At 46.5% G+C, this 144,179-nt stretch overlaps 1 long non-coding RNA gene across 1 annotated transcript; it reads right to left on the minus strand.

Moving 5' to 3' along the window:
* Nucleotides 1-10,583: 10,583 nt before the first annotated feature.
* LOC137528465 (uncharacterized) lies at nucleotides 10,584-57,891 on the minus strand. Its single transcript, XR_011023405.1, has 3 exons — nucleotides 57,517-57,891; nucleotides 46,548-46,626; nucleotides 10,584-10,782 (listed from the first exon to the last, which is right to left on the minus strand). It is a non-coding gene; the product is annotated as an uncharacterized lncRNA (long non-coding RNA).
* Nucleotides 57,892-144,179: the final 86,288 nt, after the last annotated feature.

Here is a 144,179-nt window from a genome sequence, read left to right on the forward strand (position 1 = left end):
CCATAAGTGGGGCCTGTTAACATCTGACACATGTTTCAGAGGTAGTGGTCAAAGCACTGGCCAATTACATTGCTGGTGGGAGTACCATTAGCAGCTTCAGGAACAATTGTTTCTCTTATTTCTGATGTCCTGGCTGTGGACCTCCCCCATGACCATTGGATTGGGCTATTTCAGGCACAGCTCTAGGCTCTCCAAGTTGTGCCTACATTATCGCAACACTTTATAGTATCTTCTTGACAGAGCTGCTCCCATTATTGTGCCCCCATAATTGTGCTGCCTCCATTATAGTGTCTCCATGATAGTGCTGTCTCCATTATAGTGCCTCCATGATAGTGCTGCCCCGGTATAATTCCTCCATGATAGTGCTGCCCCGTTATAGTTCCTCCATGATAACGCTGCCCCCATTATGATGCCTCCATTATAGCAGCCCATCTGTAGTGCTTTCAGAATCCTGGCTTTCTCCTACCTTTGTAGCTCCTGGCTCCTTCTGAAAAATCTTATACACAATCTCGCCTCTGCTAACAATATTCACATGTCTTTCTCTGTTCACCTCTTCTCATTCCCATTACAAGACTTCCCTTGATCCTCTACCCTCCCCTGGAAATCACTCCCTCAACACATCCGTCACTCATACTCGCCCATACTCTTTTTAGATACAACCTAAAAACTAGGGGTGGGACGGCGAATCCGGCGAATCCACGAATCCCTCGAATATTGAGAAATATTTGAGATTCGTGGATTCGAATCCCGACGCCATTTCCCCCTTAACGAATCCGCCGAATCCCGCTGCATCCCCGCGCGCAACCGCCGATCCCCCGCTCGTCCTCTTCCGAACCCCCCCGCGCCTCCTTCGCTCGCCCCATGCATAGATGTGAGCATCGGATCACCTAAAACCTGCCCTGGATTCTCTACCTGCCACCAGCGCAGAGCCGCAGACCCGCAGACCTCTTGTTTCCTCCTCTGTTCCCTCTAGTAACCGCCCGGCGCTTCAGTGATGACGCGTATGCAAATGCCGATCACTAGGGGGAACAGAGGAGGAAGCAAGAGGTCTGCGGCTCTGCGCTGGCGGCAGGTAGGGAATCCAGGGCAGGTGTTAGGTGAGCCAATGCTCACATCTATGCAAGGGGCGAGCGGAGGAGGCGTGGGGGGGTCAGAAGAGGACGAGCGGGGGATCGGTGATTGCGCGGGGATGTAGTGGGATTCGGCGCTGGATCCCCTTGTTAGGTGAGCCGATGCTATTTTTTTCTATGTAGGGGGTGAGCAGAGGAGGCGCACAGAGGGAGGGGTACCCTGGCTAGCTATACTGAGGGTCCCTATACCTAACTAGCTACACTGAATGCGCCTATACCTAACTAACTACACTGAATGCCCCTATAACTAACTAGCTATACTGAGGGTCCCTATACCTAACCAGCTATACTGAGGGTCCCTATACCTAACTAGCTACACTGAATGCCCCTATACCTAACTAGCTATACTGAGGGTCCCTATACCAAACTAGCTATACTGAGGGTCCCTATACCTAACTAGCTACACTGAATGCCCCTATACCTAACTAGCTATACTGAGGGTCCCTATACCTAACTAGCTACACTGAATGCCCCTATACCTAACTAGCTATACTGAGGGTCCCTATACCTAACCAGCTATACTGAGGGTCCCTATACCTAACTAGCTACACTGAATGCCCCTATACCTAACTAGCTATACTGAGGGCCCCTATACCTAACCAGCTATACTGAGGGTCCCTATACCTAACTAGCTACACTGAATGCCCCTATACCTAACTAGCTATACTGAGGGCCCCTATACCAAACTAGCTATACTGAGGGTCCCTATACCTAACTAGCTACACTAAATGCCCCTATACCTAACTAGCTATACTGAGGGTCCCTATACCTAACTAGCTACACTGAATGCCCCTATACCTAACTAGCTATACTGAGGCCATAGCCGGCCTTTGATATGAGCGACCGGAGCGGTCGCTCAGGGCGCCGGCTTCCAAAGGGGCGTCTATAGCTGGTTGCCTATACTGAGGGCACCTACACCTGATTTCCTATACTGGGGGCACCTATAGCTAGCTACCTTTACTGAAGGCTCCAACACCTATGCTGGAGGCACCTACGCCTGGCTACCTATGAGGGGATGGAGACCTTCCACTGACTTCCTATACTGGGACACCTATGCTTGGCAACCTATATTGAGGGCACCTACACATGAGATCCTATACTGTTGGCTCCTATACCTGGCTACCTACCTATACTGAGTCTGAGGGTGTTTGGGGGGGGCGGTGGATAGCCGCACTGCGGCTATAACGTGTGGTGCAAATTGTCAGTGCTGTGCTATCATTCTAAATGGGGGGGGGGGGGAGGTGGCTAACTGTCCCACTGATTGTTTTTATTAATATTCCTGAGAGGTTCTAGCCTTCATTTTTAAGTGTATTCAGGATAATGCACCCCTTCCATCCATTCGTGGTTATTAATAGTATTTTTCTATTATACATATGTGACGTGTCACAGAGATCTGAGCATTTGGCATGATGTATACAGTCTCAAAAGCAGAACGCTCTCCATACAGGACTCGACCCTCCAGGGATGTAATATCCAATTTTATATTTTATTTCATTGTTGCGGATATAAAAAATATACAATGATAGCACGACGTTTCGGGCAGTGGCCCTTTCCCAAGTGCTTCTAGCACTTTTTGCGGATATAAAAAGTATACAATGATAGCACGACGTTTCCGGCAGTGGCCCTTTCTCAAGTGCTAGAAGCACTTGGGAAAGGGCCACTGCCCGAAACGTCGTGCTATCATTGTATATTTTTTATATCCGCAACAATGAAATAAAATATAAAATTGGATATTACATCCCTGGAGGGTCGAGTCCTGTATGGAGAGCGTTCTGCTTTTGAGACTGTATACATTGAGAGGTGTGATGGACCCCTCATCCTAGTAGGACTCCCCGAGGAATTTGTATCACATATCCTGAGGCTGGTGGACCATTGTTTTCCCATTTGGCATGATGTGTCACAACAGGAGAAAAGGGGAATTGCATATGGGCCTGTGTGTGTGTATACGTGTGTGCGTGTGTGTATATGCACGTGGGAAGAGGATGAAGGGGGCACAAAAATCAGTTTTCGCTCAGGGCGCTGTGAAACCTAAGGCCGCCCCTGACTGAGGCCTCCTATACCAAACTAGCTATACTGAATCCCCTTATACCTAGCTATACTGAATGCCCTTTTACCTAACTAGCTATACTGAATGCCCCTATACCTAACTAGCTATACTGAATGCCCCTATACCTAACTAGCTATACTGAATGCCCTTATATCTAGCTATACTGAATGCCCCTATACCTAGCTATACTGAATGCCCCTATACCTAGCTATACTGAACTCCCCTATACCTAACTAGCTATACTGAAGGCCCCTATACCTAACTAGCTATACTGAGGGCCCCTATACCTAACTAACTTTACAGAAGGCCCCTATACCTTGCTAGCTATACTAAAGGCCCCTATGCTTTGCTAGCTTTATTAAAGGCATCTATACCTAACTAGCTATACTGAAGGCACCTATACCTAACTAGCTATACTGAAGGCACCTATGCCTAGCTAGCTATACTGAAGGCACCTATGCCTAGCTAGCTATACTGAAGGCACCTATGCCTAGCTAGCTATACTGAAGGCACCTATGCCTAGCTAGCTATACTGAAGGCACCTTTACCTAGCTACCTATAGTGTGAGCACCTAGCCTGCCTACCTATACTGTGGGCAACTATTCCACGGATCGCAGGATTCGTTAGATTCGGGATTCGAAAGGTTCGAGATATTCGAGAACCTTTTTAGATTCGGATTCGAAGAAATTGTGGATTCGTCCCATCCCTACTAAAAACTCACCTCTTCAGGCAAGCATACTGTCCTGTCTCACTTATGACACTTTGGATGAAAGTGTAGTATTACAGATATAAGCATAAGCAAATAAGGCTGTTGTCTGGTCAATAACCACGGTTCAGACTGTATGCCCATATGACTGACCCAGAGCCCAGCCCGTAAAACCCGCGTAAGCTCCTGCTTAACACAATACTACACTACACCCTGCAGGTAGATGTAGCATACAGTCTGACAGATAGCCAATTCACCAGACAGGACCTAATAATTCCTGGCAATGCAGTATGGGCAATAATAAATATATATATTCACCTGAGGCCTAGTGGATGAGGCTATCCAGACGAGTGAATTAAGTGGCAGAAGTGCCAGGAGTTCCTAGTGGCAGTGAGGTAGTCCAGATAGGAACTTTCCAGAGATAGCGTAGTCAAGGCAAGCCAAAGTTAGTCCAGGCAGAGTTAATGCAAATCCGTGTCCAAGCAAAGGTCAATCCAGGCGGCAAGGCAAAGTGTAGTCAAGGTACAAGGCAAGGTTGGCAACAGGAATCCAGCAGAGGCTAAGCGTGGTCAGGATACAAGCCAGTAGTCGGCAACAGGAATCAAGCAGAGGTTAAGCATGGTCAGTATACAAGGCAGTAGTCTGCAACAGGAATCAATATCAACAGTGAGCGCTACCCAGCAACACGCCAAAGCAATCGCTATCACCAGGGCCGGCCCGCCCATGAGGCGGGGTGAGGCGGGTTCCTCAGGCGGCAGGAAGTGGAGGGGCGGCACCAGATGAAGTGGCTGTGACTGTCTGAGCGGGGGGAGCCAGAGCCGCGGTGAGGGCAGCCCGACCTCTCCCTCCCTCTCCCCGGGCCGCCCTCCATGCTCCCCCTCGGACTTTAGGCAGCAGAGTTAGCGCGCAGGGAAGCACTGCTGTACAGAGCCTGTTACTCACCTCCCTGGATCCGATCGCCGCTCCCGCCCTGCTGGTCTCCTCTCTGCAATGTAGCCGCTGATACACACGCGGCTGCTTCCTGTTTACACAGGAAGCAGCCGCGTGTGTATCAGCCGGCTAGGCAGAGAGGAGACCAGCAGGGCGGGAGCGACGATCGGATCCAGGGAGGTGAGTAACAGGCTCTGTACAGCAGCGCTTCCTTGCGCGCTAACTCTGCTGCCTAAAGTCCGAGGGGGGAGCATGGAGGGCGGCCCGGGGAGAGGGAGGGAGAGGTTGGGCTGCCCTCCCCGCGGCTCCGGCTCCCCCCTCCGCCATTATGAGGGGGCACCTACCTGGGCAAGCTACCTATCTATCCTATACTGGGGGGCACCTACCTAATCTAACTTGTTTTGGGGGCAGCTACCTATCTATCCTATACTGGGGGGCACCTACCTAATCTAACCTATACTGGGGGCCAGCTACCTATCTATCCTATACTGGGGGGCAGCTACCTATCTAACCTATACTGGGGGGCAGCTACCTATCTAACCTATACTGGGGGGCAGCTACCTATCTAACCTATACTGGGGGGCAGCTACCTATCTATCCTATACTGGGGGGCAGCTACCTATCTAACCTACACTGGGGGGCACCTACCTATCTAACCTACACTGGGGGGCAGCTACCTATCTAACCTATACTGGGGGCAGCTACCTATCTATCCTATACTGGGGGGCACCTACCTAATCTAACCTGTACTGGGGGCAGCTACCTATCTATCCTATACTGGGGGGCACCTACCTAATCTAACCTGTACTGGGGGGCAGCTACCTATCTAACCTATACTGGGGGGCAGCTACCTATCTAACCTATACTGGGGGCAGCTACCTGTCTATCCTATACTGGGGGGCACCTACCTAATCTAACCTGTACTGGGGGCAGCTACCTATCTATCCTATACTGGGGAGCACCTACCTAATCTAACCTGTACTGGGGGGCAGCTACCTATCTAACCTATACTGGGGGGCAGCTACCTATCTAACCTATGCTGGGGGGCAGCTACCTGTCTAACCTATGCTGGGGGCAGCTACCTATCTAATCTATACTGGGGGCACCTACCTAATCTAACCTGTACTGGGGGCAGCTACCTATCTATCCTATACTGGGGGGCACCTACCTAATCTAACCTGTACTGGGGGGCAGCTACCTATCTAACCTATACTGGGGGGCAGCTACCTATCTAACCTATACTGGGGGCAGCTACCTATCTATCCTATACTGGGGGCACCTACCTAATCTAACCTGTACTGGGGGGCAGCTACCTATCTAACCTATACTGGGGGGCAGCTACCTATCTAACCTATACTGGGGGCAGCTACCTATCTATCCTATACTGGGGGGCACCTACCTAATCTAACCTGTACTGGGGGCAGCTACCTATCTATCCTATACTGGGGGGCAGCTACCTAATCTAACCTGTACTGGGGGGCAGCTACCTATCTAACCTATACTGGGGGGCAGCTACCTATCTAACCTATGCTGGGGGGCAGCTACCTGTCTAACCTATGCTGGGGGCAGCTACCTATCTAATCTATACTGGGGGCACCTACCTAATCTAACCTGTACTGGGGGCACCTACCTAATCTAACCTATACTGAAGGGCAGCGACCTAATCTAACCTATACTGGGGGGAAGCTACCTATCTAACCTATACTGGGGGCACTTATCTAACCTGTATTGGGGGCACCTACCTACCTAGCTAGCCTATACAGGTGGCAGCTATACTGGCTACCTATACTGGGGGCACCTACCTAACTAACCTATACTGGGGGTACTTACCTATCTAACCTATGCTGGGGGCAACTATACTGGCTACCTATATTGGAGGCACCTACCTAGCTAACCTGTACTGGGGGCACCTACTTATCTAACTTATACCGGGGGGGGGGGGGGTGCCTGCCTATCTAACATACTGGGGGCAACTATACTGGCTACCTATACTGGAGGCAACTACCTGGCTAACCTATACTGGGGGCAACTTTACTGGCTCACCCATGCCTGGCCACCTATACTCGGGGGGGACCTATAGCTGGTTACCTATACCAGGGGGGGGGGCGCAATTTTTACACCCTCGCCCTGGGTGCATTTTAGCCTAGAAACTGCACTGTTGCCGCCGGCCTCCGAGTCCGACGACTCCGAGCTCTGCAGCCTCTCCTGTCTCCTCCAAGGCTGCATGCTGGTGACGCTGCCTAGTGCCTAAGCCTGCTGATTTGATGGCGGCGGCTGCCGCCCGCTCTGCTGCCCTGGCTGCGGCTGATTGTCACGGTCAGTCACTGAGCAGCGAGCGCCGCCGACGTGTCGATGATGATGATAAGGCTGGCTGGCTGCCACCGGCCGCCGCTCATGTTATGTAGAAATATTGGGGGGGGAGGGGGGCGCCTTTACGATCTTTGCCTCAGGCAGCAGAAAGTCCAGGACCGGCCCTGGCTATCACGGACGATGACTAGGGGTGCTCACCAGGTTTAAATACCAGAGCTAACCAATCAGCAAAAAGGCATAATTGAAAACAAACCAATCAAAATCCAGCTTGTCAGCTGGATCAGCTGACACACAATCATGAACGTCAGAGTTACTGCTTACATCTACGGAGCGCGTACTGACAACGCTTCCTCCGCCTAGTGGCGGTGTAAAACAAAGATACATCTTAAAGAGAACCTGAACTGAAAATAAAAAGTCAAAATAACCATACACAGGTCATACTTACCTCCCATGTAGTCTATTCCTCAACCTCTTTCTCCTCTCCTGCGTCCCATTTGTCCACTATGATCAATGGAATTCTCCATCCTCCATTTTAAAACTGACTATTACCCCATAACCGCTTCCTGGTCAGCACACTGTTAAAGTGTAATATCACCCACTTGAGCCATAGGGAAACACTGACATTATCTTGCACATTCAGTTGTAACTGACAGCTGCTGATATATAACTGACAGCAACTGGTATATTTCAGTTCTGACAAAATATTGTCAGAATTCGAAGGGATCACTAAGAAGAAAATGGTGAACTTCTGAGTGGAACTGACCGTGAGGTTAGTATGTAATATTCATTTGCAGCTACTATACATCATGTGTTTATTTCAAATAATTTTACTTGATTCAGCTTCCCTTTTGTAACGATCGGTGTAACACAGAGAGGATCTGATTACCGGTGATCTGCAGTATCACCGAGAATACAGATATGTACCCGATTATTGATGATCTGCAGTATCACCGATAATCAGATATATCTCTAACCTCTGGACACCTGAGTAATATGAGTGTTTGGTGCAACAGTAATACTTTGAGGAGGTCCCCCGTAAAGGGGGTATAAGGCAGAATGGGATACTGCCCAAAGAACAGGCTCCTTCCAAGGCCTGAAGCTCCCCAAGGGGAGGAGACAGGCTGAGAGAGGGAAGGACCAGAGTGTGAGTGACACCAATGGTGGAGTGTCACTGACAGATCTGTGAACTATCTCTAAACAGAGGAGATAGTTCTCGAGGTCAGACTAGCCAGGTCGGCAACAGACAGACAGATAAGGTACAAAGACAGAAGGCTGATTCGGTATCCAAGACAGGCAGGGTTTGGCAACGTGATATCAGATATGCGTGGTACCGAATCAGAAAGCAGAGGGATGGTCAGGAAAGCAGGTCATAACAGATAATATACAATGCCTAGTCTCGGTGTGAGCTCCGTGATCATCAACACCCTGGAACTAGTCTGGAGAATAACAGAATGATAATACAAGTCCCTAATCTGGGTGTGAGGTCCATGATCGTCAACACCCTGGAACTATTCTGACGTATAACAGGTTGGTAACACAAGTCCCTAAACTGGGTGTGAGGTCCTTGATCATCAACACCCTGGAACTAGTCTGAAGTATAACAGATTTGATAACACAAGTCCCTAATCTGGGTGTGAGGTCCTTGATCATCAACACCCTGGAACTAGTCTGAAGTATAACAGGTTGGTAACACAAGTCCCTAATCTGGGTGTGAGCTCCTTGATCATCAACACCCTGGAACTAGTCTGAAGTATAACAGAGATATAACAGATATATAACAGATAATCTGACAAAAGGTCTGAGTGCTTCCACGTAGTGATCGCAACGGCAGACAACCAGAGAATGACCAGCACCCAATATATATAGCAAAGCGCTCTCCAGCGCCTCCCCTAAGTGCTGGACCAACGGGAAATGGTTGAATCGTCAGCTGACCGGCTTGGTCAGCTGACTCCCTTCTGGCTGACATAAAAGTTCTGCCTCTCTGCGCGCGCGCGTCCTTCTGAACCTGTGTGGACTATCAGTCCCAGCCACACCAGACATGTGTTGCACATCACCCTCCGTGCTGGACGCGGAAACCGCCGCACCGCTATCAAGGTATGCGGCGGTTCCTCTGCGTTCGGCCATCTTACTGGATGTAGGCCTATGCGTACAAACCGCCGCGTTGGACGCGGAATCAACCGCCCCGTTCTGAGTACACGCGGCGGCTTTTCCGCGTTTCCTCACACCTTTAAGTTAAGTTACCTGCATCCTGTGTACTAGACCCGCCCCCTGACCAATCCAAAATGGAGGTGGAATGTTTGATGATGTGACCTGGATCATGACAAAAAACACTGAGAATATTTTATATGTATGCTGGTATAGTTTCCTCATTCGACTTAGTGTACCTGATGCGATATGTGACATGAGATAAACGTGTGTGTATAGTGCAAAACATATTAATAACCAGGCTGTTTTACTTGTTTTATTTTGCTGCCTGAAAAAAAGTTAATTTCTAGGCATGGAACTGACGGCTTCTGTCGTCGGTACCTTGTCAGGAATATAGTGAACATCACTGATGAGAAAATTATAGCTATAAAAGTTTTCCTGGCAGAATACAACTTCTAAGGGCAGGTGGAGTTAGAAAACATGAACTATTGACCTTTTTTCTAACTCTTGGACACTTAAAGAGAGACTGAAGCGAACAAAATTAGCTATTTTTACCTCTTAGTTCGCTTCAGTACTCTCAGTAGAGGTAAACCGCTGCATCCCCGAGCCAAAACGAGGGCTTTAGACAATCCGGCCAGCGCTTCCTGAAAAAGGCAGAGCTTTCTGCTGTAGCTCTGCCTCTACTGACGTCAATCGCTGTGGATCTCCACCTCTCCCCGCCCCTCTGTCTTCCTTCACAGAGAGGGGCGGGGAGAGGCAGAGATCCGCACGCAGATTGACGTCAGTAGAGGCAGAGCTACAGCTCAAAGCTCTGCCTCCCCGGGCAACAACATCCACCACCAAGAAAGTCGTGGGATTTTGCCCCGAGATTTGGGGGGTATAAAGCCCTCGTTTTGGCTCGGGGATGCGGTGGTTTACCTCTGCTGTGACTACTGAAGCGAACTACGAGGTAAAAATAGCAATTTTTCTTCGCTTCAGAGTCTCTTAGGCTGCCACTGATTAGAGACAGTAAAACATTCAACCTACTTTATAAATGTTTAAGAAAACCATGGAATACTTACAAAAATTCATTTTTGGAGTAGGAGGATAAATTGTTTCTCATCAGTTTATTTTAACCTCGGGTTCACTTCCACCTTAATTCAGCAAAAATATATATTTTTTTTGTTGAATGTGTGTTTGATTTAGTGCAGAGCCCTTTTTGTTTACCGTAGCATTTGCGTCTTGTATTTCACAGGGAAGACTCTTCCGTGCCTCTGCAGTAATGAGTCTCTTTTGTAACGTGGAGAAAAGAAGAACAAAGCAGCTAGCCAAGAAGAATTTTTTAAAGACCGTGTCTATTAATGAGAGGTGATTGCTGGCTTTAAGAGTCTAATTGGGTGAAAGTGGCCTTGTTTATTGAAAGGGACAGACTGAGTCTCCTTCCCTCGATCCGTTCTTCATACTGAGTTAAGTCGAAATACATCTTCAGATAATTTGCTTTTTCTCGTCCCTGCGGTGGGCTCGGATATCAGCAGCTAAATGAAGACAGAAGAAAAACAGGCGTTTATGTCCCTTTGTCTGAGAACACGTTCCCTCCCCCTGGTCCCCAAACTTGCTGATTTGTCTTTTTTCTTGCTACCTTCACTAATTCAAAAGCCAAATCTGTTGGCAAAGCCAGTTCTTCCCCTTCACGAGCCACTGCACTCTATACAGAGAGAGAGGATTTTCAGGATATCTTAAAGGTTGAATCTGTTAGTGAGATTATTTTATTTTTGTGTTTTATTGTTGCAGAATTGTTGCCTTTTTTTGAACACTATATGGTTTCTTGAGTATTTTTCTATCCTTTTTTAATTTATTTTTATGCATAAAATTGCATTTTGTTATGCACTTGCTTTCTGAGTCAGTAGAATTGATTTCATAGGCCATTATGGAACAATCACAATGAAAAAACCTCATATTGTAGCATTTCAATAGAATTTTATTTTGTGCTTTCATTTACAAAAGGCAATTGCAGCAAAAATGCAGCATCAATTTCAAACTAAAACTGTGATGTGTGAATCTTGCAAGCTTTTGCACGTGCCTCATGGGCAGGACAGTGGCGTAGTGGTTAGCGCTCTCATGTTGCAGCATTGGGTCCCCGGTTACATACATGGACATATGACTATGGAAGGGACTAGATTGTGAGCCCCTCCGAGGGACAGTTAGGGCTTGTTCAAACTACAAGAGCTTTTTCTAAGCGCTTTGTGATTTTAAAAGCTCTTGCTAATGTTATCATATGTGAGTGTTCACACTGGAGTGATGTGATTTTGTAAAAATTCCCCATAGCATTGCATTAGCGACAGCTTTTAAAATCTCTAGTGTTTAAAATGCTCTTGTAGTGTGAATCAGCCCTTAGTGACAAGACAATATACTCTGTACAGCGCTGTGTAATATATCAGCGCTATATAAATACTATAATAAATAAAATAAATGCCTCACTAGTGCAGTGGCAGAGCAGGATCATCTGCCATGCAACTTAGGCAGGTGCCTGGGGTCTAGTGTGTACCAAGGGGCCCACCTGGCACCACTTTTGATTTCTCTCCACTTCAGCTTACCAAAAGGATCAAACATACTACCTTGCCTAGGGCCCCATTAAATCTTAATCCATCTCAGGACTAGTTTGGTGTTTGGTTGTGGTATGCAACTAAAGAACTGTGTCTGGCCACACCCCAAACGTACTGCTCTTTGCATGCTCGAGGCGGCATCAGGCAACAAGAGAGATACAGTGCTTATATGGATGCAGGAGGTCAAGTTGTTCTATGTCCACCTTGCTGACCATATGTGGCCTGCCGATCACTTTCCACTGGCCTCTGAAGCTCTTTTCAGTTTTGAATTGCATGCCCACCACATACCTCAATATTAGGGCCCAACCTGTGTTGCCAATCCGCCTCCCCCTCCGCTTTCCTGTAGTGGTACCTCCCCCTCAGCTCTCCTGTAGTGACACCTCCACCTCGGCTCTCCTGTGGTGGGATTGTCCCACAGTAATTACTATAAGACTACATAAAATGGTAAAAACATAAAAACGTAGTCACACTGGAACATACAGTGGGTTGCAAAAGTATTCGGCCCCCTTGAAGTTTTCCACATTTTGTCACATTACTGCCACAAACATGCATCAATTTTATTGGAACTCCAGGTGAAAGACCAATACAAAGTGGTGTACACGTGAGAAGTGGAATGAAAATCATGCATGATTCAAAACATTTTTTACAAATAATAACTGCAAAGTGGGGGTGTGCGTAATTATTCGGCCCCCTTAGTCAATACTTTGTAGAACCACCTTTTGCTGCAATTACAGCTGCCAGTCTTTTATGGTATGTCTCTACCAGCTTTGCACATCTAGAGACTGAAATCCTTGCCCATTCTTCTTTGCAAAACAGCTCCAGCTCAGTCAGATTAGATGGACAGCATTTGTGAACAGCAGTTTTCAGATCTTGCCACAGATTCTCGATTGGATTTAGATCTGGACTTTGACTGGGCCATTCTAACACATAGATATGTTTTGTTTTAAACCATTCCATTGTTGCCCTGGCTTTATGTTTAGGGTCATTGTCCTGCTGGAAGGTGAACCTCCGCCCCAGTCTCAAGACTTTTGCAGTCTCCAAGAGGTTTTCTTCCAAGATTGCCCTGTATTTGGCTCCATCCATCTTCCCATCAACTCTGACCAGCTTCCCTGTCCCTGCTGAAGAGATGCACTCCCTGAGCATGATGCTACCACCACCATATTTTACAGTGAGGATGGTGTGTTCAGAGTGATGTGCAGTGTTAATTTTTTGCCACACATAGCATTTTGCATTTTGGCCAAAAAGTTCCATTTTGGTCTCATCTGACCAGAGCACCTTCTTCCACATGGTTGCTGTGTACCCCACATGACTTGTGGCAAACTGCAAACGGGACTTCTTATGCTTTCTGTTAACAATGCCTTTCTTCTTGCCACTCTTCCATAAAGGCCAACTATGTACAGTGCTAGAGTCTCCCACCTGAGCTGTAGATCTCTGCAGCTCGTCCAGAGTCACTATGGACCTCTTGACTGCATTTCTGTACAGCGCTCTACTTGTTCGGCCTATGAGTTTAGGTGGATGGTCTTGTCTTGGTAGGTTTACAGTTGTGCCGTACTCCTTCCATTTCTGAATGATCGCTTGAACAATGCTCCTTGGGATGTTCAAGGCTTTAGAAATCTTTTTGTAGCCTAAGCCTGCTTTAAATTTCTCAATAACTTTATCCCTGACCTGTCTTGGACCTGTCTTGTGTGTTCTTTGGACTTCATGGTGTTGTTACTCCCAATATTCTCTTACACAACCTCTGAGGCCCTCACAGAGCAGCTGTATTTGTACTGACATTAGATTACACACAGGTGCACTCTATTTAGTCATTAGCACTCATCAGGCAATGCCTATAGGCAACTGACTGCACTCAAATCAAAGGGGGCCGAATAATTATGCACACACCACTTTGCAGTTATTTATTTGTAAAAAAAATGTTTGGAATCATGTATGATTTTCGTTCCACTTCTCACGTGTACACCACTTTGTGTTGGTCTTTCATGTGGAATTCCAATAAAATTCATTCATGTTTGTGGCAGTAATATGACAAAATGTGGAAAACTTCAACGGGGCTGAATACTTTTGCAACCCACTGTATGTCTGTGAATGCACACTCTGGCCGCCTTTTTTTTGTAGACCTATAAAAACTGGTGTAGGTCCATAGAAAATGCCTGCCGGACTCGAGTCCCAAATGAGGAGGGTGAGAAGGAGGAAGGGCGGAGGGGGAGGCAGAACTTGACGCAGACATGGTGAGTGAAGGAAGGGCACGTACGGTATATGTTTTTTGTTTTATTTGACAAAATATAACCGGCATAGGATACCTAATCATTGAAAATTGTTTAATTTTGCTAGTTCTCTAGAATGGCAGACCTCCCAAATTTTTGATATAAGAAAGGGGGGCTTTAAGACACACCCCTGCCACAGGTCTAATCACACATACCACAAAGAAATCATAAGCGAAAGACTAAGTTTTATAACTAAAACTACATTTATTACAACTATAGATTCACATATACTCATTGGATGGAACCTTAGGTGCCATTTTGCTAGGAATCGAGCATGCATACTGGTGTCCCACAAATATTGTTTAAATACCTGACACTCATTGAACCTCCTGATGATCGTCAGTCAGTCCTGCAGGAATCCTGGCCACTGTTTGTGCAGGAACCATCATGTGGTGATGGCGTGCTATGGCAGATGCTATGAAGGACCGATAGAAGAAGCAGTGCTAGGTTGGAAGAGTATAAATTGTCAGGGACTTCCTCCTTCCTTGATAAGTTCTCAGTCTGTCTCCCCAGCACTTTAAATATTGCAGACTCAGGCTTTAAAGGGGTTCTTTCGCGAAAAAAGTAGGCAGTTAAAAAATGTGACAGATGACAGGTTTTGGGCCAGTCCATCTTTTTAAGGGGGATTCTCAGGGCTTTCTTTGTTTTCAACAGCATTTCCTGAACAACAGTTTAACTGCCAAAATAGCAAGATACCAGCCGGCCTCCCTAATTACTTGCACACTATTATGTCAGTTAGATTTTGTAACTGCTGTTCAGGAAATGCTGTTGAAAACAAAGAAAGCCCTGAGAATCCCCCTTAAAAAGATGGACTGGCCCAAAACCTGTCATCTGTCACCTTTTTTAACTGCCTACTTTTTTTCGCGAAAGAACTCCTTTAAGCAAAGGTCATATATCAATATCAGTTGCACTGCGTCCAAGGCAGATATTGTTTGAGCTGGATCCTATTTGACATATTTTGCTGTTTCTTGCAAGTGAATTATTCTGGGCTGGAGTCCTGTGACAATTTATCTAAGCTGCAAAGGGTGACCTGCTGGCTGTTGGTGACATTTTTGTATGATATTATTTCCTGCATTGAGCTCTCTGCAGTGATAATAATGGGACTATTCTGGAGAGTGGGCAGTGTTTAGAAACAGAGCTGTAGAGGGCAGAATGCCTTTGGCTTATAGATGATTTAAATCTTTTTACGTTTACGTGAGAAATCTTTTCCTAAATGCATTTAAAGCGGACCTGAACTCAGAACTTCCTCTCTGATCTAAAAGATATGCAACCAGTCGCGTTTCAATAGGGGTTGCAGAGGTCCCGACCACACCGGGGCCCTTGGGCTAGAAGGGCCCCGTAGGACCCTCCTTTAACTTTAGTATTAGCTCTTTATTTGTTCTGTGCTTGTAATGATCACTTCTATAAATGGTTTGAATGATAATAATCATTAACAAGCTGTTGCCCATCCCCTTCTTGCACCTCTGGCACTGTGGTTGTCCTTGGCGGGTTTTAGTCAATTGTTATGTATAGAGCGCTTGGAGGATACCCCATGTAAAACTCACACCGGGGCCCATAGCTCCTTAGCTATGCCACTGTTTGCAACAGCATAATAACCTTTAAAGAAAAACATTTGTTACAGCTAATACAAATCCTAAAATAAATCCCCAGTGTTTCTACTTCCTGCTTTCATGGAAGCAGCCATATTGTTAACATCCTCTGCTTTCAAATGAGCTTATCTGGCAGGCATGTGACTCGGGAGAGATCAAATTACAACTTGTGATTAGACACAGATGAGGGGGAATTAGACAGGTTAAACTCTCTAAATACACGGGTGCATTTCTCTCTGTTTTCCTTCTGTCCTGTGCAAGAGTTCAGGTCCATTTTAATATCCATCAATTTTAGTCTTTCAATGCACATCACAGTTTTATTAAATAAAACATTTTGATTTTAGGATTAAGCAAATGTAAAAGACCTGTTGCGGCAGTTAATCGCTACTGATCTACTCACTAAGCTGACACTCACTTCCGCTTCCTTCCGGCTGTCCCCCTTCCATCGGAAGGTCGGTCTTCTGTGAGTAAAGCAGTCACCCCCGCGTACGCAAAATAAAGGCGCCAGGAAATAGCTGATAGATTAATTTTGCATTGCAGTGGCATGGCGCAGAAGCACCGCAATGCAAAAAGTAGTTGTAAAACCAACCATAATGGTATCACCTTGATTTAACCTCCTGCCGACCGCGTCACGCCGATGAGCGTGGCCGCGGCGGCAGCCCCAGGAGCGCCTAACGCCGATTGGCGTGAAGTCCTGGGGCCAGCTAATGCAGGAGATTGCGTGCCAGGCTGAGTGCACATCTCCTGCTCAGTCTCTGAGCGGCTATTGTCCCCAGTACAGCAGCGCTGTATTGGGGACAGCCATGTGACACGACTGTCCCCCTGGGACACTGGAGAGCGATCGGCTCTCATAGGCAGAAGCCTATGACAGCCGATCACCATAATTGGCTGGCTGTGGGAAGGGAGGGAATATATTTAAAGAAACACTTTTTTTTATTAAAAAACAGTAACAAAAATATTTGTACAAATAAAAATAAACAATGTGGTGGGGATCAGACCCCACCAACAGAGAGCTCTGTTGGTGGGGAGAAAAGGGGGGGGGGGGGATCACTTGTGTGCTGTGTTGTGCGGCCCTGCAGCTTAGCCTTAAAGCTGCAGTGGTTTATTTTACTAAAAATGGCCTGGTCACTAGGGGGGTTTAGCACTGCAGTCCTCAAGAGGTTAAAACTTCTCGCTCTTACTGATGGCTAACACAGTACAACACTCTACTGCAAAAGTAAAACATTTTTAAATAAAGGATTATATGCATTAGAAATTAAACCACATTGCTAATAAATGCATTAACCCTCCTGGCGGTCTATTAAAAACCGCCAGGGGGCAGCGCAGCCGTTTTTTTATTTATTTTTTTTTAAAATCATGTAGCGAGCCTAGGGCTCGCTACATGATAGCCGCTGCTCAGCGGCATCCCCCCAGCCCCGCCGATCGCCTCCGGCGATAGGCGATCAGGAAATCCCGTTCAAAGAACGGGATTTCCTGGAGGGTTGGGATGACATCACCGACGTCATGGACGTCGTGACGTCTAAGGGAGTCCCGATCCACCCCTTGCCGCTGCCTGGCGCTGATAGGCCAGGCAGCGCAGGGGTCTAGGGGGGGGGGCTGTGTTGCGACGTGGATAGCGGCGATCGAGCGCGGGGCGGCGGCGATCGAAGTGCTGACGCAGCTAGCAAAGTGCTAGCTGCGTTCAGCAAAAAAAAATTACTCAAATCGGCCCAGCAGGGCCTGAGAAAACCTCCTACGTTCGAGGTTACCGCCAGGAAGGTTAATTAAAAGGTCCTTTCCATCAGAATGACATCATCCACTAATTCAATGGAGTGATTAATGATAACCTGCTAGTAAATGATGTCATTTTAATATGATTAGTTTTACCTTTTTCTCCTCGTGTAATCTTATCCAAGCATCTGTGTGCTTCTGGAGACCAGCTGGTATATCTGTAACCTGCGCTTGTAGCTCTGCCATAGTAATAGGGAAATAAAAATGCCTGGTGCTCTCCAGTGGTACAAGGTGTAAACCTGGTTGTGTTCAGTCTACAGCACCTAAGACTTATACAAGGAAACAGTTAATTCGGGCGCCTGAGGCTAGTGGACAAATCGGGCGCTGCCATTCACTCCTATAATAAATATCGTTTAATGGGCGCCCGATAGGAAAAAAGGGCGCCGGAGAAAACTAACGTTTTAAAAGCGGCGCCCGGAGACTTAATGTTTTATTACTGTTTCTCATGATTACACATTATTTAATGATTTATACATTTTTAAATATTATTTTTAAACGAAAAACAGTACAATATTTTTTCCCAAACATTATTTTTAAACGAAAAACAGTACTTTTTTTTTTTTTTTTTTTTTTTTTTACATTATTTTTAAACGAAAAAACCAACAGGGGGGTCTTAGGTTTAGGCACCAACAGGGGGGTCTTAGGTTTAGGCACCAACAGGGGGTTTTAGGTTTAGGCACCAACAGGGGGGTCTTAGGTTTAGGCACTAACAGGGGGGTCTTAGGTTTAGGCACCAACAGGGGGGTCTTAGGTTTAGGCACTAACAGGGGGGTCTAGGGGTTAGGGGTAGGTACAGGGAGGGTTACTTAGTAATTTTTTTTTTAAACGTTATTATACGTTTCACTATTTAAACGAAAGATTAACGTTTTTAAAATTGCCGATTTAATGCACATTATTTAATGATTTATAACTTTAAAAAACATTAATTTTAAACGAAATACAGTACAATACAATTTTAAACGTTATCCATGATTATCGTTAAAAACCCGGCGCCCTTTTTTCCCAGCGCCCCTTTTTAACGTACGCCTTATACAATGCCTATTAAAAGATGTAAAAATAACCTAACACTCATTAACTATAAAAATGATTGCAGCATAGAATTGGATCTACAGTTTAAAAATTAGAGGTACTGTACATAAAAAAATCAGACACTCAGTAGATTTAAAAATAACATAAATGTCATTTCTTCTATGTTCTTATGTTACATATGTTTTACATTGATATTCTAGTAGTTAATAGCAGTCCTTTGTTACTTTACTTTTTGTTACTTACCTGTTCAATGGTTTGAATTCTATTTACAGATGTCAATACCTGTTCCTTATATTTTTTTGAAACCCGTGTTTTTTGTAAAATGTTATGTTGTATCAATGTAATTGACAAACAACCACATTAAAGAGTAACTGTCAGGCTGCAAAAGCTAATTTAAACCTCTATTCTCCTGTGTTAAACAGTTTAGAAGGAACCCAAAAAGTCAATACTGAAGTTAACAATCTATCTTACTTTGTTGTTGGCTGAATAGCAATCCTCTTTATTCCCAAGCTCCTAAGGAGGCCGCAGGCCGCATAAGAGATACTGCAGAGCATGCTTCTTCTCCCTACTGCACTTCCTTGGTCCTCCCCTTCATTTCCCTATCCCGCCCTAAGGCTGCTTTCACAGTGGGAAGTTACAGGCTCATGTTACAGCAGCCTATATCTTGCAGCACAACTCACAGCACTGAAAAATCAATGTGCTGTTCACAGTGCACATGTTGAGTTAGAGTATACTGCATGAGTCCGCTATTGTTTCTAGCCACATGGCTAATTAATATTCACTGCACAGTAGTGTTGTCCGGATCATGAACGATTCAGATCTTTGATCCGGATTTTTTTTTTGTGAATCGAATCATCCGAGATTCGGTTCACAGTGGATGTCTGGAAGAAACAGGAACTGCAGCTTCTCTCACTCTGCTGCAAATGATTCAAAGATTCGGTTCAAAGATCCGGATCTTTTCAATGATCCAATTCGAATCATTGAAAAGATCTGGACTTCCCAGTATAGAACTAAAACGGCTCACCTCTGTTCATCTGACAGCCTCCCCGGGACGATTGGCCACCCCCCCCCACTGACAGCATGATCGCCCGAACCCCCCCCCCCCCCTTAACCCCCCCCCCCCCCGCTGAGTGGCAGACAATATTCCCCGTTAGACCAGAGACTGGTGGGAGTGTCTGAGGGCTGGAACTTGGGAGGGCTAAAGATTCATCAATCAGGAAGCAGGGTAAGGGAGGATATGACATCACAATTGGCTCCATACAAGACAGACAAACATGGAACCTGCCATGAGCTGTCAGGAGCATCAATCTCTGCAAATACTATATAAAAATTCTGTGAAATCCAAACGTGGACAGTGAAATGCATATGTAATGTACGTACAGCCAATATTTAGCTACTGATATGTGTTTTTTTTTCTCTGAGACCTTATATCTAATAGCTCCTCTTTAAAATGTTTTGAAAAGAGAGAACAAACTAACATCATGGTCTGATTTTAAAGAAATTAGTGAAGAAGAGATCTCAAACATCCTCCATCACTTCTGCTAGACAACCTATGACCTGGACCCTGGATCAACTAAGCTCAAGCTGAAATGTCCTGACCTGTTTGGACCAGCATTTAACAAAATAGTCACTTGTTCTCTGCAACCAGGAAGGTTTCCTACCTCTTTAAAAAAAGGAATCATCAAGCCCCTTCTCAAAAAACCTTCCATGGATTCAGACGTAATGAGCAGCTACAGACCTGTTTCCAACTTCCCCATTTTAGGGAAAGTTTTTGAAAAGGCTGTCTATCTGCAACTTGAAGCCAGGCTCCCAGCAGACAACTCTTTGGAACCTCTACAATCTGGTTCAAAGAAACACCACAGCTGTGAAGCAGCCCTCATCCAGGTCTGCAATGATCTGCTCATAGCAACGGACAGAGGGGAGTGCTCCATCCTAATCCTGTTGGATCTCTCAGCAGCTTTTGATACAGTTGACCATGAAATCTTGCTGAACAAATTACAGGAGTATTGTGGCATCAATGGCTTAGTCCTCCTGTGGTTAAGATGTGTTTTGATTGACAGAACACAGAGAGTGTCCTTGATACCTGTCTTGTCCAACCCTGCAACTCTAAAATATGGAGTGTCACAAGGCTCAATCATATCCTTTCTATTTTGTCACTCCCAGAGTGCACCTCAAAACCTTTAGAGCCTTGGAGCTGTTTGTCATGCTGCCTCTACTATTTGGAACTCCCTACCACACCCAATAAAGACTGCCCATCCTTGGAGGTATTCAAATCCAGACTGAAAAGCCACCTGTTCAACCAGGCATTTGTGAATTTCTCCTCTTTACCACAATTTACCATTCAACAAATTACTGGTCTGGGACATGCTTTGAGTCCTACAGGAGAAAAAGGCTTTACAAATGTTGTTTGTTTTTGTGGTACATATTCAGCCAAGACGATCCTTAATGGCCACCTCAGCTTGTTTTAATGCAGCGTGAGTACCTAGCTTGAGACTACGGTTTCTAGTCCCAAGTTTAGTTTAGCTTCAGTTTAGTCTGGGTATCATTTTTACTTACCCGAAGAGCTGGGATTTATTTCAGCAACAAATATTATGCATAGAAACGAAGTTTGTGTTAAATGCACAAACAGTGACACTACAGTTGAGGCTGCATTCACACATTGGGGCTGATTTCCAAAGCATTTCTGTTGAAATATCTCCCCTAAAGGTGGCCATACACTGGTCGATTTGCCATCAGATCGACCAACAGATAGATCCCTCTCTGATCGAATCTGATAAGAGAGGGATCGTATGGCTGCCTTTACTGCAAACAGATTGTGAATCGATTTCAGCATGAAACCGATCATAACCTGTGGTGGTGCTGCCGCTGCCCCCTCCCCCCCCCCCCCCCCCCCGCATACATTACCTGCTCCGGCCGGCGCGAGACCCCGCCGTCACCGCTGTCTTCTTCTCCGCTGGGTTCCGGGTTCCGGACCGGCTGGCTTCACTTCTTTCTGTCCAGGGAAGTTTAAACAGTAGAGGGCGCTCTGCTGTTTAAACTTCCTGCCGGGACAGGAAGTGAAGCCAGCCGGTCCAGAACATGGAACCCAGCGGAGAAGAAGACATCGGTGACAGCGGGGTCTCGTGCCAGCCGGAGCAGGTAATGTATTGCCGCTGTATTGCGTTGTTCGTCGGGCATTCGAACGCCGCTATCGATGCACTCCCGACCGGCGATCGAGCAAAATCTTCCGCATGGACGGCTCGACGGGAATCGATGGGAACGATTGATTTCGGACAGAAATCGATTATTCTGTCAGCGTTTGCGCAACGATTTCACAGCAGATTCGATCACAGTGATCAAATCTGCTGTATATTGGCGGAAAAAATCTTTGGTGTATGGGCCCCTTTACTTATTAACTGACACATTTATCTCTCCTTAACTCATGATTTATCTCTCCTTAACTGATTTAACACGTTTTATCTCTCTTTGGGCCATATGCAATTCACTTTTTCCCCTGAGTTTTCTCCTAGGTGATATTTTTAAACTTGTCAATAAAATGCCTTTTAAGCCACCAGCAAGCAAGAAAATACTCAAAATAATTTTGGTAGTACTTTTTAACTTGCTTTTTGGTACTTTTTTAGTTGAAAAGTGTTGGAAAGTTATTTTAAATTGAAGATGAAAACTTATCTCCTAGGAGAAAACTCAGGTGAAAAAGTGAATTGCATATGGCCCATTATCTGTTAATCTAATGATTTTTCTCTCCTTATCTGTTTATCTAAGGTTTTATCTCTCCTTATTTGTTTATCTCATGCTTTAGCTCTTCTTATAGTTAAGGTGAAAGATAGCAGAGAAGTAAAGAAGTAGGCTTTGTGAATTAACCCCTATGTGTGTTACAGTGCATTGTGTTGCCGCATGTGAATGCACTTGATATAAAGTTGTATGGGGATGTTCCACTCTTTGCGTCACAACAGGCCACAATATCCAAACACACTTTCTACTGTGCATTTCTGGATAACGAATATTTTAGCAACATGTTACCATAGCCAGGGTCGGGCCAAGGCAGAGGCGCGAGAGGCTCCAGCCTCAGGGCGCAGTGTAGGAGGGGGCGCACAACTCACTCAGCTATCATTCCCCTATTGTGTTTGAAGCAGAAAGAAATAAGAAAAGGGGATACATGGCAGTGACTGCAAGCCAGATAACTAGAGATTAAAGTGTTGGGGGCCTTGGGGTGCCCCAACACCTGTAACAGCAATCAGTGTGTGACGGTTGGGGTGGGAGGGATGGAGAGGCGCACTTTGGTGTCTCTCAGCCGTGGGAAATAATGTGCGCATCATGGCTTTCAAAGTGCACGTTGCAGACAGTATGCCCGCATTGTATGCACATGTTATGTAAGGAGGATAGTGTGAATTTATCCTTTAAATATACTGGTTGATTTCACATGTACTGTATATCTTAAAAGGAACCTGAGGTGAGAGTAATATGGATACTGCCATAGTTGTTTCCTTTTAGAAAATACCAGTTGCCTGGCAGTCCTGTTGATCTGGACTAGTGTCTGAGTCATAACCCTGAAACATGCAGCTAATCCAGTCAGACGAGTCAGAGCACCTGATCTGCTGCATGCTTGTTCAGGGTCTATGGTGAAAAGTATTCAAGACATATGATCAGGGGGACAGCGAGGCAACTTGCATTGTTTAAAAGTATATATATGGCAGCCCCCATATCCCTTTTAGCTTAGGTTACCTCTAAAAATAGTTATCACAATAACAAAAATGATACTGATGCTACAGAATCCTTTTGAAAAAAAAATTGGATTAGATTTTTTTTAACATATTCTGTTTTTTCTTTGCTCTTTTAACGAAATGACCCCTGTCATATAGCATTGTGGTTCTCATTTTTATAGGCCTAGATTGTGACATCTTGTTCTTGAGTATTAAGGGTCACCCACTAGATGTGGTAGTCTATGAAATTTCTGGGAATCAGACAGGCCAACATCTAAAGGCATTAACAGGGACAAATGTCATGCAGTCCATTCCATCTGAAAGATATCTCTGAATGCCAAGCAAATATAAAAAACTACAGTCTTTAACCTGGATATTAATTAAACATTATAAACATACTAGTAGGCCTAAGCCCCTTACAATAATGGGCTTTAGGCCTCCCTCACAACCTGTCTCCCCTCGCGCCCCTGTTATCGCTGCATGTTAACACGTCCGTGAGCGGACTGCACATGCCCGCACAACGCATACGCACACGCCCTCCTCCTGTCCCAATGGCCATCTGCATGTCACATGCGCAGTAGCGCAAAGGCATGGACAATGGGACTGGAGAGGACGCAGGGACACAGGGGGTTTATTGTATAGGATATTTAATATTCAGGTAGTACATAATTGAAAGTATCACTGTGTCCGATTTTTAAAAAGGACACAAAAGAAGATTGCCCCGCCCCTCATTCTGACAGCCACACCCCTATTCTGATGGTCCCACCCCCAATTCAAGCACCTAAACGTCTAAATGATGCATGTTGGCTCTGTTAAGTCATCACACATGGGGGTAATCTAGGTCTGCCTAGCTCTTCTGAACCTTTCACCCCATCCTCTGCTCCAATGCACAGAACACATGAGGGGAGAGGGTGGGTATGCAATGATGTGAGGGGAGGGAGTACCTCAAGAAAAATGCCAAGATCACCCACTTTAAGGCCACTGAGGCAGGGAGGAGCTCAGGAAATTCCAGCATGGTACCGCTATAGGATACCATCTGTGCCATAAGTCCATTTGTGATATCTCCTTGCTACTAAATATTCAGTGAACCATTAGGAATATTATGACACAGTAGAAGCAATCACATCAGCAACTCAACCATGAAGTAATAGGCCATATAAAATTGTAGAACGTGGTCAGTGTATACTGAGTGACTCATGGCCGGATTTATTATAAGGCACTGTAGGCACATGCCTACAGGCACCTTATGATGGAAAAGCTGCTCACTCACCTCCTTGAGTGCCTCCCTCCTTCCCTATGCAGAGTCCTGATGAGGGTGTAAATGAGAGGTTACTCACCGGCTCTCGGCATTCTACTGGCCAGATCTCCCTTCAGTCAGGGGCACCTCTAGCTACTTAATACTGAGGTTCCTCTAGCTACCTAATACTTGGGGGCACCTCTAACTACTTAATATTGAGGGTAGTTCTGGCTACCTGCTACTAATGGATACCTGTAGCTACCTATGACCGGCAAAGGAAGTAAGGGAGAAATGACAGCTGGACAGTGGCGTAGCTAAGGAGCTGTGGGCCCCGATGCAAGTTTTACAATGGGGGCCCCCCAAGCACTCTATACATAACAATTGATACGGCGCACCAAAACCTGCCAATGGCAACTGCAGTGTCAGAGGTGCAAGAAGGTGATGGGGAGCAGTTTGTTAATGATTACCACTATTCAACACATCATTAGAAGTTATTATTATGAGCACAGGACCAATAAAGAGCTTATACTGCAGTTGAGGGAGGGCCCTTTGGAGACCCTCTGGCCCAAGGGCCCCAATGCTGTCGCAACATCTGCACCCCCTATTGCTTCCCCCCTGCAGCTGGGCTAGCCAGCACACTTGTGGTGCAGTTTGGTGGGGGTTGTACGTTCATGGAGAGACAGCTGTGCCTATAGACTCCTGTGAGGTAAATACGGGCCTGGGGTGACACATTGTGCATGATTGCCAACTTTCTGCAGAGCGAATAGCTACAGACCTCCAAGCTTTGTGTGGCCTTCTCAATAGCTCAGTAAATGTGCTACAGCAGCTGCATCCATTCCTTACATCACCCAGTGCAATGCAAAAGGGTTGGATTCAGTGGAGTTGTAATGATCTGCTCTGCTGTCTGCACAGGCAGACAGCTTTTTGACCATTTTTTAGGTCTGAATGCTGCAGGTCCCTGGAAAAGAGACCTGTCTCCACTCTGCAAGCTGCAGAGTTGCTGTTCTGGGGAGGAATTTGCATCCACTTGTCATGCAAATTGCTTAGCTGCTTCTTCTGATGGCTTGCAGTATAAAACCATTTCTTCCCAGAATTCCTTGCTGGTCATGATGGTTTGTTCCTGCTAACTTACCTGGAGACTCAGCCTTTGCTAATTGTTTGCTAAGATTATCTTAGAGTAATTCCTTGGGAGTGCACTAGGCATTCCTTCTAGCGTAGTCAGGTTGTATTATCTGTACTGCCTTGTATTGTCTATCTGTTGCGATTGTCTTGTCGCCAGCGGCGGTCAACAGGAAATCATTCTGTCTGTGGGGATCGCATTCGCCCTAGCGGTAGTGGCGGTGGTTCCTTCTGTACTCTGTCTTAGGGGTGCAAGCCAGAGCAGCGGTTGCTACTGGTAGCCCCATCTGTCTATCTGTCTGGATCGCATTCGCCCTAGCGGTAGTGGCGATGGTTCCTTCTGTATTCTGCCTTAGGGGTGCAAGACAGAGCTGCGGTTGCTACTGGTAGCCTCCTCTGTCTATCTGTCTGGATCGCATTCGCCCTAGCGGTAGTGGCGGTGGTTCCTTCTGTACTCTAAAATATATATATCACAAAATGTCCACAGCGCTTAAAAGATGATATATATTACCATCTTCCCAAGGTGCACAAACAACCGACAAACCCTCCAGGTCGTCCGATCATATCGGGCATAGGTTCCCTGACTGCCAATCTTTCAAAATATGTAGATGGCTTTTTGCAAAAACAGGTAGTTTTAACCCCAGCCTATTTGAAAGACACGGGCCATTTTTTAAGGGAGTTGGCGAAGGTGGAATGGTTTAGAGGTGACATACTATGTACTTTGGATGTGAGCTCCTTATATACGGTCATAGAGCATGATAAGGGTATACTGGCAACAGAGTATTTTCTTCGGAAAGATGAAAAGTTGAAGGATGAACAGGTGAAATTTATATTAGACAGTATGATGTTTATTCTCAAACACAATTATTTTTATTTTGATGGTGCATTTTATCTTCAACGCACTGGAACAGCCATGGGTACGAGGTTCGCGCCGGCGTTTGCCAATCTGTACATGGCCCACTGGGAGGCTTGCACCCTTGACCGGTGGGCTGTGTGCTCCGGCGCGGGCCTCGTATTCTGGCGACGTTTTATTGACGACGTATTTTTTATTTGGCGGGGTGGAGCTCCATCTTTGGAGATCTCCCTTAAGGAGATTGGTATTAATACTTATAATCTTAGATTCACGGTTGAACACAGCGAATTATCGGTCAATTTTTTGGATCTCACTGTTTTTGTAGAAGCAGATTTGCTCCATACGCGAACTTTCTTTAAACCAGTGGATTGTAATAGTTTTATTTATATTGACAGTTGTCGCCTATCTAGGTGGCTTACGAATGTACCTAAAGGTAAATTTTTCCGCCTAAAGCGCAACTGTTCCAGGCAAGAAGATTTTATGCAGGAAGCAGGAGCCCTAAGTGAACGTTTCAGGGAAAAGGGGTATGAGGACAATTTGTTGGAAACAGCTTTGAAAGAAACTGAAACAATGAACAGAGATGTACTTTTGACAGGAAAGAGAGGCTCAGTCACCAGATTAGATCTTTGCCCAGCCCTCCTTATGAATTATTGTGAACAGGCCGGAAAGGTCAAGAAAATCATCAATAAATATTGGGGAATATTAAAAGAGGATGAATTATTGAATACACATTTGGAGGAGTTTCCTAGAATTATATATAGGAGGAGTACCAATGTGGGGCAAATAATAGCACCTACAGTGCCAAACCCCCCTTGCTTTTCCAACCACAGGGGAGGCAGATTTAGAAGGTGTGGAGACTGTGGGATGTGTGAGGCAGCTGGAGGTTTGAGAGTGACACAGGAGGTCACTTCATTCCATAATGGGGAATCTTTTCCGATCAAGGGCAACTTTTCATGCTCCACTAAGGGGTTAATTTATATGATCAGTTGCCCCTGCAACAAGCAGTATATAGGGCGCACTTTAAAGAAAAGAATGGGAGAACACCTCTACAATATATCAAGAGGGTATGAAAAACATCCGCTATCTATGCACTATAAGATGGCACATAATTGCTAAGTACGGGGCTCCTCATTCTGTGGTGTGGAGAAGGTTGAAAGAGAGTGGAGGGGAGGGGACTATATTAAAAAATGATCACGCACAGAATCTGCATGGATTTTTAAAATGGACACTATGACCCCAAAAGGGCTAAATTGTGATTTTGAACTGTATGCATTTTTAGGCTGATGCCAATTCAGTGTGCTCTTTAAGCTGTCTGTTGAAAGGGAAAGGGGGAGGAGTGTTTGATGACTGTTGCATGAATTGTGTACATATAGATATGCTAATGATTATATATATATTTTTACAATTAAGTTTTTATGGCAAAATAAGAGAATCAGAACAGTCTCTCTCTCTTCTGTGAGAATTAGACTGGAGATAATGCATTTAATGTTTTTTGCTATGGAGATTTTATTTATAAAGTACTTAATTAGTATGGCACTAAGCACAGAATGATATCTTATAAACTGCCGAAAAATTCTATAAAAATGCTGAAGAAAAAATTAAAAAATGCTGAAAATGCCAGACAAATGCCAGGAAAATGTCAAGGAAACGCCAGTAATCATCTCTATATAGATGCGGATGGGCTAAATTATGTGCCAGCAGCGGAATGAGGAAGTCGTAATATGTTAGTTAATCTCCATGGTGAAGGGGCGGAGTTCTGAGGAGGAGTGGACGCTCATAAGCGGTGGATAGGCGGCGAATGGATAGCTCTGAGGAAGAGGGGCGTACCCCTTGAAATGTCAGCAACCCTGCGCCGCACGAAAGAGTGACGTCACTGAAAACTAATCCACCGTTGTGGAGCGTTAAACTTCTGTATACGGACTTGCATCTATCCGGAAATCCAGCCCCGACATTGCTATACATCTAGCCTCTCCGCACCCACGTTATTGGCCAAACAGGTGACGGCTTGAGGCAGAACGTGGAGCTGTGATCTTGCCCTAACACAGGAGGGTAATGTATGAGTAATTTTATTGTCGCATCTTGATTGAAGATTGAACTTTGGGTCAGTCATTGCCGGGCGGGCAGGCTGATTGGGATTCGCATTAGAAACAGTGTGACGCCAAAACATACAACTTGAAGTGCTCATCAGTGCTCAGAATCTGTGCTTATACAATTGAAGATTATACGCATATCTTTTTGCTTATGTGCTTGTGGAACTATGGTTTTTTGATTCTTTACTGGGATCCCTATTTTTACAGCATTTTTTACACGTACTCACTGCAGTGAGGCTGAGCGAGTGGTGTGAGGGTTGAATGCTTGTGTGGAGTGGGGAAGGTGCTACAAGTTCATTTGTGGCCTAGGATCACTAATCATTGTTTTTATCTATCTGGAGTATTAAAGATATTCATCTTTTAAGCGCTGTGGACATTTTGTGATATATATATTTTTGAGGTTTTGAGGATTGCCTGGTCCAAATCAGCTGCTGAACAAAACCATCTGGCGCAAGCTGCTATTCTCCTTCTGTACTCTGTCTGGGAGTGTAGGTCAGAGCTGCAGTTGCTACTGGTTACTCTTTCTGTCTGTCTTGTCTTGAACGAACGCTTGCTGTAGGCTCGGTGAGGTAACCGTTTACCAAGCGTTCGCGTTCTCTATTCGTTTTCATGTTACATTGGTTAGTTAGGGTTGGCGTGCTTTGTCTCTGTTGCGCTTTTGGAGCGGAGACCGCGCCATTAGCGTGCTTTGTCGCTATTGCGCTTTTCGTGTGGCGACCAGGCTTAGCGAGTGCGTTTGTTATTTTCCTTGGCGTTCCGATCATTGTTATTTGCGGTGTCTTTCTTGCTACACTTGTGTTCTGTCTTTATTCGGTCTTGTGTCACTGTTGGCAATCGCCACTCTTGCGATTGCGTTCCCACTTGATTTCCGTTGTTGTGTCTTCACCGTCGCTGGGGGGGGGGGGTGACTAGATTGGTGGACACACATACATTCTGTCGCTGTGCTCACTCTCTCTCTCTCTGAGGGCTATCTTGCCCTGCATTGTTGTAATTCGTACAATTCCCATCCGGCATCTGTGGCAGTGCAGAGGGGTTGTTCCTCTGCACTCCACAGCTCCATCTGCCGGTGGGAATTCCCTCTACAAGTGCATTACACCAAAGCTGGGTTCTGCCGTTTTATTCGCTTGTGGAGGACTTCCGCAGTGTCAGCGCACATCTTGTGCGCTGACCACGGAGATAATTCCGCAATCGTTACAGTATGACCAGCCAAACCGAAATTCCCAGTGTAGAGGGAATTTCCGATTTGTACGATTTTTCTCAGCTTTCATTACCCAAAGCAAAAGCATATGCGGATCCTATTATAGGCGGAATTATACATTATATTAAAGCAGTAAGAAAATCTATGCATGTTCCTGATCCCAACCCATATGAGTGTTTCTTTGATATAGGGTTGTTTAAGCCTCCATTCACTCCGTGGGAGATTGGGGCTTTGATTGAGGAGTTCGAGTTTGATTGGAAAGCGTTTTGCGATTTTTACGTCACAGAAAGCGAAGAGATTCTGAGTGCTTGTATCGATTCTGTGTACACTTTGATCAAATCTGATGAGTGTGACGAGTGTTTTGTGGATCCGGTGATTTGTGTGTGGCAGACGATTTTGGATGAATTGCACACACATCAACCAATTGACTCCAATAAAGAGACACCGTTATCAGATGATTGTTCCTGCCTTTCTGGGGTAAAGCAAGTGAGTTTGGATACTGTGCAATCTGAAATGAATGGGTGTACCACTGTTGTTGACACCTGTGTGAATTTTGAAAGATTTTCTTCTGCTTGTGTGGAGTTTGAATCTGTGCGATATAATGCCTGTTTTTCAGGTGTTCCTGTGAGCCTGCCCTGTACCATGAATGAAACCGTGATGTTCACTCACACTCACATTTGTGAGTCCCTTTCTTGCTCTGGAGAAAGTACTGACTCTCCACCCTGTACTCTGGATGAGTCAATATTACCTTGCAATAAATCTTCTGCAGGGAGCCCAGAGGCTCCTCTAGGTATTGCAGCTAATTTCATCTGTTTTTCTGCCATTTCAGAATTGCACTCTGGTTTGACTGCTATGAAGAATTCTGCCTGCAGTGAAACTAGACTCAGGGAGTCGGTGTTGGTTTCACTAGATATATGTAACGGTTGGGTGTAGCAACTCAGATGTCTGATTATATGATGATCTGCAGAATCACCAATAATGCAGACACTATACCCGATTATGTGGTGATCTGCAGAATCACCAATAATACCGGTATAGCTACAAGGATGCTAAGTGTGTAGTGCTTGGTGCAACCATAACTCAATAGTTTAGCTGAACCTTACCAGAGGAGCTGGTAAGGTACTATCAGTACTGGAGACTGTATAGTTTGGATAGGCCTTTCCAGAGGGGCCGGGAAGGCACCCACAGAAACAGTACAATAACAAAGAAATCAGGAGAAACCTCTCCAGAAGAGCTGGAGGGCACTAGCAGTAATGATAACTGGATAGTTTGGCAAAGCCTTACCAGAGGAGCCGGTAAGGCACTATCAGTTAAGTGACAATATAATGTGAGCAGACCTTTCCAGAGTGGCTGGAAAGGTATTAGCAGAAGTCGTGACTGTATAGTTTCACTAAACCTTACCAGAGGAGCTGGCAAGGTACTATTAGTCACTAAAGGAGGAGTAGAAATACCACACCAGAGGGCTGGTGGTTATATAGCACACCTCACCAGTGGCGAGGGCCCACTGGTGAGTAGAATGGTCAGACAGGCTAAGTTCGGTAACAGAGAGACAGTATCAGTACAGAAATCGGAAGGCAGAAGAGTAATCAGTAATCAGGCAAGGGGTTCAGCAACTTTAGGCAGATAGGCAAAAGTACAGAAACGTAAAGCAATAGCGAAGTCAGAGGTTAAGCCAGAATCATACACAGGTAATCAATAACAATAACAATTCCTAGTCTGGTGTGAAGTCCTTGGTTTCAACACCTGGATACTAATCTAAGGTCTGAGCGCTAACACGTAAGTATTCACGACAGCAGACGCCGACTGAATGGCAAACGAAGGCTTATGAGGAAGAGGGAGACTCTCAGCCACTCCCACCTCGGATTTCCGCCAATCCGAGCGGCGAGAGTCATCCCTGACATCAGCCGACCGGCAGGTCAACTGACGCGCCTTCTGTTAGCATAAAGGTCCTGTCTCCGCGCGCACCCGCGCGAGACAGACCCCCTGTGAGCCGCAGACAAGACCGTTCCCGGCGTACTAGACGCCGACGGAATGGAGAACACTTGAGAGTCAGGGAGGGAGGCGGCTGCAGACACCCCCTGCGTGCCAGCAGCCGCCGATTCACAAGTTTTCATGGCACCCATGATCTCTCTTCGGCACCATACCCCCGCCAATGAACCAAGTACTGGACAGAGTTGCGCACCAGCTGAGAATCCAAAATCTGTTCTATCTCGAACTCGGGCTCCCCAATCACTACCACAGGGGGGGGGGGGGGGGGGAGTGGAATCCACATACACGGCAGGCTTCAAAAGTGACATGTGAAACGTCCTACCACCCCTGAAACTGGGTGGGAGCAACACCACATAGGTAACATTGTTAATTTTCCTGGAAACAGGATATGGCCCTATAAATTTGGGGACCAATTTAACGGAGGGCTGCCTTAACGACAGATGTCGAGTGGAAACCCACACCAAATCTCCTGGTGCAAATTCCCACTCCACTGAGCGTCTCTTGTCTGCTTGTTTTTTCTGAATGGAAAAAGCCCTTTTTAAATTTTCTTTCACCCTTTTCCAGATTTCCCTCATGGTCCCTAGCCACTGTTCCAGAACTGGAAATGGTGATGCCACCAGTGGTGAGAATTTGGGTGATCTCCCCGTAACAATCTGGAAAGGGAAAAACCCCGAAAAAGCACACCTCAAATTATTATGGGCGAACTCGACAAAGGGTAAAAATTTAACCCAATCGGTCTGGGCATCAGCCACATAACATCTGAGGAACTGTTCAAGAGACTGATTTACCCTTTCGGTCTGACCGTTAGTCTGTGGGTGGTAGCCGGAGGAAAATGATAACTTCATCCCTAATTGATGGCAGAAGGCCTTCCAGAACCGGGAAATGAACTGGACTCCCCTATCTAACACCACATCTTCACGAAATTCCATGCAATCTGAAGATGTGGAGTATAAAAAGTTCTGCCAGTTCTTGTGCAGAGGGGAGTCCGTTCAAGGGGATGAAGTGGGCCATCTTACTAAACCTGTCGACTACCACCCATATGACTGTTTTACCCTCAGAAGCAGGCAGTTCGCCCACGAAATCCATGGACACATGGGTCCATGGCTGCTCGGGCACCGGGAGTGCCTGTAAGGTACCTGCAGGAGCCCGCCTAGATGTTTTGCTCCTGGCACAAACAGAGCAGCTCCCCACAAACTCTTTACAGTCAGAGATTATTGAGGGCCACCATACACAACGGTTTAACTCCTGTGTGCGAGCAATCCCAGGATGACTAGCATTTTTGTGAGTATGAAAAGCCTGTAGAATTTTAAATCTAAACTGGATGGGTACAAACAGAACCCCCTCTGGTTTCCCTTTTGAAATCTCCTGTTGGAATGGGGATAACATAGATGCCCAATCCATCCAGGCATCCTCCCCAGAGGGTTCTGAATCCTGCTCAACAGTTTCCTCCACTTGTAAATCGGTAGCCGCGAGGGCAACCCGTTCCAGACAATGAACATGGCAGTATGGAGACCAGCTTAACAATTGTCTGGTACTCCAATCAATGTCAGGGGAATGCTTCTTTAACCACGAATGACAGTGGAGGTGGACATCTCAAGTACCAAAAACTGTATTTGTTCTTTATGTAAGACACCGATCCGACATAACAATACAGGAGTCTGAGTGATAGTGAGCGGTAGTGGAGAATCGTCCACAGCCGTAATCTTAATCTGCTGTCCCACAGAAGTCAAGGGAAACCCAAACTGGTTAGCGAATTTTTTAGACATAACATTAACAGCGGAACCCGAATCTAAAAAGCCTGGGTAGAGTAAACCTGTCCCTCCCAGGTGATAGAACACGGGAGCAATAATCGTTTGTTATTTAGAGGTAAGACTGGATCGCCTAGGGTAGTACCTCCAGCTACTCCTAGGCGATAGAGTTTTCCGCCTTCTTGGGACAAGCAGAAACCATATGCCCATTGTCAGCACAGTATAGACACAACTTTTCCAAACGCCTTCTATTTCTCTCGACCTCTGAAAGCTTGGTGTGTCCAATCTGCATTGGCTCGTCAGCGGGTGGAGAGGAAGGCGTAGGAGCTGAGAACGTACAGGAAGAAAATCTCCCTGGGGCCTTAGCCCGAGTTTGCTTTTGATAGTGAACTCGCCTATCAATTTTAATGGCCAAAGATATGGCCTCATCCAAAGATTTGGGTTCTGGATGACCCAACATGATGTCAGCTACGGCATCAGATAACCCTGATAAGAAGCAATCTAAAAGTGCGAACTGCCCCCACCTGGCCGACACTGCCCACCTCCTGAACTCAGCTGCGTAAGTTTCAACGGGATTGTGTCCCTGCCTGAGGGTCTTTAATTTCCTCTTTGACGTTACTGCCAAATCAGGGTCGTCGTATATTACTGCCATAGCTTTGAAGAAATCTGCCACTGAGGCCAAGGCCTCATTCCCCTCAGGGAGACTGTAGGCCCAGGACTGTGAATCGCCTGACAGTAAAGTCTTAATGAAAGTAACTCTCTGCCTCTCGGTACCTGAAGTAATGGGCCGTAGCTCAAAATATGATAAACATTGGTGCTTAAAATTACGAAAATCGGAACGATGCCCCGAGAATTTCTCAGGAGGGGGCACCCTGGGTTCGATCACAGAAGGGGATGACACTTGTGCATTAGGGTCTATTAAGCGCTTAACTGACTCAACTAGCTGATCAATCTGAGTCTGCTGTGCGTTAACCGTTTTGATAAGCTCATTAAGGGTAGTGGCCAACACATCAACCCGATTGCACAGTGTCTCCATATTTTTTCTGGTCTGCTGTTCTGTAACGGTTGGGTGTAGCAACTCAGATGTCTGATTATGTGGTGATCTGCAGAATCACCAATAATGCAGATGCTATACCCGATTATGTGGTGATCTGCAGAATCACCAATAATACCGGTATAGCTACAAGGATGCTAAGTGTGTAGTGCTTAATAGTTTAGCTGAACCTTACCAGAGGAGCTGGTAAGGGACTATCAGTTCTGGAGACTGTATAGTTTGGATAGGCCTTTCCAGAGGGGCTGGGAAGGCACCCACAGAAACAGTACAATAACAAGGAAATCAGGAGAAACCTCTCCAGAAGAGCTGGAGGGCACTAGCAGTAATGATAACTGGATAGTTTGGCAAAGCCTTACCAGAGGAGCCGGTAAGGCACTATCAGTTAAGTGACAATCTAATGTGAGCAGACCTTTCCAGAGGGGCTGGAAAGGTATTAGCAGAAGTCGTGACTGTATAGTTTCACTAAACCTTACCAGAGGAGCTGGCAAGGTACTATTAGTCACTAAAGGAGGAGTAGCGATACCACACCAGAGGGCTGGTGGTTAAATAGCACACCTCACCAGTGGCGAGGGCCCACTGGTGAGTAGAATGGTCAGACAGGCTAAGTTCGGTAACAGAGAGACAGTATCAGTACAGAAATCGGAAGGCAGAAGAGTAATCAGTAATCAGGCAAGGGGTTCAGCAACTTTAGGCACATAGGCAAAAGTACAGAAACGTAAAGCAATAGCGAAGTCAGAGGTTAAGCCAGAATCATACACAGGTAATCAATAACAATAACAATTCCTAGTCTGGTGTGAAGTCCTTGGTTTCAACACCTGGATACTAATCTAAGGTCTGAGCGCTAACACGTAAGTATTCACGACAGCAGACGCCGATTGAATGGCAAACGAAGGCTTATGAGGAAGAGGGAGACTCTCAGCCACTCCCACCTTGGATTTCCGCCAATCCGAGTGGCGAGAGTCATCCCTGACGTCAGCCGACCGGCAGGTCAGCTGACGCGCCTTCTGTTAGCATAAAGGTCCTGTCTCCGCGCGCGCCCGCTAGAGACAGACCCCCTGTGAGCCGCAGACAAGACCGTTCCCGGCGTACTAAATGCCGACGGAACGGAGAACACTTGAGAGCCAGGGAGGGAGGCGGCTGCAGACACCCCCTGCGTGTCAGCAGCCGCCGATTCACAAGTTGTTACAATATACCTGTGCATCCTGTTCTTGAAGATGAAATTTAGTCCCAGCGTATGGTAAAACCATCCTTGGGACATCTGCTCTGTCCACAGAAGGTATTTGATGTTCGGCCCTGTAACATGGATAGTTCAGAATCTTTGTCAGAAAACTTGGGAAATGATGCTTCTGAAGTCTTGTTTGATGTTCTGGAGGTCTCCGAGTTCCTCCCAAAGAATGCAGAACTCTTAGGAGGTGCCTCCTGCCCCGCAGGGCCGTTTAAGGTTTTGCCCACTTCAGTAGGCATTGCTGTTACGCTGACTACTTTTGCAGCTCTTGTGGAGCTTCAGTCATGCGTAGTCAATAATGAGTTTTGGTCAGATAATATTATAGTCACAGAGAATTCTAAGTCTAAGTCCAAATCTTCTTTTGAAAGACCAATACTTGAGACCACTACTCGTGATGTTTCTCTGCCCGGTCCTGGTTTTGGTCTTGTCGTGACGGACTCTGAGGTTGGCAGTTCCTCGACATGTCCTGAGGTTTCTCTTGTGCTAGTGTGCCCCGATGAGCTCTGTGAGCCAGAATGCCCAAGTGTGTCTCGGTTACCAGTGTGCTCAGATTCTTCCTCGGTGGAGACATGTTCTGATTTTGCCTGCCTGCCTGCATGCCCAGAAGTGGTCCCTAAAAGCCCTGCTCTTGATGGTTGTCCTGGTAATTCTGAATCCGGAATTGTCATAGGTTCCATAGGGCTTTTTGATAGTTCTCCATGTGAGCCTGGTGAACGTTCTGGCCTCTTGGGTTCTCTGTGGAGCTTCAAAGTGTTCTGGGAGATTCTGGGAGAAATCTGTCTTTGTCCCCTGATGGTATCAACAGTGGCTGTTGTGTTAATAGGGACACTTCGAATAGGTATTGTGGGAGGTTTGGTATTTTTGGACGGTCCCTGGAAGGTGGTGGGTATTGCTCGGAGAGTGTCGATGGGCTCCTCTCTGGCAATTACAGTCCTGATGGGTGTTACGCTGAGGCTTGTAGTACTGATGGGCATGTTTCGGTGGCTTCTGCTTCCGACGACTTCGGTCTCGGGAGGATTGACTCTGGAATTGGGCCTTGTCGGGCTGTCCCGACCTTCATGAGTGTTCAGTCAGATTTTTTGTTTGGAAATACCAGTTTTGAGAGATGTCTGGAAGCCGTCCCTGGAGGGGGGGGGGGGGGGGTACTGTAATGATCTGCTCTGCTGTCTGCACAGGCAGACAGCTTTTTGACAATTTTTTTGTTCTGAATGCTGCAGGTCCCTGGAAAAGAGACCTGTCTCCACTCTGCAAGCTGCAGAGTTGCTGTTCTGGGTAGGAATTTGCATCCACTTGTCATGCGGAGACCGCGCCATTAGCGTGCTTTGTTGCTATTGCGCTTTTCGTGTGGCGACCGCGCTTAGCGAGTGCGTTTGTTATTTTCCTTAGCGTTCTGATCATTGTTATTTGCTATGTCTTTCTTGCTACACTTGTGCTCTGTCTTTATTGGGTCTTGTGTCACTGTTGGCAATCGCCACTCTTGCGATTGCGCTCCCACCTGATTTCCGTTGTTGTGTCTTCACCGTCGCCTTGGGGTGACTAGATTGGTGGACACACATACATTCTGTTGCTGCTGTGCTCACTCTCTCTCTCTGAGGGCTATCTTTCCCTGCATTGTTGCAATTCGTACAATTCCCACCCGGCATCTGTGGCAGTGCAGAGGGGTTGTTCCTCTGCACTCCACAGCTCCATCTGCCGGTGGGAATTCCCTCTACAAGTGCATTACACCAAAGCTGGGTTCTGCTGTTTTATACGCTTGTGGAGGACTTCCGCATTGTCAGCGCACATCTTGTGCACTGACCACGGAGATAATTCCGCAATCGTTACAGGAGTATAGCGCCACTGGACTCTAGAGCAATGGAGATGTGTTTATTGAGAGACAAATCACGCTTTTCTTTGTGGCAATCAAATGGATTTTGCAGATGCCCCAACAAGGTATGGACCAGACAGAAGCTTGCCTGGATATTAATATTATGCACTGTAAATACACATGTTTATCTCATCATGTCACATGTCACCTCGGGTACAGTTTAAGCAATGTTGTTAACATAATGAAGTGGCAGGAAATAAAATTGCAGTTTCAAACATTTATGATAATAAACATTTGCAGTTCAAATACGGCAGCCTCCATATCCATCTCACTTCAGTTGTCCTTGAATTAAATCAGGACATAACAAAGGCTGCTGAGTCGTTTATAAATGTACAATAGCAACAGGAAATTTCATTGCATAAATAACACAAATTGGATTTTTTTTCAGGCAATGTTGGATAACAAAAGCTATTGCTAATCATGATATCTGTAGTAAATAAAGGATATACTGTTGCTCTCATTATCAACAGCTGACTTATGCACTTTACATATATTGACACTGTATTAGTGAATTGTAGCTCAGCTGTTTGTCATATAGTGGTGTTGTTACACTGTTTGATCTGGGACACATGCCCCAAATAATTGTCAGGGTGCCCTGTGTCTCGCTTTCCACCACAGAGCGCACATTGCACATGATTGGTGATGGTAATGAATAATCCCCCCCCCCCCCCCCCTTCTGCAGCGTGACAGTTAAAAATGGCGCACGGCGCCAGAGGGATTCAAGCGACGCCGCATTGACTTTAATTATATAACGCTATTTAGTGTTATAAGTGTTAAAAAATGGTGCAGGCAGTGTGCCTTACACTTATAACGCTAAATAGCATTATACATCTTAAAAATGCAGAGGGCAGAGAGGCAGCGGACACTGGAGGGAATAGGGATCGGGGGAGGATGTGTGTAATATGCATACATTACCTTGTCCCAGGCCGCCAATCGCTCCTTCCCTCCGCTCCTGCACTTCTTCCATTCATTTGCTGTAGTCCTGCAGCCAGCCTCCACATGGTGATTGGCCAGCTGCAGGACTACAGCAAACTAACGGAAGAAGTGAAGGAGCGGAGGGAAGGAGAGATCGGCGGCTCGGGACCAGGTAACGTATGCCTCTGCACACATCCTCCCCCGATGCCTATTCCCTCCAGTGTCCCGCTGCCTATGCCCTCCAGTGTCCCGACTCCCACTGCCTCTCTCCCCCAACCTCCGCTGCCTGTACTAGCAGCCCCCTGCATTTTTTCATGGTGCACCGTTCTGCAATAAATGTATCATAGAATGTATTTACATTAAAACGGTAAATAGCATTTTATGATATATATTTTTTACAAGTAGAAAAAGTATAAAACATACATAATATTTGGTCAATATTGATGAGAAAGAAACCATCAGAGAGTTACATGTAGTATGTTAATAGTAACAGTTATCAATTGGGTAAAATATAGTTAGCATTTCTGATATGATAAAACACGGCCAATGAGCCTAATAATCCAGTAGTAAAAGGGGTATCACTGGGTGCGGGAACCTACCGCACTCACATACCAGTGCTCCCCCTTGCCACTGCTGCCAGTGGCCCAGCCACAATGCGGGTGACCAAACCATGACATATTTTACCTAGAAAGAGATATAGAGTAGATGAGAGAAAGGAAGGTATAGAGTAGAAAATAGAAAAGAAAAGATCTGACGCGAAGTACCAGCCTTCACATCAGGAGAAAGAGAGAGATAGAAAAGGAGTCAGGGTGGATATACTGTATAGCCAAGTGTTCTAATGCCACCTCTGGATGGAAAGTTAAACCAGGGGGTTATCTGTGGCACTTTTCAGATAGAGGCATGGAAGCTGGATACTCCCCACATTTTATCAAATTGTAATTGTTTATCTGATAGTCTGGCAGTAAGCAATTCCATCCTATAAACATGGGACAACTTAGCTAAAACCTCAACTCTGGATGGGATATGAGGATCTCTCCAATGTTTGGCTATTAAACATCTAGCGGCTGTAAGGTAATGGTTTAACAGACGTTGGGCGTGTGGTTTTGCTTTTGGGATGGGTTTTGCCAGGATACAGTACCAGGGATCATTAGGGACCACTAGATTAGTATGTTAAAATATAAGTTGAATAACATCCACCCTAAAGTTCTTAATATGAGGGCAATCCCATAAGATATAAAATAGAGATCCAAGCTCACCACATTCTCTCCAACAAAGTGGGGATACCGTAGGGAACCACTTATGCAGCTTAATTGGAGTCCTATACCACATCAACATTATTTTATATATATATTCTTTTGTGGTGACACAAATAGAGGTTTTGGCTGCATTGACCCATATTTTAGACCAAGATTCCAGAGTAGTTTGAGTACCACATACATCGTCCCAATACTTCATATAATTATGACAATAATTAGCTGTTTTACGAGTAGAGCATTTATCCAGGTATAGAGGTTTGAAATTAGACCTTTTTGTTGTGGGCCCATTTCCCATATTACTCCTATTCCTTATTTGCATATATTGCAGGAAGTAAGAGTTATCCATTTGATGCTTTTCTTTTAGAGAATCAAATGAAAGTAGCTGATAATTTGTTGGGTCCAAAAGATCCTCTATGAACCTGATGTGATTAGTGTGCCATTTGGAGTTTGTCCTGAGTATGAGTCCTGGGTTAAAATCCGGAGAGCCAAAAACCGGACGAAGAGTGGAATTCGGAGCAAAGAGTTCCAACCTTTTTTGGAGAGATTGCCATAGATGAATGTTCGTGGTGATTGAAGAAAAGATCTTTGCAGATTGAGGGATGAGCTTAGTGTTTGACCAAAGAGCAGAACTAGGGTGCCATGGAGCGAAATGATGGAATTCCATCTGAGACCAAGATGTGTGGGGGTATTTGGAGAGCCAGGCTATCATTTGTCGGAGTTGAGAGGCTACATAGTAGTTATAAAGGTTGGGAACTGATAGGCCCCCATATTGTCTTTGATGTAGTAAAACTGACCTAGCTATCCTGGGCGGTCTGTGGTGCCAAATGAATTGAAAAACTTTGCGTTGTAAAGGGACAAACATATGCTTTGGAATATCTAGAGGCATAACTGACATAACATATATTAACTTAGGAAGGGAGTTCATTTTAAAATAAACCATTCGGCCTATCCATGAGATGGGGTAATCTTCCCACTTATTTAAATCTGAACCGATTCTAGAGAACAGTGGAGCGATGTTGCACTTGATCAACTGAGATGTATTTTTGGGGATTGTTATTCCTAAATACTTCAGAGACTCCTGTTGGACCCTGTATGAATACCCCATCAGAATTGAAGATAATCTGCTATCAGGGATGTTTAAGGGTAGAACCTCAGATTTAGAATAATTGGTCTTATAGTTAGATAGATCGCCATATATATTAATTTCGGACCTCAAGGAAGCTAATGAGATTAGTGGTTGTGAGATAGTAAGTAAGACATCATCAGCGAATAGGGACAGTTTATATTCCTGTCTGCCAATCGTAATGCCATGGATGTCAGGGTTGCCTCTGATCCTAGCCGCCAGGGGTTCTATTGAAAGGGCAAAAAGTAGTGGGGACAAGGGGCAACCATGACGAGTACCATTGGAGATCCCAAAATAATCGTTAGGATCTGTGTATGGAATTTTCAGTGCCACCTTAGGGTATGAATATAGCTTTTTCAGGGTGTGAAAATAGGACCCAGTAAAGCCCATATAGTTCAAACACTGGAATAAGAAGGTCCAATTTAAGCGGTCAAACGCTTTTGCTGCATCTAAACTTAATATAAGTGATTCAATCCTATTATGATTAATATAATCAATAATATTTATAGATCGTCTGATGTTATCCCCTGCATATCGGCCAGTGATAAATCCCACCTGGTCCAGATGGATCAACGACGGCATTAGAGGGGAGAGGTGATTGGCCAGGAGTTTGGAAAGGATCTTCAGATCCGTATTGATTAATGAAATGGGTCTATAACTTTTGTAGTCTAGAGGATCCTTATTGGGTTTGGGAATTACCACCATGTGTGAGTTCAACATTGAGTTTGGGATTTGCTCACGGTCCATAAAGGCCCGGAATAAAGTGGTCATTTTGGGTAAGAGTATGGCTCAACACACACCATACAATCTTGGTTGTACAATCTTACCACTTTCATGTAGTATAAGAGCTTATCCAATCAATCATTCGAGGTATTTTCAATCTGTTGGCCCTTATACTACATAGATTTGGTAAATCTGTACAACCAAGATTGTATGGTGTGTGTTGAGCCTATATCTGGGAATTTCTTATAGTATGCGATTGTGAATCCATCTGGACCAGGGGTCTTATGGGGTTTAAGGGGCTTTAAGGTTTCTTTAATCTCCTCTTGCATAATTATTACATTCAAAGAAGCTGCCTGAGTCTGAGACAGCATAGATAGTCCGCAACCCCTCAGGTATTTGTTGATCTCATCAACATGAGAGTGTGATTTCTCATCCTGTTCATTCAAGTTATATAGTGAGGAAAAGTATGACTTATATATTGCAGCAATTTCTCTTAGATCATAATGGGGAGTCCCCCTCTTATCTTTTAGAGCAAACACTGCATTACGGGTTTGCATACCTCTTAATTTTTTAGCCAAAAGGGAGTGAGCTTTGTTACCTTTTTCATAGAATAATTGTTTAGTAAATGCTAAAGATTTCTCATTTTTTTGGAAATGAAGCTCTGAGAGAGCTTTACGCGTTTTCTCTAAAGCTCTATATCTTTCAGTAGTAGGGTTTTTTTTAAACTGTTCGTCCTCAAGAATCAGCTTATTATACAGTTCTGAGAGTTGCTTATTATATGCTTTCTTACGGTTAGATGCGATAGCTATGAATTTTCCTCTAATAGTTGCTTTGTGGGCCTCCCATATGATTGCTTTAGATCCCACAGATCTCTCATTAATTGCAAAATATTCCTGCAGTGCCTGGCTTATATCATGTACTACATCTTCATTTATGAGCAAGCTGTCGTTCAGCCTCCAGCATGTCCGAATGGACAATTTGAGTATGGGTCAAATTAAATGAGGCATCTAAAGGGGCATGATCAGACCAAGAAATTGGTCCAATTCAGGAGTCTAAAAGACTAGAAAGAAGAGATATGAATATATGGTCTATCCTTGTAAACGTACCACATGTATGAGAATAAAATGTGTAATCCTGATCTAGAGGGTGTTGGATCCTCCATGCGTCTAAAAGACCATGCCGCTTCAGAATATCCCTAAATCTGCGCGAGGAAGAATAGATGGACTTAAAATTTAGAGGGAAAATATCAGATTTCCTATCCATCGTAGGTTAGTATATTAAGTTGAAATCTCCACCCAGTATTTTATTATTAACCCCTGTATTAGAGACCTTGGAAAGTACCTTTTCTAAAAATTGTGTTTGACCTTCGTTAGGTGAATAAATTGTAGCTAATAAAAGCTCAATACCATGCAGCATGCCCCTGATTATGAGAAAGCGTCCCCCGGGATCTCTGCACACATTCGTCACCATGAAAGGGCAAAAGTGATAAATCAAAATAGTTTTAAACTGGAAAATCTAGTTTCTTGTAAAAATATAAAATCTGCCTTGGAGCGTTTAAGATCACGTAAGGCTAGGTGGCGTTTCCTAATGGAGTTTAAGCCCTTAACATTTAAGGTAAGCACTTTAACCATCATTTATCTAACTTTAAGAAAGAAGTGTCTGGACTTGATGCACGCAGGATCCTAGGAGACGCCTTCCCAGACTTCACCATTTTAACACTGACTTGGCAATCCACCTCTGACTCGGAATAAAGAGAAAAGAGAAAGAGAGAATAGAACGTAGAAGTGACAGAAAAGAGAGAGGTAATCTGAATGATTTACTAGAGGTTCTAACATACTGTAATATTATAATCCAGATTAAAGTAGAACTATTATAACCAATAAAACATCTTAGTCTGAGTAACTCGTGCACCCAGACAGGGTGTGACCCGCCTCACACCACTATTGGGTAAGTAGACCCAGCCCAACCCAGCCACCCCAGTACTCTAAAACCCCCCCACCCCATCCCCCCCACCACTCATGTCATATCTGAATAAATGTCAATCATTAAAGTAAACAGACAACATTATTTGGCACCTAAAGATAGAAAATGAACTGTAACCTTAATAATATAAACGGTGTTTATAGTCACGGAGATGGCACCCTAGACTTCTCCCTCTGCTCTTTGGGAGATGTTGAGTCATGAGTAGACCCAGACTCTGAATCCTTTGAGGTGGTGGTAGCTTTTTTGGGGAGTTGCAATCCTAGTCCTTTCAGCAAATCGCCGTAATCTTCTGGACATGAGATGGCATGTACCCTACCATCCTGAGTTGCTATTAACTTAAAGGGGAACCCCCAACGGTATGGGATGCCCTTTTCCCGTAACAACTGTGTAACTGGGCACAATTTCTTCCTTTTTGCTAGAATGATAGAAGAGAGGTCATTTAGAATTTGAATGTCCGTTCCTTGATAGTTATATGAAAGCGTATTTCTAGTGGCCAAAACGATCTGTTCTTTCGCTTCATAAAAGTGGAAACGAGCGATGATATCACGCAATTGGGGGGCCCCGACTGGCCTGGGACCGATACCTCTATGAGCTCCATCAAACCTCCACATATCAATAGGTGTGTCTGGAGATATAGTTGTACAGAGGTCTGTGAGGTATTTCTTAATGTCCGGTGGACGAACAGTGTCAGGGACCCCTCTAAAGCGTAGGTTCTGCCTACGGTCTCTGTTTTCGTGATCTTCCGCGGTACGTTGCAAGTCCACCACTGAATCTGTCAGTCTCGCATTTTCTTCTTCTAAAAAGTCACATCTCTGCTGTAAGTCAGCTACGTCTTTTTCTAGAGATGTCGTGCGGGACAGAGCAGAGGTTATGTCGGCTCTTATATCAGTTAGGGCCGCATTGATAGTCTCTTTCATCGAACTCGTTACCTTTTTGTGAAGATCTGTTAGGCAGGTTAACAATACCTCTCTTGTTACATACGCCACAGCCGTGTCAGCTTTGGATCCCTTAGCCGCCATGACAGGCGTTCCGGGTTGCGTAGCGGAAGTAGGCCTGAGAAAGTATTTATCCAGCGGAATGCTCTTGGCTTGCTTCGTTTTTTTTCTGCCGCCCATAGATCGATTCCCCAGCTATTCCTGGATACAGAGCACTGCAGGGAGGGCGCCTATCTTCCGTGAGTTCGCCGTTAATGTGAGTGGCGTTGGAGCGGGGTGCGGAGCTCAGGGATCAGGTGGCCATCTTGGATCGCGCCGCGCATGCGCCCCCCATTTTATGATATATTTATCGGCAGAACGGTGCACCATTTTTCTCCCTTCGCCATTTTTAAATGGAGGCCTTCTGCAGAACTGGCAGCAGAGAAAGTAAGTACATTTACTTACCTTGTCTGTTCTTGTTCATTGTTATCAGAGGGAGGACAAAAAAGGAAATAAGCCACATTAACTTTGGTTCCCTCTATTTCCCACTTAGACTTTTTGGCAAGGTAGGACAAGACCATTGGCTTGGACAACCTGCAGGCCCTGGGCACCTGTCAAGGCTGCTTGGTGGATGACCCAGTTTGCAAATTATGACTTATTTGATGTTGCTGTTTTGTGTTTTATTACAAGTCCTGAGATACTGGGCCCGATCCAATTCACTTTTTTTTTCTAAAGGGGCCCATACACCTAATGATTTTCCCGCCGATATACAGCAGATTCGATCACTGTGATCGAATCAGCTGTGAAATCGTTGCGCAAACGCTGACAGATTCCCGATTTTGCTTGATCGCCAGTGGGTCGGGAGTGCGTCCATAGCTGCGTTCAAATGCCCGACGACCGACGCTAGCTGCAACACATTACCTGCTCCACCAGCGCATGTCCCCGCTCTCTTCGCTGTCTTCTTCTCCGCGCTGGGCTCCGAGTCCGGCTGGCTTCACTGAACTTCCTGTCCCGGCAGGAAGTTTAAACAGTAGAGCGCCCTCTACTGTTCCCCGGACAGGAAGTTCAGTGAAGCCAGCCGGACTCAGAGCCCAGCGCAGAGAAGAAGACAGCAGAGAGAGCGGGGACATGCGCCGGCGGAGCAGGTAATGTATAGCTGGCAGGGGGGGGGGGGGGGGGCGTGGCAGCTTCACAGATGGTGACTCGATTTCATGCTGAATCTGTTTTCAGTAAAGGCAGCCATACAATCCCTCTCTGATCAGATACAATCAGTGACTGCAGATTCGATCAGTGACTGCAGTGTTCAGGGGCATAGCAATAGGAGGTACAGAGGTTGCGACTGCATCGGGGCCATTGGGCCAGAGGGGCCCTCCCTCAACTGCAGTATTAGATCTCTAGTGGTCCTGTGCTCATAATAATCACTTCTATAGATACTTTGAATAGTGGTAACAATAACAAAGTGCTCCCCATTCCCTTCTTGCACCTCTGACACTGTAGTTGTCATTGGTAGGTTTTGGTGCGCCATATCAATTGTTATGCATAGTGTGCTTGGGGGGCCCCAATGTAAAACTTGCATCGGGACCCACAGCCACTTAGCAACACCACTGGCAGTGTTCCTGGAGATCTACTAGCGAGTATGATCATGCAGGGGAGATGCAAGAGCCAAAGACTGAAGAAAGCTAGCTATGATCTCTAGTATGCTCCCAAAGTGCGCTCCACATGGGTGGGATCTATCGGCGGGTCACTGTATTTGACATGTTTTGCAGGCCAAAAGTGGGGGTGAGCTTATGCAGGGATTAGCCTATCAGTGAGTACATAGGCTAAATAAATAATATTGGACAAAGACTTTCTGACATGACCTTGCCCAATGTTTTTACTGTGTGCATCAAATACATTTTATCTTTATGAGTTGCTCCTCTGGGAATCTAGCAACACCGCTTCTGTAATGTTCTGTGCTCCATATCTCTCTTGTACCAAAAAGATTGTTTTTTTACTTTTCAGTAAGCCACAGACAGATTTAACAGCCAGCTAATAACTTGAAATAGCTGTATTACCTTTGCTGTTGTCCGTGAAAGTGCGGAGTATGAGAACCGACACCAGGCCTCAGGGTGGGTAGGATGACACTAAGCGGCTCTCGGATGAAGAAGAGTTATAGTATTAGGGGGAGGGGTTACATGCGAGGATCCGAAAATATATACTGAATCTATAAGGCTAAAATAACTCACAACAAGCACAACCAGAAATAGGCTTAGAATATTTCTTAAAGTGATCCAAAGAAAAACATGTGCAATGTGATCTGATGCATTACAATAAAGTATGTAATAAGACGGTACCTTTAAGATACCTTTAATGAGGGCCAGTTGCCTGACTTTTGTACTGATGCTCTGCCTCTAATACTTTAAGTCACTGTCCCAGAATGAGCATTCAGATCAGATGCTGTGACTCTGGTGTGACCCTTCTAGCTGCATGCTTGTTGCAGATGTGTGACTCAAAACAACAAAAGCAAAAAGTTCAAAATGACAGTCAACTGGCATTTTTTTTCATAAGGCAATGAAGATGTATATGTGTTTATGTGTGTGCGTGCGTGTGTGTGTGTGTGTGGGGGGGGGGGGGGGGGGCAGGATGGCTGGCTGTTGAGGCCAGGGGATCAGCAAAACAGCCAGGCAATGTGTATTGCTTAAAAGGAAATAAATATGTCAGCCTCCATATCTCTCTCACCTCGGGTTCCCTTTTAGAGTAGCACAACACTATAGAGACATCAGCAGAGGTGATCAGTGAGATATATGTAACTAGCATGCAGTTCGCAAGCTGTCTATGTCAATCACTTCAGATCTGTGCACTGATTTAATGTAGTGCATACATGTGTATTTCCTGCCAAAGAGCTGCATTAAAATGACAAATGGATTCTACTGTATACCCTAGTGGCCTCTCTGCCCATCATAGCATAACAGTTACGGAATGCACTGTTACGTTGTCGGTGGCTTCTGTAGCTGTCAAGGGAGAAGCCAGTTGGTTCTTTCCGAATCTCATGATCATTGGGAATAACCAATAAGTGGGATCATGAGTGCATGGTGAATTATTAGTGCAGTTAGAAGTCGCTTCTCAGAACCCTTCAGTATGATGGGAGACCAGAAAAAAAAATCCTTTAGGGCTCTTTCACACAGAGACGTTGCGTTAGAGGGGACGTTAAGGTTGCATAACGTTCCCCTAACGCAACGCATGGTGGTGCTAAACTCGGACGCTACATAGAGACGCATTATGCGTCTCTTGGGGCGCCATTTTCGTTCAATACTGGTAGAACGAAAATGGCGCATGCGTCCAAAGACTGTGGAGACCACGTGATCCCGCCAGCCAATCACTGCACAAAGCGGCCGCTCCAGGAAGTAAACACTGCACGTCACTTAGTGCAGTGAATATTAATTAGCCATGTGGCTAGGGACAATAGCGGACTCTCCCCTCCCCCTCTCCTGCACTGTGCAAACAGTCTAACGCGGCTAAAACTGCATATAACGCACAGCATGCTGCACTTTCTTTGAACGTCCAGCGTTACACTGTAACGCAACGTGGGCACTGTGAACAACCCATTGATTTTTCATTACTGTGAGTTGGGCTGCGTTACAGGCTGCTCTAACGTGCGCCTGTAACGTCCCACTGTGAAAGCAGCCTTAATAACCCTTTTCTAGTAAACAGATAATTAGAATAATAGTAACTTGTATAAGTAAATTAAATCAAAATACCATAATAATAAATAAATATAAATGATAAAAAATAAATTAACAATACACAAATACAGTAAAGAAACATCAGTCATAGTAGCAACAACAATATTAATAAATCTACAATTTTCTGTCACGTCAAAGTGAAAACAAATTAATGGGGGTTTGTGTGTGTGTGTACAGTATGTGTTTTTTTTTTTTTTTTTGCTTTTGGGGTAGGAATTTATAAGACTAAATATATGGTACCAGAAATAATGTAAAGGTGTGAATATCTGAGAAAGTATCACATCACTGAATGCAAAGAGGGAGGGGTCTGTTCCAAGAGGAAGTATTCGTGTTGGTGGTAGTCAAATAGTATTATAAAATGTAGGAAAATTATCCACAACTAATACAGTGTTCTTTATTTCATATTCATCAACACATCCATCCATATTGAACACACCAGCTAGCCCAAATCCATCCATCCGGAATACACCAGCCAGACCACATTCATCCATACAGAATATACCAGCCAGCCCAAATCCATCCATACAGAATACACCGACCATCCCACATCCATCCATACAGAATACACCAGCCAGCCCACATCTATTCATACAGAATTCGCCAGCCAGCCCAAATCCATCCGTACAGAGTACACCAACCAGCCCACATCCATCCATACAGAATACACCGACCAGCCCACATCCATCCATACAGAATACACCAGCCAGCCCACATCTATTCATACAGAATTCGCCAGCCAGCCCAAATCCATCCATACAGAATACGCCAGCCAGCCCAAATCCATCCATACAGAATACACCAACCAGCCCAAATCCATCCATACAGAATACGCCAGCCAGCCCAAATCCATCCGTACAGAGTACACCAACCAGCCCAAATCCATCCATGCAGAATACACCAACCAGCCCACATCCATCCATACAGAATACACCAGCCAGCCCACATCCATCCATACAGAATACACCGACCAGCCCACATCCATCCATACAGAATACACCAGCCAGCCCACATCCATCCATACAGAATACACCGACCAGCCCACATCCATCCATACAGAATACACCAGCCAGCCCACATCTATTCATACAGAATTCGCCAGCCAGCCCAAATCCATCCGTACAGAGTACACCAACCAGCCCACATCCATCCATACAGAATACACCGACCAGCCCACATCCATCCATACAGAATACACCAGCCAGCCCACATCTATTCATACAGAATTCGCCAGCCAGCCCAAATCCATCCATACAGAATACGCCAGCCAGCCCAAATCCATCCATACAGAATACACCAACCAGCCCAAATCCATCCATACAGAATACGCCAGCCAGCCCAAATCCATCCGTACAGAGTACACCAACCAGCCCAAATCCATCCATGCAGAATACACCAACCAGCCCACATCCATCCATACAGAATACACCAGCCAGCCCACATCCATCCATACAGAATACACCGACCAGCCCACATCCATCCATACAGAATACACCAGCCAGCCCACATCCATCCATACAGAATACACCGACCAGCCCCCATCCATCCATACAGAATACACCAGCCAGACCACATTCATCCATACAGAATACACCAGCCAGCCCAAATCCACCAATACAGAACACACAAACCAGCCCACATCCATCCATCCGGAATACACCAGCCAGCCCACATCCAATCATACAGAATACATCAGCCAGCCCACACCCACCCATACAGAATACACCAACCAGCCCACATCCACTCATACAGAATATTATTATTATTATTATTTAGTATTTATATAGCGCCGACATATTACGCAGTGCTGTACAGTGTATATATATATATATATATATATATATATCTTGTCACTAACTGTCCCTCAAAGGAGCTCACAATCTAATCCCTACCATTGCCATATGTCTATATTATGTAGTGTAAGTACTGTAGTCTAGGGCCAATTTTAGAGGGAGCCAATTAACTTATCTGTATGTTTTTGGAATGTGGGAGGAAACCGGAGTGCCCGGAGGAAACCCACACAGACACGGAGAGAACATACAAACTCTTTGCAGATAGTGCCCTGGCTGGGATTTGAACCAGGGACCCAGCGCTGCAAGGCGAGAGAGCTAACCACTACTCCACCGTGCTGCCCACACAAATCAGCCCACATCCACTCATACATAATACACAAATCAGCCCACATCCTTCCATACAGAATACACCGACCAGCCCACATCCATCCATACAGAATACACCAGCCAGCCCAAATCCATCCATCCGGAATACAGCGACCAGCCCACATCCATCCATACAGAATACACCAGCCAGCCCAAATCCATCCATCCGGAATACAGCGACCAGCCCACATCCATCCATACAGAATACGCCAGCCAGCCCAAATCCATCCATACAGAATGCACCAGCCAGCCCAAATCCATCCGTACAGAACACACCAGCCAGCCCAAATCCATCCATCCGTACTACACCAGCCAGCCCACATCCACCCATACAGAATACACAAACTAGCCCACATCCACTCAAACAGAATACACAAACCAGCCCACATCCATCCATACAAAATACACCAACCAGCCCACATCCATCCATACAGAATACACCAACCAGCCCACATCCATCCATACAGAATACAATAACCAGCCCAAATACATGGATACAGAATACAACAGCCAGCCCACATCCAGCCATACAGAATACAATAGCCAGATGGGTCACTTAGGCCACACACCCAACACCCCCTAGTCACGCCCACCAATTTTTATTTATTTATTTTTTGAAATATTTTTATTTGATAATAGTATTAATATTAATATTACTCCCAAAAGGGGGGGCGTGAGGGTGCCCATGGTGGGGAGGAAGGGAGAAAAAAAACTGATCGAGGCACCAGCCCCGGGGATGCCGTATGCTATGAGGGATGGGTGGCCGCTATTTCTCCCTCCCTCCCTTCCTCCTAATGTGCCCCCAGTGTCCCCACCTGCCTGCAGAGTTAAATGCGCAGCGAGGCGGGCTGTAAATCTTACCATTGTCTCTCCGTGAATACCGGGATCCGGCTCTTCTCGGCTTCCTGCCTCCTGTGACGTCACAGGAAGCAGGAAGCCGAGAAGACCAGATGAGATCCCGGTACGCACGAAGAGGCAATGGTAAGATTTACAGCCCGCTCCGCTGCACATTTAACTCTGCAGGCAGGTGGGGACACTGGGGGCACATTAGGAGGGAGGGAGAAATAGTGGCCACCCATCCCGCATAGCATACGGCATCCCCGGGGCTGGTGCCTCGATCAGTTTTTTTCCCCTCTCTGCCCAGCAGCCGGGACAGAAGGGGGGACAGTGCGGGATGGCGGGAGGAGCCCCCCAAATCGGGATAGTCCCGACGAAAACGGGACGGTTGGGGAGTATGAGATTAGCACTTTCACGCCTCCTGTGTTCTCTGCCCAGCCATGTCTCTGATTCCTGCCCTGACAGCAGTATGAATGTTGTCATATGCTGGCTGGTCATGTGAACAGAGATGTGTATGCATGGGAAACCATACAGACACAACAATGCTGAAAGAAGAAGATTGTGTCACTGGACAGGAGAGATACTACCCCACCATGCTCCACTCCTTGCTACTCTTCACCTCCTCTGCAATTCCTTAATGCCAATTGGCAGCCGCAGAGTGGCTCCCCCAGGATCGCCTAACGCCGATTGGCATCAAGTCCTGGGAGTGGAGATTATCAGGGAATGCACGCGTGCATGAGTGATAGTTCCCTGCTGAGTCACGGAGCGTCGCGGGGGTTAGGCAAAAAACCCCATTATTTACATTGTACAGCACTGCCATCTAGCGCAGCGCTATACACGGGACAGCCCTGTCACTTTGCTGTACCTCCGAGCAGCTCACAATCAAATCCCTCTAGGCTGAGGCCTATGAGAGGAGGGGAAGTGTAAGGATCGCAGCCTAGGGCCAATTTAGGGGGAAGGGGGCAGGGAGGGGGAACTATAACAAATGAAAAAAAAACACTCTTTTTTTTTAAATAAATCAATCACAGCAGCGATCCGAGACCACCAAAAAAAAAGCCCTACTAATGACAAGAAAAGGAGGTAAGAATCATTTGGGTGGTAAGTTGTATGACTGTGTAATAAACTGTTAAAGCTGCGCAGTGCTTAATTATAAAAACCCGCCTGTTCACTAGGAGGGTGTAAACCTGTGGTCCTCAAGTGGTTAAAGGAGCTCCCTGAGCGGATTTGAATAAAATGATCTCAAGAACCCTTTCACACGTATTAGTTTGATGTACTGAATATTTATGTATAAGGGCTCTTTCACACTAGGAGCTGATCCGTGCATTTTGACGGATCACTCTTAGGAAGGGTTTAGAAAGGAAACATGAAAGTCTGTTTGACTTTCATGTTAATTTTCACATGAGACAAAGCGTTTCAGAGCTGGAAGCTTTGTAACGTCCAGCCGCAGCATTTTCCCGTCGGGTGAATTAGAACTAGCACCGCTGATCAGCGTCGCACCACAAGTACCTGACGCCACGCCGCAGGTCATTAACGTTTGCTAATGTGAAAGAGCCCTAAATGTTTTGTAAATAGCCTTTTTGCATTTAATCCTTTCGGGACCTGCATTTTTGCAGAAGGGGGGGGGGGGGGCGCGTTTGGGGGGTCAGGCAGCCGGAACCCTGCAGGGTCTGGCTGGGAAGTGTCTCCCCATGGTGGTCAGGTGTCCCCCCCTGTGTGCAGCAGTCTTCACTCACCTTCACTCACTTTCCATGCTCCAGCGACGAGCCACAGCGGATCCCTCTGCTCCGGCCGGCATCTCAGCTCCTACTGCCGCTTAGTTCCGGGTCGCGGCTTGATGACGTCATCAAGCCGGGACCCGGTGCTAACGTCAGAAGGAGCAGAGATGCCGGTAAGAGCGGTGGGGGGTGCCGATCGTCACGGAAACGGCAGGGAGGTGAGTGGATCCTCTTCTTTCCCCCCTACCGCCGCAGCTGTCAAATTGATCACTACGATCCAATGGCGATCGTAGTGATCACGTGATCATACGCGATGGCTGCTGATCACTGAGGGGAGATGCCAGTTGTCATATGACAACTTAATCTCCCCTCTCCGGTGCGCACAATCGCGTCGGGACGGTTCGTTAGCGCAGACGTTGAATCAACGTTCGGTCAGAACGGTAGCACCACCTGCTGGACGTTGATTCAACGTACCTGGTCCCCAAAAGGTTAATTAACTGAAAACACTTGTTCAGGCTTATTTAAAATATTTCTTAGCAGGATATGATCAAGTACCCCCTGAACTCTACCCAAGTACCCCCCAGGGTACGAGTACCACAAGGTGGGAACCTTGGTTCTAGTGAACCGAATGAGTATGCCAACGTTTTTGTGATGGCTGCTTATATTCACTAACAGTATCTTACAAAAGTGAGTACAGCTCTAAAGTGTAAATATTTTACTATATCTTCTCATGGGACAACACTGAAGTTATGACACTTTAACATAATGTAAAGCAGTCAGTGTACAGCTTGTATAACGGTGTAAATTTGCTATCCCATCAAAATAACACAACACACAGCCATTAATGTCTAAACTACTGGCCACAAAACTGAGTACACCCCAGTGAAGAATGTAAAAATTCTGCCCAAAGTGTCAATATTTTGTGTGCCCACCATTATTTTCCCGCACTGACTTAAAGGGATACTTAAGCTAGAAAAAAAAAAGTTTTACTCACCTGGGGCTTCTACCATCCCCTTGCAGCAGTCCTGTGCCCTCGCAGTCACTCGCAGATCCTCCTGTTCCCCGCCGTCAGCTAGTTTCATTTTTGGCTGACAGGCTCACTGCACCTGTGCAGGCCTGGCCACGCGTCTCCTTCTACACATTCCATCCGCAATAGCGTCCTGGTGCAGGACGCTATTGCGGACGGTAACACGTAGAAGGAGACACGAGGCCAGGCCTGTTGGTGAATCGAAAGTAGATGGCAGCGGGGGACTGGAGGATCCATGAGGGCATGGAGGAGTGTGAGGGCATGGGACTGCTGCAGGGGGCTGGTAGAAGCCCCAGGTGAAAAACAATTTTTTTCCCCCAGGCTTAAGTGCTTCTTTAACTCTCCTGGACATGGAGTTCACTAGAGCTACACAGGTTGCCAGTGGAATCCTCTTCCACTCCTCCATGATGAAGTTGGTGGATGTTGCACTCCTCCACCTTCTGTTTGAGGATGAACCAGATACTCAATAGGGTTTAGGTCTGAAGACATGCTTGGTCAGTCCAGCACCTTTACCCTCTTTAGCAAGTCACTGGTCATCTTGGAGGTGTGTTTGGGGTCATCATCATGTTGGAATATTAACCTGTGGCTTAGTTTATGAAGGGAGAGGATTATGTTCTGCTTAAAGCGGAATTTAACCCTGCATTTTAACTTTGCTCTAAAACATTATTTACAGCATATTATATGCAACCAGCATTTTTTTTTACTAGACCAGCATTGGAAGGGTTACACACAGAGCTTTAGGGCTCGTTTCCACTCGAGCGAATCTGCATGCGTTTCCTGCATGCAGATTCGCTCAACCAATACAAGTGGATGGCGCCGTTTCCACTTGTCAGGAATTCTGTGCGGCTCGCTATGCAGAAAAAATCTGCACAGCAGAGCCGTCAGAATTCGCACGCCGCACACCCGCACGCGAATCGTCGGTAATGTAACTAAATAGGAAAACCGCAAGCTCTTCAGTCTTGCGGTTTTCCCTGCGTTTCCGCGTGCGATTTCGTCTAAAAACCCATGTCAATGCTCGCCGGCATTGACATGGTTAAAATCGCATCGTTAAAACCGCGGGCGATTCCGCGTGAAAATTCGCATGGAAACGTCAACGAATCTGCAACCGCATGCGGATTCGTTGACGCGGTTTCCGCGAGCAAATCGCGCCGCTCAAGTGGAAACGTACCCTCAAAGTTCCTTGGAGAGAACTGCTCCCCACAGCCGAAGTTTAGATAGCAGGGCTGGGACAAGGTCCACAATCAACAGAGGCTGAGCTGCCCAAGTGCGCCCCCCCCCCCTGCTCCGTAAGCTTACTGCGCATGTGCAGCTCTCTGATGACTGAGTGAGCAGTAAGCTTACAAAGATCAAACACATTGAATCCAACACAGGAGATGTCAGTGCTATAGAAATACATAATAATAATATGGTAGGATATTAGACTATGACTATGGTAGGATTAGATTGTAAGCTCCTCTGAGGACAGTCAGTGACATGACTATATACTCTGTATACAGTACTGCTGCAGAAGATGTCAGTGTTATATAAATACATAATATGGTAGGACACATTACACTATGGTAGGATTAGATTGTGAGCTCCTCTGGGGACAGTCAGTGACATGAATATGTACTCTGTATAGTGCTGCAGAACATGTCAATGTTATATAAATACATAATAATGTGAATATGGTAGGACATTAGACTATGGTTATGGCAGGATTAGATTGTGAGCTCCTCTGAGGCCAGTCAGTGACATGACTATGTACTCTGTAATGTGCTGCAGAAGATGTCGGTGCTATATAAATATATAAATAACATGGTAGGACATTAGACAATGGCTATGGTAGGATTAGAATGTGAGCTTCTCTGAGGACAGTCAGTGACATGACTATGTACTCTGTAAAGTGCTGCAGGAGATGTCAGTGCTATATAAATACATAATAATAATATGGCAGGACATTAGACTATGACTATGGTAGGATTAGAGTGTGAGCTCCTCTGAGGACAGTCAGTGACATGACTATGTACTCTGTAAAGTGCTGCAGAACATGTCAGTGCTATATAAATACATATTAATATGGTAGAGACTTTTTACACTATAACTATGGTAGGATTACAGTTTAAGCTCTGAGAATAATCAGCAATATTGCTATGTACTCTTCAAAGTGCTATGGAGGGCATCATCACTATATAAATACTTAAAGTGGCCATTAATTATACAATTCTCCAGATGATTGATCGTCTGATTTGATAACATTGATCAGAAACGATTTTTCGGACCCACTAATGAAAGAAAAGCTGCTATCCAATTTGCTCAGATTAATGGAATTGATACTTTTTTGGATCGATTCCATCAATTTGATCGAATTAGATATACCAGCAAGCTGTCATTAGTGGTCTAGGATGACTGATTGTCCGGAAAATTGTATCGGTAGTGGCCACTTTAAAGCGGACCTGAACTTCCTCTCTGCTCTAAAAGATAGGCAACAGTATAATAACCTTTAAAGAAAAAAATTTCGATGTTACAGCTGATACAAATCCTGCAATAAATCTGCAGTGTGTCTACTTCCTGCTTTCATGGAAGCAGACATTGCTAATATCCTGAGCTTTTAAATGAGCTTATATGTCTTATCTGCCATGGCAATCAGGAGGCACAGGGGTGAGATCAAACTACAACTTGTGATTAGTCACAGATGAGGGGGAATTAGACAGGCTAAACTCTCTAAATACATACAGGGTGCATTTCTCTGTTTTCCTTTGTCCTTGGGGGGAGGTTAAAGGGGTTCTGTGGTGGTGTCCTGGGGTTAAATACAGACACTTACCTGGGGCTTCTATCAGCCCCCTGTAGCAGTAATGTCCCACGCAGTCCTCCTCCGATCCGCCATTCTCCGCCGCCGGCTCCAGTCCAGCGTGGCACGCTTTCAACTGCGGCTGGGCGCCAATGGCCGCGCGCCTGCTCGCTTCCGCCGGCATCATCAAAAGCTTACTGCGCAGGCGCAGTACGAGAAACCTTTGTACTGCACCTGCGCAGTAAGCTTCCACTGACACGAACGAGAGCCCGCATTATTCGTCTGTCGTCAGACGAATAATTGCCCGGAGCCGGCGGGGGAGAATGGTGGATCGGAGGAGGACGGTGTGGGACATTACTGCTACAGGGGGCTGATAGAAGCCTCAGGTAAGTGTGTTTTTATCCCCAGGACACCCCCACAGAATATAGCCTGATGCCGGAGAAATAGAGTGATAGGGAATGGGAGAGGGGCAGGGGAGTTGGTGACATAGAAGCCAGCATTATCACACACCTGACACAGCACATAGTCACTCCCCCCTGTGCTCTCCTTTGCCCAGCTCTGGGGTGTTAAAAAGCTGCAGTTATTCCTGTAATCTTAAAACCTCGATATACTCATGCAGCAGCTTCAGGGACAGGGAAGGAGAGAGAGAGAGAGAGAGCTCAGCTGAGTGTTTCCTGTAGTGCACAAACAAGGCAGCATTAGGGAAACTGATCTATCATGCAAGCACCAGGAACACAGGCAGTGTGTGGGCTGGAGAAGAGCAGAATCATGTGTGCATATTATGGTCTGAACATACCTCTCCCTGCAGTGTCTCTCCCCCCTTCCCCCGCATAGCTATCTCTTCTCTTCCACAGTCTTCATTGTAGATCGAAATGCCCGGGTTACAGTGCTCAGCCCCGCCCCTCAGTCAGTGTCACATGAAGAAGAGAGGAGGGGAGGGGCGCTCTCTATACACACGCAGCCAGGAAAGACTGGGGACAGCGAGCAGCAGAAAGCTGATTATATACAGCTCATCTGTTCCGCTCGTCTTCCCCAGCAGCCAGCCAGCACTGCAGCCAGCAAAGTGGTGAGTGCAGCATACACAGCGGGGGTAGTGGGCGGCAAGCCAAGCCAGGCAATACACAGACCTGCTCCTTGCGCCCCTCCCACACAGCAGTGAGCTCCGCCCCGAGGCTCCAGCCTCCTGAGCCTATGTGTCGGCCCGGCCCTGTTAGATAGATACATTTAAATAAACAGAATGTAACAAGTGAGGAATGTTACACACTCTTTGGCTGTCCTCCAGCTCCTGCACAGTCAGAGAGAGTGAGTCACATTCCACACTTGTTACATTTTGATTATTTAAATGTATCGATCTAAACTTCGGCTGCGGGGAACAGTTCTCTCCACGGAACTTTAAAGCTCTGTGTGTAACCCTTCCAATGCTGGTCTAGTAAAAAAAATGCTGGTTGCATATAATATGCTGTTTTAGCGCAAAGTTGAAATGCAGGGTTATATTCCGCTTTAAGTATGTCACAGTACATTCATGGTTCCCTCAATGAACTGTAGTTCCCAAGTGCTGACAGCACTCATGCAGGCCCAAACCATGACACTCCCAGCACGATACATGACCGTAGCCAACAAAAATCTGTCATTGTACTCCTTACTTGGTTGCCCCAAACACGCTTGACACCTAAACCAAATAAGTTTATTTTGGTCTCATCAGACCACAGGATATAGTTCCAGTTGCCCTTGTTCTTAGTCTGCTTGTCTTCAGCAAGCTTAGTGGGCTTCCTTTTGCATCATCTTTAGAAGAAGCTTCCATTTGGGACACCCGTCATGCAGACCAATTTGATGCAGTGTATTGTCTGAGAACTGATAAACTGGCCTCCCACCCCTTTCACCACTGCAGCAATGCTGCAGCACTCATACGCCTATTTGCAAAAGACAACCTCTTGATATGATGCTGAACATGTGCACTTCTTGTCCACCATAGCGGGGCCTGTTCTAAATGGAACCTGACCTGTTAAACCACTGTATGGTCTTGGTCACCATGCTGCAGCTTAGTTTCAGGATGTTTTTAATCCGCCTATAGCTGATGCTATCTTAATGTAGAGCAGATGGTTTGATTTCCAGTCCTCTAGGGCCATTTCCATCCCAGTGTTGAGGATGGACTTGGAAATGGAGAAATATGTTTGACTTGATGAATCACAACTTTCCTGATTTCAAGCAGGATTGTTAGCCATAAAATCAAATTCCATTTGCCCACTGCTCTGTGTTTATTATGCAGTCTACAACCTGATACTGCATTGCAATCTTTCCAAAATAATCATAAATGTTTTTGCTCTAATAAATTTTATCTCAGTCAGCCTGGCTCTATTTGGCACATTGCTGAGGAGAGGGAAACTTGTTGTCTTCCCCCCACATTCCTGCTCCTCAATGATTGGCTGAGGGTAGTTCAGTGTGATATGAAGCTAAGAAGTGAAATACAGCTCATCCTTCTCAGCCCTTGAGGACTGGAGTTTGACATCGCTGATCTAGAGCAACAATTCTTTTTTTGAGATTTTCAGTGAGTTCTCTGCCATGTGACCAATATGAGAATGTGTGAGAGCGATAACACCAAATGTAACGCACTGGTTCCCATTCACACCTGAGGCCTTGTAACATTATTATGACCCCAAGGATGGAAATGTCTAATTGGGAACAATTTTGACTTCACTTCATTTAGCGATATACTCACGTTTGTTGCCAGTGGTTTGGATATTAATGGCTGTGTAGGGGGCCTCTCGGATACCTATACTCAGGGCCTCTCTGGCTACCTATACTGGTGGCCTCTCTTGCTACCTACACTAGGGGGCCTCTCTGGCTACCTATACTGGGGGACAGTGTTTGGCTACCAAAATTGGCGGGGGAACTCTCAGGCTACCTATACTGGGGGGTCCTCTCTGGCTACCTTAACTGGGGGGCACTTTTTCTGGCAGTCTGATTATTGTATTTATTTTAGTATTTCTAAATGTAAAGTGGTAAACAATGTACTGGTTTTCATTTAGAAATACTAAAATAATCAGTCCACCAAGGAGTGTAATGTGGACAGTCCCTCACAAACTTAACACCAAGGTCATTGCTATTCAGTAATGCCCTCTCCCATGTTTCTACCCTGAAAGCTGCACTTCAAAGTTCTATATGGTGAGAGTAACTCAATCTAGCTTGAAATCCATTGTTTACTGCAATTTCCTGTACTGGCTGCTCTTACTCCAGATTTCAGCCGCTGCTGCTCATCACTCTCTAATTGTGAACTGAAAAACATTACCTTGGGATTCATTAAAAATGAATGACGTACAAGGTCTATAAACTGAGAGCTACAGCTCTCTGCAGCCCCGAACCTATGACAATTTAAACCTTGTCCTCACTTCTCAGTGGGAGAGCTCTTGTGATGTAACAACCTGTGACAGATCCCTGTCCTGCTCACTGTCACCTTCCCTCAAGCCATGTCAACTTGACTGTGTGTATCCAGTCGCTGTAATGTGCAATGTCCTGACAGAGTGGGGGTGGTGGATGCCTCATTCCCCTATGAAAAATATTTCATGGTACTTGTCTCCCCTCTGCTTCATGTGTCACCAGCTAAGGGCAAGAAGTGACTGCATGAGGCTGCAGGAAGCGTATTAACAACTGAATTTACACCACCTATAGACCTCGGATGAAAGGCTAGGATCATATGAAAATTAAACACATGCATTTCTACAGTAAATAGAGCAGAAAAACCTCTTGAAGTTATGGATTTAGTTATGTTAAGCTGAATTCCAATGTTTCAGCAAACTATCATCAGAATCAACTTTATTCATCAAGTGTGACAGACATCGCACTTAGAATTATTTGTGGTACACACGTCAAGAATAAAACATAGTGCAGAGTATATATTAAAAGAGGGAAGATAAGATAACAACTAAAGCAACATATAACAAAGTGCAATAGGTAGAAGGCATACATATGCAGGAGTAAGACTCATCTATGTTACGTTAGGACTCCAGAGGTGCTGGATGTAGAGTCTTGGGGGAGGTTTCATTGAGGGGGGATGAGGAGGACTGCCTGGGGAAGAAAGTATTCCTGTGCCTGGAAGCTTTGGTGGGGATGGTCTTTTAGCCACAGCCCGATGGGGGGAGGTGAAAGAAACAACTTCTGGGATGAGAGGAGTAGTACGTTGTCCTGTTGGCCATGGACCCCATCCTAGATGTGTGGAGGAGGTCCAGAGGTGGCAGGGTGACTCAATGATCTTCTTAGCTGCGCTGATTACTCTCTGGAGTTTGTGCCTGTCGTTTTGCATTTGCCCCTGTGTACCAGACGATGATGGAGGAGGAAAGGATAGGTTCAATGGTGACAGCAATTTTCGCAGTATTCCATACTTTCTCAGTTGCCTCACAAAGAATAGCCTCTGCTGAGCCTTCTTCTGTTGTAGTACTCACGCCCCATCTCAAATCATTGGTGATGGTAGTGCCTAGAAACCAAGCGCTATGTACCCTGGTGACCAGGTCGCCTCCGATGGAGACTAAGACTTCAAAATATTGAGCATATCTACTTCGTACCTGATAACTGGGTACTGTTGGAAATTGATGGTTTTAGGGGTCCTTATAAACCCAGGGCCCTTCCCCATCTCAGTTACCTAGACTAACCTGAACCCGCAGACCGCGGGAGGACGGCGAAGGACTTGCACGTGTTTATAGGACTGGTAGGAAGCCCCGGCTAAGTATTGATTCTTCTTTTGACAACTCTGGCACACTTTTAATTTAATCTAAATAGTGGTTACTGTGGAAATTATCTATCACATGTCCCTTAAAGCAGTAGGATCAGCTATACTATTCCAGGGAAAAAAACACATATATAAGTAGATAAATACTTAATCTACTTACATAACACATGTATTGTACTGTCCACATTTTGATTTCAGAGAATGTTATATAGTAAATTACGAGAATTCTGTTCCTGGTGGGGGCCATGTCTTTTGCCCACAGTGGGCTCTATTCATAAAACTTCTGAGTCGAAAAAAATCCTGGAGGTAAAATACCGCAGCGGTATTTTACACTTCTGGGTGGTCATTCAAAGAAATCTTGAAAGCTGCGATGCAAGTGCGGAGATCTCCAGGTGAAAGCTGGCGGTAAGCTGTCGGAAGGCATGCGGAAACACTTCAGCCGGCAGAGTCCCTCCGTGCACTGCTCTCTCTGGGAGGTCTGTCCCATTCACTTGTATGTAATCCGCAAAATCAGAGGAAGCGGTATTTCCCGTCCACATACCGCTTCCTCTAATCTTTATGAATGGCCATTTTGTTACTTTTTTCTAGATAAATCTAGAAAAACACTGGAGAAGGCAGAAATTTCTCGCTCTGCTGGGGGATTGTAGATTTTCATGCGGGAACAGCTTTTATGAATGCCCACTTTGCTAAATGGACGGGAAAATCCGCTGTTTTGAGCGGAAAACTTGCGGTAAGGTTTTATGAATAGAGCCCAGTAAAGGCTAACTTGTGATGTCATTTCTGCCCTTTACTTTTTTTCTTGTCTCCTCCAATCACTGAGTCACCTCAGCCTTGCTTGTAAACACAAGTGAGTAGGGGATCAGGTTTCAGATAAGCAGCAGACAGGGAAATAAAGGGAAGAGGAGGAATATATTATAGATAAAAAGAACCCCCAGCATGCAACTCTTTGGCACCGACTACTAAAGAGCCAGTGCTCCTAAGGTATATGATAACTCCAAATCATAACAGCAGAAAAGTTTTGAAAGTTTTTAATGCAGGATTAGCATCTTTATCACTTAATACACTCAGACCAGTTGCTGTTGAAATTTGATTTTTATGGTGACGATACCGCTTTAATGAAGTATTTAAGGCCTTACCTTTTTACTTAATGGGAATGTCCAGGCAGCTAAAAAAATGACATTTACTTACCTGGGACTTCCTCCAGCCCGTTGCAGCCAACATGTCCCTCGCAGCAGTTCCGCTTCCAGCCGTCGGCCCGGGGTCCCCGTCGGAGCAGGGACCGACCTCGCCAGGTCTCTCTCTACTGTGCCTGCGCGAGTGCCACTGTCAATCATTCACCATGCGGTGTGGAGTGTACTGCGCAGGTGTGGTGGAGGAAAACCTTGCAAGGTTGGCCTCTGGACCAGTGGGGACCCCAGGCCAACGGTTGGGAGGGGAGCTGCAGAGAGGGACATGTCGGCTGCTTGGGACTGGAAGACGCTCTGGGCAAGTGAATGTCAATTTTTTTAGCTGCCTGGATATTCTCTATAAGGAAAGGGAGCACCCACCACTTGTAGTTTCATGTACATCTGTCCCTACCGACAACATCTCATGACCACAACCACCTACAGCACACGTCATTTACGGGTTTGGTAAAAACTACAAGTACGGTATTTAATACGATTTTATATGCAGTTAAAATATGCTGTAGAATACATTGCCAATGAATTCATTTAGAAAAAGATCTCTGAACTGGAACTACAAAGACAATTATTATGAGAAGAGTTTATTATATTAGAACTGGAAATTATGCTATTACATTTCTTACACCATAAAAGCTCTGTAGTTTTGCAAATTAGCTGAAATGTGCCTGTTGGTGAAACACAGATCATGATTAATGTCCAGGGATTAGTTGTTGAAGAAAGTGTCAGAGGTATTTTATAGATGAAAAAAAAATGTTGGTTTTTTGGAAAGGAAATTTTTTCTTGTTAAAGTGTACCAGTGCTGTTGAAAAAATAATTGATACTCACTCGCGGCTTCCTCCAGCAACATAAACCCATCTGAGCCCCACACCTTACTCCTGCGGCCTGCCGTTCAGCCGCGATCAGCCCTGGTAATGGGGTAAGTCATGGTCTTTGCGCATGCGTGGACCTCCCAGGCATGTGCAGTAGACCCAGACTGAGCCCGACTGAGCCTGTTACTAACTTACTAGGGCTGATCGCGGCTCATCGGCAGACCACGGGAGGAATGTGTGGGACTCAGATGGGTTTATGCTGCTGGAGGAAGCCGCGGGTGAGTATCAATTCTTCTTTTTTCAACAGCTCTGGTTTACTTCAAAGGGAATCTGAAGTGAAAATAAACTCATGATATAATGATTTGTATGTGTAGTACAGCTAAGAAATAGAACATTGGTAGCACAGAAATGAGTCTCATTTTGATCCCAGTACAGGAAGCGTTAAGGCGCCCATACACTTACTCGATTTCCCACCGATAGACAGCAGATTTGATCACTGTGATCGAATCTGCTGTGAAATCAATGCGCAAACGCTGACCGATCAACCGATTTCTGTCCAAAATCGATCGATCCAGTCAATCTGTCCGCGCAAAAAATTTTGCTTCTTCGCCGGGGGGTCGGGAGTGTGTCGATAGCGGCGTTCGAATGTCCAAACGACGCTAGTGGCAATACATTACCTGTTCCGCGCGTGTCCCCGCGGTCCCTTCTCTGCGCAGGGCTCCGGCTGGCTTCACTTACTTCCTGTTGAGGGAAGTTTAAACAGTAGATCGCCCTTTACTGTTTAAACTTCCCCTGACAGAAAGTAAAGTGAAGCTGAAGCCCAGAGCGGAGAAGAGACAGTGGAGAACGGGGATACTCGCGCCGGCCGGATCAGGTAATGTATGCAGGGGGCGGCGGCAGCTCCACAGATTGTGAATCGATTTCATAGTTAAATCGATTCAAAATCTGTTTGCAGTGTAGGCAGCCAATAGATCCTTCTTTGATCAGATTCGATCACAGAGGGATCTATCTGCTGGTTGATCTGGTGGCAATCGACCAGTGTATAGCTGCCTTTAAACTTCAGTTGTTATCTACGCAAAAACAAAAGTTTGCCTTCTTATCTTATCTAGAGCTTCTCTGAGCTCTCACTTGGGATATGCTGGGAATGCACAATGCATTTTTTTGGCAGATAGATGGCTCGATGGTAATTTCTGACAGGTCCAATCTGATTATGATCGTTTTTCTGATCAATTTTCTCATAGAAGTGAATGGGAATCGATCAGAAAAACGATCAGAAAATCAATCGGCCAGTAAATCTGCTGAAGAAACTCGTGTATTCCCAGCAATTACAGTGCGGTCTTCTGAAGCACTTATCTCAACCTGTCTCTCAGTGTTTTTTGTTTGTTTAAGATTTTACTGCAGAGCTCTGCTCTGTTTCATAGTTTAAAAAAGGAGTGTAGTGTGTAAACTGCAAATATTAGAGAATGATGCACTGTTATAGAAAAAAAAAAGCAAAAAAAAGAGCTGTGTAACTGAAAATAAAGATGAAACTATTTTCTTTGCTACTAATGTACTATGAATTATCCGTACTACACATACAATTCATTATATCATAGGTTCTTTCACTTTAGTGCCACATCTGTAAAGAAGAACACTGACCCTGGGGGGGGGGGGGGGGGGTACTTACCTCGGGAGGGGGAAGCCTCTGGATCCTCATGAGGCTTCCCCCATCCTCTTCAGCCTTCGGGGATCCAGCGATGGCAGCAACCAAACAGCACACAGCAATATTTATAATCTGCGCCCCTGCGCAGACGCAGTACCGGCTATCCTTCCGCTAGAGCATGATTGGGTCTACTCTACAGGTGATTCGCGCCAGGGCTGGATCCCCAAGGCTGAAGAGGACATGGGAAGCCTCATTAGGATCCGGAGGCTTCGCCCTCCCGAGGGAAGTACTCCTTGAGGCACTTTTTTTTCACTATGGGTTTACTTTAAAGTTAAAGTCATTGCCGTAATAAACTACTTTTCTAAAAAGAATCTTAATACCTCATTTACCACTTTGCCAAACATCTATTGGCTAATAGATGAAATGGTGAACTTTTATAGAATTAGAATTATCATACCTTGCAGAAGATGCCTTGGGCCACATTAGCTAATCACCCCCTTTTCTTACATCAGTGTTAGCCAATCCGATGCTTTATTTTCCTGTGACTGGATACCTCCAAATATAAAATAGGCACTAGAAGCCACTAGCACCAACTGCTTTGGCGAGGTCATGAATATTGGGCTCATTCTAAGTGAAGGTACCGGTATTGTATATTAGAAGCAGTCTAGCAATTTGAGTAAAATAACCGTTTCATGACATCCTAGTGGGAAAAAAAACAGCATTTTATGCAAGTGATATTGGTTTTGTGGATTTTTTTATCCTTATTATAGCCTACTTAACCACTTCACCCCAAGGGGTTTTTACCCTAACGGACCGGAGCAATTTTCACCTGTCAGCGCTCCTCCCTTTTATTCGCCAATAACTTTATTACTACTTATCAAAACAAAATCATCTACACCTTGTTTTTTCGCCACCGATTAGGCTTTCTTTGGGTAGTACATTTCGCTAAGAATTATTTTATTCTAAATACAGTTTAATATGAATAATACAAAAGAAATGGAAAAATCATTATTTCTCAGTTTTCAGCCATTATAATTATAAAATAAAACATGCTACCATAATTAAAACCCACGTATTTTATTTGCCCAGTTATTACACTGTTTAAATGATGTCTCTATCACAATGTAGGTCAACAATATATTATTTGGAAATATAGGTGTAGTTTTTCTGTTCTTGATTTTTCGTGACTAGTCCATAAATACAATCCCCTTTGAAGTAAAATAACAGTAATACACACTCATAAAATACTTATAAAAAAGCTGAGTCCCTAAGGCAGCTATTTATGTATTTTTTTTATACTATTTTTTAACCAGTGTTTTTTTTTTTTTTTCTTGGGGGGGGGGGGAGCTTTGGAAGTGAAAGGGATTCATTTTATTAATTTTTAATTATGATGTGTGTGTGTAATTTTACTTTGGTGCCGCTAGATGGCGTTGCAAACACTATCTTGGTTTACCAGGAAGTGTTCCCTTTTATTTTACATTTTACCATGCTCTTAATGTGGTGGCTTGCCGTTTAGTGGTTAAGTGATGCGTGTTTACAGGGAAGTTTTGAAGTTTGTATGTGTGGCTTCCTAGACACAGTGCAAATAAGTGCTTGTGTTCTCGACAGCTATGCAATGTCATTCAATCAGGAGTGTGGTGTTCAGGTAAGGAAACCTTCTGTCAGCTTTCTTTCTGCCTGGGTAAAATGGTCTTGAATGGAAATGGCCCGCTGATTTTGCACTGTCTGTCTCTACTAATAAATCTTTTCTACATACAGCAGGCTCATATACGGTGACTCTTTTCCATATGCAGCCACCCCCTTGGGCAGCAGCTGCTCAAGGGCCAAGGCTTCGTAGCCTTTCTGCCATCCTCAGCAGATACACCACCCATCTGCCTAGACGGATGATGGCTGTCACCTGGCGACTGAGAGGTCCTCCTGGTGGAGACGGCTTTTTCCACGCAGGAGTGAGGATGCTGCACCACCACCAACTAGCAGGCGAGATCATCTCAGACTCATTTATTTCGAACTTTACAAGATGAAGTTCCTACAGCCCCTTCTTCGGGGGTGTACCAAGGCCTTCACCGACAGCGGGGACATGACAGAGGTAAAATGGCTTGTCATCCACTTGAGGAACAGCCTACCATTCTGGGAGATGCCTGAGACAGACCTGCAAGACTTAAGGTGGCCACACACCATACAATTTTTTAAATATCTGTTCAATTTAAGAATTGCAATCAATTTTTCTGACTGATTGTAACATTTCAAAAATATGACCAATGTACCACACACATATGTTCAATTTTTTCCTCAATTATGATAAAAATGATTGGAAACTCAGAGAAAATTGCTAGGGTGTGTATATTAATACATTAACAATCCAACACACACCATACAATCTTTAGTAGAAATTGAAGAGAAATATCTGGCATTTCGGATCGATTTAAATCGAAAAAAACGGGAAATCCGATCAGATTTTTCAGTTGAATGGAAAAAAAGCTTTCGATTTTTCAAGAGATACGTTCGTTTTTATCGAATTACTGTAAAATCGGATCATTTTATTGTATCATGTGTGGCCACCTTAAAGGTGGCCACACACCATACAATTTTCAAAATATCTGTTCAATTTAAGAATTGCAATCAATTTTTCTGACTGATTGTAACATTTCAAAAATATGACCAATGTACCACATACCTATGTTCAATTTTCCCCCAATTATGATAAAAATGATTGGAAACTCTGACAAAATTGCTAGGGTATGTATATTAATAAATTGACAATCCAACACACACCATACAATCTTTACAAAGATTGAAGAAAAATATCTGGCATTCCGGATCGATTAAAATCGAAGAAAACGGGAAATCCGATCGGATTTTTCAGTTGAATGAAAAAAAAGCTTTCAATTTTTCAGGAGATGCGATCGTTTTTATCGAATTAACGTAAAATCGGATCATTTTATTGTATCGTGTGTGGCCACCTTTATAGAGAGAACCTGAGCTATGACCAGCCATTGTGAAAATACCAGGAAAAAGGCACACATGGCATACAAGTTACTGGCTGAGAAGTGGACCTTTCTGGAGAAAGGTGCCAACATCATTACCACGCCACCATCGCCTTAGCATGACATTAGCACATTTGGAGATTTGTTTTAATAAATTGTTATATTTATAAACTGCTCAACTAGCCTGATCATTATTTACCTGAGGGTGGTGAGTCCACCCACCTCCCTCCTTTTAGACGGTTTTTAATCGTTTTTATCCTTGATTGGCGCCTCTGTTATCCCAGTGTTCATTACATATCTAGTCCACCCTTGGGTGGAGGGGTGTTCTTCCCCTTCTTTCTTCTGTCTACAGAGAGCGACATTTTAAACCTGAGTGGGGTCAGGTTCTAATTCTCCCCACCCGCCTTATCAATGGTTGCCTGAGAGGTGACCCACACTTGTGAGTATATTTCCTTTATACAATTTTGTCATCTTTCACCAAAATACTACGTTAGATTTGGCTCTCGGTCTCTACCTTTTTTCATGACATTAAAACAGTATGTCGGGCTGAAGAGAACACGTAGATATGCATGCTTAGCTTCACTAGTACCCATTCTAGTGTCACACTGTGTGGCCTATCCTGTTGTAAATAAAACTCAGAAAGAAAATATTGACTTTGTGCTTCTTGTGATTATAATAAACTAAACAAATGTGTCAGTAAGGAGTACATGAGAATGAAGGGTCTCCTCTATCAAAGCCTCTCAGTAGAAATGTATTGTTAGTAAGGTGTGCATGAGAATGAAGGGTCTCCTATAAAAAGTGTATATGAGAATAAAGGGGCTTCCTATATCAACTCCCCCCCCCCCCCCAAGTATAAACGCCAAAACTGTGCTACTAAAAGGGTTGGGACATGCCATGTCAGGGACGTTTCTGACTGATGTCAAATGCGATATGCTTCAATGTGCGTTAAATACTCCAATGTGTAAACTCTTCAAAGGTGGCAGGCGGTTTTAATTTCCTTCTGGTCATAGTGTCCTTATCTTTTTTTTTTCACAATACAAGCTTTATTTGAAAACATCCCAAAGCAGAAATAACAGCAACAGTATCAAAAAATAAAGCTTTGTTAAATACAAGAACAGATATGTTTAGCATACATAGTTCCAAGTCTATTTGCATAATTCATAAAGTCTTGGTCAGTGAAGTATAAGTAGAAGAGAGCCAGCCAGTATACAGTAAGTCACACTTACTGGCATGCTTAATAAGGTGTTTGAGAGGCCAGTTGTTGTTGAGCCCAAACTGCTCTTACTGGGAATTGTGGGTGACACTGTATCTTCATGGAGGCCATTGATCTTGTGGAATATTTTATGCCAGGAAACTAGTTGTGTTACACTAGGCTTAGCAACAGGCGCCCACAGCCAGAGGGTGGGTAAAACTGCTGAATGCTCTCTTGAAATGTATAAACCCTGCTTGCAAAGACACTGCCTTACTAAATTTGACCTCCTGGCTAACTTACCTTACTGACCACGGCATCGACTTTGATTCCAACATAATAAAAATGTCTTATAGGTTATCAAGTACAGACCCTATGATCCTTGGTCCTTTTTCTGTGTGGCTGGGGAACGGGGACAGACCGCGGGAGCGACCAGGCTAGTATGGAAGGATTGTTTGGGACATTACCTCATGCAAAATTCAATAAACTTTAAAGAGAAGTTGAACCTATAACAAAAAAAAGTTCCCCTGGGGGGTACTCGCCTCGGGAGGGGAAAGCCTCAGGGTCCCAATGAGGCTTCCCACTCCCCTGTAGCTGCAGGCAATCCAGCGCTTGTTCCCCCGAAGTGTCCCAGAATCCTCCCTCGACAAGCCTGACAAGCGCTGATTTATTCACCTTTCCTGTGCAGTAGAGCGTGCCGACAGCGATCGGCTATTTCCGCCTATCTCCGAGCGGAGAGCCGATAATGCGCCTGCGCTGGAGCCGGGAAGGTAAATATTTACATCCCTGCTGTTCGGGGAGCTTTATCTCAGCCGCTGTGGGACCAAGGAGGATGGGGAAGCCTCAATAGGATCCGGAGGCTTCCCCCACCCCAGGTGAGTACCCCCCAGGGGAGGCTTTTCTCATTACAGGTTTTCTTTAAAGGCGTCATCAAGCAACTCGTGCTAGTACTACTTACAGGGCTTCCTCCAGCCCCTGCAGCCACTATGTCCCCCACCGCAGCTCTGGTGGCCCCTGTTCCCCGACGTTGTGCAGGACGACCTCTAGGTTGTCCTCTACTGCGCCAGCGCCGCTGTCAATCAGCTCCACATGGTCCGGAACATACTGCACAGTTGGTAATAGGTGGCTCTCCAGGACCAATCAGAGAAGCGCCTTTGACCTCTTTTGCGGAGCTATGGACAGAAGCTGAACGTCGGGACGCATGGTAAGTATAATTAACTTTATTTAAAAATCAAAATGCTCGGCAACCAAATCAATGCAAAATCATTTTTCAAAGAGATTTTGCAGCACTTTTTATACATAGCATTGAGCACAAGCACCCAAAATGCTGCATGTCCTGTGATTGCGATTAACACTAATCGTGATTGCACTAGTGGGTTCCAGACCATTAAAATACATTGGCAAAGCATTTTTTGGAATCAGCGGCGATTCAAACACACTGCCAAATTCGCTCTAGTGGGTCCTATCTGTTAAAAAGAAAGTTACGCATCTGATTAAAGTATAGCAAGACAACACCCAATTCAGGAATTATATTGCAGTTGTTGTACACATAGAAATAAACAATAAGGATTCCATTATGACTGCAGAGTTATGATTATCTTTTATCAGCTGAAACAATGCAGAGAGTTATACACTGATGTAGAATGAAAGCATAGCTTCTTTGCTAATGATGCGAGCGGGCAGTCGGTAAAAAATACTTCAATTTTCTTTCTTACTCTTAGCCTAATGCAAAGTATTTGCATAATTTAAAAGCAGCGGATGACAGCTCCACATACACTAAGTCACAGAATGACAGCTTCATAAATAGTCAGTAAAGCCCAGACTGCAGAACGGTTTGCTCAGCAATTGTTTCCAAAGCTTCACAGCGTCCATTCAGAACATACTGTCCTAAGGGGCTACTTAATAAAAATGGATGTGCATTTTCTATTTATTTCTTTTAAATAAGCATGCGCAGACAGTGGGGGCTCCAGCTTTACATTTTTTTGGGGGGGTGAACAAAGAGGGCACAATGACTGGCAGACGAGGCCCATTTGGGGGATCAATCGATGTCGGTATGGCGAGCTTTAGATATTTTTTGGCTAACTCAAGTGATAAAATATAGGCTAACTAGTTCAGCAATAATAGGAACAAAATATAAACATCAGAAACAAAACTCAGAGGCTTTTGAGCAGAGCAGATTGTCCAAATCATGGTGCTATTATGGAAGAACGGTTATCCATCTCTTGTTGGCTGGCATGCTCCAATCATTACTTGCTAGCAAGCTGCTCCTGCGTGGACAGATAATAGAAAAATAATTCCAGCCCCCAGCATGTATTTGACGACTCTACAAGGGGAGGGGGAAGAGGCAGTGTGTAACTGACTCTGTGTGTAATTCCTTATACTAATACTAATACCTTAGTAGCTAAGACTAGAGCTTGCATTTTACAGACAGGAAGTTTTGAATCAAAGTAATACCATTTATTGGCTAACTGAAAAGAAAAACAGTAAGCTTTCAGCTAGTAAGCCTTCTTCATAATCTATTCCTGTTGACTGACAATGTTAGAACATACAATCAGAAGGCGATAGAGAGGTGTTTTTTTTTTCTTGCAAATATGAGTGTCATCCAGATACATAATTACAAGTGATCTTGCAAGGATTTTGATGAATTTATGGCAAATAGATAAGACCCAAGCGGATTACTTAACACCTACACAGACTCAGGTTGGCATGGAGAGTTTTTTACACACCCTATCCTGTTCTGTGTATGCTCCTGGACCCTGGAAACAGTTAACGTGCCCCAGTGTAGCGCTGCCACTGTGCGTAGAGGTGTACATATAGGGGATGTGGAATTCTCTTTTAGGAGCCCTAACCCTTTGTTGATTACTTCGCTTTTGCTACTTAAGAGGTCAGTGCACTTATACTTAAATATGCTTAAAAAAACTTAAAAAGGGGCTATGATCAATTATATGCATGCATGATTTTAGCTCTGTTTTACACTAAAGTCCTGTCACAACTATTGTTTACATCACACAAATGAATCATTAGTAGCCTGTACTCAGTGATAGTAGCCTGTACTCAGTGATTATGTATGCACAGACATTGAGCTTTCAATGACCAAAATGGTGGTTTGTGATCATTTAGGTTATCAGTGTGATGCATGTACAGGCATCCACATCCACAGGTGACAAGCAGTTGGGTAGTGAGGGAACCTCTTGCTTCTCCTCTCCCTTCCCCTATTCTTAGGAAAGCATACAGAGCTTAGCCAAGCCATGCCTCCATATACTGTCACTGTCTCCCAGGCAGGGCTAGATTTCTGGAAAGGGCTCAAGGCCAGGGCCTTGGGCAGCTGCTGCCAAATGGGGGTGGCTAGACATGGGAGAGAGGTTGCTGCATATAGGAGTGCATGCTGAAATTGAAAAAGGAGGCTGTAAATGGGGAGAAACACATGAAAAGAGGGGATCTGCTACCCAAGGAAGATGTACAAGTCAGCAAGAGGCTGCTTTATATGTTTGTTACCCATGATACAGGGGGATGCTCATGGAATGGGAGGAGGGCTGCACACGCATCCAATCAATAGGGATGGAAGCAGGCCTGGATTTACCTCACAGGAGCCCATAGGCACAGATGTCCTAGCACCTTAGATTTTGCTCTCCATGAACTTACAAACCCCCACCAAACTGCACCGCAAGTGTGCTGGCTGTCACAGCTGTCACTTCTCCCTTACTTTTCTTGCCCGACATAAGTAGCTACAGGTACAATGTGGTATTGCATAGGCAGAAGTAGCCTCATGTACACTCTCATCAGAACTCTGCATAGGGAAGGAGGGAGGGAAGCGCCCGGAGAGGAGAGTGAGACGCCTTTCCATCATCAGGCGCCTGTAGGCACGTGCCTAAAGTGCCTTAGGGTGAATCTGGCCCTGGATGGACGTCAATAAAGGGACTCCGAGCGCTAACTAAAATCTAAATCTTAACTTACCTGGGGCTTTCTCCAGCCCACCGTAGGTCGGGAGGTCCCTCGACGTCCATCTGGCTCTTCTCCCAGGGCCTGGTCAGAAATGGCTCCCCGGCGGCTCCCGGCGACACTGGGCCCAGTGTCGGGCTCCTTCTTCCTGAAAGGTGACATCAGTTGTCACCACGTCGGCCACCTCGCGATTAAACCGCGCATGCGCAGTACTGTCACGCCGGCCGCCATGATGAGGAGCCCGACACTCGGGCCCAGTGTCGCCGGGAGCCGCTGGAGAGCCATTTCTGACCAGGCCCTGGGAGAAGAGCCAGGTGGACGTCGAGGGACCTCCCGGCCTATGGTGGGCTGGAGAAAGCCCCAGGTAAGTTCAGATTTTGATTTTAGTTAGAACTCGGAGTCCCTTTAAGGTGTATAAACAGGTACACAAGGAGTTAGTAGGCAGGGGTGCACTGCAAAAAAACCAAACATTTACTTTTACACTATTCCACTTTCCTTTTTTCCCTAACATCCATTTAACCACCTTACAACCGCCCTCCCTCCCCCCACCGGTCAATCAGGGTGATCTTCTCTCATAGGCACCAGCCTATGAGAGGGGATCGTGATCGGAGCCTCTCCAGGGGACAGCGGAGTGACACGGCTGTCCCCAGTACAGCGCTGCCATAGATTGCAGCGCTGTACAATGTAAATAGATGGTGGTTTCGCCGTCTAACAGTCTCCTAGTGGCGATCGCCGCTGGCAGACTGTTGACCTCAAGTGGGGATGCGCAATCGCCACTAATCTCCGCCTACCGCTCTTGACGCCTTCGGCGTTAGGCGGTCCAGGAGCTGCCACCTTCCCGACGCTTATCAGCGTTAGGTAGTCGGGAAGGGGTTAAAATAATAATAAAAAACAACAGCCTGCAGCAGCGATCAGAGCCCACCAACAGAAAACTCTGTTGGTGGACTGGGATCCGTTGAAAAGGGTGCCTGAGCTGCCTGTATGAAAAGGGCGCCTCCATAGACATCAGTGTTATTTCTGCAAATATGGGCTACAAGGTGGTGAAAAGGGGGCCCGAGTTTTGATATAGGCTACAAGCGGGCACCCCTTTATAGCCCATATTTTTTCGGCTACAAGGTTTTCGGCTACAGTAGGGCGCCCCTTTGTAGCCCATATTTTTTTGGGCTACAAGGTTTTCGGCTACAGTAGGGTGCCCCTTTGTAGCCCATATTTTTCATTCAGCTACAGGGTTTTCGGCTACAAGGTTGTTGATTCTGCTACAAAAGGGCACCCTTTTATAGTTGAGATTTTTGATTCGGGGGTGCAGGGGGGGTTAGGATTAGGCATCACAAGCAGGGGGGGGTCTAAGGGTTAGGTACCACTAGGGGGGTTAGGCACCACCTGGGGGTCTTAAGGTTAGGCACCACCTGGAGGGTCTTAGGGTTAGGCACCACCTGGGGATCTTAGGGTTAGGCACCACCTGGGGATATTAGGGTTAGGCACCACCTGCGGAGTTTTAGGGTGAGGCACCACCAGGGGAGTCTTAGGGGTAGGCACCACCTGGGGGGGTCTTAGGATTAGGCACCATCAGGGAAGTCTTAGGGTTAGGCACCACCAGGGTAGTCTTACGGTTAGGCACCACCTGGGAAGTCTTAGGGTTAGGCACCACCGGGGGGGTTAGGGTTAGGGGAGGGTTCTTTGTGAGTGTAAGGAGAAGTTAGGTCATAGAAATCACCAGGGGCTGTCTTAGGGTTAGGCACTACCAGGGAGGGGTTAGGGTTAGGCACCACCAGGGGGGTTAGGGTTAGGCACCATCAGGGGAGGGTTCTGTGTGAGAGTAGGGGGAAGTTAGGTCATAGTAATCACTTTTCTCAGTACAGTGGGATGCGAAAGTTTGGGCAACGTTGTTAATCGTCATGATTTTCCTTTGTAAATCGTTGGTTGTTACGATAAAAAAATGTCAGTTAAATATATCATATAGGAGACACACACAGTGATATTTGAGAAGTGAAATGAAGTTTATTGGATTTACAGAAAGTGTGCAATAATTGTTTACACAAAATAAGGCAGGTGCATAAATAAAAAAGAAATGAAATCAATATTTAGTAGATCCTCCATTTGCAGAAATTACAGCCTCTAAACACTTCCCGTAGGTTCCAATGAGAGTCTGGATTCTGGTTGAAGGTATTTTGGACCATTCCTCTTTACAAAACATCTCTAGTTCATTCAGGTTTGATAGCTTCCGAGCATGGACATCTCTCTTTAACTCAAACCACAGATTTTCAGTTATATTCAGGTCTGGGGACTGAGTTAGCCATTCCAGAATGTTGTACTTGTTCCTCTGCATGAATGCCTTAGTGACTTTTGAGCACTGTTTAGGGTCATTGCCTTGTTGAAAGATCCAGCCTCGGTGCAGCTTCAGCTTTGTCACTGATTCTTGGATATTGGTCTCCAGAATTTGCTGAAACTGAGTGGAATCCATGCGTCCCTCAACTTTGACAAGATTCCCAGTCCCTGCACTGGCCACTCAGCCCCACAGCATGATGGAACCCCCCCCATATTTTACTGTAGGTAGTAGGTGTTTTTCTTGAATAGAGATGGCTCGAACCTTCGATTTTCGGTTCGCAAACCTCGAACATGAACTTCCGCAAAAGTTCGTTTTGCGTGAACTTTCGTGAACCTCAGTAGACTTCAATGGGGAGGTAAACTTTGAAAACTACAAACATTTATGCTGGCCACAAAAGTAATGGAACACCTGAGTTTTTTGCATGGCAGAGTGGAATACACGCCAAAAGTCCCGGGGAAAAATCTGGATTTGACGCACAGCAGCGTTTTAAGGGCGGAAATCACATTTCATGCTAAATTGGAGGCCTAAAGTGTTTTAAAACATGTTGCATGTGTATACTTCAATCAGGTAGTGTTATTAGTGTACTGCTTCAGACTGACAGACCAAACTCACTGTGTAACGCAACGCAAACAGCTGTTTGTGTAGTGACAGCCGTGCTGGACTGGTGCGCACCATGGCCAGAGTGCAGGCGATAGCGGTTTTCAAGCCCATATGGTCACCGTGCGGAGGTAGCTCAATGACAGAACAATAGTGACTGTCCAGCTGATCGAATTTGGTCTGTCCACAATGAAGCAACGACCTTATTATCTTGGGTGTGCGCCCCCCCCTGAGACACTCATATAGCTGGCGGTCATTGCTTCATTGTGATACGCAAGCCCCTTCACCACGGCAAGATAACGATCACGGAGGGGAATTGACACATGTAAGTGCCTTTTGTTTTGTTCTTGCAGCTGCAGTGCAGCCAGAAAAATTAGGCAGGCATGTACACGCACCAGAAAAATTAGTATTGCGGCCGCTACTAGCAGCGGACTTAAAAATTCAGAAATACTTCTGGAGTCCTGGACCCTGTTGGTGGTGGAGGAGAAGGCAGTCAAGCGACCTGCAGGCAGAGATGCTGAGTGGGGAGCGACTTAGTCTTAGGGCAGGCAGTCACACGGTGTGCAGGCAGTAGCTCTCCAGGATCCATGCCTCATTCATTTTGATAAAGGTGAGGGACTGAACACTTTTGTGACCTAGGTGACTTCTCTTCTCAGCAGGGATGCTCGGATGTGCCTCATCCACGAATTCGGCAATCCGCGTGGTTGCAAAAAAAAAATCCGCATTCGGCCCCGCCGCATGCGGATTTTCGTCCGCGTCCACGCAACCACGCGGATTTTCTGCCGTGAATGGCGTAATCACGCGTGGATTCCCGCCCGGAGGCGGATTTTCTTTTAACGTTAATAACAAAGCCCCCATACATGCTACAATCCCCCAAATTGCATGGATTATCGAGGTGATAAGGGGCAACATAACTTCAACATAAAAAATTCCAAAAGATTTTTTTTTCTAGAGAAAATGGATTTTAAAGTGAAATCAACACTTTAAATGGGGCTATTAATTGGTAATAAGTGGTTTTAAAAAGGGATATACGCGTTAAGCAGTCAAAGAGGTGAAGGCGAGTTCCAATGGCACTTGGCGGCGAAGGTACCGCTGGAGGAGGATGAGTGGCTGACGCCAAAAAGGCCCCAGAGAGGTTTTTGTAATTTTTTTTGTTTGATTTTTTTGCAGCAATTAGCAATGACATCGCAGCAGAGTTGTCAGTGGACACGGGCAGTGTGAACGCAGAGTGCAGTGGTGGTAGCGACTGAGTCAGGAGAAGGACTATGCGGGCGGTCAGTTCAGCAGCACAGAAGGACCACGGCAACATACTGGTAGTAGTAGTAGCAGCACAGCGTCATAGTGCTGGCCAAAAAATTAAATGCACCCGGTGACCCGGGCAGTGATAACGCAGACAGAGTACATTGGTGGTACCGTAGTAGCGACTGAGTCAGGAGGAGGAGGAGGACAAAGCGGGCGTTCAGTTCAGCAGCAGCAGCAGCAGCACAGAAGGACCATGGCAACATACTGGTGGTAGTAGTAGCAGCACAGCTTCATAGTGCCGGCCAAAAAATTAAATGCACCCGGTGACCCGGGCAGTGTGAACGCAGAGTGCAGCAGCGGGAAGCGACTGAGTCAGGAGGAGGAGGACAATGCGGGCGGTCAGTTCAGCAGCAGCAGCACAGAAGGACCATGGCAACATACTGGTGGTAGTAGTAGCAGCAGCACAGCGTCATAGTGCTGGCCAAAAAATTAAATGCACCCGGTGACCCGGGCAGTGATAACGCAGACAGAGTACATTGGTGGTACCGTGGTAGCGACTGAGTCAGGAGGAGGAGGAGGACAAAGCGGGCGTTCAGTTCAGCAGCAGCAGCACAGAAGGACCATGGCAACATACTGGTGGTAGTAGTAGCAGCACAGCGTCATAGTGCTGGCCAAAAAATTAAATGCACCCGGTGACCCGGGCAGTGATAACGCAGACAGAGTACATTGGTGGTACCGTGGTAGCGACTGAGTCAGGAGGAGGAGGAGGACAAAGCGGGCGTTCAGTTCAGCAGCACAGAAGGACCATGGCAACATACTGGTGGTAGTAGTAGTAGCACAGCGTCATAGTGCTGGCCAAAAAATTAAATGCACCCGGTGACCCGGGCCGTGATAACGCAGACAGAGTACATTGGTGGTACCGTGGTAGCGACTGAGTCAGAAGGAGGAGGAGGACAAAGCGGGCGTTCAGTTCAGCAGCACAGAAGGACCATGGCAACATACTGGTGGTAGTAGTAGCAGCACAGCACCATAGTGCTGGCCAAAAAATTAAATGCACCCGGTGACCCGGGCAGTGATAACGCAGACAGAGTACATTGGTGGTACCGTGGTAGCGACTGAGTCAGGAGGAGGAGGAGGACAAAGCGGGCGTTCAGTTAAGCAGCAGCAGCACAGAAGGACCATGGCAACATACTGGTGGTAGTAGTAGCAGCACAGCGTCATAGTGCTGGCCAAAAAATTAAATGCACCCGGTGACCCGGGCAGTGTGAACGCAGAGTGCAGCAGTGGGAAGCGACTGAGTCAGGAGAAGGAGGACAATGCGGGCGGTCAGTTCAGCAGCAGCAGCACAGAAGGACCATGGCAACATACTGGTGGTAGTAGTAGCAGCAGCACAGCGTCATAGTGCTGGCCAAAAAATTAAATGCACCCGGTGACCCGGGCAGTGATAACGCAGACAGAGTACATTGGTGGTACCGTGGTAGCGACTGAGTCAGGAGGAGGAGGAGGACAAAGCGGGCGTTCAGTTCAGCAGCACAGAAGGACCATGGCAACATACTGGTGGTAGTAGTAGTAGCACAGCGTCATAGTGCTGGCCAAAAAATTAAATGCACCCGGTGACCCGGGCAGTGATAACGCAGACAGAGTACATTGGTGGTACCGTGGTAGCGACTGAGTCAGGAGGAGGAGGAGGACAAAGCGGGCGTTCAGTTCAGCAGCAGCAGCAGCAGCAGCACAGAAGGACCATGGCAACATACTGGTGGTAGTAGTAGCAGCACAGCGTCATAGTGCTGGCCAAAAAATTAAATGCACCCGGTGATCCGGGCAGTGTGAATGCAGAGTGCAGCAGCGGGAAGCGACTGAGTCAGGAGGAGGAGGACAATGCGGGCGGTCAGTTCAGCAGCAGCAGCACAGAAGGACCATGGCAACATACTGGTGGTAGTAGTAGCAGCAGCACAGCGTCATAGTGCTGGCCAAAAAATTAAATGCACCCGGTGACCCGGGCAGTGATAACGCAGACAGAGTACATTGGTGGTACCGTGGTAGCGACTGAGTCAGGAGGAGGAGGAGGACAAAGCGGGCGTTCAGTTCAGCAGCACAGAAGGACCATGGCAACATACTGGTGGTAGTAGTAGCAGCAGCACAGCGTCATAGTGCTGGCCAAAAAATTAAATGCACCCGGTGACCCGGGCAGTGATAACGCAGACAGAGTACATTGGTGGTACCGTGGTAGCGACTGAGTCAGGAGGAGGACAAAGCGAGCGTTCAGTTCAGCAGCAGCAGCACAGAAGGACCATGGCAACATACTGGTGGTAGTAGTAGTAGCACAGCGTCATAGTGCTGGCCAAAAAATTAAATGCACCCAGTGACCCGGGCAGTGTGAACGCAGAGTGTAGTAGCGACTGAGTCAGGAGGACAAAGCGGGCGGTCAGTTCAGCAGCTCAGAAGGAGGACCATGGCAACTTACTGGTAGTAGTACCATAACACCAAAAACTTAACCAAGGTAGGCACTAGGCAGGTAGTAACTGTCTTTATAAAGGCAGGCATAGTTAACAACAGCACATGCAGCAGCCACTTCATGTCCCCCTGTGTCCGACAATAGGGGCCAGGAACTCACCTTCCACCCAAGCCTGGTTGATTTTCAGGAAGGTGAGTTTGTCCACAGAGGCATGGGAGAGCCGAGAGCGCTTCTCTGTGACCACGCCACCGGCCGCACTAAAGCATCTCTCTGAGAGGACACTGGAAGGAGGGCAGGATAGGAGTTCCAGGGCGTACTGGGAAAGCTCGCTCCAGATGTCCAGTCTCTTGACCCAGTACTCCAAGGGGTCCACGGGGCTGTCGGTGTCATTGAGCCCGCTGGATGACCCCATATAGTCAGACACCATGGTGGTCAGTCGTTGCTTGTGCTGGTTGGTGGTGGATGCTGTGGCGGGCACCTCTGTTCTGGGCTGCTGCACTGCATACTGGCTCTTGCTTAGGCTCTTTAGGTCTCCGGGGCGCCAGTTGCTGCTGCTGCTGCTGGTGGTTGTTGTTGTGCTGCTAGTGGCAATGGCAGGCACCTCTTGCTGGCTTGGCAGAGCAGTTACAGTGGGGGTGGAAGGCTGGGGGAATGCTTCCAGTAGTCTGCGCACAAGGGCCTCCTTCAACTCCCTTGTGCGTTGCTCGGTGGTGGATGGCGTCATTAAGTCTCCCAGCTTCCCCTTCAAACGGGGATCAAGCATCAAGGTAATCCAGATGTCCTCCCTTGAACGCATCTGGATCACCCGGGGGTCCCTGCGAAGGCAGCGCAACATGTGCACAGCCATGGGAAACAAGTGGGCCCTGCCAGCAAGATCTTCCTCGTCCTCGCCATTGTCCCATAACGCATGCCTGTCCTCTTCCTGTGCCATGTCGTTGTCCTCCTCAAACCGCCATCCACGTACAACGCCTGCTGCACTCTGCTCCTCCTCCTCCTCCTCATTCAGGTTAGGGACCTCCAACTCTTCCACTACCTGCTGTGAGCCCTCCTCTGAGCTGGACTGTGCTGCCATCTGCTCCTGTTCTTCCAACTGCCTCAGGGCTTCATCCCCACGCTCAATTAAATTGTCCATTGCCTGCTCCAGTAGACAAACCAAGGGCACCCACTGGCACACAGAGGCCCGCTCCTCACTGACCATCTTGGTTGCCTCCAGGAAGGGACTCAGCACCAGGCATACTTGCTGCATCAGTGTCCACTGAGTGGCAGTAATTATGGGGACTTGCTGGTTGCTGGGGACACTTGGGTCTAGCATGTAGGCCCTAAGAGCCAGCCTGTGCTGACACAGCCGCTCCAACATGGCCAGAGTCGAATTCCAGCGAACTGGCATGTCGATGATCATCCGGTGTTGTGGCCTTCCATACTGCTGCTGTAAGGTGGACAAGAGTGCAGAGGCAGTGGCTGACAGGCGGAAAAAGCGTACCACCGCCCGGGCATCCTGCAGCAGCTCGCTCATCCCCTGGTAGGTGCGCAAGAAGCGCTGCACCACAAGATTGAGCACGTGGGCCAAGCAGGGGATGTGCTGGAGGTTTCCCTGCTGCACTGCTGCCACCAGGTTGGCCCCGTTATCGGCTGCCACATACCCCACTTCCAGGCCTCTGGGGGTCAGCCACCTCCGCTCCTGCTTCCTGAGGGCGGCCAGGACGTTGGTGGCCGTAAGCCTCTCCTTCCCCAGGGTCACCAATTTTAAAAGGGCTTGGCAGTGCCGAGGCTTGGCGCTGCTGCTGCCGAGGCAGGCTTGCTTTCCGGGTGCAGAGGGAGTGTCGTGACAGGACCCTTCTGCATCCCCCCTGATCCCGCGTGGTGGCACCACTAGCTGGGCTGATGCGCTCTTGTCCTCCCTCCCTTCCATCAGTGTCACCAAGTGGGCCGTAAAGGACAGGTAGCGACCTGTCCCAAATCTGCTACTCCACGAGTCCATGGTCACGTGGACCCGCTTGCCCACAGAGTAGTCCAGGGAACGGGCCACGTTTTCCACCGCAAACTTGTGGAGTGCTGGGATCGCGCTCCTGCTGAAATAGTGGCGACTGGGGACTTGCCACTCGGGGATGCCAAATTGGAGCAGCGTCCGCATGGCGCTCCCCTCCTGCACCAGGGAGTAGGGAAGCAGCTGTGATGCCATGGCCCGGGCCAGCAAGCCATTTAGTTTGCGGATCCGCCTGTGGCTTGGAGGTAGAGGCTTGGTCAGACCCTGAAAGGTGTCGCTCAGCAGGGTCTGACGACGCTGGGATGCAGGGGAGACAGAGGAGAGAGACGAACACTGGCTGCCAGCCTCAATGTCTGTGTCCTGAGTAGCCAAGGTGGAAGAGCGCTTGCGTGCTACTACTGCTGCTGCTGTGGGGGATTCACGACCCTGAGGGAGGGATGATGCTGCTGCGCTGGTGGGCCTTCTTCTCTCAGGAACCCCTGCCAGCAGTGCCTGCTTCCTCTTAAAGTCCGCATACTCGCGGCAGTGGCGGCTTCTCAGGTGGCCCTGGAGGGATGAGGTACCCATCTTGCTCAGACTTTTCCCACGGCTCAATCTTTTGCTGCATAACCTGCACACCGCATACCTTTTGTCATCAGTACATTCCTCAAAGCAATCCCACACTGGTGACTTTAATTTACTGTGGCCCCCACTAGCAGAGGGTGCAGCGGAACAATGTGTGGTAGTAGTTGCCGGGGGTTGCATGGTGGTGGTGCCGGCTGAAGCAGTGTCCTGTCTACTTCCTCCACGCCCACTGCTGCCGATGCCCCTGCCCCTGCCTGACATATGGCGATATCCTTGCCTAGGCCGAGGTGACTCGTCATCCTGCTCTGCCTCTGACCATTCTTCCACGGACAGGCTGCACATAGTTAGGGTCCACAACGTTGTCATCATCAGCAGCATCATCATAATCCAGCTCTTCCTCTGACTCCCCCGCCTCCTCTTCTGTCCCTACATCCCCAGACACAGACCCCTCTTCTTCATCACCAGAACTCAACAACGCTTGTGATTGTGGCCCGATCTCAATCTCTGCCACATCGGTCCCCAGTAAGTCCTGAGCTTCTTGCATCAGCAGGTTCCCAGAAGCCGGACTGAGGGACAGAACGCTGTCATCCTGGGAGGGCTGCTGACCAGTGGGTGCTGGGGTGGATGTCACAACAAGCGTGGGACGTTGGCTGCTGCTGCTTGGAGTGGTGCTCACAGTAGAGGTCTGGGAGGAAGTCATGATGTCCATGAGTACGTCAGGTTCCATTTGCTCAACCACCACACGGGGACCAGAAACTTTAAAATATTTGGACAATGGCGTCCGCTGACTCGGCCCAGGCTTTGCTGCCCCCCTTTCTGCTGCATCATGACCACGTACAGCTGGGCGTCCTCTCCCTGGACGTGGAGCAGTCCCAGAAGTGGCTGAGGCAATTGAACTCCCTTTCCTCTCACCCCGCGAAACCCTGCCAGACATGTTGCTAGTAATGAATCACTGGATGCAGTGGGCACAGTACAAGGTCACTAAAGGATGCACCAGGCACAGTACAACGGCACTGAAGGATGCAGTGGGCACAGTACAAGGTCACTGAAGGATGCAGTGGGCACAGCAGTGGGCACTGGATATACAACTAGGTCACTGAAGGATGCAGTGGGCACAGTACAAGGTCACTGAAGGATGCAGTGGGCACAGCAGTGGGCACTGGATATACAACTAGGTCACTGAAGGATGCAGTGGGCACAGTACAAGGTCACTGAAGGATGCAGTGGGCACAGCAGTGGGCACTGGATATACAACTAGGTCACTGAAGGATGCAGTGGGCACAGTACAAGGTCACTGAAGGATGCAGTGGGCACAGCAGTGGGCACTGGATATACAACTAGGTCACTGAAGGATGCAGTGGGCACAGTACAAGGTCACTGAAGGATGCAGTGGGCACAGCATTGGGCACTGGATATACAACTAGGTCACTGAAGGATGCAGTGGGCACAGTACAAGGTCACTGAAGGATGCAGTGGGCACAGCAGTGGGCACTGGATATACAACTAGGTCACTGAAGGATGCAGTGGGCACAGTACAAGGTCACTGAAGGATGCAGTGGGCACAGCATTAGGCACTGGATATACAACTAGGTCACTGAAGGATGCAGTGGGCACAGTACAAGGTCACTGAAGGATGCAGTGGGCACAGCAGTGGGCACTGGATATACAACTAGGTCACTGAAGGATGCAGTGGGCACAGTACAAGGTCACTGAAGGATGCAGTGGGCACTGGATATACAACTAGGTCACTGAAGGATGCAGTGGTCACAGTACAAGGTCACTGAAGGATGCAGTGGGCACAGCAGTGGGCACTGGATATACAACTAGGTCACTGAAGGATGCAGTGGTCACAGTACAAGGTCACTGAAGGATGCAGTGGGCACAGCAGTGGGCACTGGATATACAACTAGGACACTGAAGGATGCAGTGGGCACAGTACAAGGTCACTGAAGGATGCAGTGGGCACAGCAGTGGGCACTGGATATACAACTAGGTCACTGAAGGATGCAGTGGGCACAGTACAATGTCACTGAAGGATGCAGTGGGCACAGCAGTGGGCACTGGATATACAACTAGGTCACTAAAGGATGCAGTGGGCACAGTACAAGGTCACTGAAGGATGCAGTGGGCACAGCAGTGGGCACTGGATATACAACTAGGTCACTGAAGGATGCAGTGGGCACAGTACAAGGTCACTGAAGAATGCAGTGGGCACAGCAGTGGGCACTGGATATACAACTAGGTCACTGAAGGATGCAGTGGGCACAGTACAAGGTCACTGAAGGATGCAGTGGGCACTGGATATACAACTAGGTCACTGAAGGATGCAGTGGGCACAGTACAAGGTCACTGAAGGATGCAGTGGGCACAGCAGTGGGCACTGGATATACAACTAGGTCACTGAAGGATGCAGTGGGCACAGTACAAGGTCACTGAAGGATGCAGTGGGCACAGCAGTGGGCACTGGATATACAACTAGGTCACTGAAGGATGCAGTGGGCACAGTACAAGGTCACTGAAGGATGCAGTGGGCACAGCAGTGGGCACTGGATATACAACTAGGTCACTGAAGGATGCAGTGGGCACAGTACAAGGTCACTGAAGGATGCAGTGGGCACAGCAGTGGGCACTGGATATACAACTAGGTCACTGAAGGATGCAGTGGGCACAGTACAAGGTCACTGAAGGATGCAGTGGGCGCAGCAGTGGGCACTGAATATACAACTAGGTCACTGAAGGATGCAGTGGGCACAGTACAAGGTCACTGAAGGATGCAGTGGGCACAGCAGTGGGCACTGGATATACAACTAGGTCACTGAAGGATGCAGTGGGCACAGTACAAGGTCACTGAAGGATGCAGTGGGCACAGCAGTGGGCACTGGATATACAACTAGGTCACTGAAGGATGCAGTGGGCACAGTACAAGGTCACTGAATGATGCAGTGGGCACAGCATTGGGCACTGGATATACAACTAGGTCACTGAAGGATGCAGTGGGCACAGTACAAGGTCACTAAAGGATGCAGTGGGCACAGCAGTGGGCACTGGATATACAACTAGGTCACTGAAGGATGCAGTGGGCACAGTACAAGGTCACTGAAGGATGCAGTGGGCACTGGATATACAACTAGGTCACTGAAGGATGCAGTGGGCACAGTACAAGGTCACTGAAGGATGCAGTGGGCACAGCAGTGGGCACTGGATATACAACTAGGTCACTGAAGGATGCAGTGGTCACAGTACAAGGTCACTGAAGGATGCAGTGGGCACAGCAGTGGGCACTGGATATACAACTAGGACACTGAAGGATGCAGTGGGCACAGTACAAGGTCACTAAAGGATGCAGTGGGCACAGCAGTGGGCACTGGATATACAACTAGGTCACTGAAGGATGCAGTGGGCACAGTACAAGGTCACTGAAGGATGCAGTGGGCATAGCAGTGGGCACTGGATATACAACTAGGTCACTGAAGGATGCAGTGGGCACAGTACAAGGTCACTGAAGGATGCAGTGGGCACAGCAGTGGGCACTGGATATACAACTAGGTCACTGAAGGATGCAGTGGGCACAGTACAAGGTCACTGAAGAATACAGTGGGCACAGCAGTGGGCACTGGATATACAACTAGGTCACTGAAGGATGCAGTGGGCACAGTACAAGGTTACTGAAGGATGCAGTGGGCACAGCAGTGGGCACTGGATATACAACTAGGTCACTGAAGGATGCAGTGGGCACAGTACAAGGTCACTGAAGGATGCAGTGGGCACAGCAGTGGGCACTGGATATACAACTAGGTCACTGAAGGATGCAGTGGGCACAGTACAAGGTCACTGAAGAATGCAGTGGGCACAGCAGTGGGCACTGGATATACAACTAGGTCACTGAAGGATGCAGTGGGCACAGTACAAGGTCACTGAAGGATGCAGTGGGCACAGCAGTGGGCACTGGATATACAACTAGGTCACTGAAGGATGCAGTGGGCACAGTACAAGGTCACTGAAGGATGCAGTGGGCGCAGCAGTGGGCACTGGATATACAACTAGGTCACTGAAGGATGCAGTGGGCACAGTACAAGGTCACTGAAGGATGCAGTGGGCACAGCAGTGGGCACTGAATATACAACTAGGTCACTGAAGGATGCAGTGGGCACACAAGGATGTCACACTGTGTAATGAGATGCTCATATGCCAGCGAGCGAGCAGTGGGCACTGGGCACGGCACAAGGTCACTGACAGAATGAATGAACAGCGCTGGCAGAGGATGGCGGCGCCGGCGGTGTGACTGGCTGCCTGCAAATAGTACAAGTGTATAACTGTCACTGGAATATACAAGTGAACCAGGGCCGGATTTCTGGGAAGGCCACCAAGGTCAAGGCCTAGGGCGATAAAAATTAGCAGGGCGCTGGACTTTGAGAGATAAGAGGTCACATGTCAAAGTAAATCATCTCCCCTGCTTTGCTCTGGTCTGGTTGAATTCTGGAGATCCCTGCATCTCTCTCACTTGTGTAGAGTGTGTTTGAGGACAGTCAGTATGTGTTGTCACCGGATGATTATGTTGTATGTATGATGGTGGGGACATACAAGCTGCTGTGAGAAGTGCCAGCCTGGGTTTAGTAGCAGAACTCTTGAGTTCTGTAAGTTTTTTTCATGCACAAATTCAGAATCACAAACAGGAATCTTCTCTCTCTGCGCTGTTAGATTTATTACAGGTCTGGTCAGCTCTTAAAGACCTGTGACCTGTTGAATTTATGGTTTGTTTGTTTTTTCCTAGGGAATGACCACAGCATTCTCTTTGCTACAGCTTAACTCTTTCCTGACTCATTTTAGAAGAGCATTGTACTTTGCTAGCTATCAGTGAAACAGGATGGCAATTGTATTACATTTATTTATATTTGCAAAACAAACTATACATCTCCTTCTGATGCTGAATGTATATATGGTTGTGTGCTTTAACATCTTGTTAGTATAAAGTCTACAAACATATACAAAGTCTGAAGAAGCCAAAGGCTCACTTTTTTATTTACAGTTAGCTAATAAATGTTATCATTCTGTTTTAATAACTTCAAAACTTCCTACTGACTCATCTGTCCTTCCTTGCCTTGCCCTAAGTACTATATTGTCACTGGTTAAAGCACATCTATGTCAGCATGTGTGGTTTTAGATCTTCTACTCACATGTTCTCTGTTTTGGATGAGCTTCTTTCAATAGCGCTGCCCTGTCACCTGTTTGTGACTCTGACTGTAGTCTGTAGCCAGTCGCACAGAGGACAGAGAAGCAGCACATGCTTTGGCCACTCGTGCTCCTTGCAATTTCGCACTCAGATGTGCACAGCAGCCGAGGCCGGGAATGCTTTGGGCATGCACTGCTTCTTTGCCAAATGAGGGGCAGCGCAGAAAAATGGAGGGGAGCTCATTCAAACCAGTTATTGCTACTCAGAGGGTTGGAGAGAATTTGATGGGGGGGGGGGAGGAGGGGCTGTTGGTGTCAGCTGGCCTAGGGCACTTGGAAGTAAAAATCCGGCCCTGAAGTGAACACTGCAGCTGCACTAACCTGCCTGCCTGCACTACACACAGATAATCCCCACTCCCACTACACTGACTACACTGCAGCACTGAACCTGCCTGCACTACACACAGTTAAATAATCACTAGACTCCCACACTCCCACTACACTACACTGACTACAACTAACTACAGCAATCACTCACTGACTAGCTAACTGTGTACAGTATAAGAGCAGTGTTAGCAAAAAAAACGCTTTGTTTTTAACACAATAAATGCACTTGCTCAAACAACAATGGCCTGGAGATAATCCTCTCAGCACCACAGTCTAGCAAGGACAGAGCTTTTCCATCATGGCCGCCGCTTTATATTCAGGAGGGGAGGGCATAGCTCCCCTCCTGTGATTGGTTGCTAGGGCCTGGCTGGGGCACTCTGATTGGCCTGCAATGTGTCACTTCCGCATAGTTTGACGCATTTCCGCAAACCACGACTTCAGCGCCGGGTTTCACGAGCGTGAATGCGGATTTCTGTCCGCATTCACGCGAAGCCGAAGTAGATTTTCGTGGTTGAAAATCTATTCATGGCTTAGCGTGTCCGAGGCGGAATGCGTCGAAATGGTCGTGAATCCACGCGTAAGCGTGATCACGACCTGGCGGTGAGCACCACTGCTTCTCAGTGACAATGCCTCCAGCTGCGCTGAAAGTCCTTTCTGACAGGACGCTTGAGGCAGGGCAAGACAGAAGTTGGATGGCAAATTGTAACAGCTCTGGCCACAGGTCAAGCCTGCGCACCCAGTAGTCCAGGGTTTCATCGCTGCTCAAAGTGTCTACATCCACACTTAAGGCCAGGTAGTCGGCTATCTGCCGGTCGAGGCGTTGGTGGATGGATGGTGGATCCGGAAGGGCTAAGGCGAGACGTTGGACTAAAGAATGCCCGCATGTCCGACATCACCATGAGATCGCCAGCGTGTCCTGTCCTTGCCTGCATGGACATGGGAGAAGGATTACTGGCAGTGGTACCTTTATTCCGTTGTGCTGTGACATCACCCTTAAACGCACTGTAAAGCATAGTTGCCAGCTTGTTCTGCAAGTGCTGCATCCTTTCTGCCTTCTGGCGATTTGGAAACATCTCCGCCACTTTCTGCTTATACCGAGGGTCTAGTAGCGTGGCCACCCAGGACAGCTCATTCCCCTTGAGTTTTTTTATGTGGGGGTCCCTCAACAGGCTGAACAGCATGAAAGACGCCATCTGCACAAATTTGGATGCAGACGTACTATCCATCTCCTCTTGCTCTTCCTCGGTGATGTCAGTTCTCCTCCTCCCCCCAGCAATGAACAATACCACGGGAAAGTTGAGCAGCACAAGCCCCCTGCGACGGCTGCTGTGGTTGTTCTTCTGCCTCCTCCTCCTCCAAAAAAAACCCACCTCCTCATCATCTGACTCCTCTTCCCCTCACGACTCTTCCTCCTCCTCTGTGCTGCCACAGGTGTTGAGGAAACATCTGGTTCTGAGAATTGATCCCACAACTCTTCCTCCTTCTCCTGTAACTGTTCCAGTTCACGCTCCTCCACAGCTTGATCCACCACTCTACGCACGGCATGCTCCAGGAAGAAAGCATATGGGATCAAGTCGCTGATGGCGCCTTCACTGCGACTATCAGCGGGAGGGAAGGGACACGGGCGGGTAGCGCCGATGTGGAGGAGGTGGAGGAGCGGCGCTGACTGACACGGCATAGGTAAACATTGTGCTGGCGACACGCTGTGTGTCGCCAGCACTGCGGGGGGTATATCGGCGCGCAGGGGGTTCCTGGAGGCACACCATGGGGCAACGGAGGCTGGTCTTAGTGTGCACAACCAGCCTCTGTGCCCCTGTAACATAATTAAATCCCACCTCGGGTTCTCTTTAAATACTCTTTCTTTTAATTGGATTCACCTGTGTATGTAGGTCAGGGGTCACAGAGCTTACCAAGCCAATTTGAATTCCAATAATTAGTTCTAAATGTTTTGGAATCAATAAAATTACATTTTGAATCAATAAAATGACAATTTATGCACCTGCCTAATTTTATTTAAACAATTATTGCGCACTTTCTGTAAATGCAATAAACTTCATTTCACTTTTCAAATATCACTGTGTGTGACTCCTATATTATATATTTAACTGACATTTTTTTTCATAACAACCAATGATTTATGCAGGAAAATCATGACGATTAACAACGTTGGCCAAACTTTTGCATCCCACTGTATATCTAGAGCCCTTTTAAAGCCCAACATCCTTTTTATAAGCTAAAACTATATGGCAGATATGGGCTACAACAGGCACCCCTTGTAGCCGAATTTGACATATATATGGGCTACGCCAGGTGCCCTTTGTAGCTGAATTTGGCATATATGGGCTACACCAGGCACCCTTTGTAGCCTAATTTGGCATATATGGGCTACACCAGGCACCCTTTGTAGCCGAATTTGAAATATATGAGCTGCACCGGATGCCCTTTGTAGCCGTATTTGGAATATATGAGCTACACCAGGTGCCCTCTGTAGCGAAGTTGGTATATGGGCTACACCAGGCGCCCTTTGTAGCCAAAGTTGGTATATGGGCTACACCAGGTTCCCTTTTTGTAGCTGAATTTGGCATATATGGGCTATACCAGGTGCCCTTTTTCCGGGTGCCCTTTTCAAATAGACGCAGTGGGCAGAAAAGAGGGGGGGGGGGGGGGTAATCCATTTGTGTGCTAAGTTGTATGGTTCTGCAGCGAGCTGTTAAAGCTGCAGAGCACTGAATTATAATAAATAGCCAGGTCAATAGGGGGGTGTAAGCTTGTGGTCCTTAAGTGGTTAATGATTGCTGCTATGTGCTATAGCAGAAATCCTTTACTATCTAGTATGGCCAAGTACTTTACCTCTGTATTTGGGAGTGGCTTGTACATAGACTATAGGACTATATACAAGGTTGTTTCTCATCTGTTTGATAACCTGGGTACAGCAACCATTGACCCCCACCCCTTTCTGCACATACACAATTTATGGATAGGGGAAAGGAGAGGGTGATTGGGGTAACATTAGCCAAGGGTTACACAACATGGAATACTGGAAGCTGTAACACATCACAGGAGCACTCTAAAATCTGCACTATACAGTGTTCTGTGCTGGAGGACACCTGAAACAGAATTTAATTGATAAAGAACAGTAGAGACTGCGCAGGTCCTGTATGGCCTTTGTCCAGAAACGGCGTGCATGAAATAGAGGTACGAGTAAAAATGGGCGCCGGGTGAAGCCGATATACAGCAACTGTAAACAATAAATACTATTGTGTATTGGGCACCAAATGAAAACAAAAAAAATTTACACTAGTAATGAAGGGTTATGCCACCAAGCACTAAGTCATCTTTTTACAGGGGATAAAATACCTATTTTTACTCATTACAATGTACATTTAGCTAACTTTGTGGCACTAGGTTTTTGAGGATTCTTTTGTTGGTATTCTGTCTCTCTACAACAAACCTACCATTACAATAATTTCCCTCACTGTATGTAGTTTTAGAGTAGTGTTGTTGGATTGGATGTTCTAATTGTATTGTGCATGAGCTATAAATGTATTCTTGGTAACAACTAGAAATGAGCATCATTGACAAAAATAGATTTGCAAAACTTTTCACATAACTACCACACATACTTACGAACCTGTAGGTCAATATGCAATCAGGTTTTTTTTCTGCAAAAATTAGTGAAAATGTCAACCTTAATGTTCACAGTAATGCAAAATGATGTACAAATGTGCAGAATAGAAACCTTTGTGGTACCAGTAATAATGCAGAACTAGGGAAAATGTGCTCACTATTAACCTTAATGATAACAGTAGTAATGCAGAATAAAGTGGAGATGTGCTCAATATCAGCCTTTGTGATACCAATATTGCACAATTAAGTGTACAATATTAACCTATATTTACAATAAAAAATATGGTTTATGCACTGGAATAAGTAGCGTATATTTTGGACTATAAGACTGCACTCCGGGCTAAAGGATGCACCTTAGTTTAGTGCACAAAAAACAGGGAAAAATAAAATACTAAACCAGGTGCGTCAATGGTCCCTTGCTAAACAATGCTTAACTGTACATTCAAACATGAGATGCTCACCTTCCTTCATTTTCACCCCTGACACCAGATCGATTTCTGTATAAACTGTACTTGCCCTCTCCTATATATTTACTGTATAACAAATGGTGGTCATAGGCTTAAATCTTGCCTTACCACCCCATTGTTATTGATGCCCGCCCCCCGTTCATACTAGCAATCTATGCCCCCTTTTATGTTAATGATTCCTGCCCCGTCTATGCTAGCAATCTATGCCTCCTTTTAAGTTGATGATACCTGCCCCGTCTATGCTAGCAATCTATGCCCCCTTTTATGTTAATGATACCTGCCCCATCCATACTAGCAATCTATACCCCGTTCATGTCACTGATGTTCGCACTAGTAGCAATCAATGTCCTTATCTGCTATAGCAATCATGCTCGTCCATGCTGCTCATGCTGCTGGTCCGCGTGCTGCAACTGCAGATAAAACCACCGTAGGAGCCTTCACCCATCCATCCAGGGCACTCTGCGCTTATTGCGCAAATGTCACTAGATTGCTAAGGTGGACCGGGGGAGGGCGGGCATCACTAGCATGGACGCTAGTGTAGTATTTGCACTATAAGATGCACCTATCTAGCTAAAGTGTGTCTTATAGTCTGAAAAATATGATACATGCTGTGGCAGCACCCAGTTCATGCCTTCCCGCACTGACCTGCTTCACCCAGCAGTTGCTGACTACAGTACACATTTAGAGCTTTAACAGTAATACTGGACCAGTATAAAGTAGTGTTTGGCAAACTGAGGGTATATATGGTTTGTGCACTTCCATATGACTAATAAGCTTGGAGTGGGCGTTTTGTTCGTTGCTTCTTTTAAATAGTCTAGCTTGCTACAAGAGCTGTTGTTGAAATGGAGTTTAGAGAATGAATCTGCCCCTGAATCTTTATGCAACAGGAGTCTTTCACATATAGTCACGTTCCTACTGTGAACCGTAATCTGCTAGAGGACTCTTAACAATGTGGAGTTTATGATGGATACATAGTAATATATTCTTCTCTACACTGGAAAGAATAATTCATTTTCTAGCATCAAAATGCAGCAAGAGAAATGTTAAACTGAACCGTCCCCCATTTCTTAACATACATATTAAAACGGAGCCTTTGTCATTATTTATAACATTTATGCGGCCTGCGTTCTGCATGCTCACAGGCATGGTGCTGTACCTCTAACACCAGGCGTTTCCCCAGTGACTGAGCCTTGGAGCTGGCAAATCATGCAAGAGATGATTTTATAGCCCAGGACATTAGGGCTTCGGGCTTGTGAAGTGACAGGCATGGATCACCAGACAGCTTAGTGTTGGCACATTACTGCAGCTTAACAGCGGTAAAATGGTAGGGATAACCTTCTTTGTAAAACTTAAAGCGGAACTGTAAACACTGTAAAACAATAAAAGTTTCACTTACCTGGAGCTTCTGACAGCTTCCTGGAATTGCGAATTGCATATGGGCTCTAGGTCCTTATTTAATCCATTTTTTCTCTTTAGTTTTCTCCTGGGTGATAATTTTTCATCTTCTTTTTAAAATCATTTTTCAGCACTCTGCGACTGAAAAAGTATTAAATAATAGGTAAAAAAAAGTACTGTCAATAATTTGTAGTATTTTCTTTTTTGCTGGGGGCTTGAAGGGCATTGACTGCCATTCAATACACTTTGGCCCATATCAATTAACTTTTTCTCCTTAGTTTTCTCCTAGGAAATCTTTTTGCATCATCTATTTAAAATAACTTTTCAGCATTTTACATTTGAAAAAGTACCAACAAGTAGTTGTAATTATTTTTAGCATTTTCTTGCTTGCTGATGGTTTTAAAGGCATTTTATTAAGAAGTTTGAAAATATCACCTACTTAACAACTGATCAGAAAAAGTTAATTGCATATGGGCCTTTCTCTCCTAAGTTTTCTCCTAGGACAGGGGTAAGGAACCTTTTTGGCTGAGAGAACCATAAACGCCACATACAGTATTTTAAAATGTAATTCCGTGAGAGCCATACAATATGTTTCAAACTGGGACAGTGCGCATGCGCAGCAGAGGATTCACGTCCCTGTTGCCATGGTGATGTGTACACAGTTGATCCTCCGGGCAATGGAAGTGTCAGACACGTCTTCAGCTTCTCTTTGGTTTCAGCAACATCAGCAATTTACCCGAGAGCCAGACAAGAGAAATACCGACTAACAGGTTGTACAATTAGCTAGCTGGCTTGGGGGTGATTCACTTTGTAGGACAAGATCCCCGCATGTCAAGTGACAGACAGCATATTGGGGCAATCAAAGTGCGGGGATCTCATCCTACAAAGGTCACTGGATCGGACAGCGTCCAGAGTGGGACTATTGAAACGGCCGTTAGTTTTGGGTGGAGCGCGAGTAAGTAGCGCATGCTACAGCAGAGTAGCATGCCTACTTTGTAAATTTTACTTGCACTGTCACACTAAGCTGCGCTGCTTGTGCAGTGTAGCTTAGTGAATCAACCCCTAAATGTGAGCCAGATGTAGCCATCAAATGAGCCACATCTGGCTCCCGAACCATTGGTTCCCTACCCCTGGACCCCTAACTGTGAGCCAGATGTAGCCATCAAAAGACCCACATCTGGCTCCCGAACCATTGGTTCCCTACCCCTGAACCCCTAACTGTGAGCCAGATGTAGCCATCAAAAGACCCACATCTGGCTCCCGAACCATTGGTTCCCTACCCCTGAACCCCTAACTGTGAGCCAGATGTAGCCATCAAAAGACCCACATCTGGCTCCCGAACCATTGGTTCCCTACCCCTGAACCCCTAACTGTGAGCCAGATGTAGCCATCAAAAGACCCACATCTGGCTCCCGAACCATAGGTTCCCTACCCCTGTCCTAGGAGATCTTTTTTTGTCATCTGTTTGAAATAACTTTTGCACACTGCAATTGAAAAAATACCCAAAAAATAGGTGAAAAAGTACTGACAAAATTATTGTGAGTATTTTGTTGCATGCGGGAGTCTAAAAGGCATTTTATTTATAATGTGAAAATATCACCTAGGAGAAAACATAGGAGAGTGGATTGGAATATGGGCCCTATTCAATGTAATTTTTCTTCTAAATTTTCTTCTAGGTGATATTTTTATTTTATCAATAAAATGTCTTTTAAGCCACCAGCAGGCAAGAAAATACTCAAAATAATTTTGGCAGCACCTTTTCACAAATTTTTTGGTACTTTTCAGTTGCAGAGTGCTAAAAAGTTATTTTAAACAGAAGATGAAAAATTATCTCCTAGGAAAAAACTAAGAGAAAAATTGAATTGGATCAGGCCCAATCTGTTTTAGGTCTTAAAGGGGCACTATAGCTAATCTGCTGATTTTAAGTCCCTTTAACATAAATACGTGTTAGTGGAGCAATGTTACTGACAAGTATGAACACTGATCAAAAGGTATTTCCACACTGCCAATACCCATTTACAGCCAGGTAGTCATCACGGCAGATTTACCTTTCTGACGCTGATTTTGGTAATCCATTATATAGTAGGAGGTGTCTGTAACTGCTGCTTGAGCTTTCACTCCTCTGGACAACTCTGCTAGGATCACGGACACCTATTGTTGCCCGTTGCCTTTGTAACCAGACTTCAGCTTTTGCCAGCTTCACATAAGGGGTCCTTGGCGGGCAGCGCATAAACATAGAGCCGTACGGTACCGTCGTGCGCTGTACGGCGGCTACAATGAGACCAGTAACTGCACAATAGTGCAGTTAGAAGATTGAAAGATCCTAGCTGAGCTGACCAGATGGAAGAAAACTAATGGCAGCTCAAGCAGCAGTTACAGATGCCTCGTACTACATAATGGATTAGCCCAATCCGCGCCAGAAAGGTAAATCTGCCGTCATGACTACCTGGCTGTAAATGGGTATTGGCAGTGTGGAGATACCTTTTGATCAGTGTTCATACTTGTCAGTAACATTGCTCCACTAAAACGTATTTATGTTAAAGGGACTTAAAATCAGCAGATTAGCAATAGTACCCCTTTAAGGTGGGCATCCATGTATCAATTTTTCTAGCCTATCAGATCATTTTGATAGAATCTGCCAAAAATGGATCAAGTTCCCAGTAATTTTAGGCAGTTTCTCAATTGAATGTGTAGGTAGGAGTGGTAGAAGAAGATCAATAGCCATATAGTGTTGCAATGTATTGTGCAGTACAAACTAGCATTTTGATGCTGCTGGATATAAAATGTTTAAATCTAAAACCAGAAGCATGTCCCTTCCCCTTAAAGAGCTCTGCAGCCACCAGCAGAGAGTACATGTTCGTGAAAGGGAGAAGAGGCATAGCCTCCACTTTCAAGACCTTGGTCTCCATAGCAGAAGTAGCATAGTCCCTAGCATGCTCAAAGACTCTTTTGGTAAATTCCTGTGCCTGTTTAGCTGCCTAAATATTGAAAATAAGGTTTATGGATTGGGCTGAATCCAGAGCAATCAGATAATCCCTCCCACTCAGGCTAAATTGTATAGGGGTTTCCTGATATGCCCATAAACAATAGCCAAATGTGAAAGAGTAAAATTAAGTCTTCTGTGCTCTTCTCCAGAACCCCCTTCTTCATCAGCAGCCTTGATATTCAAATCCCTACAAAATTCAGAACTTGTATGCTTGAAGGATTTGTTGCAACTGCACCAGAACTCCCACCCCCCCCCCCAGATAAACAGGATGTAATAACTTGGTCTGGTCTCCTCCAGAGTTCACATAAAACCTTTGGAACGCTCTTCCACACTCAGTCAAGACTGGAGGTGTTTAAGTCCTTTTTGATGCCATCTCTTTAGTCTGTCATTTATGGACTTGTAGCTTTTTCCTCTATACCACAATCCACCCCACATTTGTTTACCGGTCTAAGGCATGACCATGTGATTTTAGTCTTCTGCGAGGAAAGCTCTTATATAATATTATATAATTATATATACTATTGTTAATTTCATCATGGCTCCTTTCTTGTTCATAGAGGGCTTCACCAACCTGTGTGGATTTCAGTCTTTGTGTTGCTTGCAGAGTGTCTGGATGAGATTAGTCCTCTAGTCTTCAAGCTCATCCACTCACCTAACCGCACTCTGCCAGCTCCTCCTCTATTTATGGACTTGGCTAGGCCATGTGACAGGGAGGCAGTGCAGTTTTAATGAGATATTGCTGCTTTATATAATTTCACCCTTCTGCGAACTCCTCCAGTATTCAGGAGAAGACTCAAGTGTGTCTACATTCACTGAACACTTTTTGGGAACACTTTTACACCTATATGTTCTGGAAGTAATATAAAAATAACATTTCTATATAGTGCTTTTCTCCCATAGGACTCAAAGCGCTTAGGCTGTCTCAGATTCAGTAGTTGGTAATAGGATGAACTTTTCAAACAACAAAATTATATTTCTGCAAATGTCAAACTGAACAAGTGCATACCTCCCAACATTTCAATGTCCCAAAACGGGACAATTAGGCCACACCCCTGGCCACGCCCCCAACCCCCTAGTCACGCCCACCCCAGGAAAAAAAACGTTTTTTTTTTTTTTTTATAATTGCTAAATTACTCCCAAATGGGAGGGTGCCGAGGTGGTGGTGGTGAGGAGAAGGAGGAGGGGGTGGCCAGGCAGAGAGAGGGGGGAAAAAAAAGGCGATCGAGGCACCAGCCCGCCCGGTATGCGGCATGGACGGCCGCCGCCGCCATCATTATCCTTCTCCCTCCTCCTAATAGGTCCCCCAGTGTCCCCTTCCCCCCCGCACAGTAATATGGGCAGCGGAGCGGGCAGTAAGTCTTACCACTGCCTCTCCGCTGCGTACTGGGAACTCCTCTGATCTCGCTTCCTGTGATGTCACAGGAAGCAGGAAGATCAGAGGAGATCCCGGTACGCAGCGGAGAGGCAGTGGTAAGACTTACTGCCCGCTCCGCTGCCCATATTACTGTGCGGGGGGGAAGGGGACACTGGGGGACCTATTAGGAGGAGGGAGAAGGATAATGATGGCGGCGGCGGCCGTCCATGCCGCATACCGGGCGGGCTGGTGCCTCGATCGGCTTTTTCCCCCTCACTCCCCAGCGGCCGGGACCAGGGGGGGGGGCAGCGCGTGACAGCGGGACGGCCCCCCAAAATCGGGACCGTCCCGCCGAAAACGGGGCGGTTGGGGGCCCTGCAAGTGGGTTTTCAGTCTGGATTTAAACACGTCCAGAGATGGAGCAGTTCTGATCTGCTGAGGTAGGAAGTTCCATAACATAGGAGCAGAATGACAGAAGGCTCTGGGACCAAACGTTTGGATTGGAACCACTGAAGAACTATGCCATCAATGCCGCAGTATTCCTGTAGCCTGTTTATCAAGATGTCATGGTCAACTGTATTAAATTCTGCAGAAAGATATAGCAGCATCAGGATGGAGCATTCTCCTCTGTCTCTTGCCATGAGCAGGTGGTAGCAGATTTGGATGAGGGCAGTTTTAGTGCTGTGATGTTTCTTGAAACCAGACTGGAATGGTCATAAATGTTGTTTTGTAAGATGTTGACTTCTAGCTGGAGGTATATGGCTTTTTCAAGTACCTTACCCAGAAAGGGAAGGTTAGAGACAGGTCTGTAGCTGGCCATTGCATCTGGGTCCAGGAAAGGTTTTTTGAGGAGAGTCCTGATGATTGCTTCCTTCAGTAAAGCAGGAAATATCCTTGATTGTAAGGAACAGTTTACAATTTTGAGGAATACCGGTACAAACAGGTGGGGGCAATTCAACATGATCTAAATTGGGCCAGGATCCAGGTCACAGGTAGTTTCGCAGAAGTGAAGGAGGATGCTTGATGTGACTTCTTCATCAATTTCCTTGAAGTTTGACCAAGGTGTTACGTTGTCTCTGCTAATGGTCTTTGGCGCTATATTAGGTTCAGATGCTGTAAGTTGGATGGCGGACTGTATAGCGGAGACTTTGTCTGAGAATAAATGGGCAAATTGGTCACAGAGGTCTTTTGAAGACTGCATATTACATTTTTGGCATGCCGGGTTGCAGAGTTTTTCCATTGTGCTGAACAGTTGAGCTCGTTTGCTAACTGCATTTGCAATCTCATATGATAAAGGGGATGACTATATAAGTTACCAATCTAGTTGTAGCAGTACAATGCATGTAATCATACAGACACAGGTCAGAATCTGCAGCTTATGTTTATATATGTTTATGTTTATATGTTTAGATATGGTACTGGAAAGTAGATCATGTATTTGCACTATGACAACGCGTTTCATGGGCAGCCAGCCCACTTCCTCAGGTCAATAACAGTGCCCATTTAGCTGAATTCTGAGTGCTTCTGTAGTAACCATCCTTTGTGAGTATACCTCATTCTTGATATCTTCTCCAGCTTAACTGACAATAATACAATATCCTGGTTTCCAGTATTTTTTTAAGGTGTTCTTGAAACATCTCACTCCTCAAGCTCTATTTACTACAGTGTGTTTGTTGATGGCAGATGGGTTGGTTTGAGTACTTCTGTAACTGTTGATCTCCTTGAATTTTTAAACACAACAGACTTTAGAGTTTATTGGAATGTGAAAAACAGGGAAAAAAATGTTCCGTGGGTGACATTTCTGTGGACAATAATGTTTTGTTGATGGGACAGGTCAGATGAGAATGGGCAGACAAGTTCAAGAGACAGAAAGGTTACATCAACTCAGATACCCACTCTTTAACTTCGGTGAACAGAACACATTTTTGGCCTAATACACACATCCAGTTTTGATTGGGAAATGACTGATCAATTTTTCCACCTCCATGTAGCATGGCAGCCAACAGATTTTGAATACCATTAAAGAGACTCTGAAGCGATAATAAATCTCGCTTCAGAGCTCATAGTTAGCAGGGGCATGTGTGCCCCTGCTAAAACGCCGCTATCCCGCGGCTCAACGGGGGTCCCTTCACCCCCAAACCCCCCCCCTGCAAAATCAATGACCAACTTGGTCGTAAATTTTGCTCTTCCTGGAGGCAGGGCTAACGGCTGCAGCCCTGCCTCTCAGCACGTCTATCAGACGCGCATCGCCGCCTCTCCCCCGCCCCTCTCAGTGAAGGAAGACTGAGAGGGGCGGGGAGAGGCGGAGGTACGCGTCTGATAGACGCACGGGAGGCAGGGCTGCGGCGGTTAGCCCTGCCCCAATGCGGAAGCGCTCCACCGCTGCACGGAGGGGATTTGGGGGACCAGGGACCCCCGTTAAGCCGCGGGATAGCGGCGTTTTAGCAGGGGCACACATGCCCCTGCTATGTATGAGGTCTGAAGTGAGATTTATTCTCGCTTCAGACTCTCTTTAAGAGATTGTGTAGTTAAAGTGGACCCAAATTAAAAATACAAGATTTCTGAAATAAATTCTTTTTTCTAAATTATAATAATAAATAGCAGCCTTTTTTTCAGCTGCATGATGGGAAACATAAAATATTTTACATTTATTGGAGGAACTCCTCCCTACCTTTCATATTGCTGGGACAGAATCCGGCAGACTGGTGGAGTAGGAGGTGTCCAGCATAGGAGGAATTGCTAATGGCTGCCACCTGTATAACCCTAGTTATGAAAAGAGGAGGGTGAAAAGTATGCACTGAAATGCTCATAGGCTTGAAGGAGTGTTTATTTATTTTTGTATATGTCAGAGTGGTGCAACTCAATATTTTGAAATAAAAAAATGTTCCGCTTTAAGCTCTCATACTACATGGTGATGGTAAAATTGCCCAATAATTAGCCAATCAAAAATGGATGTGTCTACCAGGCTTTCAAATGCACAGTTCATCAAATCACTGCAGGCTGTAATGGGTGCAGGCTTAACAAAAATAGCCAGTTGGTGACTAGAAAAACAGCTTGGCCTAATGAATCAACCAAGATTTTTTTTGTAGCCTCCTTGGCGGTGCATTTCTGTCTGGAATTATGAGTCAAAAGAGGTACATTTTTTTCTAGAATTTTCAGCCTCCAATTCTTACATCATATTTTTCCAAAATATGACAGAATAAAAGCCTGGTAGACATTATGCATATAAATAAAAGACTAGAACACAAATTATGTGAATTAATTAAATTTATGAAGACACTTAAAAATTTTGAAACTGTACAAATAAGAGAGTAGTCGAAATCAGGGCATTGGTTGGTGCAGGCGGCAGGCAGAAAATAGTTAAAATCAGTGCAAAAATCGGTAACAGTATGGCAGAAGCACTTAGCTCAGAAGCATTTGGGAACCAAATGGCTATATTGTTACCATTCTGTGCTTTCAAATAAGCTTTTCTGCCATCTCTGCCATGACAGTCAGGTGACACAGGGGAGAGATCAAATTACAACTTGTGATTAGAGACAAATGAGGCTAAACTCTCTCTGTATATACATGTACATACAGTACATACATGTACATACATACACGTACATACATACACGTACATACAAGCACGTACAAACATGAACATACATACATGTACGTACATACATGGGGGTAAGAAGCCTGGGTCCCACTGGCATCGCTGATCACGCGCAGGACCCAGTTCAGCAGAGCACGCGGCGGATTTTTGACAGCCCGACCTGAGCACGGGCTTACCGCTGCGCACACGGAAATCAGGTCGGGCTTACGACTAGGGAGGTTAAACAATTTTCAAATATACATACAGAAATACTAATTCCAACATGTGTATAGAACTTTCTCCTGTCAGACTCAAAGCCCTTGGGAGCTGCAGCCACTAAGGGTATGCTCAGTAAGCAGTAGCAGCCCAAAGACTCCCTATTCAGTCAGCTAGTACCTATTCAGTAAGAAGATCCAATATTAGAACCCTGGTGTATGTCGGAGGCAGTGCCCTTAACCAGTGTACTATCCAGCAACCTACATACTGCAACATAACTGTCAGTAAGGGCCCGTTTCCACTAGGGCGAATTCGCATGCGTGGCCTGCATGCGAATTCGCATAGGCAATGAAAGTGGATGGGACTGTTTCCACTTGTCAGGATTTCTGAGCGTTTTTCTGTGCAGGATTTTTCTGCACGGTAGAGCCTGCAGAATTCGCCTGCGTGAGGAATGCAGGCGATTCGCACATAATGCATTTAATAGGGAAAACGCACATGCGTTTTTTGCCGCGATTTCGCGTGCGAATTCGCATGAAAACGAATGCAAATTGAACCAGGCAGTGACATGGTTAAATTCGCATATACCCTGCCTATGCGAAATCGCATGCGAAATCGCGGCAAAAATCGCCCGCGGAATCGCATCCGCATGCGATTTCGTCAGGGGTGGAATCCCGGTGATTCGCACCGCACTAGTGGAAACGGGCCCTAAGAGTTGCAAACATCTGACACAGTGAAAACCATGTAGGGGACTAAACATAATGTCATTCTGGTACAGAATATTTCCAGCAGACTACTAGCTTCTCATGCTGGAAAAGCAGTAAAAAAACCCCAACTGTTCAAACACTTAAACAGGTTCCCGTGAGGCAAAGGGGAACAGCACCCCAATGGCTAAAACAATGACCCGTGCTTTTTAAAGGACCACTGTCGCAAAAATCTAAAAAATGTAAAATATGTGTAAACACATACAAACAAGAAGTACATTTCTTCCTCAGTAAAATGAGCCATAGATTACTTTACTCCTATGTTGCTGTCACTAATAGTAGGTAGTAGTAATCTGACATTCCCGACAGGATTTGGGTTAGTCCATCTCTCCACAGGGGATTCTCAGCATGGCCTTTATTCTTTATAAAAAGGATTTATACAATGATGCTGGCCAGCCTCCCTGCTTGCTGCACACTTTTTGTAGCAGTTGGACAAAGCAACTGCCTTTCACTAAGTGCTTTTGAAAATAAAGAAAACCCTGAGAATCCCTCATGAGGAAATGGGCTAGTCCAAAACCTGTCGGTTCTGTCAGAGTTCTACTACTTACTGTGACAACAACATAGGAGAAAAGTGATTTACAGCTCATTTTACTCTGGAAGAAATGTACTTCTTATCTGTATGTTTACATATATTTAAAATTGTAAGATTTTCGTGACAGTGGTCCTTTAACAAAACAAGAAAAAGTCAAAAAGATGAGATACTATATATGCAAATAGTTGCAGCTTCCACATAGGACTCGACCCTCCAAGGTGTAATATACAGGTAGTCCCCGGTTAACGAACGAGATAAGGGCTGTAGGTTCTTTCTTAACCTGAATCTATTCTTAACCTTCCTGGCGGTAAGCCCGAACTGAGTTCGGGCTATGCCGCCGGAAGGCACCGCTCAGGCCCCGCTGGGCCGATTTGCATAATTTTTTTTTTGCTGCACGCAGCTAGCACTTTGCTAGCTGCGTGCAGTGCCCGATCGCCGCCGCTACCCGCCGATCCGCCGCAATTCCTCTCGCCGCGGCCGCCCCCCCCCCCAGACCCCGTGCGCTGCCTGGCCAATCAGTGCCAGGCAGCGCTATGGGGCAGATCGGAGTCCCCTCTGACGTCACGACGTCGATGACGTCGGTGACGTCATCCCGCCCGTCGCCATGGCGACGGGGGAAGCCCTCCAGGAGATCCCGTTCTTTGAACGGGATCTCCGGATCTCCGATCGCCGGCGGCGATCGGAGGGGCTGGGGGGATGCCGCTGAGCAGCGGCTATCATGTAGCGAGACTTTGTCTCGCTACATGAAAAAAAAAAAAAAAAATTTAATAAAAAAGATTTGCTGCCCCCTGGCGATTTTTTTGCAAACCGCCAGGAGGGTTAAGTTGGAACGTTGTGCCATCTCTGTCCCCTGTACCTCCTCTGTGACCCCTTGTGCCTCCAGTGTCCCCTCTGTGTCACCTCTGCCCTCTGCACCTGCTTATACAAGTTTAAAAGCCATTTTTTCTTGTAGTTTTTGAGAAAATCGATTTAAAAAAAAATCAGTCCAATTTGCAAAAAAATTTTTTGACTTGTTCCCATGGAAACACAGAGTCCATGCCGTTCGAATTGGCGGGTCGTTCATAAATTGGGCGTTCATAAGACGGGGACTACCTGTACAGCGAAATGTTTATTTAAACATAGTGGTAATACAGCACACTAAGGCCCGGTTCACATTAGCGGCTGCTATCCGGAATCGCCGTGCCGGAGCCGTGCCGGAGCCGGACCGCATGCGGACCGGACGAAACGGACGCACGGCATAGCAATGAAAGTCTATGCGACCGTTCACATGCATCCGTTTCGTCCGGACCGGAGCCGGACCGGATCCGGACTCCGGCGTCCGTTCCAACATGCGCTATTTTTTGGTCCGGCTGGTCCGGCTGACGTATCCGGACCGGAGCCGGAATGTTGCATCCGGCCAATGGAAACCAATGAGAACCGGAGAGCGCACAACACACTGGCTATAAAAACCGGATGTTGTACCACACTTCCTATGCTGACTCTATGGTATGGTGGCCATTTTGGATGGGGACCACATGGCACCAGCGTTCACAGAGTGGAGCAGCAGTGACTTCATGCTGGAGCTCTTTGGCAGCAATATGGAGCAGGATCTGTCTGATAGCGAGGGGGTGAGGCCCTACACATCAGAAGACCTCATCTTACAGGTGCAGCAGGTACCAGCCCTGTGGGACAAGGGGGATGCGGACCACAGCAACATCAAAAAATGCAGAGGACTGTGGAAAAAAATTGCCAAGCTGTATGTGGAGGACTTTGAGAACTTGAGCAAGAGACAGCAAGGCACAGAGGGTATGTTGACTAGAAGTTTTTTGGGGGGGGCTTGTGGTTTAAGCTTGTGATGTATTCAACTTTTGCTATGGATTTGTGTCACCCACGTGTTGCCCACCCACCCGTGGCCCACCCACCCGTGGCCCACCCACCTGTACCCCACCTGTGCTGTATCCCACCCACCTGTGATGTATCACACCCACCTGTACCCCACCTGTGATGTATCCCACCTGTGATGTATCCCACCCACCAGTACCCCACCTGTGATGTATCCCACCCACCTCTACCCCACCTGTGATGTATCCCACCCACCTGTACCCCACCTGTGATGTATCCCACCTGTGATGTATCCCACCCACCTGTACCCCACCTGTGCTGTATCCCACCCACCTGTGATGTATCCCACCCACCTGTACCCCACCTGTGCTGTATCCCACCCACCTGTGATGTATCACACCCACCTGTACCCCACCTGTGATGTATCCCACCCACCTGTACCCCACGTGTGATGTATCCCACCCACCAGTACCCCACCTGTGATGTATCCCACCCACCTCTACCCCACCTGTGATGTATCCCACCCACCTCTACCCCACCTGTGATGTATCCCACCCACCTCTACCCCACCTGTGATGTATCCCACCCACCTCTACCCCACCCACCTGTGATGTATCCCACCTGTGATGTATCCCACCCACCAGTACCCCACCTGTGATGTATCCCACCCACCTCTACCCCACCTGTGATGTATCCCACCCACCTGTACCCCACCTGTGATGTATCCCACCTGTGATGTATCCCACCCACCAGTACCCCACCTGTGATGTATCCCACCCACCTCTACCCCACCTGTGATGTATCCCACCCACCTCTACCCCACCTGTGATGTATCCCACCTGTGATGTATCCCACCCACCTGTACCCCACCTGTGCTGTATCCCACCCACCTGTGATGTATCCCACCCACCTGTACCCCACCTGTGCTGTATCCCACCCACCTGTGCTGTATCCCACCCACCTGTGCTGTATCCCACCCACCTGTGCTGTATCCCACCCACCTGTGATGTATCCCACCCACCTGCGATGTACCCCACCTGTGCACATAAAACATACACAATGACCAATTATTATACATCAATTTATTGTAAAAAATTAATACATTTAAAATCACTCAAACTTGAAACTCCAAAATAAACACATTTCAACAAAACAAATTAAAAACCAAACATTCACCCTCGTCCAGGTGGTGTGGTAAAATAAAGTCTCAGTTGGTCCCTGTTCCGCAGTGACACTACCCTTGGCCTGGTTGCATACCTCCGCAGGGGCATTAGTGGAAGCACATTCGGGGGTTCCGGAGTCTCTCTTTCCTCCTGCCGCACAAAGTTGTGGAGGATGCATGCTGCCTTCACCACGACAACTGCGTTGCCCGGTTTCAGCAGCATGGGCGTGTGGAACACCCTCCACTTTGACACCAGGATCCCAAATGTGCACTCCACCATTCTCCTTGCACAGCTCAACCGAGCATTGAAGTGTAGCTGGCTGGCATCAAGTCCCCTGTCTGGGTACGGACGCATTACATGGTCGGACAGGGCGAAGGCCTCGTCCCCCACAAACACATAGGGGTAGGCCGGTGCCCTTGTGCCAGGCCAGGGTCTGTCACGGGGGAGACGCAGTCTGCCTTCCTCCATCAGCCGGCAAAGGGTCGTACGCTGGAAAATTCCAGAGTCATTGGAACTACCGTACGACCCCACATCCACGTACACAAACTTGTAGTCCGCATCTGCCACTGCCATTAGAACAATGCTGAAGTATTTTTTATAGTTGAAATAATGGCTGCCACTCCCCACGGGTTTCTGAATCCGGATGTGTTTCCCATCCAGTGCGCCAACACAATTAGGAAACTTGCACTCGGTCCAGAAGCCCTGGGCGATCTCCTCCCATTTCGTGGTGTCCGGCACAGGCATGTATCTGGCCCTCAGTCGCGTCCAAAGGATCCTCGAAGTCCTCACGACGATGCCTGCCACCGTGCTCTTCCCAATACGAAATGTGACATGTAGCGATGTATATGTTTGTCCAGTTGCGATGTACCTACAAGAGAAATAATCGAAATCAATTTTTCATGTCGTTACAGGAGAAAGGTACAAGACAAGGTGGCGCAATATACGGGATGCATATGTGAAATGGCTACGGAAGAAAAAACTTGCCGAACGAAGTGGCAGTGGCGGGGGAAGGCGACAAAAAGACTACCAATTTGCCAAGCAATTGTCTTTCATCAATGCAAGCCTGGAACCTAGACTGTAAGTACCACTACTGTGGGCAGGAACTGAGAGCTCATTACCATGACTTCGGCCATGTATTGCTATGGCCTCAATTCCCATGGCTAGCGAACTTTTCTCACAAGCTTTATCAAATGTTGGGTAGAAACTGGTGATAAAGTGATTGCTAGTGTTTGCTAGCTCTGTGAATTGACGCCACATGCTGTTTGGCACACCAATAAATATTTTTTTTATCTACAGGACTGAAGACAATTTGGAGCAAGAGGAACCGACCCAGGAGGCACGGTTCAGCAGTGAGGAGAGCTTGGTGGATGATGACGTCGCCGATGTAACCTATTGCCCCGAGGCGAGGAGTAGGAGGAGGGAGTCCTTAATCACAACTCCGTCCTTTGATGATGACTTGGCAGAAGAGAGCTTGGATTTTGAGGTTGCAGGACCGAGTGTGGAAGAAGCTGAACCTCCACAATCGACCGCTATGGAAGCTCCAGGGGAACAAGAACAAAGTGAGGAGCACCGAGAGACTGCAGCACAACCAGCACGCAGGGCAACCCCGACACAGGCCAGAGGACGGGAAGATGCTGCCACACCACCAGTGAGGACCACCACACCAGTGAGGCGTCGAGGTACCCTCCCCCCAACAAGGAGAGAGACAGAGTCCGAGATGTCCGGGGCTGTCTCCGGACTTCTCGGGATTCTTCAGAGCCACCAAACTCTCATAACCCGGCAGTTGCAAGATGAGGACAGGGGCCATATCATGGAGCAGTACAAGTCCCACATCACTACACTGCAATGTGAGCTCGACGCTGTACATGGGCACTACAGGGACGAGCTTAAAATGATGCATGAGATGCACAGAGGAGAAATCGACCAACTGCGTGCGCAGCATCATCAGTCGGTGGGCCAGCTGCAGAACATGATGCAGCAAATGCATCAACAAAGCAAGGAACTACTGAAATTGCAGGCACACCCGTGTTTTCACACTGTGATGTCTCTAATACCATATCTTGAAAAGGTGCCTTCACAAAACCTGATGGCGTGCCATTCCAATTTGCTGGAGGTGATTAAACAGCACATGGACACGCCATTATTGCAACCACCAATTTTTAGACCCCCACAACCAACAGCGGTGCCCACCTGGCAATCATCACAGATGTACACCGGCTACAGAGGCAGTCAATATGGGCCACCGCTGTCAGGGTCCAGCTCATCCACGACCAGCACCCAAGAGAGTCCAGATTTCCAGGCAGCAACTCCCACCTTTTCTAGTAGTGGTGCCGATACAATTTGAAAAAAAGTCAAATTGTTCCTGGACATGCTCCTCTGAATACCTCCGATCCTCGAAGGAAGGATACCATCACAGGGCTTTTTAACTTTTGGTTTTGCTGGACTTGAACTTTAGGGCCTGGTGTCCCCGAAATACACTACCTGGGTCACAACCTTGTGCCTGTTGCACTGCACCTGTAGTCCTGCACCTGTGCCTTTGATTCCTCTTGTTCCTTACTTTGTTGATCCTAATCACTTGCACAAGACCCTTGGAGCCATGGGTGAAGGACACCTTCACTGGTCGGTGAGAGGCCTAGCCTTTTCACTGACCTGTGTCCTTCATCCATGGCTCAGAGGGTCCTGTGCCAGTCGTTAGGTTTTAGAAGCACTAATAATTTAGGGCCTGGTGTCCCCGAAAGACACTACCTGGGTCACAACCTTGTGCCTGTTGCACTGCACCTGTAGTCATGCACCTCTGCCATCGGTTCCTCTTGCTCCTCACTTTGTTCTTGTTCCTAACCACTTGCACAAGACCCTTGGAGCCATGGATGAAGGACACCTTGACTGGTCGGTGAGAGGCCTAGCCTTTTCACTGACCTGTGTCCTTCATCCATGGCTCAGAGGGTCATGTGCCAGTGGTTAGGTTTTTGAAGCACTTCAATTTTAGGGCCTGGTGTCCCCGAAAGACACTACCTGGGTCACAACCTTGTGCCTGTTGCACTGCACCTGTACTCATGCACCTCTGCCATCGGTTCCTCTTGCTCCTCACTTTGTTCTTGTTCCTAACCACTTGCACAAGACCCTTGGAGCCATGGATGAAGGACACCTTGACTGGTCGGTGAGAGGCCTAGCCTTTTCACTGACCTGTGTCCTTCATCCATGGCTCAGAGGGTCATGTGCCAGTGGTTAGGTTTTTGAAGCACTTCAATTTTAGGGCCTGGTGTCCCCGAAAGACACTACCTGGGTCACAACCTTGTGCCTGTTGCACTGCACCTGTAGTCATGCACCTCTGCCATCGGTTCCTCTTGCTCCTCACTTTGTTCTTGTTCCTAACCACTTGCACAAGACCCTTGGAGCCATGGGTGAAGGACACCTTGACTGGTCGGTGAGAGGCCTAGCCTTTTCACTGACCTGTGTCCTTCATCCATGGCTCAGAGGGTCCTGTGCCAGTGGTTAGGTTTTTGAAGCACTTCAATTTTAGGGCCTGGTGTCCCCGAAAGACACTACCTGGGTCACAACCTTGTGCCTGTTGCACTGCACCTGTAGTCATGCACCTCTGCCATCGGTTCCTCTTGCTCCTCACTTTGTTCTTGTTCCTAACCACTTGCACAAGACCCTTGGAGCCATGGGTGAAGGACACCTTGACTGGTCGGTGAGAGGCCTAGCCTTTTCACTGACCTGTGTCCTTCATCCATGGCTCAGAGGGTCCTGTGCCAGTGGTTAGGTTTTTGAAGCACTTCAATTTTAGGGCCTGGTGTCCCCGAAAGACACTACCTGGGTCACAACCTTGTGCCTGTTGCACTGCACCTGTAGTCATGCACCTCTGCCATCGGTTCCTCTTGCTCCTCACTTTGTTCTTGTTCCTAACCACTTGCACAAGACCCTTGGAGCCATGGATGAAGGACACCTTGACTGGTCGGTGAGAGGCCTAGCCTTTTCACTGACCTGTGTCCTTCATCCATGGCTCAGAGGGTCATGTGCCAGTGGTTAGGTTTTTGAAGCACTTCAATTTTAGGGCCTGGTGTCCCCGAAAGACACTACCTGGGTCACAACCTTGTGCCTGTTGCACTGCACCTGTAGTCCTGCTCCTCTGCCATCGGTTCCTCTTGCTCCTCACTTTGTTCTTGTTCCTAACCACTTGCACAAGACCCTTTGAACCATGGATGAAGGACACCTTGACTGGTCGGTGAGAGGCCTAGCCTTTTCACTGACCTGTGTCCTTCACCCATGGCTCAGAGGGTCCTGTGCCAGTGGTTAGGTTTTTGAAGCACTTCAATTTATTAGGGCCTGGTGTCCCCGAAAGACACTTGGGCAGCTATGCCCTGCAACTCTTCCAGCACAAAGTTGGTGGTTGGTGTTCCTTAAAACTGACCGGGCTATACCATAGATATGTTATTTTTTTGTCTTCCATGTTGGAAGAATGTTTCCATGTTGGAAAGTGGTTGTTTTTGCAATAAAAAAAGTTTTTACATACCTCAGTGTGATGAGTAGTTGTTCTTGTGGTGTGACTGCTCTCCTGAACGTGGTATCCTTCTTCCTAAGGTCATCCTTCACCATCTCCAAAAGGGTATCAAACCTGTCAGGAGATGTAAAGGAAGAAGCTGTAAAGTATGTTGTGGGACAAGGTGTTGGGTGGAGGATGGGGGAGGTGTGTTTACAGAGGTTTGGGAGTGTTGTGGAGGGTGGGGGTGTAGTGTATAGCTAGGTATACAGGGGTGTGGGGGTCAGGGTGGTGTGTTTAGCTAGGTATACAGGGATGAGGTGTTGTGGGGGTGAGGGTGGGGTGTTTAGGAATGGTGGGGGTTGGTGTATTTAGGCCTATATACTTACAGGGGAATAGACATCCGAGTGTAGCTGTAGAACTTCTGTGGGTGTCGTCTGAGGTCCCGGTAGAGGGCCTGGAACTCTCCCTTCCTCTGCCTCCTGGCTAGTAGAGGGTGCACCCACCATCTCCTGCGAGGAGCACACCTTCTCCCCACATAGTAGTAGGTAAACAACAGGAAGGAGAGAATTCCCAGGTAATAAGCGTAAAAAATGACTGGATCCATGGTCCCAACTGCTGTCTCTGTATCCAAGGATGGTCTCCACACGTCCAGCTGTCTCCAACAATGACCCCAGAGCTTCTGCTGACCTCCCAGAACCCCAGGTATTTATACAGGTTGTTATCTCTTTAAGAATCCGGATCCGGACCGCAACCGTGTTCATACCGCACGAAAACCGTATGCAACCGGACCGGATCCGGACCGGATCCGGACAGGAACCGTACGGTTCAGGTCCGATCCGGCTCCGGTGCGGTCCGGACATCCGGTGCGGTTTTTGCAAAACCGCAAGTGTGAACGGGGCCTTAGACAGCACAAGGTTTTCGGCAAAGGCCTTTTCTCAAGAGCTTAAGTCGTCTGGTGGTACCATAAGAATATATAAAACCAAACTTAGACACCACACCCAAATCATTGTAGGGCGGGCACATGCTTAAAGATACATTAACCCTTAAAGGGCTAGAATCAAAGGAAGCATCTGAGACTGAAAGGGACTCCGAGCAGTGCAGAAACTATGGAAAGATGCATATCATTTTAAAGCTCTTATTCTCCTCTTTCCAATGATATATAAACCACCACTCTACGTCTTTTAGTTTTCGCTATTTTCGCGATTTAAATTGCCGCGGCCGCAATTTCGATCGCGAAAATAGAGAAAACTAAAAGGCGTAGGGCAACGATTTAGGTGTCGTCAGAAAGAGGAGAAAGAGCGCTTTAAAATGATATCCATCAAGCCATAGTTATATTGTATTACACAGGACGACACTTTCCCCAGTGTCAGCAGCTCCATTCTGCTGAATGCAGCTGCTGACTTTGACAAAAAGTCGCCCTGTGTAATACAATATAACTATGGAAAGATGGATATCATTTTAAAGCTCTCTTTCTCCTCTTTCTGACGACACCTAAATCGTTGCCCTACGCCTTTTAGTTTTCTATTTTCGCGATCGAAATTTCAATCGCGAAAATAGCGAAAACTACAAGGCCTAGGGTGGCGGTTTATATATCATTGGAAAGAGGAGAAAGAGAGCTTTAAAATGATGTGCATCTTTCCATAGTTTCTGCACTGCTCGGAGTCCCTTGAAGTCTTTGTTTAGGCCATGTGGTGATTGAGTCGCCAGCTTCTCCATCCACCAGGCTTTACGTCTGAGTAAGGTGGTCCTACGATCACTACCTTCATGGAACTGCACTACCTCCAAAATTAACCACCTTAACTGACTCACGCTGTGATTGTATTACTTAAAGTGTCTTGCTAAAGGGGGATCCCGATTGGTTTCATCCTCCCCACTTTTGGTTTTATTAGGGATTCTGCATATTACTCCTGTGTTCATTTAATCGGGTTTTGATGTCCCTTTTTGTCTGGCCTACATAGGCCAGCCCACAGGGGCATTCAATACAATAGACTACCCCATTGGTGTCACATGTTGCGTAGGCCAGACAAAAAGGAAACCCTAATAAAACCAAAAGTGGGAAGGAGGAAACCAATCAGGAGATTCTTGACTGGCCCTGCTGAATACTGCCCAAGAGTCGGGACCCACCACAGAAATGAACATTACTGCACCTTTTGAACCGGTGCACCTTGGCCAGGACTCCCAGATGCCAGATGTCAGCAGTCGGGATCCTCAGCAGCATCAGCCATCACCGCCAGTTTCTTTCATGAAGAACTAGGCTTTCACTGCCGAACCTTTGGCTCTTTCTGCCCCCCCTCGATGTCTCCTTAGGTATAACAGATGACTGGTGTTGCTTTTGGACATTCTCCCCCTCCCCCTTACTCTCACCATCCAGCCCCCCCTTCCAGAGCCTGTAAGAGCCAAAACCAATCCCGGGTAAACACCACCCCCCCTTTGCACTTGGTGAAATAAATTATACAGTCTCTTACTCAGATCAGATCTCATCTCCTCATGCTTTGACTGTCAGAGTTCCTCAAGGCTCTGTTCTTGGCCCCCTCCTCTTTTCCATCTACATGCATGGCCTTGGTGACTTAATCAACTCATTTGGGTTTCAATACCTCCTGAATGAAAACGATACACAACTGTACCTCTCGGCCCCAGACCTAAACTCCCTTCTCACACGTGTTCCTGACTGCTTTTCTGCTATATCCTGCTTCATCTCCTCTCGCTTCTTAAAACTAAAATATGAGTAAAACAGAACTAATAATTTTTCCACCGTCTCTGTCCACCTCTCTGCCTAAATGTTAATAACACTCCCATAACTTCAGTTCCCAAAGCACAGTGCTTTTGGGTAATATTCAATCTCTCTCTTTTATTCCTTATGTTTACTCCCTAACCAGCTCCTGTCATCAACCAACTCAAAAACATATCTCGCATCAGACCTTTTCTCACTCAAGACACAACTAAAATGTTAATACATGCTCTTATAATATCTTATCTGGACTGCTGTAACATACTACTTTGTGAACTACATTGTAACAGACTGGTCCAGCTCCAGTTGGTACTGAACTCAGCTGCTCGCCTCATTCATCTTTCTTCTCAATCTTCCTCTGCTGACCCTCTCTGTCAAGCTCTTCACTGGCTGCCAATTAACCAGAGGATCCAGTTCAAACTCTTAACCCTAACGTACAAAGCTCTCCACAATCTCTCAACCTGGTACATATCCTCAATGGTTTCCAGATACCAACCCAATTGTAATCTCAGATCTGCACATAATCTTCTGTTGTCCTCCTCTAGAATTACCTCCTCACATTCACGTTTACAAGATTTTGCACGCACTTCACCCCTCCTCTGGATTGCTCTCCCCCAACACATCCGTCACTCGCCAACCTTTGTTACCTTTAAACACTCTCAAAAAATGTGCACAAGCATATGCGCTACCTTAGGCCACTTCCCTTTGTCCTAAGACCACATTGCACTCCTACTAGGTATCCCAAAACACACTGCCTCTATATATTTGTTGCATACAACCCCTCCTCTTGTTTCCCCCCCATCCCCTTTAGATTGTAAGCTTGCAAGGGCAGGGCTCTCTTCCCTTTTGTGTCTTGAAAATTATTATAAATTTCATTTATCATGTTATTTTTATCACTGTCATTACCAATTCTGTATTTTGTATCATTTTTGTATTTTGTCGCTAATTATGTATCTTGTATATTGGTGTACACCATTGTCAGTATTATTATGTACCCCATGTCTGTTTATTATTTTGTGCGGCGTCACAGATTACGCTGGCGCTTTATAAATCAATAATAATAATAATTCTGATATACTGTAACGAAAAGTAGGCATTGCATACTTAATATTATAATACTTAATATATTACTTATTGTTCATTTATATAGAACCATTATCTTCTGTGGTGCTCTACAGAGTAAAATAGAACTGGGATGAGAAATACAAACAAATTAATAGTTCATGTACAGTACAGATACTCTTACAAAGTGAAAGATAATGCAATATCACATAGTTCAATAATTCTGTCTTAAAGCACACCTTAACTAGACTCAAAACTGTTGACTTTTACTTACCTATGGCTTTTTCCAGCCCCTCCCCCGTAGTCCATCAGGCCCCTTGGTATGCTCTGGGTCTCCTCCGTTCTCCCGCCGACAGCTCCCTAACATCTGCGACTGGAACTCTAGACTGGCCTACTGCGAGCCATACCACTGCTGATGGTATCTTGCTCCCAGATCGCAAATGGCAGTTTACACTATTCATTGCTATGTTCTAATGTAACACAGGCAATAGTTGCAAATCTTTGCCACCTATACATGGATACTATCCAAGTTTAATGGATCATTCATGTTATCCATTGTTCTCAAGGCTGAGTAAATACTGCTAACGTCTTTTAACCATTTCAGCCCCCGGGTATTTTTCACCTTATGCATCTGAGCAATTTTTACCTCCCATTCATTCATCAATGACTTTATCACTAATTATCACAACTAATTGATCTGTATCTTGTTTTTCCCCCCACCAATTAGGCTTTCTTTGGGTGGTACGTTTTTCTAAAAATTATTTTTTTCTAAATGCATTTTCACAGGAATATTAAGAAATTTTTTTTAAAAGTTTATTATTTCTTAACTTTCGACCATTATAGCTTTAAAATAATGCATGCTACCATAATTAAAACCTATGTATTTTATTTGTCCATTTGTACCAGTTATTACACCATTTAAATTATGTCCCTATCACAATATATGGCGCCAATATTTTATTTGGAAATTAAAGTGTTTTTTTTTTCAGTTTTGCGTCCATCACTATTTACAAGCTTATACTTTAAAAAATGTTCGCAATATCCCCTCTTCACATGCATATTAAAAAAGTCCAGACCCTTAGGTAACTATTTATATTTTGTTTTTATTGTAATTTTTTTTTCATTAAAAATTTTATTTAGGTATTTTTTGGTGTGGTGTTGGTAAACAGTTAATTTTAAGTGTAATAATGTTGTGGGTTTATTTAAAAAAAAATGTATGTAGATGTAGTTTTACTATGTGGCCACAAGATGGCCACAGTGTTTTTTTTTTAGCCCTGGAAGTTAAGTGCTCGCTTCCAGGAAGCATAAGGAGGACGGGAACCTTGTTTTAGTCAGAAAGACAGCGGCCTCTGATAAGAAGCCGTTGTTTTTTCTTCTGGGGACTTAGATCAATGAAAGGGAACTAGATAAATGAAAGGGGGATTCTCACCTCGGTAGGGGGAAGCCTCTGGATCCTATTGAGGCTTCCCCCGCCCTCCTGTGTCCCACGGTGGTCTCGCTGCAGCCCATAGCATGCACAGCTGACAATTTGTCATGCTGTGCAATATTTACTTTTTCTGGTTCCAGCGGGGGCGCTGTTGCGGCTCTCCACTCGGAAATAGCTGATCTCAGTCACATCTGCTCTACTGCGAAGGCGCTGGAGACTTATGCCTCGATCGGGTATTTCCGCCTATTTTGGAGCCGAATGCCGCTACTGCGCCTGCGCTGGAGCCGAAAGGTAAATATTTACATCTCCGCCGTTCGGGGAGCTCGATCGCTGCCAACGTTGGACGGAGGAAGACGGGGGAAGCCTCGATAGGATCCAGAGGCTTCCCCCTACCGAGGTGAGTACCCCCCAGGGGAACTTTTTATGTTACAGATTCTATTTAAGGCTATTTACTTTAAATGATCTAATTACATGCAAGTTTTATAATGAATTAAGATATCCAAAGCAGTTCTATGTTATGTCTGATGCTGAGGGAGACGTTTTTATTTTCCTACTTCTGACATTTCCCTGTCTGTCTGGAGCTTAGTGAATGGCAGAGCAAATGAGACCTGACATTTTAGCATGCGGTTACCTCAGTGACCCATTGTTGTTATCTTACAATACAATAATGGTGCAAGAGGTGGTGGTGTCACAGGAATGACCCTTCTGATGGAAGGAGAAGGCCTGCAACAGTAAAGGGCAGATTATTATTCATGGGGTAATTAAATGTCCTCTAAAAGGAAAGACACTCTCCAGTCTGAAAACAATTTTTCTCTGGTATCAGATATTTTAGTAATGCTAGAGATTGAAATTGAATAGTTGTTGTTTATCATCTCTCAATCAAAAATATCACTCCACCCATACCCCCAAAAATGTTTTTTTTTTTTTAATTTGATCTTATTAGAGGTCTTAAGTGGTCTCAATATTAGGAGTAGGGAATGAATGGGCAAGAATTGCAAGATTGGTCTCAAAGAAAATTGGGCATTTCTCGCTTACTGCAGTCTTTCAGGAGAAAGGCCCAGTAATTCACCATATGGTCACAAGCCCAGGGACCCCTTTGTTGGAGATGCTTACTGTGCCACTCGCGATCATGCTCACGTGGCTTGGAGCATTCTGCGCAGGCAGAGAGATACTGCACCTACGCAGAACACTCCCGACCATGTGAGCGTAATCGCGCAGAGGCAGAAGAGGCCGACCTGGTGAAGTTGGCATCTCTAACAGAGGGGACGCTGAGCCTCCGGCTGGGAGTGGTACTGCGGCGAGGGACATATTGGCTGCCAGGGGCTGGAGGAAGCCCCTGGCAAGTAGAACTTTTTTCTTTTTTTTTTTTTTTGTAGATTCTTTTATTTTCATAAAAAGGTAGAAAATACAAACAATTACAGTTTCAAATATGAAAACTCATACATTGGCAGAAGAATACATGACATGGTAATACTAACTTATGCAGAAGATGGTCAAACAAATATGCATAAATGAGGGGAATGCAAACCAGTACGTCTCCCAGTTTCGATATCAAAAGGTATGCATAAAAACTTCAGGAGTGGGTAATGCTATTAGGGTTAAATTAACCACCATAATGAATTAATAGACCGGGTTCTCAGACCTCAGAGGCAGTTAAATAGAGCTGCAAGGGGAATCCCTGTGCCCAAAGGGATCATACACCAGGGGACCGAGCAGTCTTGAGGTAGTGCCTCTGGAGAAAGAGAAAACCATTACTAGTAGACCCACTGCATCTATAAGCATAAACCATGCCAAAACAGAAACTGAATGAACTGACTATGTTCTTTTAATGATAGACAAGAAGAGAAAGAAAAAAGAAAAAGAAAAGGAGAAAGGAAAGAAAGGTCATGGCAGTGGGGTAGGCAGGACCGGTAGGGCGACCCGATAAGGGGGAGATAGTACACCCTGCACACTAGGGGAGAACAGAGTAGATAAACCGAATCTCAGAGTGGTAGCAGATCATCCAATTAGCCAGCCACAAGCATTGAGTATCGCTCAGATTCTTGATACTCAAACCAGCCAAACCAGGTTTTCCAGAATTGCTTCTGTCTGTCCTGAATAGTAGCTGTAAGATCCTTCATCTTCCGTATCTGATCCACCTCCCCAAGCCACTAACGGACCGTAGGAGGTTCTGTGGATTTCCAGTGCCTGGCAAACAGAGATCTAGCTGCATTGACAAGATGCCTTGTAAGGGTTTTCTTATATCTTCGGAGGGACCATGAGTTATGATGTAAGAGGAAAAAGGCTGGTGAGTCAGGAGGAAGCACATCAGTCAGTTCGAGCATAATATTTCTAACCTCTGTCCAAAATTGGGTGGGTTTACTACATGACCAAAAGATGTGTAATATAGTTCCCGCCTCCATACCGCATCTCCAGAATAGATGAGTAGAACTAGGAAACATGGAATGCAGATGGGAAGTGGTCAAATACCACCTCGTCATGATTTTGTACCCAGCCTCCTGGACTCTAGAGGAGATGGCGGATTTGTGAGCTAATATCAGAATTTTGTCCCATTGTTTGTTAGTGAATGAGAAACCAAGATCCTGTTCCCACCTGTCCATGAAGGGACTAGATGGAGCGACCGAATTTTCAGTAGTAAATACATCAATGAGATTGTACCTCGTAATTGTCCCTCACCCTGACACGTCTTTTCAAAGGTGGTTAGGGGTCTATCAAAACTGGTTTTCGAGCCCTGGGACAAAAGAAAATGTTTGAACTGGATCCAGCTCCACACATCAAGATTTGAAGAGCCAAGATTGGTGCATAACGTCTGAAGTCTGACCCAGTCCCCATTCACTATGAGATGCCGGGCTTGCAGTACAGGTCCCACTCTCCAGGCAGAGTAGCTTCTGGAAGGCAGACCCAGAGGGAAGGATGGGTTTCCAAGGATGGGAAGGAGCGGCGTAGGCCAGGGAGATATGTGAGAAAGATTTCTGTATTTAGCCAGAATCTTATAAGTATGGACAATAAGGGTCACTGCAGAGTCAGAGGATTTCAATGACAAAGCGGACCACGGATTGTGTTTGAGGAGACCATTGAGAACCTAGCCCTCCATACCTACCCACCTTTTGTGGTTAGCGTGTCTGTGCCAATCAATAATCCGGATTAGCACACCTGCTGCATAATAAAGATGAGGATTAGGAACTGCCATTCCTCCCAGTTCTTTAGGAGCCGTTTGTATCTGATATTTTAATCTAGGCTTGCGGCCATTCCAAATAAATTTGGAAAAGATTTGGGTTAGTGTTTTAAAAAACACGGAGGGAATGTAAATGGGAAGGGTTTGAAATAGGTAAAGGAGTCGCGGCATGATTGTCATTTTAATAATATTGGATCTACCGAACCATGAGAACTGCGATTTGTTCCAGGTCTGTAAATCCTGCATAATTCTTTCTAAAGCCGGTAGAAAATTATTGGGCATTAAATCTTTGGGGTCTGGAGTAATGTTTACCCCTAGGTATTTCAAGAAGCATGCAGGCCAGCGGAACGGGAAATTACTTTGGATGGATGATTTAAGGCGGCCCGGAAGAAGCACACCCAGTGCCTCACTCTTGTCGTAATTAATCGACATGTTCGATAACATTCCTTACTCCCGAAATTCAGATAGGAGGTTTGGAAGAGAAATATGGGGATTAGTTAGATAAAATAACGTCATCCGCATATGCTGCCACCTTGTGTTGTGTCTTTGGGAAATGAACCCTTTTAATATTCGCATTATTATGGATTGTACATAGGAAGGGCTCTAGGGATAAGGCAAATATGAGCAGAGAGAGTGGACAGCCTTGTCGGGTGCCATTCTGAATATTAAACGTCTCTGATGAGACTCCGTTGGCTTTGACTTTTGCGTTGGGGCACGAGTATAAGGCTAAAATCCTCTTTATGCATCATCCCGCCTAGGCCAATATGACGCAAGGTGCCTTCAATGTCCCAGTCCACCCTATCAAACGCTTTCTCAGCGTCAGTCGAGAGGAGCAGGGTAGGAGTGAACCGGGACCTCACCCAATGCAGCACATTAAGGGTGTCTCTTGCCTCCCGCCCCGGGATGAATCCCACCTGGTCTAAATGGATCAGTTTGGGGAGTAAAGGGGCCAACCTATTGGCCAACATCTTCGCATAAAGCTTAAGATCAACATTCAGGAGTGATATAGGCTGATAGCTCTGGCATTGAGCCAGATCCTTCCCCTCCTTATGTATGACAGTGATATGCGATTCCAACATTTGGGAAGAAAAACAGTTTTGATCTAGTGGAGAATCAGTAATAGTATTGAATGCCTTTAGCAAATGGGGAGAAATCAGTTGCTGAAATTTCTTATAGTACTCCGAAGAGTAACCATCCGGGCCAGGAGCCTTTCCTGCAGGCATCTGTGATAGAGCCTCTCTCAACTCGTCCTCCGAAAATGGTTTCTCAAGCTTCTTAGATTCAGAGATGGACAGATGGGGCATCTGAGATTTCCTCAAATAAGAGTCAATTTTGTTGCGTTTACAAGTTGTTGAGAGGTTAGCAGAAGGAGAATGGAGATTATATAGTCCTGAATAATATTCCCTAAAGGTTTTTGAGATGTCTGCATACTCATGATGTAGGGCCGAGGATCTGTCTTTAATACAGGAGATGTAATTGGAGGATTGTTGGGATTTCAAGGCTCTAATTCACGTTGAAGTTTTGGGAATAATTGCTTATCCTGAATCAAAAAGTTATTAATGCGCCAGGTAGGGGGCCTATACCTCTTGTCTCCTAGTGATATTTTGACCCATATCGGAGCATGGTCCGATAGTGTCATATTACCTATGCCGGGAGAGGCAGAGACCGAGAGCAAATTATGTGATACGAAGACATAATCTATCCTGGTGTAGGTATAGCGTGGGAATGAGAAGAAGGTATAATCTTTTTGTGCTGGGTTATGCAATCTCCATACATCAACTAGTTTCATATCGTGTAAGAGGGATTTACATTTACGAAGGAGCTTTTTAGAGATATGAAACTTCTGAGAGGACGAGTCCAAGAGTGGATCTAGGGCCAAATTCAAATCACCCCCAGTATAATGCTACCTTCTGCAAAAGAACTTCATTTAGAGAGAAAGTTTTGAAGGAAGGTCACTTGCTGAGAATTGGGAGCGTAGTAACAGCCAATTGTAATTTTTTGATTGTAGAGAACACCCTTGATTAAAGAGAACCCGAGGCGGGGTTCTAGGAATGAAATCCCAATACAGAGGCTGGGTCTGCCTAAAGAGCCCAGCCTCTGTTGCTATTTAGATTCCCCCTAAGCCCCCCCCCCCCCTGCGCTCAGCGAGACCCCATAATTCACAGCCGCGCTCGCGGGCTGTGTTTATCTTTGTAACGTCAGTCTCCGCTCTCCCCCGCCTCCTGCAGAGCTCCGGTCCTTGCTTGCGTCCCTTTCCTTCAATCAGCGTGGAGGGAAGGGTCGTGGGCGGGGACCGGAGCGATGCAGGAGGCTGGGGAGAGCGGAGACTGGCATTACAAAGGTAAACTCAGCCGCTGCTGACACGATCAGTGTCGGCAGCGTGACTGGGAATTATGAGGTCTCGCTGAGCGCAGGGGGGGCTTAGGGGGAATCTACATAGCAACAGAGGCTGGGCTCTATAAGCAGACCCAGCCTCTGTATGGGGATATCATTGTTAGAACCCCGCCTCGGGTTCTCTTTAAGTTAAAACGGCCCTGTTGATCTCCATATTCTTCTATAAAAGTAAAAGGGATATCCTTTGCTATAAGTATGGCAGTGCCTTTGGTTATTGTGTCCTGCGAGACACTATAATAAGCTGTTCTGTAATACCTGCTAAATAATTTTGGTGCTGAGGGGCCCTTAAAGTTACGGTAGTTTCTTGCAAGCATATGAAACCGGCTCTTTCTTTGCAGTACAAATTCAGCACAGAAGACCTCTTTTCAGGGATATTTAGTCCTCTGGCATTAAGAAAGAGCACCTTAAGTGTCTGTTTGATTTTTAGGTAATAACCCCGGAGGCCCCTCAGGCCACCCAAGTCCTCGCCAGAGCCAATCAGGAAGGTTAAAGAGAAAATAAGAAGGAAAAAACAAGAAGAAAAGAAGAAAAAAAGAACAATTTTTAAGAGAAGTGTAACAAACCACTGTAACATCCAGGGTAGGAGGTAAGGCAATACCTTCCTACCAAAAGACCTCTTCCATCCCTGTGTGTACGAGGTGGCATAAATCCCAAGGGTAAGAGTCCACACCATGGTCAGATGTGAGGTCTCTGCCCCCGAAGCCTCGTGTACAATAAACCTGTAAACATAATTAACTTCCCCAACCCAGGAAAGAATCAAAATGAAAGCGAATAATAATAATAATAATAACAACAACAACTAACCCCTCTAGGCAATGTAGTGTATAATTAAAGGCATTAAATTACCTTCCCACGAAAACGTGGGACCGCTGGACACATGTATCCTCCTCCCACCTCTAGTATAACTGTATGTAGTATACTAAAGTAGAATGCCGCTAGGCCAGCCTTTATGGCAGATAGCAAAAGGAGAGGACAGAATCCCCTTAAGGGGCCCATACACCTTACGATTTTCCCGACGATATACGGCCGATTCGATCACAGAAAAGAAAAGAAAAAAATTGCAAACACAGGAAAAGGCAAACATATTACAGTGTTCCAATGAAGCAGCTGAGTTTGATGTGTGAAGAAGCAGCAAATAAGCTCTAAAAGCAAATTGAGTGTGCACTGGGAGAGGAGCACAGAGAACCATCATTGCACGGGGGGGGGGGGGGGGGATTCAGCATGCACACCTTTTCTGTAGATTCACCTCCTGGGGGTGTAGACTGGGGAATGAAAAGGGGGGCAGCAAAAAGTGTGAGTCCATGTCGCAGAGGTAAAAACTGAGGTTGGTTAGAGAGACCTGGGGCCCCCGGCTGTCATGCAGACCAGTGTTTGTGTTGGTTAGAGGTAGGCTTTAGCTCAGCAGCTCACAAGTCTTCCAAGTTATTAAAAGAAATCCATGAGAGCACTTAAACAGCATAGCTGGTATAATTCAAAGTTCTTTGCCAGTGCCTCTCTGCGGCATACACGAAATGACAGACCGGGCAGGAGGAAGGGAACACACGGATACCATGACAAGGCCTAGGGGTAACATCCATTAAAGAAAGAAACGAGGTATGATAACAAAGTACTCACGCTACTGCCGTCTAGCTCTGCGATTCTTTAGCGGGCGAGTAGGGTCAAAAGAGTCCGGATTCCAGTCTGGAAGCTCAACCGAAGGTAGAGAGATTGCTGAAAAAAAGGACGGTAGCTTGCGTGGGTGACGTAAAATGGCGGATTGCGAGCCTTTTCGAACGATCAGCTGGAAGGGGAATTCCCAGTGATAGGAGGCCCCGGCTTGTTGAAGGGCTTGTAGCAGCAGGCGCAAGGGCGTTGTGCCAAACTAGAAAGGGCCAGATCCTGGAAGAGGGAGATAGAAGATCCTTACCACTCTATGCACGCCTTTCCATGTGAAGCCGCCATTATGTCCTCCTTTTCTTTGTAATTGTGCAGGCGACAAATGATATCTCTTGGTTGTTCCTGTTCCGAAGGCCCAGCCCGTAGGGCTCTATGCGCTTGATCAAACTTGATCCTCAGGTCATTAGGTCGATTGTGCACTCTGCTAAATATAGAGCATAACATGGGTATAATGTCCTCCGTCTTTACGGACTCTGGCACACCCGAACCCTAATATTGTTCCGTCACCCCCTGTTCTGAAGGTCCTCCAATTGCCAGCCGCAGGTCTGAGCGCTGGCTAGTTGCTTACCCCCATCAGCACGGAGGGACGCCACCTCAGCCCGCAGTGCAGCAATGTCAGCTTCAGCCGTAGTAACACGGTCAGAGGCCTGAAATGTCGGAATGGATTGCAGCAATTTCTGTTCTGGTGGAGGTAATGATCCTCTCCGTCTGCTCGTCTAGATCCTGCTTGGTCGGCAGGCTGCGAAGGTAGCGCCAGATATCCTCTAGATTACAAAGAGCTGAGGGACCTGATTTCATGGAGGTCGACGCTGAGGCCTGTTCTGCCGGCTCCCCAGCGTCCGCCATCTTAGGTGATTCAGCGCTGGAGCACAAGGCTTGGAAGTAACAGGTTACCGGCCTCTGTGTCAAAGTTTTCGGACGCCGATCGGTAGCATAGTGTTTCCCAGCTCTCTTCATACCCCTTGGGGTGATTTTTAGAGGGGATTTGTGCAAGTTAGAAGCTTAATAGAGCACACGAGGATGGGAGCTCAGCGACCACGCGACCTCACTCCTCCATAGCCGGCGTATTGTGTTACCCTCTTTTGCCACAGAGTAACACTAAAGCAATGCAAGCCTATGGGGCATTTCATACCTGGTGCGGTGCGATGTGATGGAAGTCTCCAATTTGACGCGCTGGCAAAAGCGCTTTAGTGACCAGCACGCGCGGTGACATGCGGCAACCAGAAGTAATATTAAACTTTGGTGATGCAGCTTTTTTTAAATTGCTCTGCATTCACGTTGTGGCGCGCATGCATGGAAGCATATTTTTTCAATACATTTCTAAGCCATTCTAATTTTGCCCACAGGAAGTGAGCCTCACTTCCTGCTTGGCTTGCAGCCAGAAGGGAGATTACCGCACATTTCCGCGGTAATCTCCAAAGGCTATTTTGAGCGTTACGGCACGATGCAATAATTGCACAGCACTGCAGCAGCATACCTATAACACCAGTTAGAAGTGTGAAACCGGCCTTAGGTTAAGGATGCCTTTTTGTTGTACTTTGCTTGCTGCATTGACCTTCGTGGACCTTCACATCACCTGATTTAGTAGATTCACTCGCTCTTACTTCCTCCGCCTCTTTTTAACTGAGGGGGCCACATGGATAAGCTGTTAAAAGTGTTTTGGAATTCAGAAAGTTCACTTGCAATTAAATTGCAATTAACTTATTTTCTATTGGAAATTTCTATGCCAAGCTTTAATCAGCAGAAGGTGTCATTTGAATTTTCACGATAACATATGTCCAGGGAATTTAGCGCAATGTGCTATCTCACTGTTCCATTCAGTATGGAATTATGCCGCCACTGCAGAAATATCAGTTCTAACAGGTATGCAAATCACCATGTATAAGTTTGGCCGCTGTTCACAAAGTTGAAAGACTGCAGGACGCCTGTGAAGTCAGGACAAGCTTTGTTTTAAATTTGTTTCTGTACGCCTTGAGATGAAAAAAACCATCAAAGAGGTTTGCGTCCTGCAGGACTACTATGGCATATTAGCGTGGTTTGAGCTTCTATTACTGTAATGCTACTGCTCTCTAGTGGAAAAGCGAAGAGTATAACCATTACAAACTCAGACAATGGGCATGGTTATTAAATTCACTAATGATGATGCTGGTTTGTTTTTAATGCAGATTTGTGGACTTCTGAAGTGGATCCACTGTATTACACTTTACTACATACAGTATTTCATTTTGTAAATAACTTTGTATACACTGCTCAAAAAAATAAAAGGAATACTTAAAGTGATTCTTAAGTCTATGAAAAAAAATGAGATTTACTCACCTGGGGCTTCCCTCAGCCCCTTGCAGCCGATCGGTGCCCTCGCAGCCCCGCTCCGATGCTCCAGGACACCTCGGCGAACACTTCCGGTTTGGCCGTCACCGGCCGACAGGCATGGGAACCCGAGTGATTCTTCGCGTTCCCAGCCATAATATCGTCCCCTATGCTGCTATTGCGGTCTCCAAGGGGCTGAGGGAAGCCCCAGGTGAGTAAATCTAATTTTTTTCATAGACTTAAGAATCACTTTAAGTATTCCTTTTATTTTTTTGAGCAGTGTATACTCTTCTACTACATAGATTTGGTAAGATTGGATGAAAAAGATTTAATAGTTAGTGGCCACAATCCCTCATGTGAGAAAGGTCCCCCTTATTCTTGACTCATTGTACTCCCCAGCCAGGGTCAAGGCCCTGGACCTACCACCCCTTCTAGGGTTTCCACCTCATCCCTTTAACTACCTAATGACCACCTAACGCCCATGGGCGTGATCAAGGCGGCAGTAACAGGACCGCCTAACGCCAATTGGCGTCAAGTCCTGGGGCGGGGATTTGCAGGAGATCGAGCGCGCCAGTCAGTGGCGGCTCCAGCTTCAGATTTTTGGGGGGGCTCAAAGGGGACACAAGGGCTGGCAGGCCGGGCTTGGCCAGGGGGTGTAATTTGTGGCGCGCGTAGCGCGGCGAAAAATTGGGCGTGGTCATGACGTCATGTGGGCGGGGCTAACTGTAATGTAGTTGTACCAGCTAACGTAGTTACATAAAAAAATGTAAACGCACATACTGACAGATAGCCTTTCCCCAGTAAATGCACATAAGAGACAACTTTTCACCAGTTAATGCACGTAATGACAGACTGCATTTCCGCAGTAAATGCACATAAGAGACAACTTTTCACCAGTTCATGCACATAATGACAGACAGCATTTCCCCAGTAAATGCACATAAGAGACAGACAGCATTTCCCCAGTAAATGCACATAAAAGACAACTTTTCACCAGTTCATGCACATAATGACAGACAGCATTTCCCCAGTAAATGCACATAAGCGACAACTTTTCACCAGTAAATGCACATAATGACAGACAGCCAGTGTCCCCAGCATAGGTAGCCAGGTGTATAGCTGTCCCCAGTATATGTAGCCAGGCGTATAGCTCTCCCCAGTATATGTAGTCAGGTTGGTGGTGGTGGGCTGGGAGCCCCAGGGCACCTCAATCCTGACTGGTGGTGGGCGGCCTCAGGCCTGCGTGGCTGGTGGTGGTGGTCTAGGGGACCCAGTGCAGCTCAGGCCTGGCTGGTGGTGGTGGGTTGGGGGCCCCAGGGCAGCTCAGGCCTGGCTGGTGGTGGTGGGCTGGGGGCCCCAGGGCAGCTGAGGCCTGGCTGGTGGTGGTGGGCTGGGGGCCCCAGGGCAGCTCCGGCCTGGCTGGTGGTGGTGGGCTGGGGGCCCTAGGGCAGCTCAGGCCTGGCTAGTGGCGGTGGGCTGGGGGCCCCAGGGCAGCTCAGGCCTGGCTAGTGGCAGTGGGCTGGGGGCCCCAGGGCACCTCAGGCCTAGCTGGTGGTGTCGGGCTGGGAGGAAGGGCTCAGGCCTGGCTGTTGGTGGTAGGCTGGGGGCCCCAGGGCAGCTAAGGCCTGGCTGGTGCGGTGGTAGGCTGGGGGTCCCAGGGCAGCTAAGGCCTGGCTGGTGGTGGTAGGTAGGCTGGGGGCCCCAGGGCAGCTAAGGCCTGGCTGGTGGTGGTAGGTAGGCTGGGGGCCCCAGGGCAGCTAAGGCCTGGCTGGTGGCAGGCTGGGGGCCCCAGGGCAGCTAAGGCCTGGCTGGTGGTGGTAGGTAGGCTGGGGGCCCCAGGGCAGCTCAGGCCTGGCTGGTGGTGGTGGCCCCCAGGGCAGCTCAGGCCTGGTGGGAAGGCCTCAGGCCTGGCTGGTGGTGGTGGGATGGGGGGGCCCAGGGCACCTCAGGCCTGGCTGGTGGTGGTGGGATTGGGGTCCCAGGGCAGCTCAGGCCTGGTGGGAAGGTCTCAGGCCTGGCTGGTGGTGGTGGGATGGGGGGCCCCAGGGCAGCTCAGGCCTGGCTGGTGGACTGGTAGGTGGGCTGGGGCCCAGAGTCAGGCATGGGGGTTGTTGGTGGTGTTGTGTTCAGCTCAGTCAGGGGGGCAGCTCAGGCCTGGGTGGCTGGTGCAAAAAAAGAAAAAAAAGCCTCAGGCCTGGCTGGTGATGGGTGGGCTGGGGCCCCCCAGGGGCGTGCTCACTCAGAGTCAGGCCTAGGCTAGTGGTGGACTGGTGGTGTGCCTGCTGGTGCTAGGCTCAGGAGGCCTGGGGGGGCTGGGGCAGAAAAACAATTTGGCAGTTGACTGGCTGGCTGGAGAGGACAGCCACCGCACCCACCTTGTCGGAGTTCCGACTTCCAAGTCCTGCTGGCTGTCCTGTCAGCTCCAGCCTCCAGAGTCCAGCCTCCAGTCACGTGCCGTGCGCTGTCTGTCCGTGGGTCGGTGCCTGGCCTGGGTGTGTGTCACACTGCGTGATTGGCGTGCCGCAGAGAGAGTCTGGAGAGTGACGCAGACACTCTCACTCTCATCTCGGACTCGGCGGCAACTAGATGGCTGCGCGGCGGGCAAGTGTCACGTGACGCCGGACGTTGTCACGTGACACATTTTATAACGCCGCTAGACGCGGCGAGACACCACCACCACGTACCTCCCCCTGGGGCGGGCCGCTGTGCGTGACTGAGGCTAAGCTGAGCCTGCGCCCGTCCCAGGGTGGAAGCCGCAGACATGTCGCCAGGGTAGGTGGGTGGGAGTCCGTGGTGGGACTGATCGCTGGGGTGGGTGGTGCCAGCCCAAGCCCTCGTCCTCCAGTCCTCCCAGGCAGCCAGGCTCGGCTCCACTGCAGTGTGCAGACTGCATGACGAGCCGAGGTCGGGTCGGACACTTGCGGCAGCCGGCGACGGCGGGGGGGGGGGGGGGCCTTGAGGGGGGCTAATGAGTTGCCAGCTGGGGCTGAAGCCTGGGTAAGCCCCAGCGTGGCGCCGCCACTGGCGCCAGTGCATCATAAATGACGGAGCTCCGTTCCGCCATCAGCCTCCCACCATCTATTTACTTAGTACAGCGCTGCGATCTAAGCCAGCGCCGTACTGAGGACAGCTGTGTGATACGGCTGTCCCCTCTGTAGTCCAGGGAGTGATCGGCTGTAATAGACTGATTGGCTGGCGGGGGGAGGAACGGGGAGTAAACAAATAAAAACAAAAATAGTAAAATGTATCAAAAAAATACATATAAATATTTATGAAAAAAATAAACATTGGGGGAGCGATCAGACCCCACCAACCGAGAACTCGGTTGGTGGGGAGAAAAGGGGAATCACTTATGTGCTGAGTTGTGTGGCCCTGCAGCGAGCCCTTAAAGCTGCAGTGGCCTTTTTTTGTGAAAAATGGCCTGGTCTTTAGGGGGGATAAAGCCTGTGGTCCTGATGAAATTAAATACCGGCACTTATAAATTATACATGCCTTGTGGCTCATTAGATGCAGTTTAGGCACCGATTATGTGTGAGTAGCCCCAGAACCTGTATACTTCATATGTGTATGTATTTAAAGAGACTCTGAAGCGAGAGCATGTGTGCCCCTGCTAAACCGCCGCTATAGCGCCGCTAAACTGGGGTCCCTTCACCCCCAAACCCCCCACAGCGACACGGGCTGACAGACGCGCGTGGGGCAGGGCTGCGGCGGTTAGCCCTGCTCCAACCAGGAAGCGCTCGCCGCATTACGGAGGGGATTTGGATGATCAGGGACCCCCGTTAAGCCGCGGGATAGCGGCGGTTTAGCAGGTGCCCCTGCTATCTATGAGGTCTGAAGCGAGATTTATTCTCGCTTCAGACTCTCTTTAAAGGGATGAGGTGGCAAACCTGCCCCCTTCCCAAACCAGAGTCTGGGTGTGACTGAGCTTGTCACTTTCTGATTCCCCCAGAGGATCTTCCAACCCTAGTTCACGCCTTCATCACATCACGGCTGGACTACTGCAATGCCCTTTATGCTGGCCTCTCCAAAAAGGACCTGCGTCGCCTGCAATTAGTGCAGAATGCTGCTGTCAGATTGCTAACAAACCAGCCTCGCCACTGTCACATTACACCGATCCTTCGCTCACTGCACTGGCTACCTGTAGAATGGAGATTACTCTTCAAGATTGGACTGCTGACATTCAAATCCCTGCACAATCTGGGCCCTGGATACATGAAGGACTTGCTGTAGCTGCACCACACCTCTCACAGCCTCAGATCAGCAAGTTCTATAAACTTGGTCACTCCAAGAGTGCACCTCAAAAAATCTGGAGATAGAGCCTTCTGTCATGCTGCCCCTACTCTTTGGAACTCCCTGCCACACCCAGTAAAGACAGCACCATCCCTGGAGCTATTCAAATCCAGACTAATAAAGCTACCTGTTTAGCCTGGCATTTCCGGACTTATAAAATTCTTCCTCTGTACCACGATGGTCTGAGCCATGCTTATGTGCTTTGAGTCCTATGGGAGAAAAGCGCTCTAAAAATGTTATTTGTTGTTGTTGTTGTTCTGCTGTCCAATCCCCCCCATCTGTCATCATCCTCGACATGATCATTTATCAAGCAGCAGCCTACAATTGACACGGTACCTCAAGTATGAGTCTAAAGTGAGGACCACTGCTGCTGGGATGGGTGCGTATGCTGTCTATGCTCTGACGGTTGTTCCTCTTCTGTCCCTTGTGTTCTGGCTCACTCATTGGCTGCTGCATAGAGATGTCACACACATAGGCAGACAGCATGCTGGGGACACAGCTACTGCTTGTGTGACTGAGGCGGCAAACTAGAGGCAAACAGGAGGCGGACAAAGTGGGACGTTGCCCAGGTAAAGCGTGGCATCTGGTTACCGTCTGTTACCGGGCAGATTCAGTGCCTTTTTCACTGTTATGGCTACATATCCACTGTGCGCTACACATGCATGCCGCCATGGTCCCCAACAGTCCCGATTTGATCGGGACTGTACCGATTTGGGGCCATCCCGCGCTGCCCCCGTTCTGTCCCAGCGCTGGGCAGAGAGAAGAAAAAAAACTGATCGAGGCACCAGCCCCGGGGATCTGTATGCGGGATGGATTGCCGCCGCTATTTCTCCCTCCCTCCCTCCCTCCTAATGTGCCCCCCAGTGTCGCCCCCACCTGCCTGCAGAGAGTTCAATGTGGAGCGGGCTGTCATTTAATGATCTTACAATTGCCTCTCCGTGCGTTTCATCTGCTCTTCTTGGCTTCCTGTGACAGCCCGCTCCGCATTGAACTCTCTGCAGGCAGGTAGGGGCGACACTTGGGGGCACATTAGGAGGGAGGGAAAAATAGCGGCGGCAATCCATCCCACATACAGATCCCCGGGGCTGGTGCCTCGATCAGTTTTTTTTTCTTGCCTCCTCCCCACCCACGGGCACCCACACGCTCCCCCACACCCACGGGCACCCTCACGCTCCCCTCCACCCTTTTCAGGAGTCATATTAATAATATTAATTAAAAAAATTAAAAAAATAATAATAATGGTGGGCGTGTCTAGGGGGTATTGCGGGTGTGGTTAGGGGTGTGACCTAAGTGTCCCATTTTCTGTGCTTAAAATGTTGGGAGGTATGCATGCCGCAGTGTGATCGGCGCTGTAACGGATGCACTGCCATTACATTGTAATCGCAGAAAATCCAGATAGCAAGCATGTGTTATCACTGCGCTGATACACTGCACTGTCAGTGTAACCTGCCACTTACTGAAATATGCCCTTCATGCTGATTTTCTCAGGCAAGTAAGTTATATACAGTAGAGTGACCAGACGTCCCGGATTGCCCGGGACGCGTCCCGGATTCGGGGTCCCGCTGTCCGAGGCTGCATGAGGTCCCGGGAAACGTCTCGCTTTCAGCAGCGGGACGTCCTGGCCTCGGGACTCTGGCCACTATATCTTCATGAACTGGCAGCGGCGTTTATAGACCCCGTGCCAGTTCATTGCCCGCAGGCCCGCTCCAGCCTCCTCAGTCTTCCGGTGTTCCGACACCGGCAGGCGAGCAGGGCTACGGCAAGATGGCTGCCGAAGCCCTGTTCTGGAGACTATTTGTGTCTCCAGTACAGGGCTTCGGGCGCCATCTTGCCGTAGCCCTGTCAGCGCGGGAGACAAGAGCAGGAGGAATGTGGTCCCAGGAGCAGCGTGCCAGAGGCCGGAGACTTCTGCCAGGTGAGTAAATGCTTTCTTTTCCAGGTGAAATGTGCTCCCATTGCGTTTATTTTCTGGTGAAATGTTTGCCCGCTTTGCGTTTATTTTCTGGAGAAATGTTTGCCCGTATTGCGTTTATTTTCTGGTGAAATGTTTGCCCGTATTGCGTTTATTTTCTGGTGAAATGTTTGCACGCATTGCGTTTATTTTCTGGTGAAATGTTTGCCCGCATTGCGTTTATTTTCTGGTGAAATGTTTGCCCGCATTGCGTTCATTTTCTGGTGAAATGTTTGCCCGCATTGCGTTTATTTTCTGGTGAAATGTTTGCCCACATTGCGTTTATTTTCTGGTGAAATGTTTGCCCGCATTGCGTTAATTTTCTGGTGAAATGTTTGCCCGCATTGCGTTTATTTTGTACTGACATGTTTGCCCGCATTGCGTTTATTTTGTATTGACATGTTTGGCCGCATTGCGTTTATTTTGTACTGACATGTTGCCCGCATTGCGATTATTTTGTACTGACATGTTTGCCCGCATTGTGTTTATTTTGTACTGACATGCTTGCCCGCATTGCGTTTATTTTGTACTGACATGTTGCCCACATTGCGTTAATTTTATACTGACATGTTTCCCGCATTGCGTTTATTTTGTGCTGACATGTTGCCCATTGCGTTTATTTTCTGGTGTCTGGGGTAACTGTTACTGCATTTATTATTTAATGGTCATAGATGGCTATGTTTGCTGCTTTGTGGTTACGGTATACTAATAGCATCACACAGTTTCTGCACACCCATGATGCAAAGTCTCGTTTGACCACATCATGGCGTAAACACTGCTTTCTTATGCCTCGCTGTTACAGCATTACGTTAGCTCCGCCCATACAATGTCACGGCCACGCCCATTTTTCTGCTGCGCGCGCGCGGCCCAACCCCCCACCCCCAGTCTTCGTCGCTGTGCGCTCCTCAGTCCCCCCACTTTTCGCCGTTGCGCGTGACGCCCCCCCCCCCTCCCCCTCCCCGTCCCAGGTTGGAGCCACAAAGATCTGGTCACTCTATATACAGAACTCATTGTGGACAGTGCATATAAAACAAGTGTGTGCGCAGCCATTATCCAAGTCTACGGTAACATCATGGACATAACAACAACAATAATAATGATAAAAAAAATAGTAATAAGCAATGGGCAACAGGGATACATGTACTAATGGGAAGGCATTAGGCAAGCAGGACCACATGGTGAAAATATATACATACATATATATTTAGATAGATATAGATAGATGTATACAAATATAGATAAATATATATGCAATAGGAATACATTTATTAATGGGGAGAGAAGCAGGACTACATGGTATGTATATATAATATATATATGACATGTTTTAACTATATCTATTAAAGAGGTTATTTATACCTATGTAATGTTGGCTGAGGTCAGCTGACAAACTTTGTGGTTAGCCATTGGTGCTTCAGCGTGTGGCTGATACTCCTATCTGATATGTCTGCAGTGTCTGGGCTTCTCCTGTAGCCAATAATAGAATTTTGGTCTTCAGCAAGATGGCGCCCCGCCTGCCTGCACATAAGAATCAGCAGATGGAGCTCTAGTGCAGGGGAGGGCGGGCAGAGCAGGGTGTGGTGACTCGGGGGATGCTGGGAACAAGAAATTCACAGTGAGGGAAAGGTTGTAGAAGGGGGAGGAGGGTGTGAGACGTTGTGAAGAAAATACAGAGAGTGCAGTGTAGGAGATGCAGAGATACAGTACAGAATAGATACAAGACAGGACCTAAATAGATATATAATGCAGGAGACCTTAATAGATTAATAGATCATGCAGCGCCGGATTTACCATAAGGCACTGTAGGCACGTGCCTACAGACGCCTGATGATGGAAAGGCGGCTCACTCTCCCTCCCCGAGTGCCTCCCTCCTACCTTATGCAGAGTCCTGATGAGAGTGTAAATGAGAGGTTACTCCCTCAGCTCTCGGCAATCCTCTGACAAGATCTCCCTTCAGTCGGGGGAACCACTGGCTACATAATATTGAGGATAGCTCTGGCTACCTAATGCTAAGGGACACCTGTAGGTACCTATGACAGGCAAGGGAAGTAAGGGAGAAGTGACAGCCAGGGCAGCCAGCCCACTTGCGGTGCAGCTTGGTTGGGTTTGTAGGCTCATGGAGGGGGGTAAGTCTAGGGTGCAGGACATCTGTGCCTATAGGCTCCTGTGATGTAAATCTGGGCCTGAGATCATGTTAAGTGCAGGACAACATGCCGCAGTGTGCTCGGCGCTGTAACGGATGCACTGCCATTACATTGTAATCGCAGAAAATCCAGATAGCAAGCATGTGTTATCACTGCGCTGATACACTGCACTGTCAGTGTAATCTGCCACTTACTGAAATATGCCCTTCATGCTGATTTTCTCAGGCAAGTAAGTTATATACAGTAGAGTGACCAGACGTCCCGGATTGCCCGGGACGCGTCCCGGATTCGGGGTCCCGCTGTCCGAGGCTGCATGAGGTCCCGGGAAACGTCTCGCTTTCAGCAGCGGGACGTCCTGGCCTCGGGACTCTGGCCACTATATCTTCATGAACTGGCAGCGGCGTTTATAGACCCCGTGCCAGTTCATTGCCCGCAGGCCCGCTCCAGCCTCCTCAGTCTTCCGGTGTTCCGACACCGGCAGGCGAGCAGGGCTACGGCAAGATGGCTGCCGAAGCCCTGTTCTGGAGACTATTTGTGTCTCCAGTACAGGGCTTCGGGCGCCATCTTGCCGTAGCCCTGTCAGCGCGGGAGACAAGAGCAGGAGGAATGTGGTCCCAGGAGCAGCGTGCCAGAGGCCGGAGACTTCTGCCAGGTGAGTAAATGCTTTCTTTTCCAGGTGAAATGTGCTCCCATTGCGTTTATTTTCTGGTGAAATGTTTGCCCGCATTGCGTTTATTTTCTGGAGAAATGTTTGCCCGTATTGCGTTTATTTTCTGGTGAAATGTTTGCCCGTATTGCGTTTATTTTCTGGTGAAATGTTTGCACGCATTGCGTTTATTTTCTGGTGAAATGTTTGCCCGCATTGCGTTTATTTTCTGGTGAAATGTTTGCCCGCATTGCGTTCATTTTCTGGTGAAATGTTTGCCCGCATTGCGTTTATTTTCTGGTGAAATGTTTGCCCACATTGCGTTTATTTTCTGGTGAAATGTTTGCCCGCATTGCGTTAATTTTCTGGTGAAATGTTTGCCCGCATTGCGTTTATTTTGTACTGACATGTTTGCCCGCATTGCGTTTATTTTGTATTGACATGTTTGGCCGCATTGCGTTTATTTTGTACTGACATGTTGCCCGCATTGCGATTATTTTGTACTGACATGTTTGCCCGCATTGTGTTTATTTTGTACTGACATGTTTGCTCGCATTGCCTTTATTTTGTACTGACATGTTGCCCGCATTGCGTTTATTTTGTACTGACATGTTTGCCCTCATTGCGTTTATTTTGTACTGACATGTTTGCCCGCATTGCGTTTATTTTGTACTGACATGCTTGCCCGCATTGCGTTTATTTTGTACTGACATGTTGCCCACATTGCGTTAATTTTATACTGACATGTTTCCCGCATTGCGTTTATTTTGTGCTGACATGTTGCCCATTGCGTTTATTTTCTGGTGTCTGGGGTAACTGTTACTGCATTTATTATTTAATGGTCATAGATGGCTATGTTTGCTGCTTTGTGGTTACGGTATACTAATAGCATCACACAGTTTCTGCACACCCATGATGCAAAGTCTCGTTTGACCACATCATGGCGTAAACACTGCTTTCTTATGCCTCGCTGTTACAGCATTACGTTAGCTCCGCCCATACAATGTCACGGCCACGCCCATTTTTCTGCTGCGCGCGCGCGGCGCAACCCCCCACCCCCAGTCTTCGTCGCTGTGCGCTCCTCAGTCCCCCCACTTTTCGCCGTTGCGCGTGACGCCCCCCCCCCCCCCCCCCTCCCCGTCCCAGGTTGGAGCCACAAAGATCTGGTCACTCTATATACAGAACTCATTGTGGACAGTGCATATAAAACAAGTGTGTGCGCAGCCATTATCTAAGTCTACGGTAACATCATGGACATAACAACAACAATAATAATGATAAAAAAAATAGTAATAAGCAATGGGCAACAGGGATACATGTACTAATGGGAAGGCATTAGGCAAGCAGGACCACATGGTGAAAATATATACATACATATATATTTAGATAGATATAGATAGATGTATACAAATATAGATAAATATATATGCAATAGGAATACATTTATTAATGGGGAGAGAAGCAGGACTACATGGTATGTATATATAATATATATATGACATGTTTTAACTATATCTATTAAAGAGGTTATTTATACCTATGTAATGTTGGCTGAGGTCAGCTGACAAACTTTGTGGTTAGCCATTGGTGCTTCAGCGTGTGGCTGATACTCCTATCTGATATGTCTGCAGTGTCTGGGCTTCTCCTGTAGCCAATAATAGAATTTTGGTCTTCAGCAAGATGGCGCCCCGCCTGCCTGCACATAAGAATCAGCAGATGGAGCTCTAGTGCAGGGGAGGGCGGGCAGAGCAGGGTGTGGTGACTCGGGGGATGCTGGGAACAAGAAATTCACAGTGAGGGAAAGGTTGTAGAAGGGGGAGGAGGGTGTGAGACGTTGTGAAGAAAATACAGAGAGTGCAGTGTAGGAGATGCAGAGATACAGTACAGAATAGATACAAGACAGGACCTAAATAGATATATAATGCAGGAGACCTTAATAGATTAATAGATCATGTTAAGTGCAGGACAAGTGATTTATATGTAGGTACATACAAAGGAGGGAGTTTATATATGTATTATGTATGTATATATTGTACAGAGGAGGCAGAAACAAGGCTCATATGTATGTTTCAGTCAGAACACTCATATATATATTTTACTGATGGGTACAGGGATTATTACTGATTTATAAGTAGGAAACGAACATGGGGCACATAATACAGACTTGGTTGACAGAAATTACAGTGGCACATGTAACGTGATGAACAAAATGTACAGCAACGTTAATAACACAAGGATGAGGGCCCTACAATCTAAAGCAATGGGGAGGAACCGATATGAGGTACTATTATATACATGTAACTAGAGGCAGTGTGTTTTTAGGTTATATTTACTAAGGAGCACAATTTAGCCAGAGGTTGAAGGCAATGGCCTGAATTAGAATGTATGCTTGTTGGAAAAGTACGTTTTTAGGGAGCGTTTAAAGATTTCAAAGGGTTGGGAGTGATGGATGTGCTCTTTAAAGGAGTCCAGAGGAAGGTCGAAGCTTATGAGGGATCTTCTGTATACATAGAACACTAGCTACTATGCTCACTATGGTTAAATATCCCTGTATTTATGAGATCATGAAGGGCGCAGAACTAACTGATCTGCGGCTGTATATCTAGTATTTGAATGTAAACTAGAAAAAAACAGTTGGAAAGGGAGAGAGAACAGAGAGACAGCGTAAGGAAGACTGCGGGTAACATGGTATATGGAAAGGGAATCCAGCAGCCCATTATACAGGCAAGAGGAAATTTCCTATATGTGTCAAGGAAGCGTGATGGTTTTGTGCAGCACAGTGGCATAGTGGTTAGCACTCTTGCCTTGCAACGCTGGGTCCCCTGTCCAAATCCCAGCCAGGGCACTATCTGCATGGAGTTTGTATGTTCTCCTTATAGGGAACCTAAACTGAGAAGGATATGGATTTCTTCTTTTAAAATAATACCAGTTCCCTGACTCTCCTGCTGAACCTGTGTCTCTAATACTTTTAGCCACAGCCCCTGAACAAGCATGCAGATCTGGTGCCCTGACTGAAGTCAGACTGGATTACCTGCATGCTTGTTTCAGGTGTGTGACTCAACCACCACTGCAGCCAAAGAGATCAGCAGTACTGCCAGACAACTGGTATTGTTTAAAAGGAAACATCCATATCCCTCTCAGTTTAGGTTCCCTTTAAAGAGAATCTGTACTCTAATATTCTTACACTAAAAAGCATACCATTCTATTCATTATTTTCTCCTGTGTCCCTCTGTGCTGTTTCTGCCACTCTCTGCTGCAATCCTGGCTTGTAATTAACAGTTTTAGGCAGTGTTTACAAACAAACTAACTAGCTTGTAATAGGCTCAGCTAAGCAGAGTGTGTGAGTCATTCAGAGTGTGCAGGGGGCCTGCACAGGGTGTGTATTGCTTCTACCAATCACAAACAGCCCTGCACATTCCACACAATCAAGCCTTAGCCCGAGAGACACGACAGAGGAAAGATACATTGATTTATTACAGAGACAGTGCAATTTGGAAAGGATGTAGTAAGCCAGAGCAGATTAGAACAGGCATAGAAACTTATAGGATAGAAGAACTAAGGCTGAAAAATTTGTTACAGAGTCTTTAAGTCTGCGTGGTTTTCCTCTGGGCACTCCAGTTTCCTCCCACATCCCAAAAACATCCAGATACGTTAAATGGCTTACCCCTACAAATTTGTTCTAGACTATGATGGACATATTGACATGGTAGGGGGACAGTTAGTGACATGAATGCACGCACGCACACACACACACACGTACGTTTTTACCCACATCTCAGACACACAATTATATAAATAATTATTTGCCCCGTAGGGTATGATAGGGTTATCGAACTGTATGATGCTGGGCATACACGGGTCGATCCGGCGCCGGATCGACTCCCGCCACGTTCCCGTGCGGATTGATTCCGGCTCGTCTCCGCCGGCGCTCCTTATCAGCAGCTCGATTCCCCCCTATTGTCCGCCGGCGAGGATCGAGCGGGAATCTTTTCGGCAGGTCATCGGACCTGTCAGATGTTATCAATCGAGCCATCAGCGGCTCGATTGATAAGGGGAGTTTATTGCCGTGTATGCCCAGCTTTAGTAACTTCAGATAGTGAGCTTCATGTAGGGATGACTAGTGTCATAAATTATTCAGTGTACTCTTATATAGCAGTGTGGTGTTAGCACTATATTAATATACAGTTAGTGGCAGTAAATTGAACACTATCAAGTCACAGGAAGTGTGATTTGGAGGGACAATAAACATCTTTAGGGCTAGTCCATAGTGCTCAGTTGGGTTGCAGAATAATTCTGCATGACAACTCACTATGCGCCTGTTCACAGTACTGCATTGTAACTGATCACATTATTCAAACTCCCTGCATGCAGGCTTTCTATTAATGTATATGTCCAGTCTCCACTGCAGTTCACGCTCATTATAATGCGTGCGTTATGCAACAGACCACTGTGAACCTAGTCTAAAGTTTTCACTCTGCACAGGGAAAATAGGATTTAGTGGTCTGAGAGTAGGGAGACAGGAAAGAAACTGCCACCAGCACCATTCCGTTGTATGGGACAAAAAATATATAGAGTAGAGATATATACATTTTTTATGTAAGAGAGGCAGATTTTTTTTTCTAGTTTAATCTTTAGATTGGTAACATTTTTTTTCTCTCATCTACGGTGGTGTAGTGGTTAGCGCTCTCTCCTTGCAGCGCTGGGTCCCTGGTTTGAATCCCAGCCAGGTCAACATCTGCAAGTAGTTTGTATGTTCTCCCCGTGTCTTTATGGGTTTCCTCCAGGCACTCCAGTTTCCTCCCACAACCTAAAAACCTACAGATAAGTTAATTGGCTTCTCCCTAAATTGGCCCTAGACTATAATACATGCACTACATGATACTGTTATATGTTGGTGTCCTGTAAATACAGAAATTAATACTTGGGGTAATATAGGACAAAAATTATATGCAACTAGGCCTAAGGCCTGTTTAAAAACGGGCACTAGGCTCCGGCCACGATTCCCTCCCCCCCCCCCCCCCCCAGCACTATCCCTCATAAGCTGTGCCTGGATGTGTGCTCGCGCACACCCGCCCCCTGGCCTCGTCCTATTCTAAGTGCCGCGCATGCGCAGTAGCGCAAAAGCACGGACACACACACAGTAGGGGATGCAAGGACACAGGTTTTATACTGTAGGATGGCTCATTCCCATTATAGGGATTTATACATGTAAAAATGCTTTAGATCTGACAGCGGCGCTGCACGTTATCTGCGTGTTATATCGCATACACTGAAGCATACAGTCAAAGAAAAGTATGCTTCACTGTTACTGTTAACGTTCTTATTTTGTGGTAATGCCCTGCTGTCAGTGAGTTATGATGCTGCACACCATTATACCGCAACACACCTGTCGCATTGCATAGGTATTGCATTGCAGTGCAGCAAGTCGCATGACAAAGCCGCTGTTATGCGAACCTAGCCTAACCCATCTGCTATTAATGTTCTATTGAAAAACTAAAACTCCAATAATAATGTTCTGTCTTTTTGTAAAAAAAAAATTGATAATGTTTTCAATTAAAAAAAAAAAAAAAAAGAACAAGAAGGAAAAATAAAATAAAGGATCTTGAAAAAAACAACAACCCTAAAACTTCATGACAGATGTGACGTTTTGCACTGTGCAATGCACTGCATCATATGCTAATTGCTGAATATACAGGAAATAGGTGAATAATATAGAATTGGCAATATATAAATAGGAGGCACAAGCCTTTCCAAAGCTACATGTTGGTCAGTTTGTAGTATAGCTCACATTTACTGATGGTTGGGAGATTTCAGGTAGTTCTGAGAAAGAGATTTTTTTTTAATAGGAAAGAGTTTGAGGCAGGGAACACACTTGTGATGTGCAGTGTTTACTTCCTGGAGCGGCCGCTCTGTGCGGCGATTGGCCGGCGGGACCACGTGATGCGGAGAGCTCCGCTCATGTGGTCTCCGCAGTGACTCTACGCAAGAGCAGGCGCACCAAGAGCTGCTTGTAACGCGGCTCTTGGTAGCGTCCTGCTCCAACACCACCAGGCGTTGCGTTAGGGGGACGTTATGCGACCTTAACGCCCCCTCTAACGCAACGTCCTGGTGTGAAACCAGCCTAAAGTTTTCACTCTGCACAGGGAAAATAGGTTTTGGTGGTCTGAGAGGAAGGAGACGGGAAAAGAACTGCCACCAGCACCATTCCGTTGTATGGGACAAAAATATACAGAGTAGAGATGCATACATTTTTTATGTAACAGAGGCAGATTTTTTTTCCTCCTAGTTTAATCTTTAGATTGGTAACATTTTTATTATTCCCATCTACGGTGGCGTAGTGGTTCGTGCTCTCTCCTTGCAGCGCTGGGTCCCTGGTTTGAATCCCAGCCAGGTCAACATCTGCAAGTAGTTTGTATGTTCTCCCCGTGTCTTCATGGGTTTCCTCTGGGCACTCCGGTTTCCTCCCACAACCTAAAAACATACAGATTAGTTAATTGGCTTCCCCATAAATTGGCCCTAGACTATGATACATGCACTACATGATACTGTTATATGTTGGTGTCCTGTAAATACAGAAATTAATACTTGGGGTAATGTAGGACAAAAATTATATGTAACTAGGCCTAAGGCCCGTTTAAAAACGGGCACTAGGCTCCGGCCACGACCCCCTCCCTCCCCCCGCACTGGATCTCTCCCTCATAAGCAGTGCCTGGATGTGTGCGCACGCACACCCGCCCCCTGGCCCCGTCCTCCTATTCTAAGTGCCGCGCATGCGCAGTAGCGCAAAAGCACGGACACGCACAAATGTGGGGACGCAGGGACACAGGTTTTATACTGTAGGATGGCTCATTCCCATTATAGGGAGTTGTCAGCTGATTTATACATGTAAAAATGCTTTAGATCTGACTGCGGCGCTGCACGTTATCTGCGTGTTATATCGCATACACTGAAGCATACAGTCAAAGAAAAGTATGCTTCACTGTCACTGCTAACGCTCTTATTTTGTGGTAATGCCCTGCTGTCAGTGAGTTATGATGCTGCACACCATTATACCGCAACACACCTGTCGCATTGCATAGGTATTGCATTGCAGTGCATCAAGTCGCATGACAAAGCCGCCGTTATGCCGCACCACTGTGAACCTAGCCTAACCCATCTACTATTAATATTCTATTAAAAAACTAAAACTCCAATAATAATGCTCTGTCTTTTTGTAAAAAAAAAATTGATAATGTTTTCAATAAAAAAACAAGAAGGAAAAATAAAAGATCTTAAAAAAAGACAAAAAACCCCTAAAACTTCATGACAGATGCAATGTTTTGTGTAGCAAACTAATCTCCACAATGGACTCAACCCTTCTTAGGATAAATATCCAATTTCTTTTATTGCATTTCTATGCGGATGCAGCATACAAATAGCACAACGTTTCAGGCTGTCCACCCTTTCTCAAGTGCTTACAGATTCTGGACAACAGTAACACATATATAGACACTTAACATCACGCCCCCATTGGGGGTGGGTACCTCCTTAACAATCCTAATTAACCCTTTCCAGGGTAGAGAGCAGCACGGAAAATTACAGAAAACGCCTAAGTCTGAAATCTTCGTTCAAACCACCAGGTGACTGAGTACCCAGCTTGTCCATCCACCAGGCCTCCCGCCTCAAGAGGGTATTTACATGAGGTCTATCCTCCTGTACCTGTACTACTTCCAATACCTGCCACCTCAATTAGCTGGCATTGTGTTTAAACTCCACAAAATGGCGTGCGAGCGGGGGTGCCCCACTCATATTTTCTGCCTCACTCATCTTTTTTTTAAGGCTCAGTATATTGCTCCTATGTTCATTCAGTCTGGTCTTGATTTCCCTTGTGGTTTGGCCCACATAGGACAAACCACAAGGGCATTTAATAAGATAGACCACCCCCTTAGTGTCGCACGTCGCAAAATCCTTTAGCGATATCGAAATACCCGTGCATGGGTGGCGTACCTCAGGTCCCCTTATGACACTATTACAGTGCTGGCAATACAGACACGGGAATGTGCCAATCTGTGGTGTGCCCAAAAATCTCTGTGTTACCACTCTGGATCAGCCTATATCTGCCCTTACCAAGTGATCACATACCGACCTCCCTTTCCAATAAACAAACCTCGGTGGAGCCCTGCTGAATGGAGCAAGCTGGGGGTCACTCTCAATCACTGGCCAAAAGTTTTTAGGAACACATCCCTTAAATTGGAATCTCTGCAATACGTGGTTACAAAATTTGCTTCATTGTTGTCATCACCATCATTCAATTTATATTCCCTTACTGATTTCCTATCAATCAGCCCTGCCTCTGCCATGACCTCCTCACACCTTCTCCTATTATAGCCTCTTTTAACAAAGTCCTGAACGAGGAGCTGCGCCTGATGTGACGTTTTGCACTGTGCAATGCACTGCATCATATGCTAATTGCTGAATATACAGGAAATAAGTGAATAATATAGAATTGGCAATATATAAATAGGGGGCACAAGCCTTTCCAAAGCTACATGTTGGTCAGTTTGTAGTATAGCTTACATTTACTGATGGTTGGGAGATTTCAGGTAGTTCTGAGGAAGAGATTTTTTTTTAATAGGAAAGAGTTTGAGGCAGGGAACACACTTGACTGTTTTCGTACGCATTTTCTGCACAGAAAGACTGAGAACTCATGTTAATTAATGGGCTAGTTCACACTTAACGTGGTTTTCATGTGCAGACAAAAACCAGACATTGTGCATCATGATTCTGTACATTTTGTCATTTTTCTGTATCAATTACATCAGCTGCAGTTTACGTGCACGTTTTCCTGCATAGAAACATTTGGTGTGCAGAAAACCTATGCAGAAAAAAGCGTGAAAGACAAGTGTGTCTCCTGCCTGAAATGTGTGTGTGTGTGTGTGTGATATACAGGATCTTCTCAAAAAATTAGCATATTGTGATAAAGTTCCTTATTTTCTGTAATGTACTGATAAACATTAGACTTTCATATATTTTAGATTCAAATACACACAACTGAAGTAGTTCAAGCCTTTTATTGTTTTAATATTGATGATTTTGGCATACAGCTCATGAAAACCCAAAATTCCTATCTCAAAAAATTAGCATATTTCATCCGACCAATAAAAGAAAAGTGTTTTTAAAACAAAAAAAGTCAACCTTCAAATAATTATGTTCAGTTATGCTCTCAATACTTGGTCGGGAATCCTTTTGCAGAAATGACTGCTTCAATGCAGGGTGGCATGGAGGCAATCAGCCTGTGGCACTGCTCAGGTGTTATGGAGGCCCAGGATGCTTCGATAGCGGCCTTAAGCTCATCCAGAGTGTTGGGTCTTGCGTCTCTCAACTTTCTTTTCCCAATATCCCACAGATTCTCTATGGGGTTCAGGTCAGGAGAGTTGGCAGGCCAATTGAGCACAGTAATACCATAGTCAGTAAACCATTTACCAGTGGTTTTGGCACTGTGAGCAGGTGCCAGGTCGTGCTGAAAAATTAAATCTTCATCTCCATAAAGCTTTTCAGCAGATGGAAGCATGAACCCACTTTTGAACCAGAAACAGTGGCAGAAGCGCCTGACCTGGGCTACAGAGAAGCAGCACTGGACTGTTGATCAGTGGTCCAAAGTACTTTTTTCGGATGAAAGCAACTTTTACATGTCATTCGGAAATCAAGGTGCCAGAGTCTGGAGGAAGACTGGGGAGAGGGAAATGCCAAAATGCCTGAAGTCCAGTGTCAAGTACCCACAGTCAGTGATGGTCTGGGGTGCCATGTCAGCTGCTGGTGTTGGTCCACTGTGTTTTATCAAGGGCAGGGTCAATGCAGCTAGCTATCAGGAGATTTTGGAGCACTTCATGCTTCCATCTGCTATTAAGCTTTATGGAGATGAAGATTTCATTTTTCAACACGACCTGGCACCTGCTCACAGTGCCAAAACCACTGGTAAATGGTTTACTGACCATGGTATTACTGTGCTCAATTGGCCTGCCAACCCTCCGGACCTGAACCCCATAGAGAATCTGTGGGATATTGTGAAGAGAAAGTTGAGAGACGCAAGACCCAACACTCTGGATGAGCTTAAGGCCGCTATCGAAG

Source organism: Hyperolius riggenbachi, chromosome 8 (genome assembly GCF_040937935.1).
Source record: "Hyperolius riggenbachi isolate aHypRig1 chromosome 8, aHypRig1.pri, whole genome shotgun sequence".
In the NCBI taxonomy this organism is placed as follows: Eukaryota; Metazoa; Chordata; class Amphibia; order Anura; family Hyperoliidae; genus Hyperolius; species Hyperolius riggenbachi.